The sequence below is a fragment of the Erinaceus europaeus genome, chromosome 4 (assembly GCF_950295315.1).
Source record: "Erinaceus europaeus chromosome 4, mEriEur2.1, whole genome shotgun sequence".
Classification (NCBI taxonomy): Eukaryota; Metazoa; Chordata; class Mammalia; order Eulipotyphla; family Erinaceidae; genus Erinaceus; species Erinaceus europaeus.
In genome coordinates, this window is record NC_080165.1 from 12,815,702 (window position 1) to 12,959,880 (window position 144,179).

General features: G+C 46.0%; 2 protein-coding genes across 2 annotated transcripts; one reads left to right on the forward strand and one right to left on the reverse strand.

The window, feature by feature from the left end:
* Window positions 1-22,825: 22,825 nt before the first annotated feature.
* Window positions 22,826-101,459, forward strand: LYRM4 (LYR motif containing 4). Its single transcript, XM_060190776.1, has 2 exons — window positions 22,826-22,990; window positions 101,017-101,459. The coding sequence occupies exons 1-2, from the start codon at window positions 22,826-22,828 to the stop codon at window positions 101,083-101,085; spliced, it is 234 nt and encodes a 77-aa protein (XP_060046759.1). The 3' UTR covers window positions 101,086-101,459.
* Window positions 101,460-122,805: 21,346 nt separating this feature from the next.
* On the reverse strand, window positions 122,806-124,859 carry PPP1R3G (protein phosphatase 1 regulatory subunit 3G). Its single transcript, XM_060190777.1, has 2 exons — window positions 124,719-124,859; window positions 122,806-124,480 (listed from the first exon to the last, which is right to left on the reverse strand). Exons 1-2 carry the CDS (start codon window positions 124,857-124,859, stop codon window positions 123,017-123,019), a joined length of 1,605 nt encoding a protein of 534 aa, XP_060046760.1. The 3' UTR covers window positions 122,806-123,016.
* Between the last annotated feature and the right edge of the window lie 19,320 nt (window positions 124,860-144,179).

Consider the following 144,179-nt stretch of genomic DNA (forward strand, 5'->3'; position numbering starts at 1 on the left):
AGACACCTGCAGCCCTGCTTCACCACTTGCAAAGTTTTCCCTCTGCAGGTGGGGACCAGGAGGCTCGAACCCAGGTCCTTGAGCACTATAAGATGTGCACGTAACCAGATGCACCACCACCCAGTCCCGCCGCTGTTGCTCTTTCACCAGAGGCCTCCACAGACAAACCGCTTTACAAAAGAAAGCAGTGAGGGAGCCTTCCTACCCCCACCCCCTCCACTGGCTCCACTGGTGTGGAGAGAATAGGACTCCAGTGATTCTGGGTCTGTCAAATATTTTGATGAGTGCAATTCATCACACTTGTATGGCTTTTTTTTTTTATTTTAATTTTATTTTATTTATGTATTCCCTTTTGTTGCCCTTGTTGTTTTATTGTTGTAGTTATTATTGATGTTGTTGTTGTTGGATAGGACAGAGAGAAATGGAGAGAGGAGGGCAAGACAGAGAGGGGGAGAGAAAGACAGACACCTGCAGACCTGCTTCACCGCCTGTGAAGGGACCTGCCTGCAGGAGGGGAGCCGGGGGCTCGAACCGGGATCCTGACGCGGGTCCTTGAGCTTAGCGCCACCTGCGCTTAACCCACTGCGCTACAGCCCGACTCCCACTTGTATGGCTTTTAACATGAAGTGGACATGTCGTAAATTGAAGTGCGTGGTTAAAGAAGCTGGAACTCACCTAAGTTGCTCCGTCCTAATTACAGTGCCTGCTAATTATCGTCTGCAAATGTGCAATGTGTGCATTCTGGACAGGGCTTATTAGATCCTGGAATAGCAAACAATACTGAGGGCAGAAACCATCTTGCTCAGAGCATCTATGTATATTGAAAAGCTGGCTTTGGTTTTAGCCCAAGTCATAAAAGTTTCCTGCAACTCAAATCAAAGTGTGTTGCAGATTTCCAATCCTCACGGCTTTTAATGCCAAAATGTAAGTGGGGAGGGTGAGCCTGTCATAGTTGACCAGCTAGGGACTGTGTCTAAGTTATGGTCAGCATTAGAATAGCAACAATTGCTGGAACCTTAGGCCGCAACACTTAGAAACTGACGTTATCAAAGAGAACCCCCAGGGGGGAGGTGAGGATTTACTTAGTCCTGTATCACTACACATGTTCCTGCAAAGTGTCCAAGCACCTGACCGTGCATTTTCACTTGTTTGCCTGTCTTCCATGTCTTCTAACCAAAGCATGCTCTTAAGTATCACTACCTGGGGTCTGGGTGGCAGCACAGTGGGTTAAGCACAGGTGGTGCAAAGCTCAAGGAATGGCATAAAGATCCCGGTTTCAGCCCGCAGCTCCCCACCTAGAGGGGACTCACTTCACAAGTGGTGGAGCATTCTGCAGGTTTCTTATCTTTCTGTCCCCCTCTCTGTCTTCTCCTCTCTCCATTTCTCTGTGTCCTATCCAACAACAACAGCTATAACAACAATAATAATAACAACCACAACAAGGGCAACAAAATGGGAAAAATAGCCTCCAGAAGCAGTAACAGAATTAACCCAGACTTTAAGACACCTAGACATATCATATTTAGAATGGAAAGGAATAAGGATAAAGAAAGGATCCTGCAGGCTGCAGAAGAAAAATAAAGAGTCACCTACAGAGGAAAACCCACAAGATTAGCAGCAGACTTCTCCACACAAACACTACAGGCTAGAAGAGAATGCCAAGATATCTGTCGAGTGCTCAGTGAGACAGGCTTTCAACCAAGACTACTATATCCTGCTAGACTATTATTCAGACTAGATGGAGGCATCAAAACCTTCTCAGACAGTAAATGTCAATGGCCTGAATTCACCTATTAGAAGGCAAAGAGTAGGAAGATGGATCAGAAAATACAACCCAACAGTATACTGTCTACAGGAAACCCACCTAACTCAACAAGACAAATACAAATTCAAAGTGAAAGGATGGAAAACTATCATACAAGCTAGTGGCATATAAAAAAGGGCAGGAAAAGTTATTCTCATATCTTACATAATAGACTTTAAAATAAATAAAACTAAAAAGGATAGGGATGGACATTACTTCATGCTCACAGGATTAGTCAACCAAGAGGACTTAACAATTATTAACATCTATGCACCCAATGAGAAGCCATCTAAATACATCAAACATCTACTGAAAAAGCTACAGCAATATATTAACAGCAACACAGCCATAGTATGGGACTTCAACACCTCACTCTCTCAGCTTGACAGATCTTCCAGGCAGAAAATCAATAAAGAAATGAGGGAGCTAAGTGAGGAGATAGATAAAGTAGAAGTATTGAACATTTTCAGAGTCATTCACCCCAAGAAACTGGAATACACATTCTACTCAAGTCCACATGAGTCATGCTCAAGGATAAACCATATGTTAGGCCACAAAGAGCATTAGAAAATTCAAGAGCATTGAAATCATCCCAAGCATTGTCTCAGACCACAGTGGAATTAAACTCACACTTAAAAATCAACAAAAGATTAGTAGTAGTCCCAAAATGTGGACACTCAACAGTACACTCTTTAACAACTACTGAGTCAAAGAGGAAATAAAGGAAGAAATTAAAGTGTTTCGAGAGCTCAATTAAAATAAAGACACAAGCTATCAAAATATTTGGGACACAGCTAAGGCAGTACTGAGAGGGAAGTTCATAGCCATCCAAGCACACATTAGGAAACCAGAAAAAGCACAAACAGCCTGATTGCACATCTTAAAAGACCTAGAAGCAACCAGAAGGACAGAAACCACTAAAGTTAGGCCAGAAATCAATAACATTGAAAATAAGAAAACCATACAAAAGATCAACGAAAGTAAATGTTGGTTCTTCAAAAGAATGAACAAAATCAACAAAACACTAGCCAGACTCACAAAACAAAAAAAGGTTAAAAACCCAAATAAATCAGATAGTAAATGAAAGAGGAGATATCACAACAGACAGTGCAGAAATTCAACATATCAGGAGAGGCTTCTGTGAACAACTATATGCCACCAAGCTAGAGAACCTGGAAGAAATGGATGATTTCCTAGATACCTACGAACTTCTAAAATTAAATAAAGAGGAACTAGATAATATTAACAGGCCCATCACAGCTAATGAAATCGAAACAGTTATCAAAAACCTTCCCAAGAATAAACGACCTGGACCAGATGATTTTACAAATGAATTCTACAAAACCTTCAAAGAACTAATACCTCTACTTTTAAAGGTTCTGCGGAAGATTGAAGACACAGGAATACTCCCTTGCAGCTTCTATGAAGCCAACATCACTCTCCTACCAAAAGCAGACAGGGACACAACCAAAAAAGAAAACTTTTACAGACCAATATCTCTGATGAAAATTGATGCTAAAATACTGAAGAAAATAGTCGCCAACCATATACAGCAGTATATTAAAAAGATTGTTCATCATGACCAAGTGGGGTTTATCCCAGGGATGCAAGGTTGGTTTAATATAAATAAATCAATCAATATCATCTACCACATCAACAAAAGCAAGACCAAGAACCACATGGTCATATCAATAGATGCAGAGAAAGCCTTTGACAAAATGCAACATCCTTTTATGAGCAAAACACTTCTTCTTCTTCTAGCGTTTGCCCTTCTTCCGTAGCCAGTCAACAGCATCAGGTTGAGCCTGATGTAAAGTTTCGAGACCTCCTTTGAATCTGGAGAGGTGGCAGTCGTTGACTATGTGGGTCATTGTAGCCACAGGGGCAATTTGGGTCGTCTCTGGCTCCCCAGCGATGGAACATAGCGGCGCACCGGCCATGGCCTGTTCGATAGCGATTGAGGAGGGCCCAATCATAAGGTGTTAGGTCAAAGCCGGGTTGACGCTTGCAGGGGTCTGTGATGAGGTGTTTGTTCTTTACCTCAGCTGACTGCCAGCTCTGTTTCCAAGAGACTGGAACAGAGAAGTTCAGTGTAGGCGTAGGGGACCAGATTGGGTGACGAGACGTCAAGCGTTGGACAGGGTGGGCGAAGATATCCGCGTATATTGGCAGGTCCATTCGAGCATAGACGTGGGAAATGAACTTAGATGATGCCGCATCCCGACGAATATCTGGCGGGGCGATGTTGCTAAGAACTGGCAGCCATGGAACCGGGGTGGAACAGATGGTTCCAGAAATTATCCTCATGGAGGAATATAATTTGGAATCGACCAAGTGGACATGGGGGCTACGGAACCATACTGGGGCACAGTATTCTGCAGTGGAATAGCATAATGCCAGAGATGATGATCGTAGTGTGGAAGCGCTCACGCCCCATGAGGAGCTGGCCAGTCTTGCAATGATGTTATTCCTCGCGCCCACCTTTGCTGCAGTTTTTATGAGATGTTTGTGAAATGACAGAGTGCGATCGAGAGTAACACCAAGATAGACTGGCTGGGCTTCATGCCGGATTCTCGTATCGCCAAGCTGCACATTAAGCTCACGCGAGGCCGAGGCATGGTGTAGATGGAAAACAGATGATACCGTTTTTGCAGTGCTAGGGATTAGTCGCCATTTTTTTACAGTAATCAGATATCAGAGACATGTCTTTCGTGAGTGTTTCCTCGAGGATGTCGAACTTGGATGCCTGAGTTGCACAGCAGATATCATCGGCGTAGATGAACTTCCTTGAAGAAGTTTGTGGGAGGTCATTGATGTAAATATTAAATAGCGTAGGAGCCAAAACAGAGCCCTGGGGGAGGCCACTTGAGACAAGTCTCCGTCTGCTAGACTTGTCACCCAGATGCACCCGGAATCTTCTGTTTTGGAGAAGAAATGATATAGTGTTGGCCACCCATGGAGGCAGACATCTTGAGATCTTGACTAGGAGACCACGGTGCCAGACCGTGTCATAGGCTGCTGTGAGATCAACAAAGACAGCACCCGTCTTTAAATTCTTCTGGAATCCATTTTCAATGTAAGTTGAGAGGGCCAGGGCTTGTTCGCAGGTAGATCTTCCTGGGCGGAAACGAGCCTGGGCGGGTGATAGGAATTTCTCTGTAAGGTGAGAAATACGTGACAGAAGCAGCCTCTCAAGGAGTTTGTAACACACGGAGAGGAGAGAAATTGGTCTATAGCTGGCGGCCAGTGTTGGGTCTTTCTTTGGTTTCAAAACCGCTATAATCTTCCCACAACGCCAAACTTTGGGCATAGACTCAGATTCCAAGATGTGGGACAGGAATGAAGCGAGCCACTTCTTTGCAGCGGGGCCCAGGTTAAGAATGAGTTCTGGGGTGATGTTATCATAGCCAGCAGCTATTCCCGGTTTAACCCTCTTCAAAGCGTCTTCCAGTTCAGACAATGTAAAGGGAGAGATTTTTGGAGATGGACAAGATAACCAGAAGTGGGATGACCACTCATGGGAAATTTCTCTTTTCCAGACTGGGTCGATCTTAGCACGCCCAACTTGAGTTAGGTGACTGGCCACTGAGTTTGGAGAGACGGGAGGGGGTTGGCTACCGGCACCCAGTCTGTGAAGAAGCTTCCAGGCCTTCCTACTTGAGTGGGTGAAGTTCAGACTTTCCATGAGTTGTTGCCAGCGGGCTTAGCGTGCTGCATCCAGGGAGGCAATGAGATGGTCAGCCACATCTGGGTCGCCCGACTCATCATACTGCTTTAGTAGTTGCTCGCATTCAGCATCAAGACAAGGCGTATAGTTAGCACGTCTCCCACGAGGAATGGCTTGGGAAGCTGCTTTGAAGATGGCTTGGCGGAAGCGCCTGTAGGAATCTTCAGAGGGGATAGAGTTAATTGGAATTGCAGGAACAGATTTGTTGGTAAGATCACTGAACAGACGCCAGTTTGCTTTCCGAAAGTTCCATCTTAGTTTCTCCGAGCACAGAATCAGTGGGAGCTGGAGACCAATGTGGATGATAGCTGGGCGGTGATGACTGTGCGGGAAGATCTTGAGAACTTGTCTCGTAGCGGGAAAGGCTTGACCGTTGACTGTGCTAATCCAGCACAGGTCGGGTGACAAGTCTTTATTCCACCTAGCACTGTGAAAAGAGCCTGGCTGTTTGGGGTCGTATAATAGGGAGAGGTCATTCGCTGATGCCCAGTCGGCTAAGATAGAGCCGTCAGCACGAGTGGAGGAATATCCCCAGTCTTGGTGATGACTATTAAAGTCTCCAACGTAAACGGCTGGGTGATTCAGGCAAAACACTACAAAAATGGGAATAGATGGGAAATTCCTGAAGATAGTGGAGTCTCTATATAGCAAACCTACAGCCAACATCATACTCAATGGTGAAAAACTGGAAGCATTTCCCCTCAGATCAGATACTAGACAGGGCTGCCCACTATCACCATTACTATTCAACATAGTGTTGTATGTTCTTGCCTTAGCAATCAGGCAGGAGCAAGGAATTAATGGGATACAGATTGGAAGAGAAGAAGTCAAACTCTCCCTATTTGTAGATGACATGATAGTATACATAGAAAAGCCTAAGGAATCCAGCAAGAAGCTTTTGGAAATCATCAGGCAGTACAGTAAGGTGTCAGGCTACAAAATTAATATTCAAAAGTCAGTAGCATTCTGCAGGCTCACTCCTGGTTCCGCCTGTCTCCCCAGATCCATGGGAGACGGAGGTCAAGAGTGGCCCCTGCGGGTCCCAGAGCAGCTCAGTGTGTCCAGGGCGACATGCCCAGGGAGACAAACTCTCATTCAGTCCTGGGAAAAGCCTCGGAAGGCGATTCATTTATTTGGGCGAGAAAGCAAGTACATATACCCATTGGCCAGGCAGAAGATCAAGGTCATCATTAACCCAAGCACAGAGCAACACAATGCATAGCCACATGTGACCTATAAACAATCTGATCACAAATGAAGAATACAAGGTTTGATCACAGGCTTCACAATGCATATTTCCTCGGGAGTAAATTTACAGGCACCTCAGGGTAAATTACAGGCACTTCAGAAAAAGGGGGAGGAGGAGGAGCACTTGAGCAAAAACGTATGTGGTGGTTTTCAAGTTAGGCCAAACACAATGTACAGTAATTCATGGCCTTTGTTTTTTTTTTTTTTTTTAATATTTTATTTTATTTATTTATTCCCTTTTGTTGCCCTTGGTGTTTTATTGTTGTAGTTATTATTGTTGTTGTCGTCGTTGTTGGATAGGACAGAGAGAAATGGAGAGAGGAGGGGGAAGACAGAGAGGGGGAGAGAAAGACAGACACCTGCAGACCTGCTTCACCGCCTGTGAAGCGACTCCCCTGCAGGTGGGGAGCCGGGGTTCGAACCGGGATCTTTATGCCGTCCTTGTGCTTTGCGCCACCTGCGCTTAACCCGCTGCGCTACAGCCCGACTCCCCGGCCTTTGTTTTAAGAGGCGAACAGAGGCATGTGCAGAAAGGTAGCACCCTTTCCAGGGGAACCATCCATCATTAGTTCTGAGGTATGGGGAACCTGCCTTTCTCTCGACCTAAAGGGAGAGTTGGGAGTCAACTTGCTTGAACCTCATGGAAACAATGGCCTGGTCTTCCCCGGACACTGGGCCCCATCCTCCAAAAGCATTCCACTATGCAAACACTAAGTCAGAAGAAGTTGAAATCCTGAAATCAATTCCTTTTACTATAGCAACAAAAACAATAAAATATCTAGGAATAAACATAACCAAAGAAGTGAAAGACTTGTATACTGAAAATTATGAGTCACTACTCAAGGAAATTGAAAAAGACACAAAGAAGTGGAAAGATATTCCATGTTCATGGGTTGACAGAATTAGCATCATCAAAATGAATATACTACCCAGAGCCATCTACAAATTTAATGCTATCCCCATCAAGATCCCAAACACATGTTTTAGGAGAATAGAACAAATGCTACAAATGTTTATCTGGAACCAGAAAAGACCTAGAATTGCCAAAACAGTCTTGAAAAGAAAAAACAGAACTGGAGGCATCACACTCCTAGATCTCAAATTGTATTATAGAGCCATTGTCATCAAAACTGCTTGGTACTGGAACATAAATAGACACACTGACCAGCAAATAAAGACAACAATGAGATCACTTCACTCCCATGAGAATGTCATACATCAGAAAAGGCAGCAGCAACAAATGCTGGAGAGGTTGTGGGGACAAAGGAACCCTCCTGCACTTCCAGTGAGAGTGTAAACTGGTCCAACCCCTGTAGAGAGCAGTCTGGAGAACTCCCACAAGGCTAGAAATAGACCTACCCTATGACCCTGCAATTCCTCTCCTGGGGATCTATCCTAAATAACCCAAGGAACCCAACACACCCATCCAAAAGTATTTGAGTACACCTGTGCTCTTAGCAGCACAGTTTGTAATAGCCAAAACCTGGAAGCAACCCAGGTGTCCAACAACAGATGAGTGGCTGAGCAAGTTGTGGTCTATACACAGCTGAATACTGGTCAGCTATTATAAAATGGTGACTTCACTGTTTTCAGCCCATCTTGGATGGAGCTTGAAAAATTCATGTTGAGTGAAATAAGTCGGAAACAGAAGGATGAATACGGGAGGATCTCAGTCTCAGGCCGAAGTTGAAAAGCAAGATCAGAAGAGACAACACTGAGCAGAGCCTGGACTGGAGCGGGTGTGTTGCACCAAAGTCAAAGACTCTGGGGGGGGGTGTGGGGGAGAGCACAGGTCCAAAAAGGATGACAGAGGACTAGTGAGGGTTGTATAGTTATGTGGAAAACTGAGAATTGTTATGCATGTACAAACTGTAGTATTTACTGTCAATGTAAAGTATTGATTCCCCCAATAAAGAAATTAAACAAAAAAAGAATGAGTAAATATGTTGACTAAATAAATGAATGAATGTAAACCAGAAAAAAAATATGTTTATCTTTTTTAATATTTCACTTATTTGTTTAATGAGAGCGAAACAGAAAGGGAAAACAGAGCACTGCCCAGATCTGGCTTATGGTGGTGCTGGGAACTGAACCTGGGGCCTTGGAGCCTCAGGCAGGAAAAGTCTTTCTATCAAAACCACTGTGCTGTTTCCCCAGCCCAAACTTCCTTTCTTTAGACTTGCGGTTTCCAAGAACCTGGAGACAATGAATGTAAAGTGAGAACTGGCTAACAGATGTAAGAGGATATCTAACACTTGAGAGTTTTCTTTGTTCTTTGCTCTCATGAGAGTGATTTGCAAATAAAGGATGAATCCATTCCTCTTTGAGTCTGGGAAAGTGTTCAGCAGGGCCTAGAGTCTCAAGCATGACCACCAGCTCTGATTCCAGCTTGCAGAAGTGCACTGTCTCAGTCACCAGATCCTAAACCACACGGAGGGCAGCCAGCCCCACACCACCCCTCATCTGTATGCCTTGCTGCGAAAGAGCTAGACACTGCTTTCTCCGTGGCCTTTACTGTGATAAATTGATCACAGTTTGAAAAGTCCTGTTTGCAACAAAATGTCAGTGGTTATGAGAACAGATCCAAGTGATAATTAGAAGTTTAATTTTGATGAATTGCAGGTTAAAGATCTTAAAGATTTTTAGCCACCGAAAGGAATCCTGGACAGAACTGCTACTCAACTTTTCCTCTAGGGCCTAGGGAGTATCTGATGTGGATGGCAGTATCTTTTTCTCTTTCTGTGTCTTTTATTATTCAAGAGACTTTTTTTTTTCTACAAGAGCACTGCTCAGCTCTGGCTTTGGTGGTACAGGGGATTGAACCTGGGACGTTGGAGCCTCAGGCATGAGAGTCTCTGTGCATAACCATTATGCTATAGAGACATTTTAAAAATATTCCCACAGTCCCTTAAATAAAATCTGTAATCATTTGAAATTTTTTAACGCGAGGGTTTTGATTATTTTTTATTTTTATGAGAGAGACCAGTACAGTGTTCATCTCTGATAGAGATGTTGGGGGGTTGAACCTTGGACCTCTGAGGCTTCAGTAATGCAAGACCTTTGTTGTGATGTTGTGTTATCCCCCTACCTTTACTGTTCTTAGTGATCTCAAGGCCCACGGAGGAGAAGGTAAACCTAAATTCTAAGCACTGGGATTCCTTTTGTTTTTTAATTTTGTAATCATCTTTATTTATTGGATAGAGACGGCCAGAAATTGAGAGGAAGGGGGAGACAGAGAGGGACAGACACCTGCAGCCCTGCTCCACAGCTCATGAAAGCTTCCCTCTGAAGGTGGGGCCTGAGGGCTTGAACCTGGGCCCTTGCGCTTAGTACTATGTGTGCTCAACCAGGTGTGCCACCGCCCGTCCCCACACTGATAATGAGGGGAAATAGGTCTTTGAACCGCCTCCTCTAAGTTTTGGGAAAACGTCATCTTTATCTTACCCCTTCTGTTCTACTTATCTATCAAATCTCCAGCTGGACTTACTCCAACATCTGTCTTCTCCTTAATTATACCTGGGCTGGGGAAGCTCACTCAGCTTGTGAGTTGGTAACACCACCTTGTATGTAACTGGCTCAGCCGGCCCCTCCCCGTGGGGCAAGGTTCTCCAGTCTGCCTTTGCTTTTACCTTCTGAAACCAGTGTATGATTTTTGTTTTAATACATGTTTTATATGGTACTAGGGAATGAATGTAAGGCCTCTTGCAAGTGTAATCCCAACGAGCCCCCAGTTTTTTTTCATCTTTTCCTTAGCAAGAGAGAAAGAGAAAGACAGACAGAGAAAGGAGAGACACTTCAGCACCACCCACCTTTCGGGGGCCTCCCCCAGTTGCCGTCTATGGTGGTCCCAGATTGTGCCAGGCTCAGATCCCTCAGAACTTCATGTGTGACAAGACGCACATTCTAATGTGTGAGCGAGATCCTGGCCTCTGGAAACGAGTACGTCAGAGCCCTCCCCTCAGACTTGCAATCTGTTTGGGTGCTGGGGAGCCAGCCCAGGGCCTCATACATGCACAGAATAGTCAGTCTGCCACTCAGCTGAGCACCAGCCTCCTCACTCTTCTCTGATGTACACACCTGCCACCAGAAGAAAGATCAAACTTGTCTGCACTGGTCTTTCTTTCTTTTTGTTTTTGTTTTTGTTTTAATGTTGACCCATTTTTTTTAAATACCTTGCTTCCTATTTTCTCATGAGGCACTGTATTGTCCTAAAATAGCAAGCAGTGCTTGTAATGTATTAAACTAAGCCTGGTTTTGACTACATCCCAAAGAATGTACACTTTTTTTTCACTACTTTAAAAAAATTCTACTGAGCAATCATTCGGAAGGTCCAATTATTAGTTATTCTTGTGTATTTCCTAGAAGGGAGGGCTTTGTCTCCACGCACTGTAGCCAGCACGTGTATGCTGCTGTCGTTCTTACTAAAATTACTGTCACTTTCTCAGTATAACTGGGGGGTCTCTGGGCCCGTTCTCAACCTCTGTCTGTCCTTCCCAGGACCCGTGACTGTCTTCTGTGCTCTCCGCTTGTCAAGTTGGCCTTCCTGGCTCCTAGCTTACTGACAACCAGCTGACCACCCTGCTGGGTCTGCACTTCAGCACAATTTCTCCTGTTCCATATCTGAGGCTGGTACTTGTTCTCCCCAGAGAACTCGATCACCCACTCCTATGACTGTGTCTCACTTTTCCTGGGGGTTGATTTTTCTACTGTCTCGCCAGCCTGGACTTTCTCATCAGAAAAATCTAAACTATATTCTGGTAGCTTGCTACCAAATTACCTTGTTACCCTATTCCACTTCAAAATCAGCTTAAGTAAACACACAGTTTTTAATCTACCAGATACTCGAGCAGCCCTCTACCCTGAGATCCAGCATTAGTTTAATCCCTGTCTATATCCTGCCCTGCTGTGTGTGTTTATCTAAGTATAATTCCTTTGCTAGTATCATCTTCCAAATTGAATCTTCTCTTGCTGATTTATAATACTGATTTTATAATGTCTTTTGGAACTTTAAAAAATTAAAGAGTTGAGAGTTATTGTTTCTTAGGCTTTATAAGAGCGGTGGTGTTTCTTGGAGGGGGCACTGGACTTTTAGGAATATAAAACTGTACTTGGGGAGTTGGGCGGTAGCGCAGCGGGTTAAGCGCAGGTGGCATGAAGCACAAGGACCAGCATGAGGATCCCGGTTCGAGCCCCCGGCTCCCCACCTGCAGGAGAGTCACTTCACAGGTGGTGAAGCAGGTCTGCAGGTGTCTGTCTTTCTCTCCTCTGTCTTCCCCTCCTCTCTCCATTTCTCTCTGTGCTATCCAACAATGATGACATCAGTAACTACAACAATAAAAAACCAAAAGGGAATAAATAAAACATTTTTTTAAAAACTGTGCTTGAAATCTTACAGTTTTGTAAGCCAGCACTAAAGTACTCATCAGAGCCATTTTGCAAATGAAGTAACCAATATGATAATAAAGAAAAGCATGTAGATCCAGCAATCAGAGGCAACAGTTTTGACTCACTGTCAGATTTCTCTCTAGTTCTCTATCTTCTTTTCCATAATTGAGATAATCCTAAATGTAAAGTCATATCTTTCATTAAAAAAAAAAAAAACTTAGGTTAAGTTAGATTCACATCCAATACTTTCCACTAAAGTTAATTCTAGAAATATCAGAACTAAGCATGAAAAATATTAATCCAGGAAAGATCTTAGGGATACATGGTTGGTGTATATGAAAGCACTGAAGCCCTCACATAAAAATGTATAAGATTGACTATTACTTAAAAATGCCCATTCCTAATGACAAAAACACACAAAATTCACAAAGTCAGGTGACCAAACGGAAGGTATTAAATATTTCTTTACAAATGGTTGAGTAGTTTCTTTTTTTTAATTTTTATTTATTTACTTATTCCCTTTTGTTACCCTTGTTGTAATTATTGATGTCAATTGTTGGATAAGACAGAGAGAAATGAAAAGAGGAAGGGAAGACAGAGGGGGGAGAGAAAGACAGACACCTGCAGGCGTGTTTCACCGCCTGAGAAGCGACTCCCCTGCAGGTGGGGAGCCGGGGGCTCCAACCAGGATCCTTACTCCGGTCCTTGCGCTTTGCTCCGGGCCACGTGCGCTTAACCCACTGCGCTACCGCCCGACTCCTGGTTGAGTAGTTTCTTAAGAAAGACCTTCTAATAGGTTACAAGCAGACCCTAAAAAGCAAATAACTAAGAAAAGACAAAAGGCCTAAGCAGAAACACAAATAGCTTTAAACTTTTTATTAAAAAAGAGATCTGTATGGGAGTCGGGCGGTAGCGCAGCAGGTTAAGCACACGTGACGCAAAGCGCAAAGACCTGCGTAGGATCCCGGTTCGAGCCCCCGGCTCCCCACCTGTAGGGGAGTCGCTTTACAGGCGGTAAAGCAGGTCTGCAGGTGTCTGTCTTTCTCTCCCCCTCTCTGTCTTCCCCTCCTCTCTCCATTTCTCTCTATCCTGGCTAACAACAACGACATCAACTACAATAACAATAAAAAACAAGGGCAACAACAGGGAAAATAAATAAATATAAAAAAGATCTGTATGCTTCATAATGAAAATGAAATTAAAAATAAGGTACTTTTATCCTTCATGGATCAAAGCTCAGAAAAATCATGACACATTGTGCTTGCAATGGTGGAACAGCCAACACACTTAAACATTGCTGATACACAGACAGATGGCTACATAGCCTCTGGGGAAAGAATCTAGGCAGTAGTTTATCAAAAGTGTAAATATTCGTAACCTGTCCTGCCAACTTCATTTCTAAGGTTGACCCAGTAGGTACAATGATATCACACCAAGCAAAAATATTAATTATAGCATTTTCCATAGTAGCAAGATTGGAAGCAACACACATACCCACTGGTAAAGGATTGAGTAATTGAGTTCCAACCCATCCGTAGAAGGGGATACAATTACACACTGTTTATCAGTCAGGCCCACATGTACTAGTGTGAAACCATCACCAGGGCACACACAAGTGGAAGTGTTCGTGGTGGCGCAGCTGTAAAGCCCAGGACTTGTGCGCAAGAAGTCCCAAGTTCTGGCCCTGGCACTACATACATATGCCGGGTTGGTGCTCTCGTTTGTCTACTCTCTAGTTCATTCTCTTTCTCTTCAGATCATTTGCATAAAGGGATTAGAGGTGCACTGTGAATTTAAAGCTCTACCACTAGCAAAGAAAAATGTATACGTAGACATTTCAGTAAAACTCTGATCTGAGAGGTTGTAACAGAAACTGGCAGCTAATAGCTGTATTCACAGTAATTGTTAGTATTACGGTCCAGGAGTAGGAGGAGAACGGTCCCTCTTACGACTTTCTGTACCTTTGACTGTCTTCCCTGTAAATTTGGAAAGAGCGATTTTAAAAGCCATGCTTTGACTGGGAGTATGGACCGACCAGTCAACGCCCATGTTCAGCGGGGAAGCAATTACAGAAGCCAGACCTTCTACCTTCTGCAACCCTCACTGACCCTGGGTCCATGCTCCCAGAGGGATAGAGAATGGGAAAGCTATCAGGGGAGGGGGTGGGATATGGAGATCAGGTGGCGGGAATTGTGTGGAGTTGTACCCCTCCTACCTTATGGTTTTGTTAATTAATCCTTTCTTAAATTAAAAAAAAGCCATGCTTTACAGGTTTTGTAATCTCTTTTCAAAATTGTTGAACATCTAAAGTCATCTCTGTTTCTGATGTTTACAAATAACTGTATAATGAGCATCAACTTGATTACATCTTTGTGCCTGTTTGAGGTGGTTTCTGTAGGATCAGTAACATTATGATTATTTGATAAAAGACTATGAACTTTGCTACCCATTACTGTGCTGTTCTCCCCAGAGTAGGCGCAGCACCCCCGCCCCATAGGACACACTTGCCCTTTGCTTTTTAAATGTCTCCTGTAGGGACAGACTAGCAGTGGTGCCCCTGTGCAACACATCTGTCACTATGCGCAGGCCCCCGGGCCCCGCCTGCAGGAAAGAAGCCTCACGGGTGGTGAGGCAGTGCTACAAGTGTCTATCTCTCTTCCTCTCCATGTCCCCCTTGCCTCTCAATTTCTCTATCACAAAAAAAAAAAAAAAATTAATGATAGCCGCTAATTTGCTGGGCTGATAATTACACTTTAAGTGTGTCTTTCTTTGGTTCTGAGACTGAGCATTCATATATCTCTGTCCATCTCCCTCTAAATTTAGCCCCTGTTTGTGTTTCCTTGTGAATTATTGCCCCCTGCCTTTCATTTATTTACTGTGTTCCTAATGCCTTTCAACTCAATTTGAGCCATTTATATATAAGGGGTATTAATCTTTTGTTATATTTTCCTCCTAACTGGGTTAAGTCTTTGAGGGATAAATAGTAGTTAACTCAGAAATGAAAGTGGAGAAGACAACTCCAACATGTGCAGAAAGATCAGAGGTCTGAGAGCTAGGCAAATCTTCCCAAGGAATGGAGTCGGCAGCTGTGTGGGAGGTCATGTTTGTGGAGTGGGAAAGATAAGCAGGAGTGCCCCCTCCATGCCAAGGCCTTTGACCCTTCTCCTTCTCCTCCTTCTCCTTCTCCTTCTCCTTCTCCTTCTCCTTCTCCTTCTCCTTCTTGCGTTTGCCCTTCTTCCGTAGCCAGTCAACAGCGTCAGGTTGAGCCTGATGTAAACTTTCGAGACCTCCTTTGAATCTGGAGAGGTGGCAGTCGTTGACTGTGTGGGTCATAGTCTGTCTGGAGCCGCAGGGGCAGTTCGGGTCGTCTCTGGCTCCCCAGCGATGGAACATAGCGGCGCACCGGCCATGGCCTGTTCGATAGCGATTGAGGAGGGCCCAATCATAACGTGCTAGGTCAAAGCCGGGTTGACGCCTGCAGGGGTCTGTGATGAGGTGTTTGTTCTTTACCTCAGCTGACTGCCAGCTCTGATTCCAAGAGTCTGGAACAGAGAAGTTCAGTGTAGGCGTAGGGGACCAGATTGGGTGACGAGACGTCAAGCGTTGGACAGGGTGGGCGAAGATATCCGCGTATATTGGCGGGTTAGGGTTTGACCCTTCTCCTGAAGACAATGCAAAGCCACTAGGAAGACAGAGAAATACGTCATAGGTTTTACTGCTGCCCCAAACTGAGAAGCATAGGTATCCAGAGAGAGTTTGGGGCTTCCTCTCATCATTATCAGCTCTCTTGTTGGTCACATCTCCTTGTATTTAATTTTATTTTATTAGTCACTCAATGTTGATTTATAAAATTATGAGATAACATAATTCCACATGGGTCCCACCACCAGGGTTCTGTGTCTCCATTCCTTCCACTGGAAACTGCAGTAGTTCTCCCAAGGTCACAGATATGGACCATAATATGTATTTGCCTTTTTTTTTTCATGGCCCTGCCTTCTCTTCCTTTCTAAGTCACACCTACACTTGTTAACTAATTCCAAATGTCCTTCCTTTTTTCCTTTTCTGTCTCTAGGTCCTGACAGAATTAGAGTTTTGGTTATCTTCCTCTAACATTTCTCCCCCTCTGGGAATATGGAACAAACTTCTTTCTGTCATTGCTCCTATGCTGGACATGGATGTTTCTGTCTTTGCCTAGTTGGGTCAGGTTCTGAGAGATGAGGTTACAGGATACCTTGGTGAGGTTGTCTGCCCAGGGGAGGCAGGATGGTATCATAGTAGCATCTACAACTTAGTGGCTAAAAGGCAGTGAGATATAAAGAAGAACAAAATGTTTAATAAACAGGAACCAGAATGTAGGAATAGAGCAGATAAGATTAGAGATCCTACGGTATAGAGATGCTAGCAAGTCTGTTTAGATATGTTTTAGGGGCCCATGACTTTAGTAATTTTTGTCTGAGCTTGATAGCTAACCTGCAGGTGGACTAAAAATATTGTCTGGGAAGATGGTCTCAGAGTTAAGAATAGGACTAGCAAGCTGGACTAGGGCAGAGAGTAGCTCCCAAACTTGAAGAAAGTATATAAATACAATTTACTGATTGCCCCAGCCATCTGACCCAGGCCCCATATATATTTATATTTAGCGGAGGAGCCTGTGTAACCTCTGAGTTTCTACCAGTCTGAGCTCTTAGTTCATGGTCACAGCTGAGAACATTCTAGGCTGTACTCATTTCAGAACCAGTCTTCCTCTAGTGGGAGAGCAGGAAGACCAGCCTCCCTTGGGGGAGTGGGGCTGTCCCAGCCATTGCTCCTGTATAGTGAAGGCAAGGTCCGGAAAAGCCCATAAGAGGGCTTACGATGACGTTCCTGATGGAAGGGCCACCGTCTCTTTTTAAAATAATTACTGGACTCAGTAATTCTACTTACTCTGTAAGTAGGGATGGAGTTGGTATAAAACAGAATGTCAGTCTTTCTCCCCGTACATAGTGTCCTGAGGTCTTTTCTGAAAAAACAAGTTTAATGACTAGTTGTGGGAACACTTGAAGCCATGTTGAGTGATACATTCATCTTTTTAAGCTTCCTAGTACCAGAGACAATTATTTAATGCCATTGCAAATGATTAAGAACTTGGCTTATACCAAGCACTTACTCAATATTATCAGTTTAAAGTTCTTTCTCTTATACTTTCCTCCTGTTTGGGAGCTACTCTCTGCCCTAATCCAGCTTTCTAGTCCTATTCTCAACTCTGACACCATTTTCCCAGACAATATTTTTAGTCCACCTACATGTTAGCTATCAGGCTCATGCAAAATTTACTAAAGTCATGGGCCCCTAAAACATACGTAAAATAGACTTCCTAGCTGTTGGTCTGCTTCTGGATTCTGCTTGTGAGACCTTCTGTTTTTATCATCACATTGGGTTCACTTGTTCTGCTTGCTATGTGTTCTGTTTGCATGTCCACTGTTGGCTGGGCACCCCCCTGCCTCTGGGACATTGGTTTGGTCTTCCCCTCCGCCTCCAGGACATTTGGTTTAGTCCTCGCTGGTTCGCATTTTTCCTTCTCCCCGCCCCCTATGGTATGTCCTTCCTTTGTTCCTGACTCTTCCGCCAGAGGAGAGAGATGCAAGATGGAATTGTGTTGTGATTAGGTTGTTGTTAGACTGCATCCCCGCTGGTGAATAAAGATTGAACTGCATTCTCAGCTCAGCCATGAGTCTCTGGTCGTCTCTCTCTCCCAGGCGAAGCTAATCCGGCATCTAGCTTCTTCTCATCCAAAGACTTATAATTTCATCTACTCTATTCCTACCTTTGGGTTCCTGTCTGTTAAACCGTTTGTCCTGCTTTTATCTTACCGCCTTTCAGTCACCAAGTTGCAGGTGCTACAGTGGCTCTATCCTGACTTCCCTGGGCAGACAACTTCACCAATGTGTTGCTAAGTCTCTCCTGTCCAGAGCCCTGCCACACTAGGGAAAGATAGAAATAGGGTGGGGGGATGGATTGACCTGCTAACATCCATGTCCGGCAGAGAATCCGACCTTCTGCACTCCATAAAGAATTGTGGTCCATATTGCCAGAGACATAAAGAATAGAGAAGCTTCCAATGGAGGGAGGGGATGGGACAGGGAACTCTGGTGGTGGGAACTGTGTGGATTTATATCCATGTTATCTTACAATATTGTTAATCATTATTAAATCACTAATAAGACTATGTAATAAAATAATAAAGTTCTTTTTCCTTTCTCAAGTACTTCTCCTGACCTTGGAGTCCTGGATTTTATAAGTAAATATTCCAGTGGTGTCCTCTTGTTAAACCTCCATGAGGGGAGTCGGGCGGTAGCACAGCGGGTTAAGCGCAAGTGGCACAAAGCACAAGAACCAGCATAAGAATCCCAGTTTGAGCCCCAGCTCCCCACCTGCAGGGGAGTCACTTCACAGGCGATGAAGCAGGTCTGCAGGTCTCTCTTTCTCTCCCCCTCTCTGTCTTCCTCTCCTCTCTCCATTTCTCTTTGTCCTATCCAACAACGATGACATCAACAACAATAATAACTACAACAACAGTAAAAACAAGGACAACAAAAAAGAAATAAATAAATTTTTTTTAAAAAAAAAGAAATCTCCATGAGGCTTTTATAGTTATATAATCACTTTCGGGACATTCTTTTCCCTTAGAACTTTACTTACCTCCTCAATTGTTTGTTCACACTTATTATTCATAGGTTATATATCTTTGCCCTGTTTTGAAGGTTACTTCATTTCTTTTCTGGCATATTTCTCATCAACTTAATTTCGCTGTTTTACTTTACCTTCCCGACTGTGCTCTATTGTGGTTTCTGTGTAGATTCCCCACCAGCCGTTAACACCAACAGACTTGTTGAGGCCACTATATCCCCAGCGCCTGCAGAACAGGCTTCAGTGAATTCTCCTCCTGAATTCCATAAGCTCTACCTTGAAGAACTTGTTTCTTGGTGCTGGAAAGCTTCCTTTCATTCTATTTTTTCTCAGTTTGCTTATTCGTTACTGTGTTTCTCTTGTGAAATATTACTATTTTTCTTTGAATGAATTCCTTTCCCTGAATCAATATCCTGTGATGTTTTTGATAATTTCATTTATCCAGTAAGTATTTAGCACTATCTGCCCTGTTCCTCACTCTGTTATCTACTCAAACTACTTATGACCTCAGATGATTCTCAAACTATCTCTCTCTCTTTTTTTCTATCTCTTTCCTCTCCAGGGTTATTGCTGAGGCTCACGAATCCACTGCTTCTGGCAGCCTTCTCCCCCCCCCCCCATTTTATTGGATAGGACAGAGAGAAATTGAGATAGGAGGGGGAGAGAAAGACACCTACAGACCTGTATCGCCACTTGTGAAGCATCCCCCTGCAGGTGAGAAGCCGAGAACTCAAACCCAGATCCTTACACTTAGTACTAACTGCGCTTAACCAGGTGTGCTACCTCCCAGCCCGGCCCACTCCTTGAGCTTTCTCTTGGTACTACTAGCCATTTGGTTATACACAGAAACACTACACATCTGAGGCTTTTGCATTTGTCAAAGAGATAAAATCCTGAACCAAAATTGCAGATTTGAAGAACTAAAAAGTTATTGAGAAGGAGTGATTGAAGCAGTAAAGGTTTATGATGGATTCAGTATAAGGAATTACAGAAATGGCTTCCTGAAGATGTTCCTACTTAGAAAGTGAACACTGGCTGATTGGAGGCAAGAGAAAAGAAAGATGACTTCAGTGAGAAAAATCTATTGTCATTGTAGTGGGTACCTCTTGTGGGCAAGTTCAAGAAGTTTTTGGTTATATGAATTTGGACTTCAGAAAGGAGGCGTGAGTTAGAGAAATACTTGGTTGCCAGTAGCATATATGTGATAGTTAAAACCTTGAGCACAGATTGCAGTTACTGGAGGACATAATCAGATCCGACCTGGATTCCAAGAGAATACAACATGAGGAGTTGGGCAGAATAAGAGGAACCCACGAAAAAAGACTGTGAGTGATAGGAAACTTCTAGATGTTAGCCCCTGGAGATGCTTATAATCTGATTGTGATGCCTTTGTAAGTAGGCCTCAATACAGGACTGAAAGACTGAAAATAGAATAAAGGGTTAAGAATGTGTAGAAAGTCTGAGAGAGTGCAGGTGGGTACTGCAGGCTGGCCTTCACTGGGTGAGCAAGGGAAAACAAGTAGTGATGATGAAGGGCAGACTGAACGTTTACTGAGAAGGCAGCTTCTGTAACCCTGGCTAGCTTCGGCCCTCCTAAAACATACCCCCCCCCCCCCAGTGGTGAGGCTTATGCTGAGGCTAAACTTTCCCAGACACAGCTCTGCAGGAAAGGTAACAGTAACTAAGGCAGCCAGCCCCTGAGCAATGGGTCCGAGTCCCAGCCCTTCACCTGCAGCCTCTGCTTCTGTGGTAATGCATTTTGCTCTCACGCCTGCACCTCCTATAGAAGCTTGTACCATCCTTTTGTTTGGGGACAGAGGTATCAAAAAGATCTGAGCTCCTGGCCTGCCTATGAATAAATAAAAGACTCCTTTCTTCCTCCACCCACCTCAGCTTCAGTCATCTTGATTATTAATAGAGTTCCTTAGCATGAGGAAATAACCAACAGTGCAGAAGAACAATAAGTAAACAATAAGCACAATGAGCTAGCTGTGGAACTCTGCATCAGTGAAGCAAAGTTAAGTATCTCTGTAAAAGTAGTCCGGGAGGTGGCGCAGTGGGAAAGCTTTGGACTCTCAAGCATGAGGTCGCGAGTTTGATCCCCGGCAGCACATGTGCCAGAGTGATGTCTGGTTCTTTCTCTCTCCTCCTGTCTTTCTCATAAACAAAATCTTTTTTTAAAAAAAGTATCTCTGTAAAAGACTACAGGCATATTTCTTTAGAGGATCTTATTTTCTAATATTATTTGTTTTTACTAAACAGTTGCTCTTTTTACAATTTTTAAATGTTTATTTATTTATTTATTTGATTGAGATGGTCAGAAATTGGAGCCAGGGGTGTGGCACAGCTGATTGAGTTGTTACAGTGTGCTCGGAACAGGTTCAAGCCCTCGGTCCCCACCTGCAGGGGGAAAGCTTCATGAGCCTCGAAGCAGGGCTGCAGGTGTCTCTCTGTCTCTCTCCCCTTTCCTCTCAATTTCTGATATCTCTATCCAATAAATAAAGCTGCTAACGAAATAGTTTTTTAAAAATGAGGCCTGCGGTTGGATAGCTGGTTGTGGACGAGGAGAAGCAGAGCACTGAGCTTTGTCTGGACTCTGGGAAGCAGGACTGGGTCAAAGAACTTTTACCCTTGAAGTGGTGAGCGGAGAGCCTCCAGAGGAACCTAGGGGTGCTTGCAGCTCTGGTGGCAGACCAAAGGTGGAGCAAAGCAAGAGGCGAAAAGGAATCCGGTGCTCAGGCCAGGCGGCAGGAGGCGTGAGGGAGAATGGCTTACTTTAGTGAATGTTTAAAAAAATAAGTAAATAAAAATAAAAACCAAGAAGGAGTGGCCAGCCTTTTCCTATAAGTATTGGAGGTTCCACCAAGAACTCATACAACTGAGAAACCTCACAAAGTAATTGTCGACTCTGTGAGTGAGACAGAGGCCTGTCTTCTCGCAGGGAAAGGAAAACATCTTCTTCTTCTCAGTGAGGTGGTCAAGAACACTTGTTCTTCCATGCTTGGTCTCCAGTGAAGGACTCATGACATCCAATTCAAAGGTGCTACAAGGATTTGAACCTGGCTCTCAATTGCTTTGACAAGTTAGTTTTAAAATCTAGACAGCTTTTTACTCCTCTAGGTATATACTATGGGATTTGAGGAGACAAAGTTATGAAATATATTTCTATGGAATATTACTCTGCCATCAAAAAGGATGATATTGTGTCCTTTGGGGTAAACTAGATGTAGCTGGAGGTGATTATGCTTAGTGAAATGAGAGAAGACAGACAACTACCAGATGGTTTCACTCATGTGGAATCTAGAGAACCTGGTACACATCAGCTTGAAAAAACAGTAAAAATAAAACCAGAAGCAAGCAAACTGTTTCCAGGACTTATGAGAACTGTAGTGTTTTTCTTTGGGGGTTGTGGGGGTGGGGATACAGAACTCTGGTGGTGCTTGTGGTGTGGAACTAAGCACTAATTTCACAATCTTCGAACCTGTTAATCACAAGTAAAGGAAGGGACAGAAAGACAGACTCTTTAAAATTCTGGACCATGAGCACAACTGGCATAAATTGTTTAAAAGCCTTAAGCTATTTTCTAATTTCTTTAAACTTGGGAAGAACTTTGGTCTTTGCATTCCAAACCACACTCCACTTTTCCTAGTTGTTCTGAACTCCTCACTGAGTTCAAAAAGTGGACTGAGTAAAGTCTGCTATTGCCAGTTTTGTTCCTTTGTTAGTTTTGTAAAGCACCTACAGTAATCTGAAGGACTCTCAATTTCTGTGTCTATCCAGTGAGAGAGAGAGAGAGAACCAGTGACCTAAGGAGCATTTCAGTAGCCACTTGCCACTTACATGTGACTTGCTGCAGGCAGACTTGTTGCCCCCAAATCGGTTTCCTTAGTCATCCCAGAAGTAGTAGTGGAGTGACGTGTGCCACAGGCGAACAGCCAAGCAGATCATCCATAGCGGGATAAGGAAGAGCCTATTCCCAGAGACATGTTTCAGACATGCTGACGCCTTCTCTTCTCCTCTCCCCTCCTCATCCCAATAGAACTTATGCGATCAGGCGAATAAGAGATGCCTTCAGAGAAAATAAGAATGTAAAGGATCCTGTAGAAATTCAAACCCTCATGAACAAAGCCAGAAGAGATCTGGGAATGATCCAGCGACAGGTAAGATGAACTTTTTCCCTGAGAGCTTTTACGTTTCGCTCTTGGTGGGGACATCCGTACCTTTGGGGTTTCTGAGCTACATACACTACAGGATCCTGAAACTCTGGTCCTTTTACTCATGTAAACTCAGAAAGATGACCTCTCGTGTTGCTGAAGTCAAGGAAAACCTAAAGGCAACATCAGAATGCTTTCCAGAATTTTCAGGGAAGGCATCACATTGCAAAACCTTCTTGTCATTGTGACATAGACGTAAGATGAGTTAGAGGAAGATGAGATTAATCATTTAGTTTAAGAAAAATCACTTGTAGAAATTATACTCAGAGTTGCTAGAGACCAAATGGTATTCAAGACATTTACGAATGGATGCTTCAACGTAGAAAAAGAAGAAGGAGGAATAGGAAGTGGAGAAGAAGAAAAATAAAAAATCCAGGGTGCAGATTATTCCATACGTTTCCAATTTCCAGTGGATTGTAACAGAATGTAAAAATTGGAATCTTGCCCTCTCACTGACCTCTTGCTATGTATAGAGGACGAGGCATCAGAGTGGGGCAAAGGGAAGCTCTGTGAATCTTGGCTTCATCTCTTAGCACTTAGGAGATGAAGTTTACTGAAGTCAACTTAAGCTTTGTTTTGCTTTATGAAATACACACAATACTATCTACATCATAAGGCCACAGTGAAAATTATGAGAGGGCAGAGTTAGATATCATCCTGGTTTTACAAAGAGACTCTCATACCTGAGGCTCCAAAGTCCCAGGTTCAGTCCCCTGAATCACCATAAACTAGACCTGAGCAGTGCTCTGGTAATAATTATAATAACAATAACAATAATAATAATAGAAAGAGTAGGAAATAAAGCAAGTGATGTCTAAGCGGAATACAGGGCCTGGAGAAGGTTCTGCCTCAGCCAAGGTATTTGTTTTATCTGTGTCTTTGGAAACTGTTGGACTTAGCCTTCAAGATACGTCACAATGACAAACTCACCTTCCTAAATACCGTTTTCATTATGCCGCTCTCCTGACAGCGAGAGTGGCATCATAGGCCCCACTTAATAAACTCTGAGTTCCATACTGGAACTTCACCAGGCTATCTCTGTGCTTTACCTCCCAACACATACTCTAACAACAACCTCCTCCCCCTATGAAGACGCCTTTTGTTGACTCCAACACATCTGTGTTTCCCTGCTGCAAACCTCTCACCTCACATTCAGGTTTTGTTTTGTTTTTTTAAAGATTTTTATTTATTTATTTATGAAAAAGATAGGGGAGAGAGAGAAAGAACCAGACATCACTCCGGTACATGTGCTGCCAGGGATTGAACTCAGGACCTCATGCTTGAGAGTCTAGTGCCTTAGCCACTGCGCCACCTCCTGGACCACACCTTCAGGTTTTTTTATTAGTGGTATAATAAAAAAAATAAAAGGAAAAATTTTGACAACCCACAAACTTATTTTACTATGTGTGAAATTTGGTGAAACAATAGTATTATCATTGCATAATCATTTCATAATATAAGAGGGAAAATTTTAAAAAGGAAAACAAAGGGAAAATAATAGAATCAAATGAGAAAAGTCAAAAAGAAAAACAGTTGGATGCATATGCACATAATAGCATTACAGGCTACTGTATATAGTAAATCGAGATGAAATATGTAATCATCAGGTTACGTGAGCTCCATAAGACCTCTTTGCTAATATTAAAATTGTCCTTATTTTCTCTCCATTTCAAAAAAAAAAAAAAAAAACTTGGTTGTCAACATTTACCGAAAGTGGATGCTTAAGAAAAGGAAGCTTTAAAAAAGTTTATTGGCCAGAGAGATAGCCCACTTGGTGGAGGGGTTTAACCTGGTCATACTCGAGCCCCAGCACCGCCTGGGAGTGCCCTAGCACCAAGAGTTCTGTGGCATCTCCCCCTTCTGTCTCTTCCTCTCTGTCTGAATGACAAGGTGGCCCAGGAGCGGTGAACAAAAAAATACTCAATTCAATGAGGAAATTCTCCTTTTAGTCTGTCTTTTTTTATGCACCCAAGTGTTCTGGTACACACCTACTGCTCTTTCCAGTGAACTTGAAGGTCAGAGCTCAGATAAAATTACCTTTTTTTTTTTTTTTTTTTGTGGAACCCACATATACAGGATCTCACCACTCATGATCACTTTCTTCATCCAGAGAGAGAGAGAGAGAAAGCAAGAATCCATAACATTGGCACTTCCTCCATTGTCACAGCACTTCCTGGGCGGTGCTGGGACCTGAACCAGAGCCACATCCCTGGCAGTGCAGGCGCCCTGCCCAGGCAGGTTCCTCTCTGGCTCAGTGGTGCCCTCTTTCTGAAGACCTGATCACTAATAGTGAACCTGGATTTTGTTGTCACCTGCAAAGTGAGGTGCAATCGCAGGAGTAAATATCAGGAAAGGCACAGCTGCCTGGGTTACCGATAGCAGCAGCACCCCAGACACCGGTGTCGTAGAGAAGCACCAGCAATCAGTTGATCTGTGGTTGCTTTTCTTTCTCATAAGGCGGAGGGCCTGTAGCAGCACGGTCTCTTGCACACTGTGATGCATCCTATGCTTTTTCCCCTAAAAGATTTAGAGAGCTGTAGGCTAAAGTACCCTGCTGTCAAGTTTCTTCTCACCTCCTGAAAGAACATCCTTTTCCTTGTTTCTTTGACTTAGCACCTGCCACATCAGAAGCTTCATTTCTACTTCCATTCATCTTTCTTTTTCATTTTTAATATGTATTTACTTATCGGATAGAGACAGCAAGAAATAGAAAGGGAAGGGGGAGATAGGGAGGGAGAGAGAGACCTGCAGCCCTGCTTCACACAAAGCTTTCCCCCTGCAGGTAGGGGCCGGTGACTTGAACCTGGGTCCTTGTGCAATGTAATATGTACCACCACTCGGCCCCCCATTTTTCCTTTTATATGCAGTGAATTTGTTTGTAGAGTAAAAGGGGGGCAACCTTTACCACTCCCTTAAGTTCTGCTGGAGAAAAGGGCAGCTGTCGCATACATCAGGAAATGCCAACTTTGCTGACATATCATAAAATTTAACACAACCTACCTTTCCATCATCTCCCCATGCCCTCAACCCTTCTTCACACTTACCTCTAAACAGAATTCAGAATAAGGACCAATGCTAAGAGTGTGTTTTCATTCTATGTGAAAATTCATAGTCTTTTTACATTGCCCGAAACAACCCCTTCCTAGTTAGATGTGCCACATTCTGACCGCTCTCCTTGACCTCTACTCATCTAGCCAGACAGTCATTCTGCCACATCTGGGCAAGCCTAGGAAGTGCTCTTTACTTAAAGGCATGGAAAGATAGGAGGGCAGTCAAAACCAGAACCAGTCCACACTTGTGGGGGCCGGTTCTACTCTGTGCATCGCCCAGCGACCGTGGAGAAAGGGGGAGACGGCCACCTCAGGAGTCCTGGGGACACTGCTGACAAGGGCAAGCGCACAGAGTAAACCACCCCTCCAGGAGAAGCTTCAGGGAGACTTATCATTTATGTGGGGATACAAGCAAGCAGATATATTCAAGGGTTATGAAAAGGTTAAGGTGCTCATTAAGCCACACACAATACAGGGTTAAATCTTGACCTATCAGGTGTTTGTTCATTACTAGGAAGTTACCATATAAGGTCTGGTCATGACCTCACCATGCATAGGCAGGCTCCTCTCTAAAGGTGAATCACAAGCACCTCAGGGCAGGGGGGAAGGGGGCAGTTAGGCAAAACCAGGATATTTGTGGTGGCTTTCAGTTGGCCATATATGGTAACTTACGGCCTTTGTTCGAAAGGAACGAGGAAGTATGTGCAAGAAAGTCCCCAGTCTGGAAAAGTCCATCCATCTTAAAAGTCGTGGGGTTAAGTGGAGACCTGTCTACCACCCCTCCTGTGAAGAGGGGGCTCGGGATCGACCCTCTCAGACTCTCATGGACATAATGGCCTGGATTTCCCAGTCACTGTGCCTTTCTCCACACACACTCTTGTGTGACCCGGGATAATGGCAGACATAAGAGCTGCCATTTAAATACCCTGAGATGTCAGCATCTTGCAGGCATCTGTGCTAAATTAACAGACTCCTTTCGCACTGGAAATTGGAAACTCGGCAGCCTGAGTCTTTATTTTGCATAAACTCACATAGATTGAATTCTTTGGCACGTTCCCTTACAGAAGCTGTCAGACACCTCTGAAACAGGCAAACTGATTTTATCCTCTAGTGAAAGTAAGTTGTTCAGATTAGAACTGCTCGGGAAGAGGCCCTAAGGATCATCTGTATATACTCTCTGGTGCTGATGGGCTATAATCCTCTCATTCACCTGGGTTTGAAGTGCTAGAACCATTCTTGCACAACAAACAGAAAGCCTAAACTATATTGTCCTTGTCACACACACCCAGTGAGTCTACACTCAGCAGACTCAAGCCCAGGAGAAGGCTGTCAGGGCATTGTCCCCAGGACTGACCATGTGCCAACCGCTTTGGGGCCAGAGTTTCTAGAGTCACTAGGGAGGCAGCCAGTGATGTCCTCCCTAGAGACTGTCCCCAAACAGTCTTGGGAAATAGTCTATCAGAGAAGGACTTAGCCACAGCCAGGAAATTTCTGTCAACTGCCTTTTCACATCAGCATTGTCGCAGAATCCAAGCAGACCACTTTCCGTCGTTACCTCCTGAGACAAGTTCATCAGCAGATGAACAGGAGAATGCAGTGCAGCATGTGCATAGCAAGTTATCATTCAGCCAGGAGAAGGAAGGAAATTCTGGCACAGGCTACAATATGGACTAACCTTGAAGTCACTATGCTCAGTGAAGTAACTCAGATGAAATGGCAAGTACTGTGTAATTCCGCTTACTTGAAGTACCTGGGGTCATCGTGCTCATGATGATAGGAGCAATGTGCTGATGGCCAAGGGAAGAGAGGATAGGAAATTGCTGAATGGGTGCACAAGTTGAAAAAAGTCTTAGAGATCTGTTTTTGCAATGTTGTGACGTCCTTAACAGTATGGAACTGTGTAAACTTAAAGATTATCTCCTGCCCTCGAAGAAAGAATTCTAGCTCTTCATCTCCAGACACTTAGTTTTTGAGGATGGCAAACTTAGGTTATTTGAAACTTGAACTAGTAGATTTATATCTGAGCTTTCAGTTTCTTACCTGTAAAAATCAAAGGTTTGGGGGGGAGGGGAAGGAAAAAAATAAAAAATAAATCAAGGGTTTTGTTGTAGTTTCTAAGGCTAAAATTCTGTTTTCAGCACTTCACATGAATATCTGTCCCCTTTCTTGATATTTGCAGAAACTCCTGATAGATTTTAGAGTAAATTGCTCCTGTGCTCAGCTTTCTCTGACCATTTTTAACCAAGATCTAGAGTTCAGACTATAGATGAGGGAAGTTGTAAGCCAGCGATATATTTATACCTTCATAAATTCCCAAACTTCTCTTAGTGTAAGCTTTTCTATGGTGATGAAAGCCAGAAAATTGAGGCATTTTATTTTATTGACCTCCTTCCTTTTTGGTAGATGTCCCCAGTCACAGAGTGCACTTCTGAGCAGACTGTTGACTTTAAAAATAAAATGACATTTACAAAATTGGAATTAGACAAAAAAAAAAAGATTGAAACACTTTATTTACCCAAGCCCCATATTAAGATTAATAGTAGTTCCTTGATTTGTCTTAGCCCTGAGCACTAGCTGATTTTTTTCAGTTAGATTAAGCATAGTCTGCTCTGTATTTCCATTTCACTGTACAGCATGTTATAATTCCATGCCTACAATTTCTTTTCCAAGATATTTATTAAACATTCATTCTATATGCCGAGCAATTACAGATTGACTTGCTAAGCTTTTTAGAGACAAGACGGGAATGGAATTATGAGGTTCATGAAAACTTCCCAGAGGCACTTCGTTGGCTTGCTTGCTTGCTTTTGTTTTCTTGAAAGAAAGTGCTCACTTGTCTTTCACACCATTTGATCTCAAAATGTAGTTACAGACTACATCACCAACAAAGTCCTGTTCCCCTCACCCCAGCCCCAATGATTACCACCATTGTTCTCACAAAGTCTCAAAGACAGTTGTGGTTTTTGCTTGTTTGTTTCAAGTTCATGTTTCAGATCTCTAGTTTCTTCATATGAGTGAGACCATTCTGTAGTTATCTCCACTTCTTGACTCATTTCCTAAGCATGATCACCTCCATTTCATCCATTTTGTCCAAGAGGACACAATCTCATCTTCCCCTTTTTTTTTTCAATATTTTTTAATTCTTTTTTTTTTATTTTATTTATTTATTATTGGATAGAGACAGAGAGAAATTGAGGGGAAAGGAAGATAGAGATGGAGAGAGACATCTGCAGCCCTGCTTCACCACTCGTGAAGCTTTCCCCCTGGCAGGTGGGGACCAGGGGCTTGAACCCGGGTCCTTGCGCACTGTAGTGTGTGCGCTTAACCAGGTGCGCCACTGCCTGGCCCCAGTATCATCTTTCTGACTGCAGAGTAGAATCCCAGGGCATGTATACGCCATAATTTCTTTTATTCAGTCATCTGTCAATGGGCATTAAAGAGTTCTTTTTTGATTTTTTTTTTTGAGGCAAATCCATCTTCTCCATTTGAGACTGTGTTCACTTAATAGTACAAACATAAAACGGCTTATAAGATATCTCATCAGTATTTTCCTCTCTGTCTATATAAATTACAGGAGATCGATGAAGCAATTTACAAACTTAAAAATAATAAAAAGCAGTCAGGCAAAGGAAACTGAAGCACTCTGTCTTTGACTTCAGTAATAGTCCTCAAGAGATCAACATGGATTTATATTCAGTAACCAGAATTGTGCCCTAAGTATACCCTATGTCTTTTGAGGTGTATGAATTATTTCCCTACAAGTGGAACTTTCCTCAGCCCCTGTTGGTTTAAGAAAGCAGGGCACAGAGAGGCATCAGGAATGCTTTTTTTCCTTTATAGCTTGACCTGTCTTATAGCATTCATATCTTCAGTCTGTTCAAAATACAGTTCCTCTGCAGCTATAAAGTGACTTTTCATACAAGAATTTAAACTCATTTCCTTCCTTTCTGCTTTTTCTAGAAATTCCAGTAAATCCTCAGTCTGTACCAGTAAAATTCCCACAGTTAATATTCCCATAGAATAAATGCCTCTCTGCTGGAGAATGCCCGTAAAAATTGGCTTGATTCCTTCAAGGTTGACACACACAAAACCAGGTTGCATTTCCTTCCTGGAAAAAGCCAATCTCCGTTCTGCATTATCCATGTACAATAATAGTGCTTGTATGTATTTTCTTGTTCAAAAGAGCCTGTGAAGGCAATGGCACTGCTACAAACCATTCTTACTGTGGCTTGCATGCTTGTCCAGTCTAGCCTGCTGTAGCTGCTCATTCTTGAGTCCCTTGGAGAATTGTTTTGAGGCTGTGGAGACAGCATAATGGTTCTCCATATAATGGACTTTCATGCCTGAGGCTCAGATCCCAGGTTCATTCCCTGGCTCTACCATAAACCAGAGCTGAGGAGTGCTGGGATCTCTCCATATATGCATTTCTCTCAAAAAATAAATAAATAAATAAATAAATAAGTTTTATTACTTTTTTAATTGATTTAATAACGATCAACAAGGGGCCAGGTGGTGGCGCACCTCATTGAAAGCACATTTTACAATGTGCAGGGGCCTAGGTTCAAGCCCCCCAGTTTCATCTGCAGGGGGATTCATGAGTGGTAAAGCAGGGATATAGTTGTCTCTGTCTTTCTCCCTCTCTATCTCTCCTTATCCTCTCATGTTCTTTCTTCTCAAGATTGTTTTGGCAATTCTAGGTCTTTTCTGGTTCCAGATAAACATTTGTAGCATTTGTTCTATTCCCCCAAAAAATGAGGTTGGGATCTTGATGGGGATAGCATTAAATTTGAAGATGGCTCTGGGTAATATATTCATTTTGATGATGTTAATTCTTCCAACCCATGAACATGGAATATCTTTCCACTTCTTTGTGTCTTTTTCAATTTCCTTGAGTAGTGACTCATAATTTTCAGTATACAAGTCTTTCACATCTTTAGTTATCTTTACTCCTAGATATTTTATTGTTTTTGTTTCTATAGTAAAAGGAATTGATTTCTGGATTTCAACTTCTTCTAACTTAGTGTTTGCATAGAGGAATGCCACTGGCTTTTGAATATTAATTTTGTAGCCTGAAACCTTACTGTATTGCCTGATGATATCCAAAAGCTTCTTGCTGGATTCCTTAGGTTTTTCCATGTATACTATGATGTCATCTGCAAATAGGGAGAGTTTGACTTCTTCTCTTCCAATCTGTATCCCTTGAATTCCTTGCTCCTGCCTGATTGCTATGGCAAGAACTTCCAACACTATGTTGAATAGTAATTGTGATAGTGGGCAGCCCTGTCTAGTACCTGATCTGAGGGGAAATGCTTCCAGTTTTTCACCATTGAGTATGATGTTGGCTGTAGGTTTGCTATATAGAGACTCCACTGACTTCAGGAATTTTCCATCTATTCCCATTTTTTGTATTGTTTTGATCATAAAGGGATGTTTTGCTTTTATTAATGTGGTGGATCACATTGATTGATTTACATATATTAAACCAAATTTGCATGCCTGGGATAAACCCCATTTGGTCATGATGAACAGTCTTTTTAATATACTGCTATATCCGGTTGGCTAGAATTTTGTTCATTATTTTAGCATCTGTGTTCATCAGAGATGTTGGTCTGTAGTTTTCTTTTTTGGTTGTGTCCCTGTTTGCTTTTGGTATCAAAGTGATGTTGGCTTCATAGAAACTGGAAGGGAGTATTCCAGTGTCTTCAGTCTTCAGGAAGACTTTTAAAAGTTAAGAGGTATTAGTTCTTTGAAGGTTTTGTAGAATTCATTTGTAAAACCATCTGGTCTAGGACTTTTATTTTTGGGGAGATTTTTGATAACTGTTTCAATTTAATTATCTGTGATGGGCCTGTTCATGTTATCTACTTCCTCTTTACTTAGTTTTGGAAGTTGGTAGATATCTAGGAAACTGTCCATTTCTTCCAGGTTCTCTAGCTTGGTGGCATATAGTTGTTCATAGAAGCTTCACATGATATGTTGAATTTCTGCAGTGTCTCCCCTTTCATTTAGTATCCAATTTATTTGGGTCTTCTCCCTTTTTTGTTTTGTGAGTCTGGCTAAAGGTTTGTCGATTTTTTTCACTCTTTTGAAGAGCCAACATTTACTTTCGTTGATCTTTTGTATGGTTTTCTTATTTTCAATGTTCTTGATTTCTGGCCTAACTTTTTTTATTTCTGTCCTTCTGGTTGCTTTTGGGTTCCTTTGTTCTTCTTCTTCTTCTACATATTTAAGATGTGCAATCAGGCTGTTTGTGCTTTTTCTGGTTTCCTAATGTGTGCTTGGATGGCTATGAACTTCCCTCTCAGTACTGCCTTAGCTGTGTCCCAAATATTTTGATAGCTTGTGTCTTCATTTTCATTGAACTCTCAAAACATTTTGATTTTTTCCTTTATTTCCTCTTTGACCCAGTAGTTGTTAAAGAGTGTACTGTTGAGCTTCCACATTTGGAGACTATTACTAATCTTTTGTTGATTCTTAAGTGTTAGTTTAATTCCACTGTGGTCTGAAAAGATGCTTGGGATGATTTCAATGCTCTTGAATTTGCTGATGCTGTCTTTGTGGCCTAACATATGGTCTATCCTTGAGCATGACCCATGTGGACCTGAGTAAAATGTGTATTCCAGTTTCTTGGGATGAATGACTCTGAAAATGTCCAATAGTTCTAGTTTATCTAGCTCCTCATTTAGCTCCCTTATGTCTTTATTGATTTTCTGCCTGGATGATCTGTCAAGTTGAGAGAGTGGGGTGTTGAAGTCCCCTACTATGACTGTGTTGCTGTCAATATATTGCTATATCTCTTTCAGTAGACGTTTTTGTGTTTAGATGGCTTCTCATTGGGTACATAGATGTTAATAATTGTTAAGTCCTCTTGATTTACTGATCCTCTGAGCATTAAGTAGTGTCCATTCCTATTTTTTTTAATCTTATCTATTTTAAAGTCTATCGTGTCAGATATGAGAATAGCTGTTCCTGCCCTTTTTTGTGGGCCATTGGCCTATATGATAGTTTTCCATCCTTTCACTTTGAGTCTGTGTTTGTCTTGTTGAGTTAGGTGGGTTTCCTGTAGACAGCATATTGTTGGGTTGTGTTTTCTGATCCATCTTCCTACTCTGTGTCTTTTAATAGGGGAATTCAGGTCATTGACATTTATTGATATCAAAGGTTGAAGATATTTTTACACCATTTGTGTAGAGTTTTAGAGTGTTCAGATATATGGCATATTTATGGTGGTCTGACTGTTTATAGGAGACCTTTCAGAACTTCTTTCTGGGCAAGCTTAGTGATAGTTGATTCCTTCAACTGTTGCTTATCTGAGAAGGTTTTGATGCCTCCATCTAGTCTGAATCACAGTCTAACAGGATACAGTATTCTTGGTTGAAAGTCTTTTTCATTGAGCACTCAATAGATATCTTGCCATTCTCTTCGGGCCTGTAGTGTTGGTGTGGAGAAGTCTGCTGCTAATCTTATGGGTTTCCCTCTGTAGGTGATTCTTTGTTTTCTCTTGCAGCCTTTCAGGATCCTTTCTTTATTCTTATTCCTTTCCATTCTAAATATGATGTGTCTTGATGTCTTTAAATCTGAGTTAATTCTGTTTGGGACCATCTGGGCTTCTTGAATATTTATGTCTTTGATGTTGTCTACACTAGAGAAGTTTTCAGCTATTATGACCTGAAGAATGCTTTCTTCCTCTCCCTCTCTTTCTTCCTCTGGTATGCCAATAATGCATATATTGTTTCTTTTGAAGTCATCCCATAGGTCTCTGTTGTTGTTTTCAGTATCTCTTAATCTCTTTTTGAGATCTCTTACTTCTTTTTTAGTTGTCTCTAATTCGTCCTTGATCTTGCTAATTCTGTCTTCAGCCTCATTTATTCTCTCCCCTCTATTGTTTTCTGGAGTTCACATGTTTTGTTACCCTGTTCTGATACTCTTTTAGCTTGTTCAACTAGTTGTGTTCTTAGCTCAGATATTTCAGCTTTCAGCTCTCTAATAACCTTGAGATAGTCTTTTATTCCAGAGTCTCATTTGTTGTTTCAGCATTCTTATGGCAATTCTTTCAAACTCTTTACTCACTCCTGGGACTATTTCCTTAACCAGCATTTGGATGTTCACCTCACTATTTTGTGGTTCAACCTTTGGGGGCTTTTAGCTGGACTCTTGTCCTGGTTCATTTCTCCAATATTTCTTCTTGTTGGTTTAATCATTCTATGTAGTATGTTATGAGTCCCTTCTCTCAGTACTTTTTAAATTACTGATCACTATTGCCTGGATTGACTTGTGTCTAAGTAAGGTAATTAAAGGGTTCACAATTGTGGAAAATAACAGTTGTTTCAATAGTATTTTAATCCCTGATTTGGAGCTCAGTGGCTTAAAAGCCTCTTTTGTGGTTTTTTTCTTCCTTGTAGACTATGGGAGGCTGAGGGTTTTTAAACTATAAGTAGGCTTCTTAGCTTATTCACTGACCAAGAGATAAAGCAGGGTGTGGCAGAGATAATCCAGTGGTTATGCAAAAAGTCTCTCACAGCCCCACAGCTTCTCCTGAGTTTCCTGGTTAGTTCTCTGTCCCCTGGTGTCAGCCTTGGGCCTCCCTGCCGCTGATCCTGATTTTGAGGGCAGTAGCAATGGAGAATCACAGTTGCAACTGGTGAATCTCAGGGGAGTCCTCTCCTCCCTTCAGCCGTCCCCTTGTTGGTGGAACAGACTGGACGTTGTGTCTCAACTGATAAATTGCCGGATTGTTACCAGCCACTTAATCTCTCCCTAGGCTCCTCTGTGTCCACCAGCCACACGTGTTTGCACTCACTGGTGATTTGGTGGGTTCCTGAAGTCATTCTAGTCCTGTCTTGTTTTGGTCCCAGGTATTCCTAGTTGATCCGGCAGAGGAGAGGGGAGAAACAGATCTGCTGCTGCTCGTAGCCCCACCCCCCGGAAACTTCTTGTTTAATTCTCCCTTTGCATTTAAACCTTTGGTCTCTGTGTCTAGCACATACTTGCATTTGGGCATTTTACCAACTCTAGAACCCCATCGTGATGAGAACTTAGTATCTCCTCTACCCCTCAGACCGGTTTTCCTTTACAGATCCCCAGGCCTCTGTTCTCTCCTCCCTGTCCTGAATACAGTAAATGGAGCCCTGCTTGTGTACACTGTTGATTTGAAATACGTTGAAGTAGGGTGCCAGAGAATATGAAAATACACCGAGGGGCTCTGCACCTAGGAACTACCTTCTTATGTTTACTTTCCCCTTGGTGTCACCAGGGCCTTGTGCTTCATCATCACGTCAGCCCAGCTCAGTCGGGCAGGATGAGAGAGAGGCAGGGATAGATAGAGAGACACCACAGCACCAGAGCACATCTTACCATAGCACTCACCACACAGAGCCAGGGAGCAAGCGTGGGCTAAGTGCATGGCAGGGCAGGTGCCCTACCTGGTGAGCTATTTCTCCACCCCACTCCCCACCCCCCCATCCCTATGGCCTTGTCTTCAGGTTCTAACTTGTTGTGCACCCCCACAGGGTTCTTCACTTGGAATGGGAGGACTGGCCAGGCAGAGTCCTCGGCCATGTTCCGGCTCCCCTGCCGACTTGGCATCTGGTTCTGTCTGCAGGACTTAGCTGAGTACCGACAACTGCTCCAACAGTCGCAGGAACTGCTCTGTCAGTGTGGAAACGCCCTCTGCTTCCCCTGCCGATGGGCGTTACTCTCCAGCTGCTTGTGTCAGGGCGCTGTGGGAGGCTCATCAGTCCTGTGCTTTTTTTAATCGCATCAATAATGTGTTTGCATTTATCAATATCTCCTAATTGCCACGTTATAACAGTGGAACTTCTAATAATAAATCATGCCCACAGATATCTTCAGACATTAAGGCTTAAGGTCTCTGTCAATATTTTGATGTATTATAAATTGTCTTTACATGGTTCCCCCCCCCCCCGTGAGAAGGAAGGAACACTTGTAGCAAGAGGCAGAGAATTGAGTCAATGTCACCACAGAAAATTAAGTTAAAGAGCCAAATCACTCCAATGAAAATAGAAGAAAGCTATTTCTCAAGCTGGTATAATCCGTTCTCATAAGTTCACCTTCACTGTCCAGATAAATGCTGATGAGTCTCCCCAGAGAATGATATACTACATACACCAAGGCAAGGGGTTTGGACAGGAGTGAGATGTCAGGATTTGGAGATGGAAGATCATGTCCCAGGGTGAGAAAGTGACTTGGCAAAGCAGGGTCTCAAACCCTGGAAAGGGCATCACATAAAGAAGGGTCAGGTGTGGTCTGTGCTCCCTGATGGCAGAGGCAGGACCCATCCTCTGACCTGGTGAGAGCCATGTAGTGGCGTAGTTACAGGTCTGACGCAGCAGCCACTCTGCTCCCAGCATAGCACTCACCAGCCACTGTCCTTGGGCATGTCAGCTGACCAGCGTGTATGTGCGAGTGTGTGTGTCCATCCCAGGTTTCTCAGCTAACATGCATGTGACAGGGACAGTGCCTCCCTGTGGATTCCATGGAAAGTACTGACAGAGATGCTTGGCAAACACCAAGAATGATGCCAGGTTTGCTGTGATTACATTACAAAGCCAGGCCAGGTGTGAGGGAGAGTAACAACAAGAGTCAACATTTGCACATTAATTTTGCAAATCTAGACAGTGTTCTAGACACTGTGGTGTATCACCATATAAAACTGCAGTGCCATCATGGAGAACACTTTCTCCCCCTCCAGGGTGATCTCTAGGGCTCTGTGTGACACAACAGATCCACTGCTCCTGGTGGCCACTTTTTCCATTTTATTGGCCAGGACAGAGAGAAATTGAGAAAGGAGGGGGAGAGAACGACAGACACCTGCAGACCTGCTTCACCACTAGTGAAGCTTCCCCCCTGCGGGTGGGGAGATGGCGGCACAAACCCTGATCCTTTAGGGGCCCGTGTGTGTAGCAGCACTGTGTGCACGTAACCAGATGCACCACTGCCCAGCCCCCCAAGTGCACGGTTTTCCGTGTGCTGATTAAAGCTCTTCACCCTCTTGCAAGAACTATGTGCACCTGTGTGTACAGACAGAGCATTGTAGAGCACATGTAGGGTTCCTGAAGCCCTGGGCTTTGGCTCAGAAACTCCAGTTTGCAAGGCTGAGATCCGACAGCTCCACCCAAGAGCAGTTTCCAAGCAGCTCTGAGAGACCCACTCCCATCACACATTCTAGTCTCAAACTCGAGCTTGAATTCAAGCAGGTGGTCATGACACTGCCTAGAGCATTTCCATCCTGGGCTAAAAAGCTCTATTGATGGCTACATTTCAGATTTTCACTTTTTGAGAGGAAAGTTGAAACATGTCGAATTTATGATGAGTTCTTTGAGCCTCTTTGATCACCTGTCCTCAGCACACTGAACACTTCACCTCCCTGATCAGTGACACCCATCTGTAGTCCCTGGCCATCTGTAGTAACTTGGATCATGGCGAGTTTTCGAAGGGCACTTTGAATCCAGACTTGCCCTCATCAGACTGGTGTTCCATTGTTTTCGTTGAACGTATCTGTTGTCTGGGAAGTTTATTTTGGAATCCTAAAGTGACCAGTCCACAACACCCCCTGAGCGGGAACTGGACTCAGATATATTTTCTTCTTATCTTTTGACTGGAATGAAACAATGCTAGTGAGTTCTCAGCAGCCTCCACTGAGGAAAAGATTAGGTCTCTGAGGTCACTTCATTCAACTGTTCTGCCTCACTGCTAAGCCCATCAGAATTTAAACTCACATAGTCGTGTCCCTACCCCACCACCAAGTTCACACAACACAGAGATTTCTAGAAGCAGCATGTTACCAGAAAGTCTGGTCCAAATACTTGCAAAAATTTTACCAAAAATTGACTGACTTTTTTAATGGCTCAAAACAACAATTTTATTTTTAAGCCTGACATCCTTAAGAAGGATGAAGATGACTGGTTTTAAGTATTTTCGAGAATCACGTTTTCAGTCACAGGAGAGATGATCATGTTCTGATTTGCATGTGTAAACCTGGGAGTTGAGGTGGTTGTAACTAGTGTTCAAGTCTATTTTTACTTTATTACTAGTTTTCTGACCAGAGCACCACTCAGCTGTGACTACTGCTGGTGTCAGAAATCAAACCTGGGCCCCTTGCCAGCAAGTCCCCTGCCCTGCCGCTGCACTATTTCCCAACCCTCAATTAAAGGTATAATATCAGAGCCTATTACAACATCATATCCCAATTGAGTCCTCATTAAGACAGGAAAACCTTCAAAACAAAAGTGATACAACTACAGAATACCAAAGGAATTTTCCTCTAAATGGATTTTTTCATAAGCAGAATTACATTTTATTAAAATATTAGGTTTTGGGTGCATTTTTTGCATAGAAGACACACACACAAAAAAAAGGTCAATGACTTTTCCAACAACTTAATATACCAATATGTAGCGAGAACTTTTAGATGTCACAGCTATTAAAAATTAGACATTCTCACTTTGAACCAAACTATGAAAAAAATGCAAGAAAAATCAATTACTTTGAGTCTATTAAGAAATTTACTGAAATGTCAGAACTATCTACTCTGCTTGCTTAGTGTAATACTCTATTAATCCAAAATAAACATAGAGATGATTCACAGGAAAATCCTGTGAAAGAAAAAAATTATGCAAGGAGAAGTGTGGTCCTTTCATATGGTATTTGAGTCAAATTAGATAGCAGAGAGTAGAGTCAATCTTGTTCTGCCATTAAGTTACTAGATGACCTTGGGGAACCGGCATCAATTCTCTTTGCCTCTGTCTACCAAGTGAAAACTCTAAAGAGAACCAACAATTCTAGTCTGGGGGGGGGGGGGTCTTTACTGAGTCAGAGCAATTTTGGTAGAGAATTACTGAATACAGTAGTCCTCTGATGAAAGTGCCGAAAAGTGGGGTCAGCGGAGATTAGATCCGTAGATTAAACAAGGCACATATTGATTTCTGAGAGAGAGAAATGAGTTCACCATATTTACAGGTATTCTTTCTTTCTTTCTTTCTTTCTTTCTTTCTTTCTTTTTTTCTTTTTTTCTCTTATTGAGCAGATGGCACTGTCAAGAGTAAATGTAAAGCCCCTTTAAGGAAAGTTGTGGTCATCTGCAGGATAGCTAGGAGTTGCATGTTAGATTGCTCTGTCCATAGTACCAAGGGGTGGGGGGGCCGGACATAATATGATCCTGTGACCCCTAGGACCTGTGACTACAGTTAACTCAAATTCATGTCAGAATTCAAGGCCTTGTGGACTTGCTGGTCCTCAGACAGCTGTGGGGGGAGGGGAGCTCTTGAAATAACAAAATATGCTTCTCAAATTCTAGGTTGGGATCTCAGGTGCTACTTAATATCTTTGAAACTCAGTGAAAATGAAACCGGAGTGAAGTTGTGGGTAATAGCTAGATATAATCCGACAAGCAAGACTGAGGAGATAATGGCACTGGTCTGTAATAGGGCATTGGGAGGCTGCGAGATGAAAGAGTGCTGTTGACAGCGAGGCTCCATATGCACTGTCCACAGGGTCCAGGCAGTGCTTGGAGATGAGGAAAGCAGAGTTGAGACCAGTTAATTAGCACGCCCACCATTGGGTGTGGTGTGGAGCTATACCCTGTAATCTTAACTATCTTAGCACTATTTATTCAGCACAAGTTTAAAATAAATAAATACCCAGCATTATTTATTAGTAAATACATTACTAGGTGATAGCCAGATTCCCACTCATGGAGAGCCTAGCTCTCGTTTTTTTTCTGCCTCCAGGCCTATTGCTGGGGCTCTTTGCCTGCACCACAAATCCACTGCTCCTGGAGGCTATTTTTTTAAAATATTTATTTATTTATTTATTGTCCCATTTGTTGCCCTTGTTGTTTTATTGTAGTTATTACTGTTGTTGTTATTGATATCATCGTTGTTGGATAGGACAGAGAGAAATGGAGAGAGGAGGGGAAGACAGAGGGGGAGAGAAAAAGAGATACCCGCAGATCTGCTTCATCACCTGTGAAGTGACTCCCCTGCAGGTGGGGAGCTGGGGGCTCAAACTCTTAAGCGGAATCACCTGCCAAGAACACCTTTCTATAACATACACACTCTGGATTTTGTTTCCAAGTCCCTGGACTCTTAAAGCGACTGTTGCAAACACCATAATTCAGACCAAATTCAGACAGAATTCAGAATGACATACCCAAAAAATATTGATTACTTTTTAATATCCTGGAGTTTATGACCATGCTTATTTAACATAGTTATTGATGTCCTCATTGTTAGATAGGACAGAGAAAAATGGAGAGAGGAGGGGAAAACAGAGAGGGGGAGAGAAAGACAGACACCTGCAGACCTGCTTCACCGCCTGTGAAGCGACTCCCCTGCAGGTGGGGAGCTGGGGGCTCGAACCGGGATCCTTACACCAGTCCTTGCACTTTGCGCCAGCTGCGCTTAACCTGCTGCGCTACCGCTGAACTCCCAACAATCGTTCTTTTTTTTTTCAATTTTCTTCTATTATGTTCATAGTTTTTTTTTTTATTTTTTATTTAAGAAAGGATAAATTAACAAAACCATAGGGTAGGAGGGGTACAACTCCACACAGTTCCCACCACCCAGTCTCCATATCCCACCCCCTCCCCTGATAGCTTTCCCATTCTCTATCCCTCTGGGAGCATGGACCCAGGGTCATTGTGGGATGCAGAAGGTGGAAGGTCTGGCTTCTGTAATTGCTTCCCCGCTGAACATGGGTGTTGTCTGGTCTGTCCATACTCCCAGTCTGCCTCTCTCTTTCCCTAGTAGGGTGGGTCTCTGGGGAAGCGGAACTCCAGGACACATTGGTGGGACCCCAGTCCAGGGAAGCCTGGCCTACATCCTGATGACATCTGGAACCTGGTGGCTGAAAAGAGAGTTAACATACAAAGCCAAACAAATTGTTGAGCAATCATGGACCCAAACCTTGGAATAGTGGAGAGGAAGTGTTAGGGAGGTACTCACTGCAAACTCTAGTGTACTTCTGCTTTCAGGTATATATTTTGCAGTAGTTTATGGATACGTGTGAACATATGCTCTCTCTCACAGAAACTGGTGTATATCTAGGTTTTGGGACTTTGTTAGAAAGTGAACCACCTGAGATGAAATTAGAGTATACTATGAAAGGAAAGGTCTCACCCAGGTAATGAAGCTGAAGGGTTATCATTCCACACCTGAAGTCTCTGGACACAGTCTGAAGTGAAGCATGTTGAGGTGGCAATCGTTGCTTTGGTTAGGTTGTGATCGGCGGATGCAATATTATTGGGTTTGGATTGGGAGAGGCATACGGGAAAGTGGGCCCTATCCAAGGGTTCCAGGACTGGGGGAAGTAGAGGCTCTATAGTGGAGATGTGAGGTTCCTGCTGTCTTAGGGTTCAAAAAGACAATCGATAGTTAATGTTATCATCACATTATTTGGTAATTGGGTTAACTTTGAAAAGTCCTTTTGTTAGGGTTTGCTGTACAGTACCCAGTATCTTGTATATAGCTGTGCTATTGGTTGCTTCTGATCTACTTGGTCTAGGCTTTTGAGAGAGTCCGCATGTCAAATACACAGCCTATATATTAAAAAGACTCAGTCTATGTTTTAAAAAACTTCGAGACATACAATTAATTTTTTCCCTCTCATATTAATTAACTAGTGATTTATATGACTGCATTTTACTAGGAGTGTACATAAACACCGTTCCCACCACCAAAAGACTGTGACCCATCCCTCCCACCCACTCCCACCCCCCACTGGCCCAGGAAGCTGCATGTCTACCCCTCACCACAGGGTTTTTACTTTGGTGCCCTACTTACAATTTGGTCAGGTCCTGCTTTTAGTTTCCCTTTCAGATCTTCTTAGTCAAATTCTGTTGATGAGTGGGATCATCCCATACTCATCTTTATCTTTCTGACTTAGCTCACTTAACATAATTCCTTCTTAGCTCTGTCCAAGATGGGTCAGAGAAGGTGAGTTCATTGTTCTTGATAGCTGCATAGTATTCCATTGTGTATATATACCACAGCTTTCTCAGCCACTCATCTATTGTTGGACACCTGGGTTGCTTCCAGGTTTTAGCTATTATGAATTGTGGTATTATGAACCTCTTTTTGGTTGGGTGTTATGGAGTCCTTGGGGTAAAATCCCAGGAGAGGAATTACTGGATCATATGGAATGTCCATGTCTAGCCTTGTGAGAGTTTTCCAGACTGCTCTCCACAGAGGCTGTACCAATTTACATTCCCACCAGCAATGCAGAAGGGTTCCTCTGTCCTCACAGCCTCTCCAGCATTTTGTTGCTCAACAATCGTTCTTAATTAGCTTTTAGGTCAAAAAAAAAAAAAAGTCATGGGAGGTGGTAGCACAGCAGGTTAAGTGTACATGGCAAGAAAAAAAGTCAGAGAGCAGCTATGAAGGAAAACTGAGTAATTAGTTAATTAGAACCAACGACGTGATATAGTGTACCTGACATTCTTACTGAAAATGTAAGATTTATGCTATCATTACAGTCTCTAGAATTGTATGTGTGGATGCTACATTATAGGAAGAAAAAATTATTTGCAGACAATCCCTTCACATTAAAAAAAAAAAAATCTCACAACAAAAAATACCCTTATAACCAAGTGATGGTCTTTAAAATGGATGTCTATTATTAAAGTATATGACAGTTCAGTCATTGTCAAGTACAGTGCATCTGGACTAGTCATGTAAATGTGAACACCACACTACTCAAAGGGAAAATGATACAGTAACTCTTAAGCGGAATCACCTGCCAAGAACACCTTTCTATAACATACACACTCTGGATTTTATTTCCAAGTCCCTGGACTCTTAAAGCCACTGTTGCAAACACCGTAATTCGGACCAAATTCAGACACAATTTAGCATGACATACCCCAAAAATATTGATTACTTTTTAATATCCAGAAGTTTATGACCATGCTTATTTAACGTAGTTTAATTATCCATTTCTTAATCGTATATATAAATCCATATATCCAGTACACATCCAATAGTTAGAACTTATGTTGGGTCTTTGCTAAACATTTCAGCACCGACCCAGAGCAAAATTACATATATATTTCCTTTAACCAATTTAAACATCAGTTACTAATCTAATACAGCTGCTGCTTTCAAACTCCCTGAACACCTTAGAAGGAGCTCAACAGAAAAGTCATCATTACAAAACCAATTACTACACTCAAGCCATTTCTAAAGCATCAACACTTCTGGTTTCACTCAAGACTTCATAATTTCTTGTAACAGTGTCCTTGTGTTTCAGAAATGTCACATGAATTAATACCTGTCTCTATTTCAATAGCAAAAGAAAAATGAACAGCATTAGGTCACGTGGCCTGGAGTAGACACCACCAGATGCCTAGTCAGGGCACTCCTATGTCAGTACAGTGGTAGGTGCACTTTATCTCCATGGAAATGAGGTTAAACTTCACTAGGGAACGCAGAGAACCCATGTGAAGGAAGCTGTTCTCTCAGAGACATGCTGAGTCTGCAGGACCAGCTTTCTTTCAGGTATACTCAGCAAGCAATCAAAGCATAGACCTAGAGAGAGTACACCTACCTGGAGAAAAAAACGAACTATGGAAATCCCCTGAGAAGAAGAGACAAAAACCTGGGACTGGGCTATATTGCCAGGCGGGAACTGGCAGAGGGGTTTTCTTATTGCCACTGAGTTACTGCTGAGGCCCGGTGCTGGTGCTACGAATTCACCGCTACTGGCAGCCATTAGTTCCTCCTTTGTTTGTTTCTAATTCATTTATTAGATAGGACAGAGAGATATTGAGAAGGAGAGAGAAAGATAGATACCTGCAGCCCTGCAACTACATTTTCTCTCCTTTTCTACTTTGCTGTTCACCTTTCAACTTGGTTTGTGTACAAAGAATATAATTTTGTAATTATGCAAGCAATTCTGTCCATAATATCTCTTTTATTTTTGCTTTTCTTGGCATGTATTCCACTCATCCTACATGATACCAATCCTGAAGAAAAAATTAGAGGGGACCAGATGGTGGTGTGCCTGGTTGAGCACACACATTACCATGCTCAAGACAGGGGTTTGAGCCCCGGATCCCCACCTACACAGGGGATGCTTCATGAGTGGTGAAGCAAGTCTACAGATGTCTATCTTTCTATCTCCCTCTAGCTCCCCTTCCCTTCTTAATTTCCCTCCCATCCTAGAAAAAAATAATAATAATGAAACAGGAAAATATGGCTGCTGGGAGCAGTGAATTCATAGTGCTAGCACTGAGCCCCAGAAATAACCCTGGTGGCAAAAATAAACAAATAAATTAGAAAGCAAAACTGCATAACATTTGGACTTTCAGGATAAGATACTTTGCTTAGAAGAAAGAAGGGGGGGGGGGGAGTCGGGCAGCAGCGCAGCAGGTTAAAGGCACGTGGCGCGAAGCTCAAGGACCAGCGTAAGGAAAGGAGACGAGTGTTGGAGGAGACAGCGTAATGGTTATGCAAATAGACTCTCATGTCTGAGATTCTAAGGTCCCAACTTCAATCCCCCACACTACCATAAGCTAGAACTGAGCAGCGCTCTGGTAAGGGGGAAAAAAAGAGAGAGGAAAGGGCCAGGTGGTGATGCAACTGATTGAGCACACATGCTACAGTGCGCAAGGACCCAAGTTTGAACCCCCAGTCCCCACCTGCAGAGGGAATGTTTTGCAAGTAGTGAAGCAGCGTTGCTGGTATCTTTCTGTCTCTCTCCTCTCTATCCCCACCTTTCCTTTTGATTTCTGGCTGTCTCTACCCAGTAAATAAAGGTAATAAAAAATTAAAAAACAGAGAGAGGAGAGGAAAAGACATTTTTTCCCTTTTGTTGCCCTTGTTTTTTTTTTATTGTTGTTGTAATTATTATTGTTGTTATTTATGTCGTTGTTGTTGGATAGGACAGAGAGAAATGGAGAGAGGAGGGAAAGATAGAGAGGGAGAGAGAAAGATACCTGCAGACCTGCTTCACTGCTTGTGAAGCAACTCCCATGCAGGTGGGGAGCCGGGGGGTGGGGGGAGGTTGGGGGTGGGCAGAGGGCTTGAACCGGGATCCTTACACTGGTCCTTGTGCTTCGCACCATGTGTGTTTAACCTGCTGCACTACCGCCTGACCCCCAGGCAAAGTAGACATAGACTGTACAGGGAAGTTCACCAAGCTGTGCACAGGGACGGTTATGCAGCAGAAGTGGCTAAGTCAAAAGTGAGTACTGTACTGCAGCAGCAACACCGGTCAGCCCTGTCTGGCAGTCCTCAGGGGCTGGCAGGGAGAGGGAAGCTGAAGCCAGTTCTCCCCGCCTGGGGAGGGAAGAAAGGTAGAAGCCCAATGAGCACAGCTCAGCAGTGACTGGTCCCCAGCACCACTGTGGGCAGAGCATCTGTGAGGCTAGAAGGGGCAGTGGGCTTTAAAAATGTGCGGATCAGTCAGAAGCCACACTGAGGAGGGAGAGAACTCAGCACACACAGACTGAGAGAACAGAATGGTGGTGACTGAATCAAGGGCTGGCACTGGATATATCAGTGAGAGCCAAGCTGCTCCGAATCTGAGGGGGCTAGAGAGGACCACTAGCCCTGAGGGTGGGGTGTATGATCCAGCCAGAGTATTTGGAAGGTCATTTACAGCAGGTGCCGAAAAGCCTGCAGGGCTGATGGGAGTGAGCAGACAGGAAGGCAGAGCTGTGGAGCTGTGCAGATAACAGCTGCAGTTGGCATGAGGGTGGGGCTGAGACCCTGACAGCAGCACTTGTGGCAGCCTTGGAAGCGCCGAGTAAGGAGGCAGGGTGTGTGCTTCAGAAGAAGGCAGAGGTTCTCTGGAGTCTCTGGGGTACAGACTCAGCAGACTGCCTCAGTCCGTACGTCTGAGATGCTAGCAGTCTCAGATTGGCCCAGAGAGTAAATCTGCTTCTGTAGCTGAATCTTCATCTGCGGTTTTATGTGGAGACTTAGCTGATTTGTTGCAGCCCAAGAATCTAACGTGTGGCTCAGAGTGAAGGATTTTGACCCAGCTGTGCTGCTGGCAGAGCAGAGCTCCATCTCAGCCGTGCCTCCTGAAGTCAGGCTAGTGCACTAGGATGATGCAGCAAGTCCACTTCTAGGTACAGACCCCAAACAATTGAAAGCAGAGTGTCCAACATGCTCGCCCCGAATCCAGAGCATTGCCACTCAATATCCAGAAAAGAGGACCGACCCAGTGTGGATCTGCGGATGAATGGATAAGCAAGGTGTGACTTCCTGATAGTTAAAAAGTAGTATCCGGGGGTGGCACACCTGGTTGAGTGCACATGTTACAGTGTGCAAGGAGCCAGGTTCAAATCCCCGGTCCCCACCTGCAGGGGGAAAAAAAACCTCACAAGTGATGAAGCAGGGCTGCAGGTGTCTCTCTCTTTCTATATCAACCCTTACCTCTCAGTTTCTGGCTGTCTCTATCCAATAAATAAAAAAATTTAAGAACACAAACAAAAATAAACCGATGGGACTATATCACTGAAATGCTTCTGCACAGCCAAAGGAACCATCACTAAGCCATAAGACACCCTGCGGAGTAGGAGAAGATCTGTACGCGCTATGTCTCAAACAGAGGACTAATAACCAAAATACATTTAGACCTCACAAAACTCAACAGCAAAATGATAGATAAGTAATGGGCAAAGTCCATGAATAGAATGTTCACTAAAGAAGGGATACAGACAGTCAATATACATGAGAAAAGCTTCAAAGTCATGAAGTATTATAGAAACACAGATAAAGACAACCATGAGAGACCACTTTACACCTGTGAGAAAGTCGTCCGTTAGTCCAAAAATGACAACAGCTGAAAAGACATAGGGAAAGAGGCCCACTTCTCTGCTGCTGATGGGAATGTAAATTGGCTTACCCACCCCCCATGGAAAACAGTCTGGAGGTTCTTCAGAACCCTAGACATGGACCTGTCTTGTGATCAGCAATTCCTCTTGTATTTATCTACCCAGGTTGTTCTTTTTTTTTAATTATAATAGTTATTTATAAAATGGAAACACTGACAAGACCATAGGGTCAGAGGGGTACAATTCCACACAATTCCCACCACCAGAACTCCGTATCCCATCCCGCCTCCCTTGGTAGCTTTCCTTTTTTTTTTTTTTTTTTTTTTTTTTTTGCCTCCAGGGTTATCGCTGGGGCTCGGTGCCGACACTAGGAACCCACTGCTCCTGGAGGCCATTTTTCCCATTTTGTTGCCCTTGTTGTAGTTGTTATTGTTGTTGGGTAGGACAGAGAGAAATTGAAAGAGGAGGGGAAGACAGAGGGGGAGAGAAAAATATAGACACCTACAGACCTGCTTCACCACTTGAGAAGCGACCCCCTGCAGGTGGGGAGCCGGGGACTTGAACTGGGATCCTTGCGTTTTGCAGCATGTGCACTTTACCTGCTGCGCTACCGCCCAGCTCCTGCTTTCCTGTTCTTCATCCCTCTGGGAGTATGGACCCAAAACCAGGTTGTTTTTTAAGGATACCCTCATGCCTGTATCTCTCCACAGTCCCAAATTCTATAGCACTAGAGAAAAGATCACTCACAATAGCAGTAGTAATTACCCCCAGGAGAATACCCAGGGAACTATACTCCTGCCTTTCTAGCCCAGCCTAAACTTTGCTTTGGGCTGAGATGTAGAAAAGTAGGAGAGAGGGGGTCGGGTCGTGGCGCAGTGGGTTAAGCGCATGTGGCGCAAAGCGCAGGGACCGGCGTAAGGATCCCGGTTCGAGCCCCCGGCTCCCCACCTGCAGGGGAGTCGCTTCACAGGCGGTGAAGCAGGTCTGCAGGTGTCTGTCTTTCTCTCCCCTTCTCTGTCTTCCCCTCCTCTCTCCATTTCTCTCTGTCCTATCCAACAACGAATTGCGTCAACAAGGGCAATAATAATAACCACAACGAAGCTACAACAAGGGCAACAAAAGGGGGGAAAAATGGCCTCCAGGAGCGGTGGATTCATGGTGCAGGCACCGAGCCCAGCAATAACCCTGGAGGAGGAAAAAAAAAAAAAAAGGGTAGGAGAGGGGAGTGGGGAGTTGATAGCATAATGGTTATGCAAAGAGACTCTCTTGCCTAAGGCTCCAAAGTCATATTTTTAATCCCTGCCTACCACCACCACCACCATAAACCAGAGTTGACCAGTGCTGGGGGCGGGGGGAGAAAAGTAGGATGGATATGGATGCCAAGACAGAAAGGCTGAACGGCTGTCAGCCCCCGCCCCCCATAGAATCGCCAATTGCCAGAATACAAAATCTGTAAAAGTTGCTCAAATGTCCATTTAGGAGACAGTATCAGTGGTTTTTGTATTTCTCATGCCCAGATACACACACACACCCAGCACATATCTGCAAAAAAAGCAACATGCTTACTTTAGAAGCTTTAGTTTTTTTAAAAAAGTTATGCTTGAGAATCTTAAAGATTGGGTTTTTGCTGTATTGTCATTATTATTATTACTGTTATTATTTGCCTCCAGGGTAATCGCTTGGGCTAGGTGCCAGCGCTATGAATCCACTGTTCCTGGAGTCTGTGTTTTCCATTTTGTTGCCCTTGTTGTGGTTGTTATTGTTATTGTTCTTATAGCTATTGTTGTTGTTGGATAGGACAGAGAGAAATCAAGAGAGGAAGGGGAAATAGAGGGGAGAGAAAGATAGACACCTGCAGACCTGTTTCACCACCTGTGAAGGGACCACCCCCCCTGCCCCCGCAGGTGGGGAGCTGTGGGATCGAACTGGGATCCTCAGGCTGCCCCCTTGCTGTTATTTTTTTAATTTATTTATAAAATAAAAAATATTGACAAGACCATAGGATAAGGGGTACAATTCCACACAGTTCCCACCATTAGAGTTCTGTATCCCATCCCCTACCTTGAAAGCTTTTATTCGTTATCCCTCTGGGAGTATTTAAACTAGGATCATTATGGGGTGCAGATGGTGAAAGGTCTGGCTTCCGTAATTGCTTCTCCGCTGGACATGGGTGCTGGCAGGTCCATCCATACTCCTAGCCTGCCTCTGTCTTCCCAGAGTGGAGCAGGGCTCCAGAGAGGTGGGGTTCCAGGGTAGATTGGTGAGATCAGAGAAGTCAGGTTGGCATCATGGTAGAACCCTTGGAATATGCCTGAAGTAGACCTACTAGCTTTTTCCAAAATGGAGACCCCAAGTCTCATCTGTTATATTCTTGCCTTTAGGTTCCTGATTATTAAACAATTTGTTCTTCTTCTTTATATATTAGTGCTTTTTCAAACACTTAAGTTGCAGATGCTACCATGAAGATTGATTTTTAAAGAACCACATGAGAATTTCTGTATCCAAGTGTTACTCTTCCAATTATTCAGCTTTAGAGCCTGACTGCTTACTTCAATAAGCTTCCTTTTTAGAACTGCCTTCAGCTTTAGTTTCCAGTGCACATAAGAAAACTGAGTGGTGTCTTGGCCTCTTGCTTCACACTTGACTCTGAATCACTTTTGGCTGTGTCTGAAAGGTAACCTACCCTCAAGGAGTGAAATGTTGCCAACACAGACTATAGTCAAGTGAATATATGAGTTATTCAGTCAATAAATATTGAGTACCTACTATGTTGGGAAGCAGTCTGCCAGACAGCAGGGAGATTAAATGAATTGGCAGCTGCAACCCCTTACTTGTAAGTTGCTGGTGGTAGTTGGAAAAGATAGTCATTCCCATGGACAATTAATTAAGTACAGAGTGAAGTAGTAGCATTAAGAGCCCAGAGCGAGGAATGACTCTCAGCAAGGTTCTGAAGGAAAGACACTACCCCTTGCATGCACGGTCATCTCCCAAAGTGAGTCATAAGGAAGGAGTGAGGTCCTATATGCTCCTTGAAAGCTGTCTTCACTTCTAACACTCACTTCACATCATTCTGCAAATGCACTGGTCCAACCTGTTTGCCGTAATCGGAAAGACATGCCACTGTGACATGGCCTTGTAATAATTTGCAGAGCTTCAAACTGCTCAAAGAAGATAACAGGAGCAAGCAACTTGTAACTCTGACTAGGCTTCATATTTTGTTAGTCATTGGAATAACCTGGTGCCATAAGACATACTTGACAAGGTGGCTAAAAAGGTTAAAGAAAGACATTAAGAAACTCTCCTGTAAGCCTGAGCAGTAAAACAGAAACTGTAGGTCACAGCAAAGCAGCACGGGCTTTGGGTCCAGAGCATCCTTCACGCAGATGATAATTCTACTGGCACCAGAAAGCTTCTCTGTGGCGGAAATACTATACCTTGAGCAAAGCGATTGGTGCTTAAAAAGAAATCATCCCACAAGGACCAGCTTAGGATCCTGGTTCCAGCCTCCAGCTCCCCACCTGCAGGGGAGTCGCTTCACAGGCGGTGAAGCAGGTCTGCAGGTGTCTGTCTTTCTCTCCCCCTCTCTGTCATCCCCTCCTCTCTCCATTTCTCTCTGTCCTATCCAACAATGACATCATCAATTACAACAACAACAATAATAAAAAAACAACAAGGGCAACAAAAGGGAAAAATAAGCATTTAAAAAGTTAAAAAAAAATAAAGAAAAAAGAAATCATTCTGGGGGACAGAGTGGGGTTTTCTAGTCCAGTGAGTTGGGCACAAGCCAAGGACATGATTATTCCTGGCACCACTAACTTACTAGGAAAATTTCTTCCTGAGGCCCTGAAGAATGTACCCACTGTGACATTGGAGGAAAACCTTAAGAAGAAAGATTATTAGCTAGCTGAGAAGTTTGGAAAAGCATCTGTACTTCTTGCTGCCTACACCAGCATCTCAGTGGTGGTCACACCTGTCACACTCACACACGTTAGTCCTCCTCGAGGTACTGACAGTGCATGACCACATTTTGTCGTTTTCGCCGGGCTGGCTTCACGGGCAGGTAACAGACGACTGGAAACACACGGATGAGCTGAGAATGCAGTTTAATCTTTATTCACAAGCCGGCAAACAGTCCAACACCTAATCACCACACCATGTGCTCCTCCATCTTTCTCCTCCAGTGGCAGAGTCAGGAACTCAGGAAGGGAGAAGCCGGAAACTAGCAAGGGCTAAACCAAATCTCCGGGAGGTGGGGGGGTGAGGCCAAACCAACGTAACAGAAAGATCATGTAAATAGACCACAACGTCAAGCAGTGTAACAGAAGTAGAACTATATCCCAGAAGCAGAACTAGAAGCATACCAAGGACATTTGTTTATTGTTTATCCAGATCGCCATTCCCAAGTTTTTGGCTGTTGATGTTTTTATTATCATTATTATTATTATTACTGTTAATTTAATAATGATTGACAAGACTAGTGGTTAAGAGGGGTGCAGTTCCCACCACTATAGTTCCACATCCCACCCCCTCCATTGGAGGCTTTCCTAGTCTTTATCCCTCTGGGAGCATGGACCCAGGGTCATTATGGGGTGCAGAAGGTGGAAGGTCTGGCTTCTGTAATTGTCTCAGCTGGACATGGGCATTGGGAGGTGAATCCATATCCCCAGCCTGTTTCTGTCTTTCCCTAGTGAGGCAGGGCTCTGGAGAGGTGGGGCTCCAGGACACATTGGTGAGGTCATCTGTCCAGGGAAGTCACATTGGTGTCATGGTAGCGTCTGCAGCATGGTGGCTGAAAAGCAGTAAGATATAAAGCAGAACAAATTGTTTTATAATCATGAACCTAAAGGTAAGAATATAGCAGATGATATTTGGGGGGTCTCCATTTTGGAAAAATCTAGGCCGTCTATTTTAGATATATTCCAAGGAGCCCGTGTTTACTAATTTCGTCAGCCTGAGCCCAACAGCTATCATGCAGGTGGGCCAAAAGTATTGTCTGGGGAGATGGCGTCACAGTTAGAAATAGGACCAGAGAGCTGCATCGTGGCAGAGAGTGGCTCCCAAATATTGGAAAAGTCTATAAATAATGTTCACTATAAACGCCATCAATCTGATCTGGAGCCCATATTCAGCACAGAAGCTGTGTAGCCTCTGCACTCGTGTAGGTCTGAGCTTGCAGTCCATTGTCACAGCTAGGAACATTCTAGTCTGCACTCATTGCAGGACCCGTATCCTTGAGTGACAGAGTGTGTGGACCCAGCCTCCCTTCAGAGACTGGGGTAGTCCCTACCATGGCCATTCCACATTGAGGGCAAGGTCCTGTAGAGGCCCACAGGAGGATTTATGATGATGTTGCTGATGGAGATGAACAGTGATGATAGAGAGAGGGATCTGTTAGAGGTTGAGGCCCACCATGTCTGTGGGAATCCTGCCATTCCCAAATTTTAAAGGTACTGTTTTCAAGGAGCCAATAGCTCTAAACAAAATTAGTCTACCGTACCACCACACATGTCAGCTATTTTGTTGTCAGAACCTGTGGTACTAGTTTTATTTCCTGTTTATTTTCCACATATGAGAGAAAGCACAGTTTTGCCTTTCTCCATCTGACGTATTTTACTTAATTTAGTCCTGTCATCCATCCAGGCTTTTGTAACTGGGAGAATTTCTCTGCTCCTAGTATGATTTGAAGCCCTGGGAGCATGATACTTCTTGTTTGCCTCTCTTAGCATTTCTTTAACTGTCTAAAGTCTTTTATGATTCCATACAAATATTTATGTTTTTTTTTTTTCTGCCACCAGGTTATTGCTAGGGCTCAGTGCCTACATAATAAACTTGCTGCTGCCCTGCCAGCTTTTTTTTTTTTTTTTTTTTAAGAGGCAGAAAGAGATTAATGGGGAAGGGAGTAATAGGAGAGAGAGAGCCTGTTTCACCACATGTAGAGCGCCACCCTTGTAGGTAGGATGTGGGGCTTGAACATGGGTCCTTGCACATGGTAGTGTGTTCTATTGAATCAGTGCTTGGCCTCAGTTTCATACAAATTTTAGGACTTTCGGTTCTATTTGTGTTAGAATATCCTTAGGATTTTGGTAGGGGGTGCATTGAATCTTTAGGTTGTTTATTGCAATTAGTTCTTAAAGTAGGTTTCTGTAACAAGAAAGTTGGTTCATCGTTTTTTTTAATATTTATTTATTCCTTTTTGTTGCCCTTGTTTTTTATTGTTATTATTGATGTCATTGTTGTTGGATAGGACAGAGAGAAATGGAGAGAAGAGGAGAAGACAGAGAGGGGGAGAGGAAGAGAGACACCTGCAGACCTGCTTCACCGCTTGTGAAGCGACCCCCCCCTGCAAGTGGGGAGCCAGGGGCTCATACCGGGATCCTTATGCCGGTCCCTGCGCTTTCCACCACGTGTTCTTAACCTGCTGCACTACCTACCGCCTTACTCCCTAAGACATACTTTTTATCAAATGATTTTTGAGGAGTTCTTTTTTTAAGTCATTTTATTGAAGGGGGGAGTTACTGGTTTATAGTTCTGTTGTTGAAACATGATTACAATTCCTCATCTCTCTGTGATAGCTGGCAAGAAAATACTCTCACCCTAAACTTAGGTCGTTTTCCACTGAAGCACGCAAAGACCCGAACATCCTCTTCACTCCCCCTTCTGCCCTCCCCCTCCATAGCTTTTTTATTTCATATAATACACCAATTAAGTAAGCTTTTCTTCTGTACTAATATTTAAACATAAGCCCTATGTTCAGAAAAATTGAACGTCGAATTAAATGACCCATTATAGCAACTTAGCAAATAGTGTTATTTGTAAGTGATGGGGAAAAAAGCATAAAATACGCTCTATTATTGATCATGCCAAAATTGGTACATGAAAAAGCGTAAAATATACTGTTGATCACTGGTATTCATGAGCTGTTCTCTTTAAAAGTGCTTTATTGGGAGTCAGGCAGCAGCGCAATGAGTTAAGTGCAGGTGGCACAAAGCATAAGGATCCCGGTTCAAGCCCCCAGCTCCCCACCTGCAGGGGAGTCACTTCACAAGCAGTGAAGCAGGTCTGCAGGTGTCTATCTTTCTCTCCCTCTCTCTGTCTTCCCCTCCTCTCTCCACTTCTCTCTGTTCTAACAATGATGGCATCAATAACATCAACAATAATAACTACAATAACAATAAAAAACAAGGTCAACAAAAGGGAAAAATAAGTATTTTAAAAAGTGGTTTATCAAATTCAGTGTGTCTGTTGGTGTAGTTTCTTATTAATTTTAAAGAAAAATATTTCAGGTTTAAACATATTTAACTATATTTTTAATATTTTATTTGTCTATTAGAAACAAATGTTGAGAGTAGGGAGAGGTAGAGAGAGAGAAAGAATGACACCTACAGCCCTGCTTCACCACTTATGAAGCTCTCCCCCCACCCCCATAGCTGAGGATGGGGGCCTGAGCCTGGGTCCTTGTGGATTGCAGCATCTGCGTCTTACCAGCTGCCCCACCGCCCAGCCCCTCTGTTTAACTATTTTTATCACTCCATTTGCTTATTTCTGTATTTAGTGGCCTCGGGCCTCACATGTGCGATTTTACTGCTTCAAGCCACTTTGTCACTCAGAGCAAGAGAGGCAAAGAGAGAGGGAGTCACCACAAAGTGGGAGCTTCCTCTGGTGCCCTAGTCTCACATGTGATCCCGGGCTCAAACCAGGACTGCCTGGCAAGGCATACACCTGCCTACCTGGTGAGCTGTCAGCCCTGCCCCTGTTTAAGGGCAGCATCTGAGTGCCGCAGCTGTTTCTGTTCTGACTCCAGCCACACAATTCCACAGCCTTAAACATCTTGGGTTCCTGGCTGAATGTGCCACTGCACAGCTTGGAACTCTGGCCCGACTTGGTAAGGAGCCTAAGGGAAACCTCGAGGCAAAAGGTTCCAGCTTCCTGTGAGCGTGCTGACTTGGAGATTGGTGTGTTGGTCTTACTGAGCACGCATGGCACAAAACACAGGGAACTTGATTACAGCTCAGGCAAATTCACGTTGTGAAAAAGAAGGGCAGATGGTAGCAAACAGCAATAAAATATTCTATTACATGCCTGCAAGAATTATTAGACAGTAAAGAGACATTATTAGTAGAGCAGGTTCGCTTGGGAGTTGTGTTTCTCTACTGCACATAAAAGCAATGAGACTTCTGGCATTTTTAACGTAATCAAGGCCAAAAGCAAACATGTCTTTCTATGCAATTAGAAAATAGATTTATTGGCAGTAAGGAAGCTGCCATGCAGCTCGGCTCCACATCATTTGGGGAGATGATTGTTTCTGTCTTCTCTCATCAGGGAGTAAAATGAAGCGGGGTAGTAGCCCTGTGTGTCACTGGGACAATAGACAGCATATCATTTTATCACTGTGTTGTAGAGGCTGGAGAAGGTGTAAAAATATTATCTCTGGAAATCATAAAAAAAAAAGTCCATTTTTGACAAGCCATGGACAGCTAGCCAATCTGGACAGTAGGAAAGGATCATTGTCACTTCCCAAGTGCTTTTACATGACCCTCTAGAATTAATTCAGAAGCCAGCATCAGAGGTTGTGAAGCAGAGTGATCTGGGCGTGTGCTAAGTCTAGTGACAAACAGCATCATGTTTGTATGAGAATAAGGAGCCCCCACCCAGGCCAAGCACAGTGCCTGGATGTGGTCCCCACTCCTTCAAGCAGAACTCACAGCCCTGAAGGCCCAGGATGCCAGAATCAGATGACTGGGCCCAGGAGAACAGCTCTGCTCAGGCAAGACATGGTGCCAAGCTGGCTGAGAATAGCAGAAAGACTCTTACAGGGAAGCTAAAGGAAGGAGCCCCAGCCTTGTTCCAGGGGGGTCCAGGCTTCCTCCTGCTCAGAGGGCTGGAAACGCTCCTCCCTTGGCTTCCTATCAAGTGCTTCACTGCAGAATGCGCTTGTCCACACGATAGCAGCCCATGTTCGGCATGCTTGCTCAGCATGTGGCCACACAGATTGGCAGCACACATCCTCACTGCTTGCCGTGTGGATCAGCTGCCACCCCGTGGCTTGCAGGTGGCCCTCTCATCTCATCACTGTTGTGTCTGCAAAACCCTCTGGGACCTGGGCCAGCTGTGCTCCGTGCAGCCCGGAGCTGTACACAGGGCCACAGTCCTGCCCCGTCCACAGGCCCTCGTGGGTGCCCCTGCTAGGTACAGACTTAACTCCATCAGAGCAATAATGTACAGTGTTCCATACTGGAAAGCGATTACCTCTAAGTAGGTGTGCCCCTCCACACACACACACACACACTCATAACTCCTCATCCCTTCAGCCTGAAAACAGTAGCAATTGAAGCCCTCTGTGTGAATCTGCCGTGTCTGCTAATACCAGGAAGAGACTCAGCGGCTGCAGCAGACACCTTCGTCCGCAGTCTGCCCTGCCGGAACCTGCGGAAGGGCTGCTGTGTCATCGCTGCAGACTCTTAAAGTATTTATACAGCTGGGCAACAAGCATCAGCAAAATGATAGCAGCTGCTACTGATCCTCAGACGGTGGCTGCGGGAAATTTAAACTCTTACACTTGTTCGTGATCATAAAAGCAAGTCTTAGTTCCATCTTGGCATTCACTACCCTTGGCCCATTCCCATCACTCACTCCTGTTTGGCATTCATGTGTCTTTGTCAGGCCAGAGGTGTAAACTGAAGGGGGAGAAGTCTTCCCGGTGCTGGATGCCTAATGGCTCCAGTGATTCATCCTTGGAACTGGGAGGACTGCAGGGCCAGAGGGCTCTTCTGAAGCAGGGCTTCAGGGTTATGCCTCATGAGAAGAGAGGGCAGGAGTTACATAGGGTCTATTGCTGGCAAGTGAGCAGAGGGTTGTTGGGAAGGCAGGTTCAAGAGAAGTGTTGCTTTGTTACTAGATGGATAATTTTTAGGCAGTATAATAAGGTTTGACGAGAGAAAGATAAATGATTAATGATTCTTCTAATGAAATTCTATTAGAATGTACTTCTGACAACAAATACGATCGAGTGTATCCTTTTCATTAAGTGTAATTCCACTGATTGTAATCTAACTCCATGGTCTCTTAATCAAATTAACACTTTGTGTCTGAATGAGTTATTTTATTTTATTAGTGATTTAATAATGATTGACAAGATTGTGGGATAAGAGTGGTATGATCCCATACAGTTCCCACCACCAGAGTTCTGTGTCCCATCCCCTCCATTGGACTTAACCCCTCTGGGAGCATGGACCAAAGATCTTTATGGGAAGCAGAAGGTAGAAGGTCTGGCTTCTGTCATTGCTTCTCCACTGGACTTGGGCATTGCCAGGTGGATCCATATACCCAGCCTATCTCTCTCTTTCCCTAGTTGGGGAGGGTTCTGGGGAGGTGCACCATGTGCAATAGGTGCTGTGATCTTTATCTTTCCCTCTCAGCCTCTCCATCTCTATGTTTTAAAAAGAAAAGTTCCATGGGGACTGGCATAAGGATCCCGGTTCGAACCCCGGCTCCCCACCTGCAGGGGAGTCGCTTCACAGGCGGTGAAGCAGGTCTGCAGGTGTCTATCTTTCTCTTCTCCTCTCTGTCTTCCCCTCCCTCTCTCCATTTCTCTCTGTCCTATCCAATAACGACAACAACAATAATAACTACAACAATAAAAAAAAAAAAAAGAAAAGAAAAGTTCCCTGGGAATGGTAGAATCGCATAGGTCTGAAGCCCCAGATCATTAAAAAAAAAAAAAAAAAATCTGGACTGTCATCATCCTTGTCACCACTCCCTCTCCCCATCAGCCTGTCGTCTTTTGTGGCCTATCCATTTTGAAGAGTATGAACCCCCATTGTCTTAGTGTTCTGACATCTGAGTTTGTCTCTCTGTGTCCTCATGATGAAATTCAGGGGACATGTTTCCAGCTAGAACCCTCAGTGAGTGAAGGTTTGTGTTTTTTTCCTGTTTGGTCCATCAGTTACACAAACTGAAATTGTCCACTTTGATCACGGCTTGTATGCTCCCTTTATCTTCATGTAATTAGTAACTGAATACCCTGTTTCCTCATCAAGATCTTAGCTATGCTCAGATGACCCTTGCCCAATGAATCATGGCATGAGTATTGGCAGAAAGTGTTCTTATAAGGAGCTGGCATTCTAGGGAAAGAAAAAAAAAAAAAGACCTTTCTCTCCCCCCTCCTTCCTTCTCTTCCCATTCAGTGCTAGGACTCATTCCTCTCAGTACTCCTGCTCCCACACTGCTGCACATGCCTCCCCTTTTTGCCCTGCTTCTGGAACAGGTATCTTTTTTTCTCTTATTAATAATGTGACACAAGATTCAACCCTGTATTTTTCTATCCATAGCTATAGCTTATCAGAAGAGCCAACTATTTTAAATAAGCCAACAACAACAACCACAAAAAAGCTCACTTATAGCTAGAAATAAAATGCAGTGTATTTCTCTATAAATTGACTTCTGGTTCAGAGCCCAGCTACTAATAGCCCAAATAAGCATGCACCTCCTCCATGTGAAGTAGGCCAGCCAGAAAAACCCTACTCGGCACTGCTTGTGTGTGAATCGTCTCTTCCACAACCAGAGGAAGGAAGGTGAAGTGTCCTTGCCTTGCAGAATATAAAAACATTGATTGAACTGTTGTTTTCTCATTTATGTTGTTTTCCCAGCACCATGCAAAGTGCTATGATAGATGGAAAATATAGACACTATTAACAAGTGAAAGCGAGAGGAAACTTGTTTTAAAAAATAAAGAATTGGGTCTATCACAGGACCTAATAGAGAGAGAGCGAAACATAACTAAGGGAAATAATTCCTGAAGGAACTCAAAGCAGAGGTGAACTTTGAAATGACAGTTTCGTCCTTATCTTTTTGTAAATGAGAACAAGGCATTTTCTGACCTGAGTCACTGTTCACAGTTATTTATTATCTTTGGGGAGAGAAGCCAGAGGGGCAAGAAAGATATGGATTTAAACTGCTTATCTTACGTCCGCCTGTGCATACATTATTCATACAACAAAAAAAACGTAAAAGACAAATTATATCCAAAAGTAAGAGTAGGGGTATATAGCATAATGGTTATGCAAAGAGACTTTCATGCCTAAAGCTCTCAAGTCCCAGGTTCAATCCCCCACACCACCATAAGCCAGAGCTGAGCAGTGCTCTGGTTAAAATAAAATAAAATTAAATTAAAAAGATTAAAAGAAATTATATCCAAAAGTAAACAAAAGAGACCCACCTGATATTTTCCTCTGCTTATGCTTAACCCTCCTCTGTGTGGTTATGGTGGTACACACTCTAAGACCATCTGTGGTTCAGAGAGCTTCTTTTCTACTCTGGTGTCCCATCTCTGGGAAAACAGGGACAAAGAGAGGCTAACTTAGAACATTCTCAGCTTCAGTCATTTCTCCTTCCTATCAATAAAACACAGCGGGTTAAAGATGTAGAGTAGCCACATGGTTGACATCTGTGGCTTTATTTCTCTTTTTGTCATGTTTTTATTGATTTAATAATGATCAACAAGACCATAGGATAAGATGGTACAATGCCACACAGTTCCCAGAGGTCCATATCCCATCTCCTCCATTGGAAGCTTCCCTATTCTTTATCTCTCAGGGAATAGGGACCTAGGATTACTATGGGGTGTAGAAGGTGGAAGGTCTGGCTTCTGAAATTGCTTCTCCAATGGACATGGGTGTTGGCAGGTCAGTCCATACTCCCAGCCTGTTTCTATCTTTCCCTGACACCTGTAGCTTTAGAATAGGCCAGGAAGAACCATCACTGCTTTCCCTTCACATTGTTTACATCATAATGTGGTCATACTGGAAAACTTCTTTGCTTTTTAGATGAAACTTTAAATGTTTAATAAGGCTTAATTTTTCTTTTTCTGCAGACAGTTTGAATACCATCACAAGTCTCTATATAATGATGGTTATTGGAATGTCTTCCTCAGAAATTCTATTTTGGGTAGTGTATTAACTAAGCTGAGGTAAATACAAATAAAAGAATCCTTCAGGTACTTAGCATATGAGAATTTATTGTTTTTTTGTTTGTTTGTTTGTTTGTTTGCTTCGATGGTTATTGCTGGGGCTGGCTGCCTGCAGTATGAATCCACTGCTCCTGGAGGCTATTTTTCCCCTTTTGTTGCCATTGCTGTTTATTATTATTGGATAGGACAGAGAGAAATCAAGAGAGTAGGGGAAGACAGGCAGGGGGAGAGAAAGATAGACACCTGCAGACCTGCTTCACTGCCTGTGAAGGGACCCCCCTGCAGGTGGAGAACCGGGGGCTCGAACCGGGACCTTACGCGAGTCTGTCAGTCCTTGCACTTTGTGCGCTTAACCTGCTGCGCTGCTGCCTGGCCCCGAGAATTTATTGCCTTTTAGAGAGATTTTTATGATTTGTGTTGAAGCTTGAATTATAACCTATTATGTTTTTAATCTAAAAATATTTATCTGGTCATTTACTTACTGCTTTTGGAAAATAATCTCAGCTATTTCTGTAATACTTAGATTCACTTTAAACTTCCAGCTGTTCAGTTAGAGACACACGGGGCTCAGTCACAGAAACAAACTCTCTGCTTAGGATAGACTAAAAAGATGACCGCCAGCGTTGCTGAAGATATGGGGGGAGTTTTGTTGTGTCACATCAAAAAATGAATCTCTGGAATTCGGTGATTGCATGCACTGATTAGTTTAGTGTAGGTAGGCACAAAACTAGGGGAAAACAGATCTGAACATTCTTCAAACAGATGGCTAAAGGGGCCCTTCAAGATACTGTTTGGTTTTCTTGATATTGCATCTCTCTGAAAAATAAGTGCATGCACTTATGACCACAGAGCTACAGAAATTCACTGTGGGGAAGGAGGAATAATAAGTGATGATCTGAACGAGAAACTAAAACAAACTCAGTGAAACCAGTAACGCCTCACCATTTATTTCTCCATGCTTTTATCTTTTTTTGCAGGAAATGCTCCTAGCTAGAAGCTTACAAAGAATACAACATGTGTTGGTTGAAAGACACAAGGCCCTAAAGTATACAGCTCAACTTTGCAACTAATTTCTGATTTTAAACGTGACTACAGAGCCTACCGTCTTCCTCCCAGCCCTTTCCCCTCCTCATCCCCAGTATCTCTTTTAAGAACTCCTTTTAGCTTATTGATCACACTCAGTGCTCTGGGGTAGAAGCGGGTGGGCAACAGGGAGGAGGAGTATTTCAAATGGTAATCCGTCTCTAAATGAAAAACCCAAGTATGCTTATCTTTACAAACAACCTTTGTTAAAACACACACACACAGCAGTGTATTTCGATAAACTGAAGACATCGATGTAATCAGACCCAGATCAGTGAAGGGAACATGATCAGCTCCAGAGTCCGGCCAGCTTCTTTGTAGTCAATATATCTCACAGGGAACTGGTTTATCACATAGATTGCTTCTCCTCTTTCTTTTTTCCTTTTTTTTTTTTCCCTCCAGGGGCTCGGTGCCTGCACTAAGAATCCACTGCTCCTGGAGGCCATTTTCTCCATTTTGTTGCCCTTGTTGTTGTTATTGTTATCGCTGTCATTGTTGTTGGACAGGACAGAGAGATGGAGAGAGGAGACAGAGAGGGGGAGAGAAAGACAGACACCCGCAGACCTGCTTCACCGCTTGTGAAGCAACCCCCCTGCAGGTGGGGAGCCCGGGGCTCGAAACAGGATCCTTAATGCCAGTTCTTGCACTTCATGCCATGTGCACTTAACCTGCTGCGCTACCGCCCGGCCCCCTTCTTCTGTTTTTTTTTTTTTTTTTTTTATAAATAAAACCTGTCCACTTGCTCAACATAATCTGAGACCTGTCCATATCATTACATGCCTATATGGCTGGACCCCTCAAGGCTGTATATTCTTTCATTATGCAAACACACCACAAAATGTATTGGTCCTTTCTAACACCAATGGGTGTCAGGGTATGGTCCATCTGGGAACTATTTTGAATGGTGCCACTATAAGCGTGCTAGCACTTCATTGGTGAAGGGTTGTTCTTGGAAAGGAATTGCTGGGTCACGGGATCAACATATACTCATTCATGTTAGAAAAGCCTGCCAGGCAGTTTCCACAGTGAACACATAACCGAATTCTCATCTGCAGTCTATCTATATTCCAGTTCTTCCTCGTTCTTTTTTTTTTCTGTTTTTTTTTTATATTCTTATTTATTTATTTTCCCTTTTGTTGCCCTTGTTATTGTTGTTATGGTTACTGTTGTTGTTATTAATGTCATCTTTGTTAGATAGGACAGAGAGAAATGGAGAGAGGAAGGGAAGACAGAGAGGGGGAGAGAAAGACAGACACCTGCAGACCTGCTTCACCGCCTGTGAAGTGACTCCCCTGCAAGTGGGAAGCCGGGGGCTCGAACCAGGATCCTTATGCCGGTCCCTGCACTTTGTGCCGCGTGCGCTTAACCCACTGCGCTACCACCCAACTCCCTCTTCCTCGTTCTTTTCTGGACTTGGTTTTTGGGGTTGCTTTTTTTCCCCTGTCCTTTTTCATCTGTAATCATTCAAGTGGATTTGGTGCCTTTAATTAATGTCTTTATTGACTTGTCTAACTAAGCTGTCAGATATTTGCACATAGAGGAACAGCTCATGTTTATAGATAGGAATACTCTATTATTACAAGGGTATCTGTCTTCTCCAAACTGCTGTGTAGATGTGATGCATCGCCACCAAACTCTGGCAACTTTCCTTCTGTAGAAAGTTAAGAGGTGACACCTGAAGCTGCAGAGGACCAAGGATACTCAGGACGCAGAGGGAAATACTCCCTGTCTGGGTTCTGACCATAAAGTAGTCATTCAAATAGCACCTGATGTTAATAACGTGCCTATACAGACCTTACATGACTTTTTTTTAAAAGAATGGTCCCCTGGGATATCAGAGAAAGGGGGAAGAAAAGGACTACTCGCACATTAAGGAGGGAGATTGCCTTCTATTTACTCTGAGAGTAAAAAGATAAGTTCCTTAGATAGAAGCGACTTGTCTTCAATAACCCACACAAACACTTACATTCTTCTAGATCATAAGAGGCATGACTGGGCTGCAGAGACAGCACAATGGTTCTGCAAAAGACTCTCATGGCTGAGACTCCAAGCTCCCAGGATCTGTCCCCAGCACCACCATAAGCCAGAGCTGAGCAGTGCTCTGCTCTTTCTCTCCATGTCTTTCTCTCTGTATCTCTGTATCTCTCTCGTTAAATTAAGTAAAGAAACTGCATTTTTGTTCAAGTGTGATTATTTCAGGCAGTTGCAGTGATCGCTTCTCCAGAGAGGGAAAAGGCAGATGTCTGAGGTGGAGCGAGAGCGTCTTCTCAGCCTCTTGAGTGCTCACTACTCCTGAGTAAAAATAATCTCCACTCCTAACTCACGATAACAATCTGTCCCAAGCCCAGAGAGTCTCATCTGGCCCTTGGTTCTCCACACCAAGTTAACAGTAGCAGAGGAGACACTCTGGGCATATTGAGAAAACCTGGTCTGATCCTTTGGCGGAAAGACTGATCCCACAGCAGTGAAAGCATTCTGAAAGAAGAGAGCTGGGAAGAGTTCCAGTGCCCTGTGTAAAACCTCTTGTAAATGTCTCGTTATTAAAATGCTGTGGAACTAGTGGCTGACTGATGAGCGGAACAGAGATGAGTCCAGAGAGAGATCCACTTAAATATAAAGTCACCCGGCTTACGGCATAGATGTAACCACTCAGCAGGGGCTACAGGAAGCCTTCTCAGTAAATAGTGCTTAGCCAGTTGGGTGGCTTTTTGGAAGGGAGAGTACCTTTACCTCTGCCTCATTTCACACATCAAACTAGATTGCCCAGTCAAGTGAGAAAAGTCCAAAGAATTTTAGAGAAATGCAAAAGAAAACACCCTTATCACCCTAGTATGGGCAAACATTTCTTAAAACAGGACACAAGAAGTGTGAAACATCAGAGGAACAATCACTACATCGGGCTGGATTGAAATGCTGGTGCTGCTCACTTCAGCAGCACATTTACTAAAATTTTGAGACAGTTTTGTCAAAAGCAATATTATTAAGATAATAAAGCGGATTCGGAAAATATTTATATATCCTGAAAAGCAGATTCACTTCCAGAATATAAAGGAACTCCCACAAATCAACTTAAAAAAGAGGAAAAAATGGCATTCCCCTCCACAAGAGCTGACCTCCAGATAGTTAGTTCACCTGGAATTATTTTTTTAATTGTTCTTTAGTCTTAATGAAAGAGTATGTATGTCATTCACATACTCAAATGCTGCTTCACAGCTGACACTAAGATAGTATACCTGTGAACCGTCAATGATATGTGCGATTGCATTATTGTCCTTAAGATATTTCAGGCGCACAGTGTTTGGAAGCCATGGACATATAAGCACACAGAATCTAGAAAATAGAACAACAGGAAATGCCAGATGGTTTCACACATACTTGCAGCCCTAGAAAACATGAACTTTCCCATTATGATGAGATGTGAGCAAACAGATCTCCCCTGCTGCCTGCGCCCAGCTTCTCCTTCCCTCTCCCACCTCCCCCCCACTCTTTCTCTACCCACCCTGTCCTCACTCTCAGAAGCCTGGCTGTCTCATCCCTGACCCCTCTCACACCAGACTCATTGTTGCTGATCTCCAGTATTAACTTCGGGGAAACGATGGAGCGACACGTATTTCACAGGGATCGGTGAAATAAGGGAGCCTACTGTGTGCTCTGCTTGGAATTGTTCTTTTCTCCTTTAATGTGACATTCGCGTATCTACTGAGCTTTCCCATGGTCCAGTTTCATACTGTATTTTTCGACAGCAGGAGAAAGAGAAAGATCAGGTGAAAGGGGATGGCGTGAAAGCACCACTCCATCTGTGGATGTCACCTGGCGTCCCACAGTGCTCCCACGTAGTGCCAAAAAGCAAACCCAAAGAGAGCCTCGTGCACAGAAAAACATCTGCTGTCCCTGCTGAGTTTCCTCCCAAGCCCCTGCTCGGATGCTCTTTTAAGCTGTAGATTTAATGGCTTCCTGTGGCGGGTGTGTGTGTGTGTGTGTGTGTGTGTGTGTGTGTGTGTAAGACTAAACCGAAGCATTCTGCTCTGCTAGGTGCCACTCAGCAGTCTCGAGTGAGCCCATTGGGCCTTGTGAAGGACGATCTGGGTGCAGCATGCTGGGTGCTGCAGTGCCCTGGCACACACGTCTGGGCACAGTGAGTAGGGAGCTGACTTCACTGCGACCCTGTTCCACTGCATAATCGGTTTTGACTTGATTGGAAGGAGGAAGCTTGATTCTTTTTATAGTCCTCTCTGGGAATGACAGGCAGTGGGAGCACTGTCTTTTTAAGAATATGTTCACAGATTTTTCAAAGAGAAGGATTCCCTAGGCCTCCTTACTAGTCACCCAGCGACTACCTGGGGGTGGGGGGGATGCACAGGCAGCTGCTAGCTCAGCAAAGGCCTCGTGAGCCAGAATTGCCTAGAGTGTCAGCGCCTGCAGGCCTCCCAGCACCTTCTCTGCGGGCCACACTATGAAGACTTTGTTTGTGACTCAAATATGTCAAAATCAGGAGGACACAGAGCCCTTGCAGCATCTTCTGTGAGAATCGTGAATGTTTTTATTGCTTTTTTTTTTCACTGAGTGGGAGAGACAGAAAGATGAGGCAACACAGCCCCCCTTCCAGCACCCAGAGTTCCTGAAGTGGTGTCAGGGGCCAAGCACAGGCCCCTCTGTCAGGCAAGCATATAACCCATGACGTTCACTATCTCCCAACCCATTTTTACCTTTGTAAATGCCACTGGACTGCAGAGGCACTGTAGTGAAAATGCATTGCTGTCACCGACAGCATTCAGAGTCTCTTATGACTGCTTTTCACCAGTGACTGGTATCTTTATCTCACTCTTCTATAACCAGAGATAACTAGTGTACTTCATCCTAATACTGTATTTTAGACTGCTTTAATTGGTTTCACAAACTATCCCAAATGCTGGCCACTAAGAGTACCATATCTCATCTAATAATCTACTTAGGGTTATGCTATTGGGGCTGGGGGCTTATGTACAATGGTTTGCAGGCAGTGCAGTATCTTTAGAAATGTCAAAACAAGGGAGCCAGATGGTAGTGCAGCAGGGTAAGTGTGTGGCACGAAGCGCAAGGAACGGAGTAAAGATCCCAGTTCGAGCCCCTGGATCCCCACCTACAGGGGAGTTGCTTCACAAGTGGAGAAGCAGGTCTGCAGGTGTCTATCTTTCTCTCCCCCTCTGTCTTCCCCTCCTCTCTCCATTTCTCTCTGTCGTATCCAACAACAGCAATAACAACAACGATAATGACAATAACGATAAACAACAAAGGCAACAAAAGGGGGAAAAAATTTTAATTTAAAAAAAAGACCGTCAAAACAAAAGAAACTGTAAAGGTAAATCTGACTCATCTATCATCTATTGTTTAGTTAAGTGTTTTTCATATTTATATTTATATTTGCCTTCAGGTTTATCTCTGGGGCTTGGTGACAGCACTACAAATCCGCTGCTCCTGGCAGCCATTTTTCTCCATGTTATTGGATAGGACAGAGGAGAAATCGAGGGTGGGGGGGGGACAGAAATGGAAAGAGAAAGACAGACACCTGCAGACCTACTTCACTACTTTTGAAGCAACCCCCCTGCAGGTGGAGAGCCGAAGGCTCGAACTGGGATCCTTGTGTGGGTCCTTGTGCTTTGTCCTGTGTGCACTAACCCGGTGTACCACCACCCAGCCCCATATTTTGTATTTCTCTTGTTCCTTTACCACTCTCTTCTGCCAGCCAAAATGGAAGCAGGAAATACGGTTTTAATCTCCATCCCTAACTTGATTTCTGTTCTTCAAATGGCTTTCATTCAGTAGATTATTGTTTAATAAAGATCTAAGTGCAAATGTCATTGAGCAAAATTTATAGTATTTTGTTACTTCTTACTCTGTCATTTTCTTCTGGTTTGGGACACTGCATAAGCATTGTCCTGTGTGTTCTCAACCCTTTGAATAAGGACTAGTAGTGTCAGACCCTTCATTTGCAGAACAGAAAACTGAAGTTCAGTGAGCTTAGACCATAATGCCCTATGTTGCAAGGACAGGGCGTAACCATTTCTGGAATTTGGCTTTTGTCATCTAAATCATTGGCTCCCTCTTTGAGCCTGAAGCATCTTCATCTCCATAAACGGTGGCCCAGTGACTTAAAGGCAGGAAGTAGCTGGGGGTCAGTGACTGGCACCGTGGTGGGCATCCATCAAGATGCCTTTCACACCTCCCCTAGATGTGGTCGGCAGCCCAGCCGCATTCTGGGTTGAGGGAGTGGCGATGTGAGGAGGCTCAGCACTCACGGATGAAGAGGAAATAGATCTGGGAATGCGTTAAGGAGGGATGCGACTCTCACAGGCCACGTGTCCTCTCTCAGGCTCTGCATGTGCTCTGGGGCCTGTGTCTTGGTCTCTGCCCACAGCCTGGCTTAAACCCAACTCAACTCAGGTTGAAATTGAGAGATATGTTCTGTTTAAAGTAAGAACAAACGAATCTGCCTTTAAAGAAAAGCCAGAGGAGCCTCTGGTGACATTTCTCTAAATGGATCAATATGGGGGTCCTAGAGAAGTTGGGAGCCTTCCTTCACACTTTCATTATTAAACCAGGTGAAATGAAAACCAAATCTCCCTGTTAAACACCACCTGTGGGAATTTTGATGGGTTACTTGTTTTAACGTGACCCAGTAGGGTTTCTTCTCTAATTAAAACACACTCGGGAGGGAGTCGGGCGGTAGCGCAGTGGATTAAGAGCAGGTAGCGCAAAGCGCAAGGGCCGGCTTAATCCCGGTTCGAGCCCCCGGCTTCCCAACAGCAGGCGTGTCGCTTCACATCACAGGCGGTGAAACAGGTCTGCGGGTGTCTGTCTTTCTCTCTCCCTCTCTGTCTTCCCCTTCTCTCTCCATTTCTCTCTGTCCTGTCTAACAACTACGACATCAATAACAATAGTAATTACAACAATAATGAGAAAACAGCAAGGGCAACAAAAAAGGGAAGATAAATTAAAAAAAAAAACACTTGGTAAATACAACATTTACCTACTCCTTTTTTTCTTAGCTTTAGACACTACTTAGTTGCCTCCTGTCTGCGGTAGCTCCAACCACCATTTCCATTGGTCACTGGTTGTGAATCTCTTAAATCACTGAGAAAAAAAGTTGCTGTGTATTTTCCTGCACATATTAAAGAACTTGCAGTCTGAACTTGGTAATAAAGTGTTAGTTATCAGAGTGGGTTATCATAGTCCTGTTCATAGACCTAAGTGCTTATTCACTGAATATGTGTTTTTAAGTAAAACTATCAGTCATAAAGCAGACTGTCAGCATAAGGTAACCTTTGCTGTGCTAGACTCCACTTGGTGGCTGAGAAGAAAAAGACTTTTCCCTGTTTTGGACTTCCACACATTGCCAGCTTATAAAAGAAGGACTATCCATATGGATTTTGGAAGAAAGCTGGTCTGTTTTGTAAGGGTCTCACACGCTGAACTTCAGTTCTGCTGTTAATCTGAGTTTACGGGGCGGGGTGGGGGGGGGGCGGGGATTGCAGCTGAGTATGTGTGGATTGGTGGACCGAGACTGGGGTGGGTGGTGAGCGGAGAGCAGGTGGTGCGGCCATAGTTGTTGTGACGTGAAATTCCTGTGGGTTTACGGGCAGCACTGCTCCTGGAAGGCCAGCCTGCCTTCCATGGCCCCCTGACAAGACCAGAAGATGTCCTGTTGGGTCCTTTCTGTTTGTGCAAGGAAGATAAAGAAAGAAAGGTTCAGGGTTGGAGATGCAGGGAACAACTTCTGGGTATTGTCGACACCTGCACACCACCCTGCTGAGCTTCCAAGACAGAAGTCCTTCCAGATCCAACCCCAGCTCCCACGGGCCCTTCCACAACACCACCTCACATCTCTGCTTTAGCCCTGTGTATTCTTTCTGTGACTAGTGGGTTAGATGTGTCGCCCCCACACACGCCCACCCCAACGCCTTGCACCTGTGCAATTCCATAGTGCTCAGTAGAGATACCACAGTGCCATTCCCCGGTTCCCTGAGTGCCATACGTCACTGCCTGGGTCTTTGCACATAATAAAGTGTGCGCTCTGCCAGGTGAGCTGTTCTTCCAGCACCTGGCTCTGTCTTTGAGAATTGCTTCAACTTCTGAGTTTTGGAGCTCTCTGCCCTGCAAAGCCCTCACCATCTATAGTCCACACACCCCTCCCTGGGCACTTGGCAGCCACCAACACACTGCAGGAGGATCCCTGGTCTCCTCTGGCTGGTCTCCAGAGCAGTCTTCCTCTTCAGAGCTAGCTGTCAGCTTCGTTGTCTCAGGATTGACTGGGTTGCTCACTCTTTCGCCTTTGTCTCTGGAAGACAGATGTTGTTATCATTTCAGAACATTGACTACTTGTTAGTTGGTCAAGATGCTAAATCTACATGGCTTCTTCTGCAGAATTTGATGTAAAATAGGAATATCTGTTCACTCACCTCCCAAAAATATCTCAGAATGTCTCTCTGTTCTTCCTTGATCCTAGAAAGCCACTGCTGTTTATTTCTCAGGGACCCGTATGATACTTTGGAACATCACCACCTGAGGACTGACATACCAAACATTTGTTGAAGTTTTCCAAAAAAGAATACATGTTCTTAACCTTCAAAGCACATGTAATAGGCCTTTGTCCCCTTTTTCTCTGCTGAGAGAGTAGGCTGGACATTGTAAACAGCAAGGTAATGGCAGAACCAGTGTTGGGATCCTGGTTTCTAGAAGGTTCCGTGACATCTTGATATAGAAGTGTGGCTTCAGTAAGTGACATGTGGCTGCGTGGCTACACACACACACATACACATCTCTGCATACACACACCTGTTGAAACCCAGTCATTGAGAAAAGGTGGGATTTACCGTCACTGATTTCCATGCTGTGCATGTTACCTTGGTAGCTAAAAAATTCATTATTAACTCTGTAAAAACAAAGCCTAAAAATCAGTCCTGTGCTTTCCACAGCACTAGTACCATCAGCCTGCCAGCAAGGGGTTCTGTAACTGTACAGAGAGAGAGGAGCAGTCTGCCTGCACTGGTGTCCCCACACACGCACACCTTCCCTCCGGTCATCCTGCTGGTGACATGCCTTGCTGAGTCCCAGGTCTGGTGTGGAGAGGCTTGAACCCTTGGCTGGCGTGGGACTTGGGCAGTGTAAGTACACACTTGCACACCAGGTTGTCTTCGTTGTAAAATGAGGTGCTGGCGTTTTGTTCTCTGGGTTTCATCAGTACTGCATGGTCTTAGTCGTGTACTCCTCTTTCTCCTTCTCCTTCTCCCACCCCCTCCCTTGCTCTTTCCTTCTCTTTCTCTCTGCCTTTCCCACCTACGCCAGTGCTTGTAGGGACAGTGGCTTTGAATGACTAAACCTTTCCTGTTCAGAACCAATTCCCAGACGTCGGTGGAATTCCCTTGCTGATCAATTCCACTGGGTGACATTTTTCATGTTACCCTAGTAGGCTACTATTTTATGAGCTTGTAAATGTGGATGTATGGAATGAAATCAATATTTCTGATAACTATTTGATGGAGGGGAGACTGTAGAAAGTCATTTAAACCTTCCAGACTGATATTGATTAAAATTAGTGGCTTCAAGTTTTACAATAGGTAATTTACAGCATTTTTTTTTTTTTTTACTGAGCCCTGATATTTATGACAACACTTAGCAGGTAATTTTCTTGGCTGGATTTAGGGCACTCAAAGCTTAGAATCCAAGCACTCTATACTACTTAACCAAGGAAAGTGAGCTGGTGCCTGTGCATTTTTAATTAGAAAGGGCGTCACGAGCCAATCTGAGCCTTTCGGGGCAGGAAAAGTACTTTCTAGTAAAGCCACCGTTTGCTCTAGGCCTTGAGGAATGGATAGAATTGGTCTGGGTTTATTTTCAGGGACTGTGTGATACTTGGGAACATACAGCTGGGAGCTTGTTTCCAAGAAGGACATAGAGGCAGTGGCAGCAGGGCCTGAACCTCCCTTCTCTCCCCTTCTCTTCTCTTCTCTTCTCTTCTCTTCTCTTCTCTTCTCTTCCCTTCTCTTCCCTTCTCTTCCCTTCCCTTCCCTTCCCTTCCCTTCCCTTCCCTTCCCTTCCCTTCCCTTCCCTTCCCTTCCCTTCTCTCCCCTTCTCTCCCCTTCTCTCCCCTTCTCTCCCCTTCTCTCCCCTTCTCTCCCCTTCTCTCCCCTTCTCTCCCCTTCTCTCCCCTTCCCTCCCCTTCCCTTCCCTTCCCTTCCCTTCCCTTCCCTTCCCTTCTCTTCCCTTCTCTCCCCTTCTCTTCCCTTCTCTTCCCTTCCCTTCCCTTCCCTTCCCTTCTCTTCCCTTCTCTCCCCTTCCCTTCCCTTCTCTTCCCTTCTCTCCCCTCCCCTTCCCTTCCCTTCCCTTCCCTTCTCTTCCCTTCTCTCCCCTTCTCTCCCCTTCCCTTCCCTTCCCTTCCCTTCCCTTCCCTTCCCTTCTCTTCCCTTCTCTTCCCTTCCCTTCCCTTCTCTTCCCTTCTCTTCCCTTCCCTTCCCTTCCCTTCCCTTCCCTTCCCTTCCCTTCCCTTCCCTTCCCTTCTCTTCCCTTCTCTTCCCTTCCCTTCCCTTCCCTTCCCTTCCCTTCCCTTCCCTTCCCTTCCCTTCTCTTCCCTTCTCTTCCCTTCTCTCCCCTTCTCTCCCCTTCCCTTCCCTTCCCTTCCCTTCCCTTCCCTTCCCTTCTCTTCCCTTCTCTTCCCTTCTCTTCCCTTCTCTCCCCTTCTCTCCCCTTCTCTCCCCTTCCCTTCCCTTCCCTTCCCTTCCCTTCCCTTCCCTTCCCTTCCCTTCCCTTCCCTTCCCTTCTCTTCCCTTCCCTTCCCTTCCCTTCCCTTCCCTTCCCTTCCCTTCCCTTCCCTTCCCTTCCCTTCCCTTCCCTTCTCTCCCCTTCTCTCCCCTTCTCTCCCCTTCTCTCCCCTTCTCTCCCCTTCTCTCCCCTTCCCTCCCCTTCCCTTCCCTTCCCTTCCCTTCTCTTCCCTTCTCTCCCCTTCTCTTCCCTTCTCTTCCCTTCCCTTCCCTTCCCTTCCCTTCTCTTCCCTTCTCTCCCCTTCCCTTCCCTTCTCTTCCCTTCTCTCCCCTTCCCTTCCCTTCCCTTCCCTTCCCTTCCCTTCTCTTCCCTTCTCTCCCCTTCTCTTCCCTTCCCTTCCCTTCCCTTCCCTTCCCTTCTCTTCCCTTCTCTTCCCTTCCCTTCCCTTCCCTTCCCTTCTCTTCCCTTCCCTTCCCTTCCCTTCCCTTCCCTTCCCTTCCCTTCCCTTCTCTTCCCTTCTCTTCCCTTCCCTTCCCTTCCCTTCCCTTCCCTTCCCTTCCCTTCCCTTCTCTTCCCTTCTCTTCCCTTCTCTTCCCTTCTCTTCCCTTCTCTCCCCTTCTCTCCCCTTCCCTTCCCTTCCCTTCCCTTCCCTTCTCTTCCCTTCTCTACCCTTCTCTTCCCTTCTCTTCCCTTCTCTCCCCTTCTCTCCCCTTCTCTCCCCTTCCCTTCCCTTCCCTTCCCTTCTCTTCCCTTCTCTTCCCTTCTCTTCCCTTCCCTTCCCTTCCCTTCTCTTCCCTTCTCTTCCCTTCTCTTCCCTTCTCTCCCCTTCTCCTCCCTTCTCTTCCCTTCTCTTCTCTTCTCTTCTCTTCTTCTCTCTGTCTCTGTCTATCTCTCTGCCTCTCTCTGTCTCTGTCTCTGTCTCTCTCTGTCCCTCTGTCTCTCTGTCCCTCTGTGTCTCTCTTCTCTCTCTGCCTCTCTCTGTCTCTCCCCCCCATCTGAGAGCCACTTCCACAAAGAAACAGAGGTGAAGGGGCACCAAGACAGACGGACAGGTGTGGAGTTGGGGGGGGGAGGAGCCAGTATTGCAAAGGCATGTGAGTGCTACCAGAGTGTGGGGTCAAAGGTGAAGTAAGCATAGGCCACCATGAACTATGAGGTGTGTGTTCTGAGGTGGGGTCAGCAAAACCGCTGAAGAATCTACAAGACAGAGCTGTGGGCGTGAGGTCAGCTTGGAGGAGATGGCACCATGGAGAGGATACCCATCTTTGGGGGGGGGCGCCCTCAGGTGCCAGAACAAGGAGCTGTGGCCGCTTGCGACACATGGCATTGCAGGGAACCAAGATGCGGACACTTTCTACAGTGGAAGTTCTAGAACTTGAAGAAGCAGAGTCTAGATGTGTAGTGGGACCAGGAGAGACCGTGGATAAAGAATGGTTGTGTTGTTTTAACAGCCCAGTTAGGAGCAACCCAGAGGCCCAACACCAGGTGAGTGACTAAGGAAGTTGTGGTACACACACACACCGTGGGGTGCTCTGCAGCTGTCAGAAATGACGAGGTCATGCCCTCTGCAATCTCTTGGTCACGACTTGATGGTTTCATGCTGAGTGGGACAACCCAAAGAGAAAGCTCGGTACCGAGTAACCTCGTGTATAGGTGGGACGTAGGAATAAAGCACAGCAAGGGGAAACGGAGAATCTTGGACCGAAGCAAAGGACTCTGGGGAAGAAGGGAGAGGGACAGGGTGAAGAGTCATGGGGTCCTGGTGTGTCTCCTAGACACCAGCCAAAGGGAGATGAGGATGGGCCTGTGTTTAGACTAGACTAGACACTATTAACCCATCAGTAGAATAAAATATTGTAAAGAGTTATATTACTGTTATCTTATAATCTTGTAAATCACTGTTAAGTCACTCATAGGAATACATAAATAAGAAGTAAATAAGAAAGAGAAAGAATCGTGCTAACCGCCAGCAGTTACAAGTGCCCGAAGTGCACCCAGGCCCTGTGCTCACCTCAGTCCTCACATCCCTGTGGGTAGAGTCCCCTCCCTCTTACACAGGTAAGAGTAGTGAAGGCTAACTAACTTAACTAACTTAACCAACTAGTGAATGGCCAAGCTGAGGCTCGAACACAGCTCTGACTCCGTAAGCTCAGAAGAGAAAGAGGCGCTGCCACCCAGGGAAAGAGCAGATACAGACGAGCCCTCTGTGTGTGTTTCCACAAAACTCAAAAACAAAACACACACACACAGACTGAAGGTCGGAAATGAAGGGGGTTGGGAGGTGGGGAGCTCGCACTCGGGCTCAGCACCACATTCCACCGTCTGCCACCCAGACGGCCTGTCAGCTTTACCCGTGTCAGGACTTGCACGCTTACTGTAAGCCTGAGCTCCCTCTCCACACCCCTGAGTGGCTGTGCCTGGCAGGGGCCCTGAAAGCCTTCGAGGACCTGAGAGGAGGGACCCTAAGCCTCCAAGGACCTGAGATGGGGACCCTAAAAGCCTTCAAGGACCTGAGAGGGGGACCCTAAGCCTTCAAGGACCTGAGATAGGGACCCTAAGCCTTCAAGGACCTGAGATAGGGACCCTAAAAGCCTTCAAGGACCTGAGAGGGGGACCCTAAGCCTTCAAGGACCTGAGAGGGGGACCCTAAGCCTTCAAGGACCTGAGATAGGGACCCTAAAAACCTTCAAGGACCTGAGAGGGGGACCCTAAGCCTTCAAGGACCTGAGAGGGGGACCGTAAAAGCCTTCAAGGACCTGAGAGGGGGACCCTAAGCCTTCAAGGACCTGAGAGGGGGACCCTAAGCCTTCAAGGACCTGAGAGGAGGACCCTAAGCCTTCAAGGACCTGAGAGGGGGACCCTAAGCCTTCAAGGACCTGAGATGGGGACCCTAAAAGCCTTCAAGGACCTGAGAGGGGGACCCTAAGCCTTCAAGGACCTGAGAGGGGGACCCTAAGCCTTCAAGGACCTGAGATGGGGACCCTAAAAGCCTTCAAGGACCTGAGAGGGGGACCCTAAGCCTTCAAGCACCTGAGAGGGGGACCCTAAGCTTTCAAGGACCTGAGAAGGCCAGAGGCACTGCTTCTCTACCCCCGTGGGAGGTGTCTCTCCAGTTGTCCTGGAGTTCTTGGCCTGCTTCTGAATGTGTGCTCTGCTTGTCCAAAGGTGTTCAGAGACACTGCAGGCACGGCAGCACAGGAGCTGGGAAGCCAGCGTGGCCCCTGGGAAGGCTTGTGCACCCCTGTGTACGGTTGTTTCTAAAATGTTTATTTATTTATTTTCCCTTTTGTTGCCCTTGTTTTTTTTTATTATTGAAAATTTCTATTGATATCATCGTTGTTGGTTAGGACAGAGAGAAATGGAGAGAGGACGGGAAGACAGGGGGGAGAGAAAGACAGACACCTGCAGGCCTGCTTCACCACTTGTGAAGCGACCCCCCTGCAGGTGGGGTGCCGGGGGTTCAAACCGGGATCCTTATGCTGGTCCTTGTGCTTCGCACCATGTGCACTTAACCCGCTGTGTGACCGCCCAACCCCCTGGGTGTGTGATTTTAAATGGAACTCTATGTCTGTTGAGTGTCTGGCTGCTTGACCTAGGTGGATCACTGATTTTAAATTTCCCACTAGCTCACTTTTATTATTCCAGTCCTCACCCATCTATAAGACTATCTGAAGCTGTGGGCATGTGCACAGTTATTTTAAGCTGGCATCCTGATTACCAGTAGCAGGAATGGGTAGACATTATCTATTATTGTTGTTGTGCGCGGGCTGTGGAGAAGAGAGAGGGGGTCCGGAGCGAAGAGGAAACACAAATCTTTATTCGCGCTGGCACCTCAGAGTTGGGTGCTAGAGAGGCAGGTTGGGCCACGTGGAGGTAGTGAAAATGGCCGCCTCACGCAGTAACCTTTCCTGCGTCTGAACACCAGAGTGAAGCGCTGGCAAGAGAGCGAGGTGCGGAAAACGAAGGGTTTTTATAGGAGCAGCTTTCACGAGAATGGGAAGGGGGAGGAGTAACCATAGCACTCCAGGATAGGATGATAACTCTCGTGAGAATGGGAGGGGGGAGGAGTAACCAAAGCACTCCAGATATTGCAGGGATATAAGACAATGCCCTGAGGGCACAACATGGCTGAACAGGCACTCCGAGAATGTCCCAACTCTCACGGGAACTAGTAGCCTGAGGGGAAAACATGGCAGATGTGAATACATCTGCACAATTTCCCAGCATCTCCCCCTTTTTATCTAATGCCTAGGGCAACAGTGTGTAAAGTCTGTGAACTACTCAGGGTCAGTCTATGAAAAACCAGCAACGTGAAGGGAAGGAAGCTGCTGTAAAATTGTCTAAAGTGTCCAAAGGGTATACCAGCAAGTCCAATAAAAGTCTCAGTCCAAAGTAGGCGACTAGGGGGAGAAATGGCAGGGGATGAAATGTTGCATGAGGAAGGTCAGCCTCTGGAATTCTGCTTTTCTGTAGATTGTGAGCTGGAACCGCCAAAATGTGACAGGCAAAGCAGAAGCAGGAAAGGCAGACAGGCAGTAAAAAGGTTCTGTCCTTGGAGTCTGTGAATCAGGTACTTCAGATCACGTCAGGTGACATCTAGGGTTTCGGGGGGTGTGCCACTGTAGTCGTGCCATCTAGTGGGTGATGTCAGGGTGTGCAGGGGTCCAGATGTCTTTTTCTGGGATTCCTGTGGAAGAAACACAAACAATCTGCTCGTGGTTAGCAGGGCATCTGATTTGAATGCTTTATAGAAAAAGAGGTTTGGTGCCTTAGCCAACTGAGTATTGGGGGATGTATCTTTCCTATTCATTTATAATTATATTTTATATTATTTGTCATGGTAGTCAGCCGTTATCTGGAAGGTCCTGGGTGATTCATGGGGAAAAAGAACTTTTAACAAAGACTCTAAGGTGTAGGGGAGCGGGAACTATCTTATCCCTTTTTTTTTTGTATCTTGCCTTTTGTTGCCCTAGTTGTTTTATTGTTGTAATTATATTGTTGTTATTGCTGATATTGTAGTTGTTGGATAGAACAGAGAGAAATGGAGAGAGGAGGGAAAGACAGGGAGAGAAAGACACCTGTAGACCTGCTTCACCGCCCGTGAAGTGATTCCCCTGCAAGTAAGGAGCCAGGGGCTCAAACTGGGATCCTCAAGCCAGTTCTTGCACTTAGCGCCACCTGTGCTAAACCCACTGCGCCACCGCCCGATTCCCAGGAACTATCTTTTAACATAAACTCTATGGCCATGCCAATAGCAACCTTGAGGGCACATGTGGCTCCCCACATGTCCCCCTGTCTTATATCATATTTTGATGTTTGGCAGACTTTGTTTTGTGGCAGGGTGGACTATGCCTGTCTTAGGTTGGGGATCAGCCTTCCGTCTTACCCGTCATTGGAACACCTGGTCATTTTTGCCCAGTAGTACCAGGTGCCCTGTCTTAGGTTGACTGGATAACGCTAGTTTCCCTTTTACCCATCATTGACTAGCCAGCCCTCTACATGGTGGACGTTCTGATGGAGGGGGGCAAATCCTCCACAGCAACTCAATATTCTGCCATGTCCAGCCTATGATAGTGAGTTTGTATAGGTTGCATCTTTATGGCATCAATTTGTTGCCGCAAAAGGCCATGAGCTTGTTAAGAATTATAGGACCGTGGTCTGGGAGGTGTCGCAGTGGATAAGGCGTTAGACTCTCAAGCGTGAGGTCCCAAGTTCGATCCCTGGCTGCATGTGTACCAGAAAGATATCTGGTTCTTTCTTTCTCCTCCTCTCTTTCTCATTAATAAATTAATTAGAATGTTTAAAAAAAAATTATAGGACCTATTGTGAGCAGAAGAAGTAAAACAAACTAGGGTCCTACAACTAAGGGTAGACAGGTAAGGAAGGGGGAATGTATCCATTGGTATGAAGAGGTGGGATTATATCTTAAGTCTAAGGGAAGCAGTCAGTGGATGTGATGTCCAGGGGAACAGCCATTTGTCTTTGAGGGTAGTAAAGGATGTCTGTGGCATGGGTGATGTTATAAAGGGAAACATCTTTAAATTGTTGGCTGACAAAGGCAGGCCTATGGTGGCAAGACAAGATACATCAGTTAAGTTTACAAGAATATGTGAATGTTGTTAATTCACATAGGTTGGATATGGAGGAACTTCTTACAGTTTAATACCTTACCATATGAACAGATGATTCCTCATATGAAGGCTTGATAGCTGTAATCACTTACTTGTGAAAAAAAATAAAACTTGTAACAAGTAAGAGGTTTACTATAAGTGACTTTGGACTATAAGCAGACTCAGGTTACTTAGAGAGTTAACGTATGTTAGTATCAATGATTTTAACATTTAGAGTACTCTGAGCAGATTGGTCATACAAAAATTTTTGGTCATTCAACACACTCACTCACAAAACACAACTGGCCAGTCATAACATAAGACATTCAGGGAAGGGGTAGGAGAGAGGGCTCTGTGAGCCAACTTTTGTAGGTTCTGCCATGTCATATTATAGATCCTGGGATGTATCCTGCATCTAGTCCTCTTGTATTTCTTGTTCTTCAGGGATAACAGTGCCATCATGAGGGTATTGTCGGACATGGCGGGCAGGAATCCAGACAGGTTTAGAGTAATTATGAGGGAAAATGCATTCAAAACCTCTTCCCATGGTCAATAGAGGGTCAGGCCCTTTCCAAATTTTATCAAGTGGGTCTTTCCATTTGACCTTAATAGATGGGAGAGTAGATGGTGTTTGCCAGTGAAGAATAATAGGAGGTAAGTCCGAGTTATTGTAAATATTAAAGAGATTTAACGTAGTTAAGGCTTTTACTAGCTGGATGTTGGGGGGGGTACATTCCTCCTTTATCTTTATTTAATTGAGCCTTAAGGGTTTGATGGGCCCTCTCGACAATGCCTTGTCCCTGTGGATTATAGGGAATGCCTGTGGTATGAGTAATGTTCCAGAGGGAACAAAAATCTTTAAATTGTTTGCTGGTAAACGCTGGTCCACGGTCAGTTTTCACTTGAAGAGGTAAGCCCATCACAGCAAAACAGGAGAGCATATGGCTTATAAGCTTTTTAGAGCTTTCTCCTGTCTGAGCTGTTGCCCACATAAATTTAGAAAAGGTATCAGTTGAGACAAACACATATTTTTGTTTGCCAAAGTTTGGTATGTGGGTGACATCAATTTGCCAAATAGCATTAGCTTTTAAGCCTCGGGGGATAACACCAAGAGTCTGAATAGCAGGTGTTTTTATGAGACTTGCACAGGAAGAGCGTGTAGCTAGGATATGTTTTAATTGTGGTAACGGAACATCAGGAAATCAAGCTCGAAGGCCTTTAAGATTAACATGGGTTAGGGAATGAAAGTCAGCAGGATCAGAGACAGAGACTAGGAGAGCTCCTGTGGAGGCAAGGCGGTCAGCTGCAGCATTCCCTTCGGACAGGGCACCAGGAAGAGGGCTGTGGGAACGAAGGTGCTGAATATATAGTGGTTGGGTTGGAGAAGAGAGCATAGAGGCGATTTGAATCAAAAGAGGAGAAAGTGGGTTGTCATCAATTTTCACATAGGAACAAGCAAGCCATGGAAGTAAGTTAACAGTATACACACTGTCAGAAAAAAGGTTGAAGGATTCTGGTACAGCTTTTAATGCAAGGAGAACAGCATAAAGTTCTTTGTACTGAGGGGAATTATCAGGAAGCTCAGTAAAGAGAGGTTTAGGGGGTTGTTTGTCCGGGTAATATATAAGGGCAGCAGCTCCCTTTTTTCCACCATCAGTGAAGACTGTAGGAGCAGAAGGAATGGGATCTCGAGAGAAAAGTTTAGGTGCTAGTAGAGGCAAAAGAGGTAAAGAACCTATCAATTTATTGGAAGGAAAATGATTATCTATTTGTCCTGGAAACCCCATGAAGCTTATGGAAAAGCGGGAATGATGGTGTATGAGCCACTCTGTATCTGTGAGAGAAAAGGGCAGAATAAGTAAATCCAGTTCTTTCCCTAAGACCTGCACAGACCTATTTCTCCCTTGGCGAACCATGAATGCTAACGCATCTATCTCAGTGAGGAGTCTTGGAGTTCCTCCTACTGGCGTGTGAAGCCACTCAAGAACCCCGTAGTCTTGCCACAATGCCCCTACTACTGTGGGGGTGAAGTTGAAGATTAGAATGTTTACCGGAGAGGAGGGAGAGAATCGAACAAGGTGCATGTCCTGGAGGGCCTGGTTAACCCTTTCCAGTGCCAAGGAGGCCTCGGGAGTTAACTTACGTTTTGAGGAGGGCTGTTTGTTTCCTTTTAACAGGTCAAACAGTGGTTGGAGGCAGCTTGTAGGCAGATAGAGATACTGCCTAAGCCAATTTAAATTTCCTAGAAAACTTTGTAAAGAAGCAAAAGTAAGGTTAGAAGGAAAGGTGACATTAGGTTTTAAGGGACGAATTTGCATTAAAGAAATCTCTGAACCTAAGAAAGATATTGGAGGAATTAGCTGTATCTTCTCAGGAGCTACATTAAGGCTGCTTTTCTTTAATGCAGGAATGAGAAAATCACGTAAGGCATAGAGATCTGTATCTGATTTTCCCCATATTAAAATATCATCTGTATAATGAAAAACATTAAGGCCCTTAATAATATATGGGACAAGGGCAGATTTAACAGCCTCCTGACAAATTGTAGGACTATTGGCCATACCCTGGGGCAGCACCACCCATTCAGACCTGTCAGCAGGGCTGGCGTTATTAATAGACGGAACAGAGAAGGCAAAACGTTTACAATCTTGCGGATGCAAGGGAATAGAGAAAAAACAATCTTGTATATCAATAGCTATGATTGGAATTCCTGTGGGAATTGCAGAAGCAAGAGGCAAACCCCTTTGGGGGGAGCCCCAGACCTGCATGGTTTTATTTACTGCACGGAGATCTTGAAGGAGGCGCCATTTTCCCGAGTGCTTTTTAATCACAAAGACAGGAGTATTCCATGGGCTTCGAGAATGGCAAATGTGTCCCGAGGACAACTGCTCTCGGACGAGCTCTTTTAAAATTTCTAGCTTATCCCTAGGTAAAGGCCACTGTTCCACCCAGACAGGCTCATTAGAAAGCCAGTTTAAGTGGGGTGTTTGGCTATGAACAGTGGCATTTAGTATTGGGTGTCTGATTAGACCTGGTCTCGCGGGAGCGGGTGTTACACTCTGCAGAGGCATCTGTGGATATCCTAACATCAAGACATTCTAGAAGATCCCTGCCCAATAGGTTGGTGCTAATATTAGCTACCAAAGGGCGGAAGTGTCCGGTAGAACCTTCCGGGTCTTCCCACATGAGTGAGTCTTGTGTGCGAAATGATTGGGTCACCCCTCCTACTCCATGTATACTGGGTCCAGGGATGAGTTCCCAATCTTGGGGAACCTCTTCTTGCCTTAAAATCGTCTTTGCTGCCCCCGTGTCAATCAAAAATTTGAAAGGAATATTGTCAATCTTTACTGTCATAGAAGGGTGACCCCATTCTAAAACAGGAGTGGTCCACAAAATCTCAGGCCCCAAATTTGTACCATTCAGGGGCGTGCCATCTTTATGAAATTTGGACCAACAATCTCTCTTCCAGTGAAACCCCTTACAACATCTTGGACAAACTCTGCGTGGCCTCTGGCTCCATGACTGAAAGTGGGGTTGCTCTGACTGGAGGCGTGGTCGCTCTAACTGGAGGCGGGGTTTCCCTAACTGGAGGCATGCTCGCAGCTTATCAGGACATTGGTTACGCCAATGTCCTTGGCGACCACACTGAAAGCAGGCCCTGTTTTGATTACGTGGGGTAACTGCATAAACCTGTGTCATAGTGGATGCCCCATAATTGCCTGATGTAAGTTCCTGTGTTGCTAAAATCCAATTATCTGGGTGTAGGTGTTTAAGATTAAGGCATGCCTGACGGAATTGTGGTATCATGCCTTCCCAGACAATAGAGCGCAGGAGTAGTGAGCAGACGTCAGGATTATAAACCTTTCTCTCTAAGCTTGTCTTCACCCTTGAGATGAAGCTCTCTAATGATTCATCAGAGCCTTGGCGAAGAGAGTTAATGGGAACTGACGAATCTACATCGGGTGGGGTCACCCTTTCCCATGCTTGTGTTGCGCAGAGGCGTACCTGTTCAAAATAACCGGTTGGAAATCTGGCTTCTGCCTGCTGAGCTCCAGATTCATAAGCTCCTCCAAACAAAGCATCAGAATCCCATTTTACCTGTTTGTTACTATTTTCCTGCGACTGTCTAGAGCACTCATCGCGGAAGCATGCCTTCCACTGTAGGTAGAGGGGGTCTGGGAGTGCAGCACAAGCCAGATCTTTCCAATCTTGGGGCGTGTTAAGATGGTGGTAAAAACTCCTTAAAACGGACTTGGTCCATGGAGTGTGCATACCGTCCTCCCTGACTTCTTTTCTGAGTGCTGCAAGATCTTTGGAGGATTATGGCTGCCATGGCTGAGGGTTTTGTTTAGAAGGGGCCACGTTTACCGGGAAGGTGTGGATTTGGTCCGATGGCACAGGAGAGGGAGCTACAGAAGTGGAAGGTGCCGTGGAAACTGCTGTAGTGGCCGCAGGGGAAACTGCACGCATATCTACAGGGACGGAGCTCTCAGGGTGGACTGCACATGGTTTAAAGTCCTTAAATGCTGCCTTTAACTTCCGTACCTCAGCCACTAGGTCTCTTAATGATGACATATCAGCAGGGGGTGGGGTCAGAGAAGCAGAAGCCTCAGGGGAAGCCAAAACCAGGGCGGTAGGAGAAGGGGCTAGAGAGCCAGAAGCTTCAGGGGAAGCAGGTGGCGGGGCCAGAGAAGCAGAAGGAACTGAACACGTGTCTGCCACAGAAGAAACCGAACACGTGTCTGCAGGGACAGCGGGTGAAGGGGTCATGGAAGCTGCAGAACTGAGCACGTGTCTGCAGGGACAGAAGTTCGGGTGCTGACTGCAAATCGCTTAGGGCGTTTAGGTTGTAAGCACATATCTCTTAACTCTTGTATCTCAGGAGAAGCTGAACCCTGGGCAGCAGGGGATGGGGTCGGAGGAGGAGCTTCTGAACACATGTACGTGTCTGTGGGAGCGGAAGTTCTGGGTCTATCTGCTGATGGCTGAGGGCGTCTGAGTCTTAAGCACATGTGCTTTAACTCTCGTATCTCAGCCTCAAGGTCACTTATCCTCAAGGCAGACCACGTTGTACATATCTTGTAAGTGGCGACCACAGTTATAAAAATCCAAGGGGTAGCGAAAAGTAAACTGTCTGTGAGAGTGCAAATCTGTCCCAGGGCAGAAGGAGATAATAACTGGGACACCTCCTCATAAAACAAAATAATTCACATGGTGGAGGGAAACGCGGGGCCACAGAGGCGGGCAGATGCCACTTACCTGTGTCTGGGCGGCTTTTCTGGACCTCAGGCTGGGCGTGAGTGTGGGACACGTTGAGCGCCAGATGTTGTGCGCGGGCCGCGGAGAAGAGAGAGGGGGTCCGGAGCGAAGAGGAAATACAAATCTTTATTTGTGCTGGCACCTCAGAGTTGGGTGCTAGAGAAGCAGGTTGGGCCACGTGGAGGTAGCGAAAATGGCCGCCTCACTCAGTAACCTTTCCTGCATCTGAACACCGGAGTGAAGCGCTGGCAAGAGAGCGAGGTGTGGAAGAAGAAGGGCTTTTATAGGAGCAGCTTTCATGAGAATGGGAAGGGGGAGGAGTAACCATAGCACTCCAGGATAGGATGATAACTCTAGTGAGAATGGGAGGGGGGAGGAGTGACCAAAGCACTCCAGATATCGCGGGGATATAGACAATGTCCTGAGGGCATAACATGGCGGAACAGGCACTCCCAGAATGTCCCAACTCTCACGGGAACTAGTAGCCTGAGGGGAAAATATGGCAGATGTGAATGCATCTGCACAGTTTCCCAGCATATTATAAGACATATGGAGTTTTTGGGGGGGTGTTTGTTTTTTTCCACTTTTATAAGAGCACTGCTCAGCTGGGGCAGATGACAGTACTGGGAATTGAACTTGGGCCCTCAAGCATGTAAATCCCGTGCTCTAGCATGCTGAGCTGTCTCCGTGGATTTTTAATATTTTCCCCACCAACCTTAGTGTAGCCACTCATCCTGGGGCACTGTGTAGCCATGTCTGCTGGGATTACTTTACGATTCTGGTTCTTCCCTGCCCCATAAAGAACACTTGGGAGGTGTTCCGGAACAGTTCGAGGGTGAGCAAGAGCCTTGAGCTCTGAAACCCAACATCAAAGATTTGAGGGGGTTGGGCTGTGTCGCACATAGTAAGAAGCAGAAGGACCCTCACAAGGATCCCAGTTCAAGCCCTGCAGGGAGGGGGTCACAAGCGTTGAAGCAGGTCTGCAGGTGTCTCTCTGTCTCTCTCCCTCTCTGTCTCCTCCTCCCCTCTAAATTTCTCTCTGTCCTATCCAATAAGAAAGAAAGATGGAAAGGGAAGGGAAGGGAAGGGAAGGGGGAAGGAAAGGAAAGGAAAAGGAAAAGAAGGAGAAGGTTTGAATCCACCTCTGTGAGCTGGATTAAGCCACCTAACGTCTCCTTTGCCGCATCCCAGTGACAGAAAGCAGAAGCCTGCCATCAGCCCCGAGAGCCCTGTGGGGATCAAGGAACTGCTGGCGTGAAAGTGTTCTGAGCCCGGCACCAAGAGCCTCTGCTGGGAACTCACTGCCATGAGCCTCAGTGTCAGCCTGCTCTTCCCACCCGGCACGAACTCTGTTCATCTGCAGTGTGTGTTTTCCTGGGGTATCACTTAGTGTCATTTTGTCAGCACCTAGTTCACTGTGCTTCTGTTTCCTGAGAATGATTTATTTCTTTTCACGAGAGAGTGAAAGAGGCCAAAGCACCCCTCAAGTCTGGCACCTGGCGGTGCCAGGGTCACACCAGGGCCTGTGCGGCCCCAGTCAGGAAAGTCTGCTGCCCGGCCACTGCTCCCAGCATCACTTGCGCTTTTGAAGATCTGGGAGATCGTACACGTAGTGAGGTTCCACTGAATTATTCATGCTCACGACGTGTACGAATGTAACAGGAAGCCAAATTGGCCAAATGTTACTTGCCCAATCATTTGCCTCAAATATGCCGTAATACACCCAAAAACATATATTCGTTAGTATAAATCTCTCAAGTTTAAAGTACAGTTTTGCAATGTGAAGCAGCATGTCAAAAGTAAAATGTTATTAAAAGGGCTAGATAATTAAGAAATGAGACTTGAGATCTGAGAGAAACCCCACATCTAACTTTGTGCTAGGAAGGGGTGTGTGTGTGTGTGTGTGTGTGTGTGTGTGTGTGTGTGTGTGTTCCCCTACCAGGATTATTGTATTGCTTGGGCTCAATGGTGCTCCTGAGAACCTTTTTTTCTCTCTCTTTCTTTCTTTTTTTCTCTCTCTTTCTTTTTTTTTCCCGCACCCCCTCCCTCCTCCTCTCTCTTTATTTCACAGGACAGAGAGAAATTGAGAGGGAAGGGGGAGAGAGAGAGAGACCTGCAGTACTTGCTTCACTACTTGTGCAGCTCCCCCCCACCCCCTGCACAGGTGGGGAGCAGGGGCTTGAACCCAAGCCCAGATCCATGAACAGAGTGACTGACCTGTGCAATTAGCCAGGAAGTACATTGTAATTGCCAAGGTAGTCTTTCTATGTTTATTTGTAGGCCAAATTAGCAGTTGTTTCCTTATGTATCTTTTCTATACATGGGAAATGGTTTCAAATAAGAAGCTTTCATTTTCAGTTATTGCTGTTGCTATAATTTGGGGGGAGAGTGAGCGAGTGAGTGTATTCATCTTCACTTGTCAGTTAATCTCAGATATTTCCTTCAGAGATTTTCCTCCCCCTTAGGTTCTGTCTGCACCACATATAAGCTGTGTAGAATTGAGCATATTTTTTATTATTTATTTATTTTCCCTTTTGTTGCCCTTGTTTTTTATTGTTATTGTAGTTATTATTGTTGTCATTACTGATGTCGTCGTTGTTAGATAGGACAGAAAGAAATGGAGAGAGGAGGGGAAGACAGAGGGGGAAAGATAGACACCTGCAGACCTGCTTCACTGTATGTGAAGCGACTCCCCTGCAGGTGGGGAGCTGGGAGCTCGACCCAGGATCTTTACGCCGGTCCTTGCGCTTTGTGCCATGTGCGCTTAACCCGCTGTACTACCGCCCAACTCCCAGAATTGAGCATATTTCTTTATCTTCACAAAAACTCACCTTCCTCTTATAAATTGAGAGTACTCCACTTGCATTATCATAACTGCATTTTATTGTTGTTGTGTTTTTTTTTCTTTTTTTTTTTTTGACAGGACAGAAAGAAATTGAGCAGAGAGAGGGAGAGAGAGGTACCTGCAGACCTCCTTCACCACTCCTGAGGCCTCCTGCCTGCAGGCGGGGACCAGGGGCTCAAACTCAGATCCTTGTGCATGGTAATGTGTGTGCCTAACCGGGTGCACCACTGCCCAGCACCCCTGCATTTTATTGTGTTGTCACCGGGGCTTCACTGCCCCAGGCTGACTTTTTCAGATAAACAGAAACAGACAGCCCCAAAACTTCCTGCAGTGCAGTGAGGGCCCTGCTTGAAGGTGGGCCGAGTGCAGGTGAGCTATCTTGCTGGCCCCATTTGTGCCTTTTATTATCTTTGTTCAGATTGACAGAACGAGAAAGAAATATGAGAAGGAGCAGGGGAAACATTGTGACTAAACCACGACACCAGTGTGTTGACTGGGTGCTTAACTGGCAGGCTGGCATTCCACAGGGTGGGCCTGGTTCCTCAAGCTCTCATCCCACATCCTCCAGCTGTCTCTCAGCCTCCCAGGCACACCCCATGTAGGGTGCTTCCAGGGCGGTGGGGGCAGGCATGGTCTGTCTGAACTGCACGTCGTCGGGCATTCTGCTTGCAGTTCCGACTCACAAAACATCAAAAGCTCTGAGTGATCTGGTGCAGCCTTGGCCAGGTGCTGTGGTGGTGTCTTCTGTCTGTCTGTCTGTCTGTCTGTCTCTATCTCTCTCTCTCTGAAAAAGTCAACTTGAAGTGGTGAAGCTCCAATGATAACCAAAAAGGAAAAAACAAATTAAGATCCTATAGGAGAATTTCTTTTAAAAAAATTTTTTTATATTTATTTATTTTCTCTTTTGTTGCCCTTGTTTTTTATTGTTGTTGTAGTTATTGTTGTTGTTGTTGTCATCGTTGTTAGATAGGACAGAGAAAAGGAGAGAGGAGGGGAAGACAGAGAGGGGGAGAGAAAGACAGACACCTGCAGACCTGCTTCACCGGCTGTGAAGCGGCTCCCCGGACTCCGGTCCTTGCCCTTTGCGCCATGTGCGCTTAACCCGCTATGCTACCACCCGACTCCCTCACCTTTTCGATACTGGAAGTATTTCTCTTCTCATCAGCCCACAGAGACGAGCCCCTGCCTGCCCCCATTTTGCTGAGGAAAACAGTTTGGTGGAAAAAATCCAGGTGATGGCAGCCAGGCTCAGGGAAGCCCTGGACAGCTTCATCCTGAGGAAACCGGCTGACAGACTGTGGTGTCTCCCCTCACAGCCCTGCGAGCCATCCCCACACTGTGGTCACCGCAGAGCCCTCCCCCTCTCTCGAAGCAGCTATTCTCAGAGGAAAGCAATTTGATATTGGGGACTTTTTTGAGCCTTGGGAATTAAGACTCAGAAGCTTGGAATTGGAGCTCAGCTGCTAGTGGAAAATACACTGTGAATGTTTTATTCAGCGATGCATATATAACATTGAGCAGAATCCTGATCCATAAATCATTTACACAATAGCTGTTAAAAGCCACCTGAGAAGCCGGCTGCCAGGATGTCTCAAAGTCCTCTCCTGCCATCTGCTGGTCAGATGCTGTTATCACACTCTCCTAACTGGCCAGTTTTATTCTCCTCAGTCTCTCTAGTGCCTTTGGAACATAGGCTTTTCCTAGGATAAAATCTGATCAGGCTGGGTCCAGGTGGTGGCACACCTGGTTAAGCACACACATTACTGTGCAAAAGGACCCAGGTTCAAGCCCCTGGTCCCCACCTGCAGAGGGAAAGCTTCACAAGTGGTGAAGCAGGGCTGCAGGTGTCTTTCCTCTCTACCCTTCCCCTCTCAATTTCCCTCTGTCTCTATCCAATAATAAAAATGAAAAAAAAAATATCTGGTCGGGCCAAAACCAAAATGCCTGGTGAATATTGCAGAGAAGAACCACGGCCTCTTTATACCTCTCAGACACAGAGGACAGCCTCACAACACAGCCGATTTCTCCACTTTGCTTCTGACCTGGTCTGTGGACACAGCAAGTGAGCTCCTGGCCAGCCCTGCTCTCAAGGCCAAGGACTCCAGTTTGCCTTCAGAGAGCGCAGCCTATCGCAGCAGCATCTCGGTGTATCTCTGTCACCCGCCTGTCCCGTCTAAGATGCCGAGATGGTTAATATCACCAGGGAAACCTGCCCGAAGCCTGGCGTGAGCTCACATGATAAGCAGCACAGAAACCCCACCTCCCAGGGCTCCATGACCCGCAGGGAAATTGGCCACCTGTCTGAAGCACAGCTGAGCAACTAGGGGTAACTTGAGACCACTTTAAAATGGCCACCGTATCCTGAGGGGCAGATATTGTGAGCGAGGCCTCACTCTGCAGTCCACAGGGATGGTGCCGGGTCCCAGCTGTGACCTCCGTGAACAAAAGGCCTTGGCCTCTCTGGGTGCTGGTTTCCTACTCCAGATGAAAAGCACTAAACAGTCAGATGTACTTCTGCCAACTTTGAAACGCTCGGCTCTGTGTTCATTTTGTGGCAGGGAGACTCTTTCTCCGGGCTCCACATTGCCCTGGTCCGCAGACACTACCATCTGCCTTGTGATTCCGCACACACAGGACAAATGTTCAATGGCCTCTTATAAAAGAATAGGTTTCTTTCCTCTTGAAAAGCATGAAAACTGTAGACTGGAAAATCCAAAACAGTTTTAACTGAAGGTAGTTGGGGTCTCGGGTTCTGGGTGTGAACATGTGTAAAACTGGGCATGTTAAACACAAACGAACGTACTTTTTAATCCAGTCAGTTTGTGATCTAGGAAGCAGAGGCAGACATGAGGCATGTGAAGTAGTAGGAAGAAAGGAGAGGGCCCAAGGGTTTGTTCCAAATCTGTGCTATTGCTTTTTGATTTTTGATTACAGTGAAATACACCTAGAAAAGTGTTGTGCCTTCTTGGCTGTTTTTAAATACACTACATTTTTCAAGATTTATTTTATGTATTTCATATGAAATAAGATTGTCACATGAAAGAAGTGAGGGAGAGAAAAAAAAAAAAGCTATAACAGCACTCGGTTCAATACATGGCACCAAGGAACCCACAACATGCCAGTCCTGTACTCTCCAGCTGAGCTATTTGTCCAGCCACTGAATCTACTTTTCCACAGACTCTAGCCAAGTGAAAAAGGACCTAAGAAATGGCAAGTGGGGGAATGGCAGGCCTGGCTTTTTCCACAGACAAGGTGCTCAGCCACAACTGGAAAGTGCGCCTGACACACCCCCAAAACCCGTCCGCTCCGCAGCACGCTGAGAGCATGTTCTGGGCTGTGGACTTCCTGTGGTGCTGAAGCTCATAGGCCTCCTTCCTGTCATCTTTGGAAGTTTTGTCAAATCTTAGGCAGACTCGGGTTTGTTTGTTTGTTTATCTTCCTGCATAATACAAAACACCATTCTGTCAGAAGTGTCAAAAACCAGTCAAGTGCTACTGTTTCAAAACCCAACGTTTACTTTTACGTCATAGACCTCCATCTCCCGCGACACATTGTTGATAACAGTGCGACCTCTGCGAATGGAACGTGACCATCTATTACCTAACCTTCAAGTGTATGTCGCTGGTCAAAGTTCTCCCTGTGCTGCGTGCGGCACTGTTTGTGAGAGTGGCCGGGATGAGATGGCTTGAACTTTGGGTCTGTTTCTCTGTGGCCTCAGGCTGACAGTCTGGGTGAGTCGTGGCTCTGCGCACACAGTAAGTTTTAGTCCTGCGTTTCCAGGGAATCTTAGCAAGAGGATCCACCTGCATGTACTAAGTGTCTAAAGGAAAGAGCATCCCAAGTGGTGATTACTGTTCTCCTTTGGGCTTGCCAGGGTTTTCTTGTAGAAGCCACTTTGAAGGCTTTGAAGCCTGGAAAGCAGAAACTTGGTGGTGGAGAGCACAGTGTCTGCCTGTGAAAGATTCATCTCGAGCTCAGACTCTACTTAAACTCCCAAGGGGTTTTTAGTTTCTGTTAATCCTTCTTCAGTCCAGTCTTAGATCCAAAGTCACGCCTGTCACCGGGTTTGCGTTCTGTTGCGTCTTTGGTGTTTTCTTCAGTGTCAAGTGCAGGGGATTGTATGGTTTGACTCACATGAGGTCCCTTGAATAGTCAAGTTAAGTGAGACAAAAAGGAGAGTTGGGGTGGGCAGGGGGGTGGGGTGGGATAGTAAAGTTAGTGGTGACAGCTTAAATTTGAAATCATGATGAGGCATGAAAACATGATTATACTGAACTGTGCTCTGTAAACCCATGAAGACGGCAGCCCAGGGAGTGGGCTTACCCCGCGGGGTGCAGTGCCGTGGCGCAATGTCTCTCCCTGCACATCTGACCTGAATAAAAACAGCACTGACGCTATTTCAAAGTCTACAGTTAGAAAGCTTTTTTGAGAAGACTCAGCAGGAAAACTTCAAAGAAAACCCTCTGAAGGAGACACAGGGCCTGAGACACCCAAAGTCCCCACCTGGGGAGCTAATCCCTCCCCTACAGCCCCACCTAACTGAATCTGCATCTTTTCTTCTCAGTCCCCAGGAAGGGAGATGATAGACAGGAGGGAGGGCCCATGGGGATGAGGGGATGAGGGGGTGAGGGGCTGAGGCTTCTTAACTGGACAGACAGACCTTGGTTACATTCTTCTCTCTGCTGGTTTGGCTAAAACTTTTTTTTTTTACCTCTTCTCCCTTAGCCTTAATAAACTTTAGTCAACAAATAACAGTTGTGTATATTCAAGCCTCTGACTTGATGTTTTGACCTGAGAATAAATCATGAAATAATTAAAATATCCCTCGCCTCACATAGTTATGAGTGGTGACAGCATTTGCGATCCAGTCTGAGCAGTCTCCGGGGTGAGAGCATCAAGAGTAACAAGGCACCACACTGTGCAGCAGGTCTGCACACCTCATCATCCTGTACCTCAAAGTATCTTCTGGGACCAGTCAGATCACCTCCTCCACCCTGAGTCCCTAGCTCCTGGTCATCTCCATTTTTCTCGGAGGTTGCTTGGTTGGTTGCTTGGTCTGGAAATTCAGCATATAACTGAGATCATGCATTATTTGTCTTCTGCATCTGATTTGTTTCACTTCGCATAATGTCCTCTAGGTTCATTCATATTGTTGAAAATGACAGCATTTCCTTTTTGTGTCTGGATAATATTCATCCCTGTGTACAGAGAACATCTTGATCCATTCACCTGTTGACAGGCACTTAGCTGGCTTCCAAGTGATGACTGGACAAGGGGCCACACCTGGTCAGGCGCACACACTGCCGGCTTACTGCATGGCCATAGTAAGCAAGTAGAATCCAATTTCGGACTGCAAATCTCTTTTTTATTTTTTTGCCTCCAGGGTTATTGCTGGGGCTCAGTGCCTGTACCATGAATCCACTGCTCCTGGAGGCCATTTTTCCCCCTTTTGTTGCCTTTGTTGTAGCCTCATTGTGGTTATTATTGTTATTGTTGATGTCGTTCGCTGTTGGATAGGACAGAGAGAAATGGAGAGAGGAGGAGAAGACAGAGGGGAGAGAAAGATAGTGCCTGCAGACCTGCTTCACCACTTGTGAAGCGACTCCCCTACACGTGGCGATGCAGGGGCTCGAACCAAGATCATCATGCAGATCCTTGCGCTTCCCGCCACGTGCACTTAACCCGCTGCGCTACCACCTGACCCCCATGCAAATATCTCTTTAAGGTGCTGGCTTCATTGCCTTTACATATGCACCAAGAAATGGGATTGCTGGGTCACAGGGACAGTTTTATGTCCTCATTTGTTAAGGAGCCACATACTATTTGTTCCTATTTTCTTTTTAACTTATGAAAAAATATGGACGTGTGCAAAAGTAGACACATCACTGAGTTTCATTTACCCATCAACCCCCCTTTAATTATTTAATTACGCACAGCCAAGGGCATCTTATTTGCATGCCCTCACGCAGCATACTGAGAAACCTGTGTTAAACCTCTTACATTTCTTTTTAATCTGTACATTCACCCATATCTTCCTCTCACTCCTGGTCTTCCTTGTAATCCACAGGCTAAGGAAATAAGTTCCTGTGTCTGGACTAAGCTGATTTCATCTTTGTTCTGCCACTTACTGTAGCAACTAGAACATCAACTTTGGTATAGGATGCTCATTACCCAGGGAACTTCTTCAAGTCCCAATGCAGTGGAAACAGCGTGGCAGTGAGTCAAGCAAACAATCACCATATGATCCAGAAATTCATTTTAGGCAAATGTAAGCAGGTGTTCAAACAAACAAACAAAAAAAACGTGTACACAGTTGTTCACGGCAGATCTATTTGCAACAGCTAAGAGCAGAAGCAACCCAAGTGTGCTTCCGCTGAAGACTGGAGAACAAGAACGTGGCTGAACGCAGCATGTGGAGCGAGAGAAGTCAGGCACAAATGTTGCGTTTGGGCACTTCCACATATGCAGAGTTGTCCAGAAAAAGAAATTCCTTGGAGAGACAGAAAGAGGATTCGCGGCTGAAACTGCCTGAGGGGAGGGTGGTGAGGACTTCGTGAAGAGTAAGTCCTTGAACTAGAGAGTGGCAGTGATCACACAACTTGTGAAATGGCTCTACTGCCACCAGGTTGTACGCTTTTAATCGACTTCACTGCTAAATTCTGTGACTTATCTCACCACAACAGTTTTTCAGAATTCTATTGCATAAGCCGGACCAAGCAAGTGAGAACCTTCTCGATGCAGCCCTAGCAGCAAAACGTTCTGAATTTGTCCTGAGGGTGTCCAGGATAAAGAGTTTGGACTCCTTAACCCAGGCTGGACACCAGGGCCTCTTTGTGGGTGGTGGTGGTGCTGGGACATATTTACGCTTGTGCTGGCCTGTTACTTGCTCTGGGGCACAGTCCTGTCTTTTCAGTTCCGATTAGACAGCAGATGCCCCCCAAATTAAGCTCCCTATGGTCGCTTTTAAAATCTTACATCTTGTTTTGAAAAGCCTGAGGAGGAAAGGGTCACCTTGTACTGATACGTGAAAACCCAGGACCACAAGTTTCTAACTGTCACCAGCGTGTGGGACGCGGCAGGGCACAGCCAGGAAAGGGCAGCGTCACAGCCTCAAGCGCCTGTGCACACGGCCTGCCAGAGCTGACCCCCTGCTTCTGTCCTGGCCACTCCTCCCTGAGACGCCCCAGGGCCAGGAGACAGAGTAACTGCGTCCCCAGGATCCTCCAGTCTTCTTTCTAGTCTGGGGAAAAGCTCTTGCTAGCATCAGAGCAGCTCACTTCCCATGAGCTGGGATCAGACTCCAGCCGCTGTTGGCAGACTGCAAATAGCTTAAGTGTGGATAGAGAGTTCTAGTTCTCCTTGGTCTCAGCCAACTTCCTCTTCTGGCAAAATCTGAATGCTCTCAAAAAACACTGGGCAAGTGGCTTGTTGCTCCCATGGAACTTGAGAAAGATCAGCCCTTTTTGTGAGCCAGAGAGGGACGCCTTGTGGTTTCCTTTGCTCCATCTTATTCAGGTCATGTCTTGAACTCTGATTTCCTAAAGCTGCAGTGGCTGACTTGTGTTCCCAATGCAGAATTACAAGTGAAACTTGGAGCCAGAGGGACTGGAGAGACGGCATAATGGTGATACAAAAGGCTTTCATGCCTGCCTGAGGCTCCAGAGTCCCAGGTTCAGTCCTGAGCACCACCATAAGCCAGAGCTGAGTAGTGCTCTGGTCTCTCTGTCTCACTGTTTCTTTCTCTATGTATCTCTCACTAATTTAAAAAAAAAAAGTTGGGAGTCAGGGGGTAGCACAGCGGGTTAAGCGCAGGTGGTGCAAAGTGCAAGGACCAGAGTAAGGATCCCGGTTGGAGCCCCCGGCTCCCCACCTGCAGGGGAGTCGCTTCACAGGTGGTGAAACTGGTCTGCAGGTGTCTGTCTTTCTCTCCCCCTCTCTGTCTCCCCTTCTCTTTCTCTCTGTCCTATCCAACAATGACGACATCATAACAACAACAATAACTACAACAACAATAACAAAGGGCAACAAAAGGGAAAATAAATATTTTAAAAAGTTAACTAGTTAATTAATTTTTAAAAACTTGAAACCAAAGCTCCATCTTTGACAGCCATAGTAGCCCAGCCTAAGGCAACAAAGGATTCTCCTGTTGGTCTAGTAGGGTCTCCACTGCAAACATTCATTTACAAAAAAAAATAGAAGATACCTTGTCAGAGGAAGTAAGTTGTAGTAAAATAATCATAGATTTTTTTTTTTGAGTCCAGAGACCTACAGGAGGCTGGGCAGTGGTGCAACGGGTTAAGCACTCATATTGTGAAGCACAAGAATCCCAGTTCAAGCCCCCGGCTCCCTACCTGCAGTGGAGTCACTTCACAGGCGGTGAAGCAGGTCTGCAGGTGTCTCTGACTCTCCCCCTCTCTGTCTTCCCCTCCCCTTTCAATTTCTCTCTGTCCTATCCAAAAGATCGAAAAAATGGATACAGGAGCAGTGGATTCGTAGTGCTGGCACCCAAGCCCCAATAACCCTGGAGGCAAAAAAAAAAAGTGCTTTTTTCTAGAGACCTAGAACAGAATGCATCAACTTCATAATGCATCTCCTAACTTTGAAAATGTCCACAGGCTATGCATTTTTGCTGATTCTGTCCTTCGTATGACATAGGATACTTGTAAAAAAAAAAAAAAAAAAAGACATGAGGAAACTAAGCCTGGCATATGTTTGGTCAATGTCACTTTCCTGAGTGTCTTGCTAAGGAGTGGTGCAAGTTATCTCAAATTTATTTGCTATGGGGGACAGAAATATTTCTCTGTCCACTACAGAGGGTATCCTGAAAGTCACAAGAGTCAGGTACAATCATGGGAAGTTGCTTGGAATCCACTGGGCTGCTGACATGGCTCATGGGGGTAGTTTGCTGTTTTGCCTGGTGCATATCCCAGGCGCAAGCCAGCCCCCACCACATTGAAGGGCATCTCTCTGTAGGTCTGCTCTGATCTGTCTGCTGGAAGGAGAAGCTCTAGGTTAGGGATGAAGTTACAAGGACGGGGCAGAAGTGGCGGGGCAGGTGGCTCCCTCATAAAGCATACCCTGTGCTGGTCCCTGTTCAGGCGCCAGATGCCGGGCTAGCTTTGCGGGCAGGAGAGAGACGACCAGGGACTCATGGCTGAGCTGGGAACGCAGTTCAATCTTTATTGATGAGGGAGAATGCAGTGCAATGAATCTAATCTCCCTTCATTAGAAAATCCTGTCCTTTATATCTCCTGAGGCAGAAGTGTCAGGAAGAGGAAGTACGTAGGATAGGGGGTGGGGAGAAGGAAAAAGCGCACGAATCAGTGGGGATTAAACGGTGGAAAACAGGACGTGACCAGGAGAGGAGGCGGAGTGGAAAAGAGCGTGAACCAGTGATATTAAACCAGTGTGGGTCTCAGGTAAAGCAGTGATTATGTAAATAGACCACAGAGTTAAGCAATGCAAGCGAACCTAACGTGATGATCAAAACAGAAGGGGTCTTAGAAGCAGAATTAGAAGCAGACCAACAATCCTGAACGCCAGGGGATGATTCATGAGTGGTGGAGCAGTGCTGTGGTATCGTGTGTGTGTGTGTGTGTGTGTGTGTGTGTGTGTGTGTGTATGTGTGTCTGAGGGGGGAAAGAATCCACCAGAAGTGGGAAACAGCCAGGTAGGAAAAAAAAATATTTTCTGAAACCAAAGCAAAGAATGCTCACCCCTCAATTATGATTTGTATTCTAACTTTATTTCCACTGAAATTCTATTTTCCATCTTTTCCCTCCCCCCACCCCCCATATTCTCATTTTTTAGCAAATTCATAGTAAGAACATGCTCAAAGAGAGAAAGCTATGACCACTAATTCCAAAAATCTAGTCCAATGTAAATTAGCCTGAGAAAAGGATAGCTTTTTAAGATTTCCTGATTTCCTGTGATCAAGTCCATGACTGATTTTTGTGCTTATGGTTTGCAAATGTTTTATGGACGAGCTTTGCTAAAACACTCTTTGAGGTGTGTGTGGGGGGGGGGTGTTTTCACTGTGTGTTGTACTGATCACATCCTCTGTACTGCCTTTTCATCATACAGTGGATCTACCCAGTTCTGAAAAGGGAATGTCAGAAGTCCACACTGTAATTTCTCCATTCCATCTTTCATGTCTAATCACTTCAGGTCCACATACTTTGAGGCTGTCTTATTGAGTGCCTGCATGTTTGCAGCTACTGTTTCTCTGCTGTAAACACTGCTCTTTTTAGTTTAGTGCTTTTAGAGTCAAATCTTGTTGTTGTGCACAGACCATGGAGAAGAGAGAGAGGAGGTCTGGAGCGAAGAGGAAACACAAATCTTTATTTGCACTGGCACCTCAGAGTTGGGTGCTAGAGAAGCAGGTTGAGCCACGTGGAGGTAGCGAAAATGGCCGCCTCATGCAGTAACCTTTCCTGCGTCTGAACACCGGAGTGAAGTGCTGGCAAGAGAACGAGGTGCGGAAGAAGAAGGGCTTTTATAGGAGTAGCTTTCACGAGAATGGGAAGGGGGAGGAGTAACCATAGCACTCCAGGATAGGATGATAACTCTCGTGAGAATGGGAGGGGGGAGGAGTGACCAAAGCACTCCAGATATCGCGGGGAAATATAGACAATGCCCTGAGGGCACAACATGGCTGAACAGGCACTTGGAGAATGTCCCAACTCTCACGGGAACTAGCAGTAGCCTGAGGGGACAACATGGCAGATGTGACTGCATCGGCACAATTTCCCAGCAAAATCTGCTTTGTCTGATACTAACAAAAATTCAGTATTTTCCCCAGGAATGGGTCTGATGTACCTTGCCTGGTCTCTTAGTTTGTCATCTTCAGTACTCAACGTTAGGCGTTATTTATTCCAGGAAGTTCACTTACACTTCCCAGAGAGACCTCTAGAGCTGCTCTCACCTCTCCATTATTCCCTGTTACTGACTTTGTCAAGTAGCTGTTCATCCCAGCCCCCCCCACCACACACACACATGCACACACGCACGCACGTACAGCCCCTTTCACTGGTCTGAGCATTGAGATGATGCCTTCAGTAAGAAGCAGGTGTTTTCTGGTATCTGAATGTGTATTCCCAGCACTGTGAGTATTGCACGTCTGTTCCCTGCGTCTCCAGCTCCATCTCTGCTCCTTGCCCACCCGTCCCAGCACTCTACTGGAGGCCTGTGTGCAAGTCTGCTCTCTTTTCTCTCTGGCTCCTGGATTTCCTTGAGTGAATCGTTCTTTTGCCCCCTCACTGGGGTTTCATGGCCCCAGTCCCAGCATAGCTGCAGTTCCCTACATGATAGAAGACCCCAGCTCCACGCTGTCTGAATGGCACTTGGGAGCAAGACAGCAGTACAGAGGAAATGGTCTCCCCTGGCTCCAGAGATGGGAGCGGCTTGTCTGACCAGTTTTCTTTCCTCTAGTGCTTTTTTGCTGAGCCTACTTCTCTGATATTCTTGCTTAACACGAAGTCTTCATATCAGAATTAATCTAGCTAATCCCAAGAAAAGGTGTCCCAAAGAACTGCACAGTCTTCCCCGCTCATGGTGAACACACAGCCAAGGAGACTGGTCCGGTTGGGCCCAGGAAGGCCCACTGAGGCACTTCCTCCCTGTACGTAAGCAGAGCAGTGCCTCGGCTGAGACTGCTGACCCAGAACTGAGTTCAGGGGCTCCAGGGCAGCTGAGCACAGAGCAGAAGCCTGGCCTGCCATGGGACATTGCCTCTGGCCATCTGCCTGGGCTCTTGTCACCATCCCAGGGAAAGGCCAGCTTTCACTCTGACGTGACACTTCGGTCCTGAATTCTGCCAAGTTCCAAGAAGGACCTGGTGACAGTGACAGTGGCAATGGTGGCAACACGCCACATGGAGTGCCTGCCAGCAGAGGCCCTCATCTCTCAGAACCTTAGTTATGCAACACTTCACCCCAACTCCAGGGACTCCTGGCCAGGCGCCAGCATCCTCACATGGTCAGCCCTGGCTCACCCTCACAGGGGGAGGGGATGAGAATGTGGGTGTGAGCAGCACGAGGAGGACAAAAAAGGCAGCAGGCCCTACCCCTAACAGTGCAGCCTCCTACAGGGGTGCTCAGAGAGTGACGACACTGCCCCCCTCCACACTTCCCAAGCTGTAACTCCAGTGCCTGAGAAAAGATGCCACTGCTCAGGAAGGAACGCTCAGCAGGCCGTCCTCCAGTCAAACCCAGCAAGTTCACAGGTGGGAGCAGGTGCTGGCCTCGGGTGTCACCAACCCTCTCTCCCAACAGGGCGAGTGACTTTCATGGTTATAAAACCAGCCTTAACAGCTGGAGGGTGAGGAGGCCCATCAGAAGGGATCTGAGAGTCACTCTCCACATCCGCGGCTACATTTACCAAACCCTTGCTATTCCTACTTGCCTCTCAACGGCATGAAGACACTTTATGCACTTGGGCCCTGGGAAGTGTCTGGGTAAACTGGGACCTTTTCCAGATCTCCTTGATTTTCATTTAAAAAAAAAAAAAAGGAAAAGGGAAAGAGGCAGGAAGTAACAAAGAGAGAGAGAGAGAAAGCGCAATGGAGTCTGAGTCGATTGAGCAGCACAGTGTCTAGTGTGAGGACACAATGAGGACGGAACACTGCACTGAATCTTCCGTCCTTGGCACCAATTCCTGTCTCCTTGCAGGTTCTTTGCCTAATGAGACTCCAAGCACCAAGTTGCTTTGAGCCCCCAGCATCCCACCTACATGAGTATTCTGTGTGTTTTTGTAATGGACTCTAATGCCTACTCCTAATTCCTGGAGGAAAAGTGTGTCAGCCTTAACAACCACTCTGGCAGGAGTTACCTAATACAGCTGTGTAAGTGGGCTTGGGGTTCCGCAAGGCCTGTAGATTGAAGCCATTGCCTGTCCTCCCCCTCACTGACCAAGTCTCTGGTCTGCAGCTGGGGGAGGTCAAGTGCGCTGCTGTTAGCAGAGCAGCACCCATCTTCCCACCGCCCCTCCCACATCCCCCTGGGTGTGTGAGCACAGCTTACAGCCCAGACCAGTGCTGCAGAGTCAGTCTCACTGCTCTCACCCTCCTTAAGAGAAGTCTTTCCTATGCCCTGGCTGTATGATCATTTCCCTTCCCTAGTCTGTAACCGCTCTGGCTGATCCCTCACAGCCTTGCAGCAAAGCCTCATGCCCAGTGCTGTGCCACAGTTAAATCATCTGGCTTCACTTACCAAGAAGTGAATATCCCGCTTAGCTAAGTGACCCTGTCACTTTTTCTTGGCATGCCATTTTCTATATTTCTAGTAGCTGCTAACCACCAGTACTCTCCACGACCCCTCGAAGACTGGGGTCGATGACGAGAGGCCCTGACAGGCAGGGGGCACAAGACACCCAGGCCTGCAGTTGTGGGGTCCTCCTGGGCCCTCCATGCATTGGGCACAGCCCTCTTGCTCCACTTCCCGGCTCCTCCACGGCGCCATGTGCTAGGAAATTGTGCAGATGTAGTCACATCTGCCATGTTGTCCCCTCAGGCTACTGCTAGTTCCCACGAGAGTTGAGACATTCTCGGAGTACCTGTTCGGCCATGTTGTGCCCTCAGGGCATTGTCTATATCCCCGCGATATCTGGAGTGCTCTGGTTACTCCTCCCCCCTCCCATTCTCACGAGAGTTATCATCCTATCCTGGAGTGCTATGGTTACTCCTCCCCCTTCCCATTCTCGTGAAAGCTACTCCTATAAAAGCCCTTCTTCTTCCGCACCTCGCTCTCTTGCCAGCACTTCACTCCGGTGTTCAGACGCAGGAAAGGTTACTGTGTGAGGCGGCCATTTTCGCTACCTCCACGTGGCCCAACCTGCCTCTCTAGCACCCAGCTCTGAGGTGCCAGCGCAAATAAAGATTTGTGTTCCCTCTTCGCTCCGGACCTCCTCTCTCTCTTCTCCGCGGCCCGCACAACAACAGCCATGGCTTCTCCGTGCCTGGCAGTCAAGCTCCTCTGTTGTGGTTGATAAGGCCTGCTCATGACCCTTCTCCCCTCCTCCTGACCTTCACGTAGACCAGAGCAGCAAAGCAAAAAGAGAAGCCCCACAGGCCTGGGAGATGGCCGAACAGCCTCTGGGAGTTGCCTCCTCAGGCCAGTGGCTCGCACACACGACCCACAGGTGCTGGCCGATGGCTCTGGGATCCTTCCTTTACCTCCTGCGTCTTTGGAGAAACGCTTTTCATGGTGAAGACCCTTTTGTTGCGAGGAATGAGCCCCATTTACAGACCCAGTACCCGTCTTCTAGGACAGTGGAAATGCATGCGGACTACAGAGAGAATTAAGAGAAGGCACTTAAACTGGTCAAACATTTTGAAAAATACTGTGGCACTTGCTCATGAAACTAAAGATCGAGCTACCATATGGTCTAGCCAGTACCAGCTTTTACCGTCTACCTGAAGAATATAAAAAACATTAACACAAAAAGTTATATCTACCCTAGTATTTACTGTGACCACTATGTATAGTGACTATAGTTTGGAAGCAAGTGCCTGCTGATAGTAGATTAAATAAAGACATAACATTCCACTGCAATACATAAATAGTATTCCAGTGGAATACTATTTAGCTATGAAAAGGGGGAAACTTGCCATTCGTAACAAAATGGAAGGAGCTTACCACAACAAAATGGAAGTGCTTAACTAGGTCATTTGCAGTGAAGTAAGTCAGAAGGAAAATGGCAAATGTTGGAGGGTTGGGAGACAGTGAAGGACAAGTATTGGGCTATCTCCTTTCTGTGTGAATATAGCAAAAATGAAGGAATGAGCCAGCAAATATCATGGACAACAGAACTGAGGTTGCCCAAAGGGAATAGAGTGGGGAAGATAGATGGAAGGCGCTGGGTCTTAAATAAAATGAAAATTTAAAAAAGAAAGAAAGAAAGAAAGAAAAGAAAGAAAGAAAGAAAGAAATAGGCAGTACCTGGGGAGGCAAAAGGACTGTCCTCCACCCACACGGACGGACGCCCAAATATTGCTGGCGTGGTCTTTAGCTCCTTTCCCAGCCCCACACATGGACATTCCTGCTGACAGGTGCCACCCGAGAAAGGGTGGCTGTGTGGCTGTCTAGCTGTCAGAGCCGGGCCTTCACCTGTGTCTCTTCTCTCCCTGCAGGTGCATATCGGCCAGCTATACACGGCGAACAAGCTGGTCATCGAGAATCAAGAGAAGCCCAGGACTTAGGGAACCGGGACCAGCCTGGAAGCCTCACTACCTACAGCCTCCACCCTGTGCTTGGGAGCCGGCTCCCTCCAACCCCCAAGTGGTCTCTTTCATCAGCTTTAAGCAGCCCCTTGCTCCACCCTTGCTCTCCGCAGGAGCTGACAGACCGAGCAAGGTGCCCCTTCTCCCGTGGCCTTCCTGGCAAAGGCTGCTGCCTCTAGGCTCCTCGACAGAATGAAGAGCCAGGGCAGCCTCACCCGGCAGGCCTCGCTGTATCTGCTCCCCTTCCCTCCCCTCCCTCCGCGCAGCTCATGACCACTCACAGCGGCCATGGCCAGACTTTGCTTCCCAGTCCTTGAAATAAACAGGAGCATCTCCCAGCATTTTCCACACCAGATCTGCATCCTGCTTCCTGGGCTTCTGTCTCCCGCTGCCCTGGGTGCTGCAGAGGGCTGTGGGGGGCAGCAGGGAGGGGCTGGTGAGCACAAGCCTGAAAGCAAATTCAAGCACCAGAAATGGGGTTTGGGGGAGGGAGGCAGTAGGGCTGAAGAGACAGAGGATTCATCTTGAACTCACCTGGGGCCCATGCTGCCCCAAAGGTGGCAAACAAGTGAAACATACCTAGAGGTGAGATTCCCCCCTCACCACCCCCGCTACCCCGATGGGATCAAGTCTACATGTTGAACTTGTCAAACCCCCAGACCTTCCAGCAGAATCTTGAGGGCTGGGAGTTGGGTGATAGTACAGCGGACTAAGGATTCCGGTTCGAGCCCCCGGCTCCCCACCTGCAGGATGGTCGCTTCATGGGCAGTGAAGCAGGTCTGCAGGTGTCTATCTTTCTCTTCCCCCTCTGTCTTCCCCTCCTCTCTCAATTTCTCTCTGTCCTGTCCAACAACAAAAACATCAATGGCAATAATAACAAGGGCAAAAAAATGGGGAAAAATGGCCTCCAGGACCAGTGGATTTGTAGTGCAGGCACCAAGCCCCAGCGATAACCCTGGAGGCAAAAAGAAGAGGAAGAGGAAGAATCTTGAGGGCTAGGAGATAATACAGTGTTTATACAACTGGCTGTCATGACTGAGACTTTAGGGTCCCAGGTTCAATCCCCAGCAACACTATAAGCCAAAGCTAAGCAATGCTCTGGATAAGAAGAAAAAGGAGAAATAACAAAGACTCTGAGTTTCCAACATGGGGAACCCTCCACATGGCTGGACAAGCCTACCCTCAGTTCTGCTGCCCAGAGCTCACCTGTGAGGCAGAAACCTGGAGAGGTGATGGGATTGTAAAGACCCATTTACTTACTAAAGAGAGGGAGGAGGAGGGGGGAGAGAGGGCTAGGGCACTGCTCAGCTCTGACATAAGGTGATGCCAGGGATTGATCCTGCAGCCTCTGGAACTGCAAGCACGTGTGTTGGTGCTTTCAGAGACTGAGCTGTCTCGCTGGCCCAAGCTCAGGGGCTTCTACAAAGACGTTTCTCAGAATTTCCCTTCCCTGGCTGCTGACTAGGGAAGGGAGAGCATGTCACAAGCACTTCCATGTCTGTTCCTTGACCTCTTGCAGTGTTTTCTGTGTGTAGCCAGTCTGGGAAACTCTGCACTTTGAGACACTCACAGGTGACAGAGGTGTCACTTGTCTCCTGTGGTGCTCAGAATCACGTTAGTTCACAACATCCAAAGAAGACATTAAGCATCCTGACTCCTGGAGGGCTCCTGAGGGACCTAGACATCAAATGATTTCTTGTTTCTCTTTGTAAACACCACTAAATGAATCATTCATGTATTTAGGTTCGAAGAGACGCACATATCTCTCTCTAGTTTCTGAGGTAGCTGTGATGGTGTTCCTGACGCTGAGAGGCTCTCTGTCCACTAAACCTGGACTCATTTTGTCGATTGCTACAGCCTGGGATTCCAGGAGCTGCTGTCCCCGGAGAAACTCTTTTATCTCTGTCTGGCTAATGCGGTTTTTTTTTTAAAGCTCTTTATTTATTTTTAAATCAGTTATTTTCCCCCCTTTTGTTGCCCTTGTTTTATTGTTGTAATTATTATTATTGTTATTGATGTTGTTGTTGTTGGATAGGACAGAGAGAAATAGAGAGAGGACGGGGAAGACACAGGGGGAGAGAAAGACAGACACCTGCAGACCTGCTTCACCGCCTGTGAAGTGACTCCCCTGTAGGTGGGGAGCCAGGGGCTTGAACTGGAATCCTTGCTCTGGTTATTGCACTTGGCACCATGTACGCTTAACCCGCTGTGCTACCGCCTGACTCCCCCGCTAATGCAGTTCTTTTTTTTTTTTTTTGAATATTTATTTATTTTCCCTTTTGTTGCCCTTGTTGATTTTTTTTTATGGTTGTTGTATGTTATTGATGTCGTTGTTAGATAGGATAGAGAGAAATGGAAAGAGAAGGGGAAGACAGAAGGGGGAAAGATAGAAACCTGCAGACCTGCTTCACCGCTTATGAAAGGACCTCCCCCCACCCCCACCCCCCACCCCCCACCCCCCCGCAGATGGGGAGCCGGGAGCTCGAACTGGGATCCTTACGCCAGTCCTTGCTCTTCGTACTACATGCGCTTAACCCACTGCGCTACCGCCCGACTGCCGCTAATGCAGTTCTTAACCGGTTCTGGAATGTTACCCTCCAAGCAGTCCACTCACAGCTGCAGTGGGGCTCCAATGTGAGGAAGCCATTGAGGGGCGGTGACTGGAAGTGATGTGAGGCAACGTGCCCCCACCCTTCCTTGGCTGACTACCGAGGGGAGTGTGGGTAGTTCAAGCCGGCACCCTTGGGCCACCTTCCATTCCGCACTGGTGGAGTGTCTCCAGTAACGACTTCGCCCACCAGCAGGGCGAAGGGAAGTCCCCTGCCTCTGACTGCCAACACAATCATCAAAGCAGCTGCGCCTCAGCGACCTCAGTCCAGGTCAGGCTCAGATTGCCAGCGGGCTGACAGCTCCGTAGGAGATTCCCCCCACCACCACCACCACCAGCAAAGTTTAGTCACAGAGGCGATGGACCAAGCAATCGGAACTTGTCCTGCGGGCGTTTACCAGCAGGTTCCTTTTCTGGTAATTAAGCCACATGAATGCGTCTGAACATGCCCCAAACCTTCATAAACAGAACTAATCTCTATAGCTCAGATCCAACTAACAATGCACTTGGAGTCTGTAGAAAGATTATGAATGAGGATTCTGTGACATGAGCCACAGAGCCTGACCCCTGACCAGAGGACGTGGGCCGACAAGAGCTGTGGATAAAGCAATATCCCGTGGGGAGGAGAAAAGCCCAACAGCCCCACTCTCCAAAGGAAGGCTGAGTCAGCTCACTCCGCCACTCGAGGAAGATGGTCCTGAAATGAGGGCAGCCCAGCATGTTCCCAGCTGTGACCATGGACTGTGAGCTCAGACTGACTGGGACTCGGAGGTCACACAGGCTCCTGTGCTAAACATTAATATATACGAGCCCTGGGTCAGATCAATGGGGTTTACAGTTAACTTTATTTTCTTCATGTTTGGAAGCTGCTCTCTGCCCCAGTCCAGCTCTCTAGCCCTTTTCTCAACTCTGACACCATCTGCTCAGACAGTATTCTTATAGTCCACGTGCATGTCAGCTATCAAGCTCAGGCAAACATTACTGAAGCCATGGGCCCGAGGAGTGTGCCTAAAATTGGCTTCCTAGCTTCTTCCCACTCCGAAACACCTACTCTCACCTCTATTCCTACTTGCTGCTTTCAGTTCATTACATGTTTTGTCCTGTCTCATAACCAAGTTACAGACTCTACTACAATGCCATCCTGAACTCCCTGGGAAGGCGAGTACCTCACCAATACGTCCTGGAACCCCACCTCTCAGGAGCTCTACCCCACTAGGGAAAGATAGAAACAGATTGGGGCTATGAATTGACCTGCCAATGCCCATGTCCAGCAGAGAAGCAATTACAGAAGACAGAATGCCTATCTTCTGCACCCCATAAAGAATTTTGGCTCATAGTCCCAGAGAGAGAGAAACTTTAGGAGAATATAACCAGAGGCTTTGAACTCCTATCAGGACTCAGAAGAGGGGGGAAAAAAGAAGGACATTGAGAAGTAGTGATATATGTAGATTTGACTTAGAAAGGAAGAGAAGGCAGGACCTTGGGAAAAAAATAGACAGATACATATATATAGATATAGAAATAATAGTCAGGGGGGTCGGGCGGTGGCGCAGTGGGTTAAGCGCATGTGGCGCAAAGCGCAGGGACCTGAGTAAGGATCCCGGTTCGAGCCCGCGGCTCCCCACCTGCAAGGGAGTCGCTTCACAGGTGGTGAAACAGGTCTGCAGGTGTCTATCTTTCTCTCCCTCTCTCTGTCTTCCCCTCCTCTCTCTATTTCTCTCTGTCCTATCCAACAACATAGATATCAATAACTACAACAAAACAAGGGCAACAAAAGGAAATAAATATTTTTTTAATTATTTTTTTTTTAAAAAAAGAAATAATAGTCAACCCATATCTGTGATCGTGAGAGAACTACTGCTATTTCCAGTGGAGGGAATGAGGACACGGAACTCTGGTGGTAGGAACAGTGTGGAATTATACCCCGTTATAATTTTGTAAATCATTATTAAATTACTCATTAAAAAAAGTTAAAATAGGGGGCCAGGCAGTAGCACACTTGGTTAAGCACACATCTCACCATGCGCAAGGATCCAAGTTTGAGCCCCTACTCCCTACCTACAGGGAGGATGCTTCCTGAGCCATGAAGCATACCTTCAGGTGTCCGTCTTTCTCACTCCCTATGTCCCCTTCCCTATCAATTTCTATCTGTCCTGCCCAATACAAATAAAGTGAAGAAAAAGGAAAAAATGGCCACCAGGGATTCATAGTGCTGGCACTGAGCCTCAGCAATAAAAAAATAAATATTTTTTAACAAAAGGGACAGGCCTGGAACTAACTCAGCTGGCAAGGTATGCACCTCAGCAAGCACAAAAGCTCAGAACCACACAAGACCATAGCACCAGCACTGGACCGAGCGCCACAGGTGGTGGAACAGTGCTTGGTGTCTTTCCTTATCAGTCTAACTGGAGAAAGAAAAAAAGGCCAGAAAGAGGGAGTCAGGTGGTAGCACAGCAGGTTAAGCACACGTGACGCAAAGCACAAGGACCGGCGGAAGGATCCCGGTTTGAGGCCTCCGGCTCCCCACCTGCAGGGGAGTCGCTTCACAGGCGGTGAAGCAGGTCTGTGGGTGTCTGTCTTTCTCTCCCCCTCTCTGTCTCCTACTAACCCAGGTGTGAGAGCTGCATTTCCATCTGGATTGTTGGCTGGGACCTGAGGGGTTTGGAGGGACAGAGCAGTTGTCTTCCACCCAGTCTGTGAGGAGAGAAGAGCAGAGACAAAGCCGAGAAACCCTTCTGCTGTCGCATCTCTGGGAGGACCCCGGCTGCCCAGGGCCCATATGAGGGGGGTGCAGGATCCACCAGCCAACTCCCCAGTTCACTCAAGTCACCTTGACTTGGCTTCTGGACTTCCAGGCTGCAAGGGATCACAGTGTGTTTTGTAGGGACGTGGAACTACATTGTGACCAGCAAGAAGTTAGTCCACATTTTCCATACGTGGGACCCCCATTTCCTGGTTGTATGAGTCCCTTGACCACAGGGGGGAGTCGTGATGTCTTCCTCTTCCTCTCCCCAGAGGTTGGCCACAGGCCTGAGTGGTGTGTACCTTCTGCGGACTCACTGCCTAGGTGTGAAGCCTTGAGAACAAGAATGACCTGAACTTGGTCCTAGCACTAATCCATTGGAAGAAGATGACAGGAACTAGAAGGAGAGAGGAAGAGAGGAAGGTTATCCTCTTGTCCAGATGTGGAAATCCATCAATAGATGTCATGGTGACAGCTCACGATAGACAGAGGAGGCGCCCAAGCAGAGTCATTTCCTCCCCAGGATGAATTCCCTCTCCTATGTTTGTGCCAATTATAGCAGCATGAGGTCAAGACAAAGGTTCAAGGGCAGGTTTGATGCAACCCAAGTCCCATCTGCTGGGCACATGACTGAACCTCCCCGAGACCCAATTTCTTCAGCTCGAATAAAAATAGTCATCTCTACCTCATAAAGTTATGTTGAGCCTCTACAGAAACCCAACACAACATCCCTTTTCCCAGCCCAAGTGTTAGACCATTTATGAGATGAGGAAAGGGAGGGGGCTGGGCAGTGGCACACCCGGTTAAGTTCAATAGAACTAAGCGCAAGGGCCCATGCAGGGATCTGGGTTTGAGCCCCCAGCTCGCCACCTACAGTGGGTACGCTTCACAAGCCATGAAGCAGGTCTGTACATGTCTGTCTCTCTCCCTATCTTCTCCTCCTCATTCAATTTATCTCTGTCCTATCCAATAAAATGGAAAAAATGGCCATCAGGAGCAGTAGGTTCATAGTGCAGACTCAGCCCCAGCAACAACCATGGAGACAGAAAAAAGAAAGAAGAAAGAAAGAAAGAAAGAAAGAAAGAAAGAAAGAAAGAAAGAAAGAAAGAAAGAAAGGAAGGGAGGGGAGCCAGGTGGTACACCTGGTTGAGTGCACATTACAGTGCGCAAGGACCCAGGTTCGAGCCCCCATCCCCACCTGCAGAGGGAAAGCTTCGTAAGTGGTGAAGCAGGGTTGCAGGTGTCTCTCTGTCTCTCTCCCTATCACCCCCTTCCCTCTCAATTTCTGACTGTCTCTATCCAACAAATAAATAAAGATAAAAAATAATAATAAAGGGGAGACATTAAAAAAGAGAAAAAAAAGAAAGGGAAAAGAAGGCAGGATGTCCGTATAATCATTCAGATTGTGGTGAACCACAGTCAAATGGTTCATTCAGGTCATTCTTGTTCTCAAGGCTTCATACCAAGGCAGTGAGTCCGCAGAAGGTACACACCACTCAGGCCTGTGGCCTTCCACTGGAAAAAGGAAGAGGAAGACATCACGACTCCCCCCTGTGGTCAAGGGACTCATACAACCAGGAAATGGGGGTCAAGAATGATGTTCACTTGGCAAATCACTGCAAGCAGCTGTGAGCAATGGGGCAAGAAAACAGAAACAAGAGAAGTCCTGGAGACCCAGTTAAGCACACATAGTACTAAGTGCAAAGACCCACTCAAGGATCTGGGTTCAAGACCTCCACCCCCCCACACACTTATAGGGGAGATGTTTCACAAGTGGTGAAGCAGGTCTGCAGCTGCCTATCTCTCTCCCTCTCTGTCTCCCCCTCCTCTCTCAATTTTTCTCTGTCCTATCCAATAAAATGGGGGGAAAAAATGGTCACCAGGAGCAGTGGATTTATAGTGTCGACACTGAGCCCCAGCAATAACCCTGGAGGCAAAACGAGACACACAGAGAAGTGTCCTCTTCATCCCTCAGGAGTGAGGATGGGTTCTCCCACCCCAGGATTCCGCTCAGAGTTCTTAGGATCAAGTGAAAGAATCCAGGACAATGACATCATATCATGAGACAGGTCAGCACCTTCCTCTAATTTATTTGACAAATACAGACAGAAACTGAAATGAAGGGGGATACAGAGAGACAGAAAGACACCTGTAGTACTGCTTCACCACTCGTGAAGCTTTCCTCCTGTAGGTGGGAACTGGGGGCTTGAACCTGGGTCTTTGCACATTGTAATGTGCTCAACTGGGCGTGCCACCACCCAGCCCAGCCAGCAATTCTCCGTCCTCATTGCTGGGAATGAGTTCGACCAATTAGCACACATGAGTTCTGTCTATTCATACAAAATGCAAAGACGTAGGAGAGGTGGCCATGACTGGGGGCACTGTGCCAGGGTTTGAGTATTGTTAGAAAGATTAGAAAGGGGAGTCAGGCGGTAGCACAGCCAGTTAAGTGCAAAGGACCAGCGTAAGGATCCCGGTTCAAGCCCCCGGCTCCCCGCCTGCAGGGGAGTTGCTTCACAGGCAGTGAAGCAGGTCTGCAGGTGTCTGTCTTTCTCTCCCCATCTCTGTCTTCCCCTCCTCTCTCCATTTCTCTCTGTCCTATCCAACAATGATGACATCAAAAATAACAGTAATAATAACTACAACAATAAAACAACAAGGGTAACAAAAGGGAATAAATAAATATTAAAAAAAGAAAGATTATAAAGGTTCATTCATATGTCTCTTGGTGCCCAAGTGTACACAACCCTGTCCATACAATGCATTTCTTTTTTCTTTCTTTCCTTTTTAAAAATTTATTTATTTACTTATTGGATAGACGCAGATAGAAACCCTGAGGGAAGGGAGAGATAGGAGGTAAAGGGACAGAGACACCTGTAGCACTGCTTCATCACCTCACACTTGAGAGTCTAATAATGCTTTATCCACTGTGCCACCGCCAGGACCACGGACCTTTACTTTCTAGAAGCACAAACACCTCTGAAGCTATGACCCCCCCAAAATGTTTCAAGACCCAATGATAACTCATCAAGAACCAAACTGCTTTACATTCTTTATTCAAATCAGGACTCTGGGTTCAGCACTTCTGAGGTGAACACCTACAGAAAAAGCACCCCATAATGATCCTGGGTCCTTACTCCCAGGATACAAAATAGGGAAGCTATCAAGGGAGGAGACTGGATATGGAGCTCTGGGGGTGGGAACTGTGTGGAAATGCACCCCTCTTATCCTGTGGTTGCGTCAATAGTTCCATTTTATAAATAAAATAGTAATAAAAAAGATTCTCAAAAAAGATGAAAAGACATCTTTTTGGGGGGTGATGGTATTTATTTATTTATTTTTGAGGAGGAGAGAGAAAAAATAGGGTGAGGGGACGGTGGTGGAGAGAGACCAGAATAGTGCTGCACCAAATTTGATGCTAAGGATCAAACCCAAGGCCTCAGGTGTGCCAGTCTGGCTATAGCCTAGAGTCAAGTATCCCTCTGTCCCCAGACACTGGATAATGGTATTTTTTAATTTTTTAAAATAATTTTTATGTATAAAAAGGAAACAATGACAAAAACCATAGGATAAGAGGGGTACAACTCCACACAATTCCCACCACCAGAACTCTGTATCCCATCCCCTCCCCTGATAGCTTTCCTATTCTTTATCCCTCTGGGAGTATGGACCCAAGGTCATTGTGGGGTGCAGAAGATGGAAGGTCTGGCTTCTGTAATTGCTTCCCCGCTGAACATGGGCGTTGACAGGTCGATCCATACTCCCAGCCTGCCTCTCTCTTTCCCTACTGGGGAAGGGCTCTGAGGAAGCGGGGCTCCAGGACACATTGGTGGGGGTCGTCTGCCCAGGGAAGTCCGGTTGGCATCATGTTAGCATCTGGAACCTGGTGGCTGAAAGAAGAGTTAACATATAAAGCCAAACAAATTGTTGACTATTCATGAACCTAAAGGCTGGAATAGTGCAGATGAAGAGTTGGGGGAGGGGTTTCCGTTTTGTAGATAGTAGGCCTATTTTAGTTATATTCCAAAGAGTCTATGACTATACTAGTGTTTTTTGTTTGCTTGTTTGTTTGTTTTGTTTTTTTCCTGAGCCTGAACTGACATCTGATAATGCAGGTGGACCCAAGTTATTGTCAGGGGAGATGATGTCATGGCTGGAAAAAGGACCAGGAAGCTGGATCAGGGAAGAGAGCAGCTCCCAAATATGGGAAAGGTGTAAGAATATTGTTGACTGTAAACCCCATTGATTTGACCTGGGGCCCATATTCAGCTTAGGAAAAATATATCTTCCTCTTCACCTCCTTCTCTTTATTTTTTTGTATAGAGACAGAGATACCACAGCACCAACGCTCTCTTCAGAGCAGTGGGGGCCGGGCTTGACCTGGGTAGTGCCCATGACAAAGCAGTGCACTCTCCAAGTGTGCTCTCTCACCAGCCCGAGAAGACATTTTCAAACCACAGAGCAACACTTGCTCTTTGTAAACAACCAAGGAGCAATCTGAAGGCTGGGTTTGGACTACAGTAGCTCTCAGTGTAAGCAGACACTATTGAAAACCACACGAGTCTTCCTTATGCCATGGGTAACATTCCTCAAGCAACTGTTACAAATGAAGCGAGTGAGGCATCTGCTCTCCCATTATTAGGATGCACTATATAAAAATTACCCAGCGTAATCACATGAAGAGTCTGTCTGAAATAACATTCTCCTCTTCTTCTACCACCTGTTCGCCATCCTCTCTCCCTCTCCCTCTCCCTCCTTACCCCCTCCTCTTTCTTTTTTACCAGAACACTGATCAGCTCTGGCTTATGGCATTTCGAGGGACTGAACCTGGGACTTTGGAGCCTCAGGTATTATGCTATTTACCCCTGCCCTTTCTCCTCCTCCTTCTCCTCCTCCTTCTCCTCCTCCTTCTCCTCCTCCTCTCCTCCCTTCCCCCTCCTCCTCCTCCTTTTCCCCCAGAGCTCTGCTACACTCTAGCTTCTGATGGTAATGGAGTTTGAACCTGAAACATTATGTACCACAGGCATGAAGATCCTTTTTAATTTTTAAAAATATATATTTATTTGACAGAGAAAGAGAGAAATTAAGAGGGGTGGGGAGATAGACAGAGAGACACCTGCAGCACTACTTCACCACTTGTGGATCTTCCCCCTTGCAGGTGGAGACTGGGGACTTGAACCCAGGTCCTCATGCATGATGTGTGTGCTCAGCAAGGTGTACTGCCCAATCCCCTAATTTTTATTCTTTCTTTCTTTCTTTCTTTCTTTCTTTCTTTCTTTCTTTCTTTCTTTCTTTCTTTCTTTCTTTTTCTTACCTGAGCATTGCTCAGCTCTGGCTTATGGTTGTGGGCGGGGGGGGATTAGACCTGGGACTATGGGAGTCTCAGGCATGAGAGTCTCTGTGCATAACCATTATACTGTCTCCCTCACCCAAAGATCTTTCTGCATAACCATTCTGCTGTCTCCCCAGCCTATAATACTTTCAAAGCTACTAAGGGCGCTGGTTGTTTGACCTGCTGCGGTTTAGTTCTAGAGCAGGCACTGTGCCAACAAAAGTAGATGGTCTCCTTGCTGTGGCTCTGAGACCCCACCCCCACCCCCAGAGACAGCTAGAACCTTACCTGCATCCTCTGGAAATCAGAGCACCCCCAAGCAGTACCTCCACAAAGGTGAAGGAAGGACTCCCAACATACACACACACAGCCAGGGCGTACACAGTACGGGTCACAGCCAACCTCACGTGGATCCCTGGGCTCCCACAGTAGAAGCAAACCCGCCCTCTTGCAGGGGGCCTCTGCACAGTGAGTTGGGTCTCCCTGCCCTGGAATCCAACCCTCAGTCATCACGTGGTGGGGAATTCTCCCAGGTGCCTTCCATGTTTGTGCCCATGAATTGTTTATTGATTTACTTATTTATTTTTCCTCCAGGGTTATCTCTGGGGCTCAGTGCCTGCACTACGAATCCACTGCTCCTGGAGGCCATTTTTCCTCACTATTGTTATTATTGTTGTTGCTGCTGCTGTGTTGGATAGGAAAGGAAAGGGAAGGAAAGGAAAGGCCCTTTTTGCTCTGGTAAAAAAAGAAAGAGGAGACAGGGAGAGAGAGAGAGAAGGGAGAGGGAGAGGGAGAGGGAGAGAGGACAGAGAACAGACTCCCCACCTACAGGGGGTCTCTTTGGAAGCAGTGAAGAGGTCTGCAGGTGTCTGTCTATCTTTCTCTCCCTCTCTCTAACTTCCCCTCTTCTCTCTATTTCTGTGTCCTATCCAACAACAGCAGCAACAACAACAATAATAACAGTAATGAGGAAAAAATGGCCTCCAGGATTAGTGGATTCAAAGTGCAGGCACTGAGGCCCAGAGAAAGGAAAGGAAAGGAAAAAGCAAAGAGTGGAGGGTAGATAGCATAATAGTTACGCATACAAGACTCATGCCCGAGGCTCCAGAGTCTCAGTTTCAAATCCCCGGACCACCATAAGCCAGAGCTAAACAGTGCTCTGGTAAAATAAAATTAAATAAAATAAAATAAAATAAAATAAAACAAAACACACGGACTCTGCAAGTCAGACCATTTGGGCATGAGAGCACTCAAAGCCAAGGCTGAGAAGCTGCGCCTTCAACCCACAGCAGCCCAGCCCAGCCCGGGGGCACTGCATCCCCCACTTGCTCAGGCAAGAGGCAGGTCACACTGGGTGGACCCGTCCTGGGCTTAGAGTTCAGCGCTCGCATCGCTCCTTTGAAAGTCTTTCTTCTGCCAGAAAAGCCAGTCCTTCGGAGCATATCACACCCATCCAGAAATTCATTCTCAATGACCGTCTGGCAAACAGTTCAGAGTTGCTGGGGACCTGGGCACGGAAAAAGCCTCCCCTCCAGGTTCTAGTTCTGGGGGATAGGGGAGACTCACTGAACTTCTTTGGGAAGGAAGTTTTTTAAATTAATTTAATTATTTTTCAGTTTTTTGCAAAAATAAAAAAGCATAATACACATTTCACAACACTGAACTTGTCTGCAGTTTTGTACCCACTGACATCTGCAGCTCTGCATTTAGTTCATTTATGGACATCTCAGGGGCCTTCACACCCCACTAAATTTATATATATATATATTTTAATCAGAGCCCTGCTCAGCTATGGTTTATGCACAGGGGATTGAACCTGGGACCTGGGAGCCTCAAGAATGAGAGTTGTTTGCATAGTCATTATACTTTTCTCCCCACCCAAGATATATGAATTTTCAATTTTTTTAAATATTTATTTTATTTATTTATTCCCTTTTGTTGCCCTTGTTGTTTTATTGTTGTAGTTATTATTGTTATTGTCATTATTGGATAGGACAGAGAGAAATGGAGAGAGGAGGGGAAGACAGAGAGGAGGAGAGAAAGACAGACAGACACCTGCAGACCTGCTTCACCGCCTGTGAAGTGACTCCCCTGCAGGTGGGGAGCCGGGGTTCGAACCGGGATCCTTATGCTGGTCCTTGTGCTTTGCGCCACCTGCGCTTAACCCGCTGCGCTACAGCCCGACTCCCTGAATTTTCAGATTTTTAAAAATATTCCCTTTTGTTGCCTTTGTTTCACTGTTGTAGTTATTATCATTGTTATTGATGTTGTCGTCATTGCTGGGTAGGACAGAGAGAAATGGAGAGAGGAGGGAAAGACAGAGAGGGGGAGAGAAAGACAGACAAGCGACTCCCCTGCAGGTTGGGAGCCGGAGGCTCGAACTGGGACCCTTACTCCGGTCCTTGCGCTTTGCACCACATGTGCTTAACACGCTACGCTACCGCCCGATTCCCTTTCTTTATTTTTATTTCTTTATTTTATTTTTAAAGATAGAGCGGCAGAGGCAGGGCATACCAAACTACCACAGTGCTAAAACTTCCTTTAACAGGGGCCTGACTCAAAACCGGGTTGGCTACATGGCCAAGCAGCAAACTATCCGTGGAGGGAGCTACTTTGCCAGTCTATAAATCGTCAAGTCCTATACAAGTAGACCTTGAGAGACGGGGTTTGTATTTCACTGCTAGATGGGTGACAACAGGTTCGAGGTTTTTCAGAGTGAAAAATGTAATATCAAAAATATGCGGGGCCAGGTGGTGGCGCACCTGGTTGAGTGCACATGTTACAATGCACAATGACCCAGGTTGGATCCCCTGGTTCCCACCAAGTGGTGAAGCAAGGCTACAGGTGTCTGTCTGTCTCTCTCCCTCCCTATCATTCCCTTCCCTCTAGATTTCCACCTGTCTCTATCCAATAAATAAATAAAAATACTTTTTTCTTTTTTTTTAAATATTTATTTTATTTATTCCCTTTTGTTGCCCTTGTTGTTTTGTTGTTGTAGTTATTATTGTTATTGCCGTTGTTGGATAGGACAGAGAGAAATGGAGAGAGGAGGGGAAGACAGAGAGGAGGAGAGAAAGACAGACACCTGCAGACCTGCTTCACCGCCTGTGAAGCGACTCCCCTGCAGGTGGGGAGCCGGGGTTCGAACCGGGATCCTTATGCCGGTCCTTGTGCTTTGCGCCACCTGCGCTTAACCCGCTGCGCTACAGCCCGACTCCCCTAAAAATAATTTAAAAAATGTTAAAAATATATGTAACATGCCTGTCTGGAGAGACAGGATAATAGTTACGTAAATGACTTTCTCGCCTGAGGTTTTGAATTCCCAGGTTCAATCCGCAGCACCACCCTAAGCCAGAGTTGAGCCATCCTCTGGCAAACAAATAAATAAACGTGCTTATCCGTGTGTAAAAAATAACTGTCCCATAACCAGATGAAAATGAGCATATATGTGGAATGTTCTGGAAGTGATTCTGAATATAAACTCACAGCTCTGTTTCATTAATACAAACATTCAAAAAAAAATCTCTCATAAAATTAAAAAAAAAAAAACACCTCAGGGAGGAAGACTGTGGCTCACTGCACCAGAACAGCCTGCGAAACACAGAGGTTCTTCACACAGAGCTGTGGAGACAGCTGCTGGAAGCACGGGTTCCCTGGAGAGCCCACAAGGCAGCCCTCTGAAGAGGCCTTCCTGCAGCCAGGAACCTGTCATCTGTTACACAGGATTCCTCCTCAGAGGAGCGCATGTGCAGCTACTTGCAGAAGAGCCATCTGCAGGGCGTGCTAGCTTGGTTTGCAACTTAGAAATTAAATGCATCGATGCAGAAGAGCCATCTGCAGGGCGTGCTAGCTCGGTTTGCAACCTAGAAATCAAATACGTTGAGCACAGTTCACAAAGCTCATGCTCTTTCAGTATCTTTCCCAGTTCAGGTTTTCAGACCACCTTTCCCATGTCAGGATGCACAAGACTACTTACCTTCCTTCCTTGGGAAAGGATTTCAGGTAATTAGATTTGAAGAACCTGAGCATACAGTCACTGAGAAAGTATCCTGATCGAATTTATTGTTATTTTATTTATTTATCTATTTTACCAGAGTACTGTTAAGCTCTGGCTTATGGTGGTATGGGGGACTGAACCTGGGACCTTGGAGCCTCGGGCATGAGAGTCTCTTTGCATAATCGTTATGCTATCTACCCCCACCAAGAGCAAATTTATTTGAAGGTTTGCGAATTTCTCTAAAATATTTTTGCTTTTATCTTTAGTTTGTTTGTTTTTACTATCTCTATTTATTTGATACAGACAGTCAGAAATTCAGAGAGAGAGACAGAGAGACATGTGCAACACTGCTTCACCATTTGTAAAGCTTTCCACCTGCAGGTAGGGACCGGGGGCTTGAACCCAGGTCCTGGAGCATTGTGACATGGGCACTCTACCAGGTGTGCTACCACCCGGCACTAAAATATCTTTGGTTTACCAGAGATGTTTGTATCTATGTAGAGTTTCTAGCTAAACCGACTCAGAGCTCATGACTTTAAAAATATATATATTTATTTACCCTTTTGTTGCCCTTGTTGTTTTACTGTTGTAGTAATTAATGTCATCGCTGTTGGATAGGACAGAGAGAAATGGAGAGAAGAGGGGAAGACAGAGAGGGGGAGAGAAAGACAGACACCTGCAGACCTGCTTCACCGCCTGTGAAGTGACTCCCCTGTAGGTGGGGAGTGGGGGGGGGGGGTTGGAACCGAGATCCTTACGTCGGTCCTTGGGCTTTGCGCCACTTGCGCTTAACTCGATGTGCTACCGCCCGACTCCCTCAAAGCTCATGACTTAACTCGACATCTAACTATTCCATTAGATTCACAAGGATAAATCTCACCAGCACATCATACTAAAAAGTGGGCCTTCAAAGTCTTTGTAATCTCAAGCCAGGTAGTGGTGCACCTGGTTAAACGCACATATTACAGTCACAAGGACCCAGGTTCTAAGCCCCTGGTCCTCACCTGCAAGGGGAGAAAGCTTCATGAGTGGTGGAGCAGAGCTGCAGGTATCTCCCTGTCTCTTTCCCTATCTTTCTCCTCCCTCTCTCAGTTTCTCTCTGTCTCTATCCAATAATAAATAAAATTATTATTTTAGTGTGCACATTACAGTACACAAGGACATGGGTTCAAGCCCCTGTTCCACACCTCCAGGAGGTAAGTTTCACGAGTGGTGAAGGAGGGCTGCAGGTGTCTCTCTGTCTCTTCTCTTTGTCTATATCCTCCTTTTCTCTCAATTTCTGGCTGTCTCTATCCAATAAATAAAGATAATTTTAAAAAGTTTTAATATTATTTTTTAAAAAAAGATCAAAAAAGTCTTTGCCATCTCAGAAATATTTGAAATGTGGCTCTGTTCTTTCTTCCATTATATCTGCTCACTCTTTGCTACAGTCAAAGAACAAAGCTCTACAAAATACAAATTCTACAGAAAAGATGAAAACTATTTAAACCCTTGTGAACCAGAGTATACATTTTATGTCTCCAATGGCCAGTCAAGGCTAAAGAACCCTTTGGGATTCTGCTCTCCATTCCCCTGACCAGCTAAAGGTGGTCTAGAGGGGAACATAGCACACAGGCCACCTGGTCAGACGTGTCTGCTGCAGAACTACTGACAGAAGAGTTCCTGAGAAGAGAGGGACAGCCTTGTCCAGCAGTTTTAAGACACCAACTCACTCGTCTACAGGCTAGCAGGACCCTTTTGTGGAGGAAAGCTGGGATCACTGAGCAGATCTCAAGTTGCCACCCTGCCTGAGGCCCCTTGGCCTGTGGGCTACAGAGAGCACATCCCAACCCACCCAGGACCTGGCATAACCGAGATCCACTGGACAATGACTCAGCTGCAAACAATTCACTGAGTTTACTGTCAGACTGCTTACAGAACCACATACCCGGGGAATGTCTTTTCACCTATAAACCTGCGTTCTACTGCATGAGGAGAAAAAAAAAAAAAAAGCACATTTGTCTACACTCCATGATGTCAGGAAAAAAGCATAATATCCCATTTCCTCCCTCCAGCTGTGCCTGGAAGTCCTGACAAAGGACATGTGATACAGGTCACAATACCTCGGTGACATCAAGCTACAACTCTTAGTCACAGATAGAGTAAGAGAGCGTAAGACAGTGAAGAAAACACTAAGATATGCAAAACCTATCGTCCTCTGCAGCAGAAAGAAGAGAGAAGGCTCTCTCTCAGCTAGCTGGCATCTTCAGGCAGGCTCAAGAACCAGGGGTGCAGGGCCAGGTAGTGGCATACCTGGTAAACCACACATACCACCACACACAAGAATCTGAGGTTAAGTCCTTGGTTCCCACTACAGGAAGGAAGGTTCACATGTGGTGAAGCAGTGTTGCAGGTGTTTCTCTTTCTCCTCTCATCTATCTCTGTTTATAATTAATAATAATAATAATAGTGTGGGGAGGATGGTCACCATAAAGTGGTGATAGAGTCTTGCAGCCACTGAGTCCCAGCAATAAGCCTGGCGGCACTAGAACAGAACAGAACAGAACAGAAGAGGATGAAGAGTGAATCAGACTGACATCAGCAGGGAAGCCCTAGCCCTGAGTCACGGCCCAGAGAGGGCACGGCAGGTGAGGGCAGGTCTGATGAAATCCCACTGCCCATCTGACAGCTCCTCTGCCTGTTCCATGGCCATAATTCACAGCTGACCACACCCAGCTCTCCATGCTGCAGAAGGGCTGCTTAGAACTGGGATTCACTGGTGCTGCCAGAGCTTGCTGGGCTTCTAAGCGCGTGCCCCCTTCCTAAGACAGCATCTTGGCCTCCTTGGTGGGTAGTAGAATCAGAGAATCAGCTGGCTTCATAAACCCAGAGAGCGCCAAGAAAGCCAGAGCAGACACATGGCCACTCTTAGAGTTACTGATTGCTTTTTCCTTTCTTTTCCTTCTTTCTTTCTTCCTCTTCTCTCTTCTTCCTTCCTTCCTTTCTTCCTTTTTCTCTTCCCTTCTGTCTCTCCCTTCTATCATCCTTTCCTTCCTTCCTTTCTTTCTCTTTCTTTCTTCCACTTTCTTCCTTTTCTAGGTCTTCACTGCTTCAGGAAGACTTTTTCACATAGAGAAGACAGAGACAAAGAGGGAGGGAGGGAGGGAGGGAGGGAGGGAGGGAGGGAGAGAGGTGGGGAGGAACTATGAGTGAGGGCCAGACTCCAACCTGGGTTGCACACATGCCAAAGAAGCACACTATCCAGTGAGCTATTTTCTGGCCCCAGGCATATTCTTGCACTTTTCAGGGATTGTTACACACATCACTCCACACCCCATGACACCTGATCCACGGACCACCACACCCTCCATCTTATAAGGTCAGAGTAACTCCAGGAACTGAGCAAATTTAGATTTCAATCATGGGAGCTGTATGAGATTCTCAGACTATTACATTTTCAGGAGAATAACACTCTGAATTAAGGTAAAATACTGCTGGGGGAAAAGAAAAGGCTATATTGTGAGTATTCTACTTTAGGGTGAGTGTGTGTGTGTGTGTGTGTGTGTGTGTGTGTGTGTGTGTGTGTGTGTTCATTATACTGAGGAAATGAATTCATAAATACTTTCCATTCTGACCAGCATCACAACTCCCTCTAAAACTGATTTTCCCCCCAAGCAAATAAAACCTGTTTTAATGTCCTTAAATTTATTTACAAAATGTTGACTATTAGACTACAAGGAAATATTGGCACTTACAAAACTGAAGTTTAGAAGACTGTCAAGCTCCTACATTTTTTTTTCTTTCAAATAGAAACAGAGAGTCAGAGAGAGAGGGAGAGAAACCACAGCACCAAAGCTTCCTTCAGTGTCGGGTGGACAGGGCTCCCCTGTGGGTCATACACATGGCAAAGCTGTTGACTAGCCAAGCTGCTGCCATCCAGAAAAGTACATTCATAGAAAGACTGGGCTTCTCAAGACAGATCAGAAAGTTTTAAACTTTAGAAAAGCTGTCCTCCAAGATCTGAGGGAGAACAAAGCTAGATTTCCTTTCCCCAAAATCACATTTGACATTCATTATATATTATGACAAACATATAAAAAATTAATTGCCTGAATTTCAGGATACACATCTGAAGCCAGTGCTTTTATAACAATAAAACATCTTTTTTTTTCTTTTCTTTTTTTGCCTCCATGGTTATCACTGGGGTTCAGTGCCTGCACTATGAATTCACTGCTCTTGGAGGCCATTTTGTTGCCCTTGTTACTATTGTTATTGTTGTTATTGCTGTTGTTGGACAGAACCGAGAGAAATGGAGAGAGGAGGGGAAGACAGAGAGGGGGAGAGAAAGACAGACACTTGCAGACCTGCTTTGCCACTTGTGAAGGGAGCTCCCTGCAGGTGGGGAGCCGGAGGCTTCAACCGGGATTCTTTCACCCTTCCTTGCACTTGCCCGGCTCCCCTGATGAGTACAATTTCAAAGCGCACAAGAATCTCTGTTTTAATCATTATATATTGACCTCCTAATACGTGCTTTTTAAAAAAATTTGGTACCAGGAAATGAACTCAGGGTCTCTCAGAGGCATGGTACTGCTGAGCCAGCCCCCTGGACCAAGTCTTATTCTATATGTCTGAGAGAGAGAAAGAGAGGGACCAAAGCACCACGTCACCATCTGTGGAGTACCCTTGGTGTTGTCCTTGGTGCTCCCATGTTGTGCCAGGGACTGAACACAGGGCTTGATACCTGCATGTCACTGGGTGTGTTCTCTGGACTGGGCTACCTTCCAGGACTCTTAATCTAACTAAACAAATCCAAAACATCCAGCACAATGTTGGTGGAATAGTGACTCACATAGCTTCCTTCCATCAGTCCGAAATAATCCAGCATGTCTATACAAACACTTCTTTTCAAAAGCTATTTACACTATCCATACCTTTCAACTAAAATGCATTCAAAGCTAAAACAATAAAAGATACACAGTGTGTCTAGCTAGAGGTTCTTATAACTCAACAAGGCACTTTTAGTAACAAATGTCTCCCTAGCCAAAGACCAAACATCACATGTAAAACTCACTTGTATTTACATTTAGTAACAAAATAGTAATGTCGCTCGTGGCAATTATTTCATCCGTTTGGCAACTTTTAAAAGTCAAATATACTTCCAGTGCAAATTAGAATTAATGTTTGGTGATTTTTCCAATAATAAATTAACATTTTCTCCAAGGTAAATCAATCACTTTGATCACTACTGCTGTCTTCAAAATGGATGCCCCCATACCAGCATTGAAACTAAGTATGTCTGGAGCTGAAGTCACAAACAAATCTGGTGGTGGTGGTGTGTGTGTGTGTTTTCAGATGGGTGCTGTATTTCAACTGCACCAACTTATTATTGCTGGGGCTTTGTGCCTGCGCCACAAATCTACTGCTCCCGGAGACTATTTTTTTCCCCTTTTGTTGCCCTCTTTGTTTTATTGTTGTTGTGGTTATTATTATTGTTGTTGGATAGGACAGAGAGAAATGGAGAGAGGAGGGAAAGACAGAGGGGGAGAGAAAGATAGACACCTGCAGACCTGCTTCACCGCCTGTGAAGTGACTCCCCTGCAGGTGGGGAGCCAGGGGCTCAGACCGGGATCCTTACACTGGTCCTTGCAGCACTTCATGCCACGTGCTCTCAACCTGCTGCACTACCGCCCGACCCCCTATTTCTTCTTTTTTTTAACTGTATTTAACAGGACAGAGACATTGAGAGTGAAGAGGGATATATATATACTGCCGGGGGTTGGAACCAGGATCCTTGTATGTGTCCTTGCAATTGGGTCTTATGTGCGTTTAACCCGGTGCAGCACCACCCTGCCCCCAAAGATTCTATAAAGAAAGCCAGAGAGTAAATATTTCAGATTCTATTCACCTTGCTCCACAGAGTCAGGAAAGCAATCACAGATAGTAAGTAAATTCACTTGAATTTGAATATCATACAATCTCAGGTTATGTGTGAATGAATGCACATGACTGCTTCAGCAACATTACTTATAAACACTGAAGTTTAAGCTTCATACAGTTCATGTGTCACAAAATAGTATTCTTCAAAAAATAATAATAAACCCCAGCAGTTTAAAACGGAGGAAACCCTTCTTAGCTTTCAGGTCCTAAGAGAACAGGCTTCCACTGAATTTAAATGCACAATGTTGACGTTGATCTGTGGAGAGACAGTAAAATCTTCCTCAACCACCACTGCTACAAAAGGAATGTATCCTACTGACCATTTGCAGGGAAATGTGAAAACTCAAGCAAGGCAAGTTACTAAGTAACATGGAGGTGTGGAGAAGTCCAGACCTCATTCCCGGCACTGCACCCACCCAGCCTCCCGCGTGGCTACTTCTTGGTGTCCACCAGCAGTTAAGGGAGGGCCGAGTGCCCATCGTCCTCTCAGTTCTCAGCAGCACTCACCGGATGATTCATCATTCAGCCACTCCCACCCCCAACCCCTGTCTGGGGCTCCTGCCAGGGACAGAAAACCTTGAAGTCCAGCCTGAGAGTGCAGCTTCTCTGACAAGCAGCGGCCCTGAGAGCAGGTGGCTTCTATGTGCCCCGCTGAGGCGGAGAGGGTGGGGGTGGGGGGCTCTTGTGAACCGCCCCAACATTTCCTTCACCAGGAGCGAGGATCACCTGACTAAGTTGAGGGCTTGCAGACTCTCTGTTGGAACAGATGGAACAGCGGGGCAGCAAGGGCGCGCACGTGGTTTTACTATTGAAAAGGCCACGTTTGTACACAAACACGCAAGCACGTCCAGTCTGGGCAAACATTTCCCAGATCTCACTGGAGGGAAAAGGTCAAGCCCAGCCCGAAGCCCAGCCCCCTCCACCGCCACCACCACCCCCACTCCGCAGGTTTGCTCTGAAACAGGCGGTGATGCGGGGAGCCTAGTCCTTTCCTCCAGTGACCAAAGGGTCCCCAGCAGAGTGAAACGGCACATGCATGGTGATAATCGAACCCCGAGGCCTAACTGCTGCTCGGCGTCTTGGACAGAAAGCGACCACTCTGAGCCACGCAGACTCCTTCCAGTGGGCCGTGGGGCGAGACCTCCAGAAGCCAGAGAAAGGGGCGGGGAGGGTCGGTGCTTTCCCCGCCAGGCTGAGTGTGCGTCCTCCGGGGAGCGAGTGCCCGGGGCCCCCGCTGGACGGCGCGCAGCAGAGTGTCCGGCCGGGTCCCCGCACACCCGCGCGCCCCAGCTCAGCGCGGTCGGGGCCCGGGGCTCATGGCGCCTGGGCCGGGCGCCCCCAGCGCAGCGTGTAGTTGGCGCCCGCGTTGTTGTCCCAGAACTCGCCCTGCGCGCAGCGGTAGCAGACGGCGAAGTGCACAGCCCCGCCCGCCATGTCCCCCGCGTCGCCCCAGTCCCGGGGCTGCAGACCCGGCGGCAGGCACAGGGAGAAATAGAAGCGCTCGGCGCCCGGCTCCTCTTCACCCTCCCCGGGCCCTGGAGCCCCCGCCGCCGCCGCCGCCGCCGCCGCCGCCGCCTCTGGCTCGGCGGGTTCGGGCCGCAGCTCGGCCGGCGCGTCCAGGAAGGAGCGCCACTCGGTGAAGGTGTAGCGCACCCACACGGCCCTCGGCCCCGGGCAGCCCAGCACCCGGCCGGAGCCCGTCACCTCCGCGCCCGGGGCCGCCGGGCACTGGACGCGCTCCAGGCACACGCGCTGCAGGCGCAGGCGCTCGGCCGCCGTGCGGGGCCCGGGCAGCTGGAAGTGCGGCCGCAGGCGGGGGCCGGGCGCGGCGAGGGGCGCAGAGGCGGCGGCCAGCAGCGCCGGCAGCTGCTCCAGGTCGGCGGCGCTCATGGGGAAGCTGCGGAGGCGGGACAGCACGGCGGGCGGCACCTGCGGCTCCTCGGCGTCGCTGAAGTGCCTCACGCTGGCCAGGCTCAGCCCCAGGGCGTCGGCGAACTGCACCCGCTTTTTGCACTTGGCGCAGCAGCCGGAGGGGCCGGGAGGCGGCGCGTCCCGGGCGGGGTCTCCGGCGAGCAGCCCCGGGACGAGGCGCTGCAGCAGCCGCGCCCCCTGCAGGAGGGGCTCGGCGGGCAGGGAGAAGGAGCGAGCGCGGCGGCCCCGCCGGTGCTCCCGCAACGCCTCGTGCTCCAGGGCGGCCGCCGCCGCCGCCGCCTCCTCCTCTTCCTCGGGGGACAGGCGCCCGGGATGGGGACTCGACGCCTCCGAGCTGCCGCCTTGGGTGCACGGGGCCCCCGAGACGGGCTGCTCCTCGGCCGGCGGCGGGGCTTCCGTGCGCGCAGCTTCCATCGCCTCCAAACTTGGGGGTGGCGCCCCCGCGGGCTCCATGTCGCCGTCTGGGCTGAACTGGTCCGGACACTCGCTGCGCGCCCGCGCGGGGCTGGAGGGGAACGCACGGCCCTGGCCCGCGACTTTGGCTGCGCCGCCCGCCCGGGGCGGAGCAGAAGGAGGCTGAGCCCCGGGGCCGCTCCCGGCCTGGCCGCCTCGGGATTGACCGTGGGCCGGGGGAGGGCCCGGGGCGGGGAGGTGCGGGCCGCCCTCCAGTCCCCTGCTCTGGCCTCGGGACGTCTGAAAGACCCGCGGCGTGGGCGGAGTCCCCAAGGGCTCCAGCAGAAACTGGCCGATGACTTTCTGGAAGTGTGTATGGGGGGGGGGGGTCCCCCAGTTTAGTCCCTCTGCGGGGTCTGGTGCACAGTTTTCGGCGACTCCGGCGCGCACAGTCTTCGGCCAGCTCGGACACTTGCACCCCGTCCCCCCCCACCAGGTTCCCCAGGTCCCAGGGGGGGCTGCCCCCCCCCCGGGAGCGTCGCGGAGTACTCTTGCCTTGGCTGTAGCAATGGCCCAGGAAGTCCCCCAGGACAGACAGACATACAGTTGATAAAATGCCGCCTACGGAGTGGCTGGGGAGCGGCCGGGTTGCCAGTGAAGCGAGAAGCGCAGCCCTTCTCGGTCTCCAAACCCCAGGCCGCAGGGACTGCGGGCCTGCTCGGGTCCCCAACTCTGGACGCTTCCCGAGCCGCCCCACCCGCAGCGCACAGGGGACGCGGCCCGAGCCTGCGGGGCGGGGTGGGTGCTGGGCCGCGCAGGAGCGGGAGGCCATGAGCGCTGGGGCCCCCGGCACGTCCCGCTCCTCCGGGTCCCGCCCGCTGCGCTCTGCTCTGGCCGCCAGAGACCCGCGAGGAGCCGCACCCGCGCCAGAGCTCCCAGCGCGCCCTCCTCGCCAAGGGGAGGGGGCCTCCTGGAACTTGGGCAGGGGGACTTAACAGACAGGCTTTGCTGCTGCCTTCCTCCCTCCCTTCTTTCCTTCCATATATTTCTCTCTTTAAACATTCTATTTATTTACTTGTTACTGAATAGAGAGAGAGAGAAATCAAGAGGAAAGGGGGAGATAGATAGATAGAGACCAGTAGCCCTGCTTCACCACTCATGAGCCTTTTCCCCTGCAGGTGGGGACTAGGGGTTTGAACCCGGGTCCTTGAGCACTGTAATGTGTGTGCTCAAGCAGGTGCCCCACCACCTGACATATTCATTCTCTCCCCCTCCCTCTCCGCCCTCTCCTTTTCCCTCTCCCTCTCCCTCTCCCTCTCCCTCTCCCTCTCCCTCTCCCTCTCCCTCTCCCTCTCCCTCTCCCTCTCCCTCTCCCTCTCCCTCTCCCTCTCCCTCTCCCTCTCCCTCTCCCTCTCCCTCTCCCTCTCCTTCTCCCTCCTCAGGTTTATAGTAGTGAGGGATTGAACCTGGGCTTTTTTGGAGCCTCAGGCATGAGAGTCTCTGTGCATAACCATTATGTTAAACCCTCTTCCCCTCCCCCTTACAAGGCTAAATTACTTTTAACGAGATCAGTGGTTCTCCAAGGCCATCCTGCATCAACCTTACCTGCGAGAGGGGGAAACAGGTCGCTGGAGTTTCAGATCCCCTGTGTCTTAGGTGGCACCAAAAAGTTTTGTTTCTGCTGCCTGGACCAGCTTTGTACATGCTTGATTCCACTGCTCTCACCGGAAGTCGGCTTTTCCTTTTCTTTTTACCAGACCACTGCTCAGCAATTCAGTTCTGGCTTATGGTTGTGCTAGGCATTGAACCCGGGACTTTGGAACCTCAGGCACAAAATCTTTTTTGCATAACCATTACTACTATCTTACCCACCTTTCCCCCCTTTTGTTTCCCTTGTTGTTTTATCATTGTTGTGGTTATTACTATTGTTGTTATTGATGTCATTGTTTTTGGATAGGACAGAGAAGTGGAGAGAGGAGGGGACGACAGAGGGGGAGAGAAAGACAGACACCTGCAGACCTGCTTCACCGCTTGTGAAGTGACTCCCCTGCAAGTGCGCTTGGCGCCATGTGCACTTAACCCGCTGCACTACCACCCGACCACCCCCCCACTTTAAAAAATATATATAGAGAGAGAGCTAGAAAGGTAGAGAAGCAGTGAGAGAGGCTGAGACCGCAGCGCAGTTCCACTTTTCATGAAGCTTCCTCTACGTGCCACACTGCAGGTTCCTGTGTGGTGTGGAGCCCAGGTCCTCCTGCAAAGCAGCGTGTGCTTTCCTCGGTGAACTATCTCCCGGTCAACCCCCAGAGTATTTCTAACAAAGAACAAGCTGATGCTGGACTCTAGGGGTGGGGTTTAGAGAACTACTACTAAACCAATGTGGAATTGTGTGCTTCTGTGAGAAATCAGGGGTTCTAAGAAACATAGATCCATGATTTCTAGGAGGCGGGTAGTTGGGAGAAAGCAAAGAAGAGGCAAAGGCAGCCTACTGAGGTCAGCTAGCCAGGATGTAATAACTTTAATGTTGTATACTGTGGAAGAGGAGAATGGGGTCAGGGCCTTGGGCACTGGGGAGGAGGGGTTGAAGAGATGGAAATAAAGAGTTAATATTGATTGAGGGATTCACCAGTCACCAGTGCTGAGCACCCCTCCCCCCTGCAGGATTTCAGAGCTCTTCTGTGAAGCATCATGGAAGCCCTCCTCTCCTGTATGAGACATGAAAGTTTAGAAAGACTGTTCAGGGAGTCAGGGCGATAGCGCAGTGGCTTAAGCGCACATGGCGCAAAGCGCAAGAACCAGTGGAAGGATCCCGGCTCAAATCCCCGGCTCCCCACCTGCAGAGGAGTCGCTTCACAATCTTTCTCTCCCCCTCTCTGTCTTCCCCTCCTCTCTCCATTTCTCTCTGTCCTATCCAACAACGAACGACATCAACAATAACAATAATAACCACAACAAGGCTACAATAACAAGGGCAACAAAAGGGGAAAAAATGGCCTCCAGGAGCCATGGATTCATGGTGCAGGCACTGAGCCCCAGCAGTAATCCTGGAGGCAAATAATAATAATAATAAACCTTGAGAGTCAGGCGGTAGCGCAGTGGGTTAAGCGCACATGGCACAAAGTGCAAGGACCAGCATAGGGATCCTGGTTTGAGCCCCTGGCTCCCCACCTGCAGGGGAGTCGCTTCACAGGTGGTGAAGCAGGTCTGCAGGTGTCTGTCTTTCTCTCCCCCTCTCTGTCTTCCCCTCCTCTCTCCATTTCTCTCTGTCCTATCCAACAACGATGACATCAATAACAACAATAATAACTACAACAAGGGCACCAAAAGGGAGTAAATAAATAAATATTAAAAAGAAAGAAAGATTGTTCATTGCCCGGGCCTCACAACTGGGCTTGGGTGTGAACTGGACCCCAGCAATTTAGATGGGCAATTTCTCCCATCACTGCTAAGCCAGGGAGGGGTCTCTGAGGATTTGAACTTGACCATTGGGTAAAGGATGGCAGCAATCCCTGGGATAGAACCCATCAGTGGAAGGAAGTACAAGATGATGAGTTGTATTTAGGGAGATGGGGTTTAGGAAGTTCTTGGGTTCCTGCAGATGCTAATTCTCCATCTGGCCGCTTACCTGGCCTTCTCAAGAGATCCCACAAGTTAGAGGACTCACTGCCACAAGACAGTCATTACTTCAGAACCAGTAAGCACCGCACTCTGACCCAGCTAAGTACAAATTTGGGGAGAGGGGAGTCTATATAACCCCCCTCTCAAATTGGATGATCCAAAACTCAGGTGGACAACACCCAGACACTGCCCCTTTGTGAGCCTAAACTGATTAAGAAGCAATAGACAGGACTGGGGAGACAGCATAGTGGTTCTGCAAAAGACTTCCATGCCTAAAGCTCTGGGATTCCAGGTTCAATCCCCAACCCCACCATAAGCCATAACTGAGAAGTACTCTAGCCTCTCTCTCACTAAAATAAATAAATAAAACACTAAAAAAAATAAAGAAGGAAGGAGGGGGAACAGACACTATCTCTAGCCTTCCATTTTTTTACCTAAAAGTAGGACATAAGTTATATGTAAAGGTAGCATAAACCTGGGAGTCGGGCGGTAACGCGGTTACGCTTACGTGGCACAAAGTGCAAGGACCGGCTCAAGGACCTGCATAAGGATCCCGGTTTGAACCCCCGGCTCCCCACCTGCAGGGGAGTCGCTTCACAGGTTATGCAACAGGTCTGCGGGTGTTTATCTTTCTCTCCCCCTCTCTGTCTTATCCTCCTCTCTCCATTTCTCTCTGTCGTATCCAACAATGACGACATCAGTAACAACAATAACTACAACAACTATAAAAACAAGGGTAACAAGGAAATAAATAATTTTTTAAATATTTATTTTATTTATTTATTCCCTTTTGTTGCCCTTGTTGTTTTATTGTTGTAGTTATTATTGTTGTTGTCGTTGTTGGATAGGACAGAGAGAAATGGAGAGAGGGAGGGGAAGACAGAGAGGAGGAGAGAAAGACAGACACCTGCAGACCTGCTTCACCGCCTGGGAAGTGACTCCCCTGCAGGTGGGGAGCCGGGGTTCGAACCAGGATCCTTATGCCGGTCCTTGTGCTTTGCACCACCTGCGCTTAGCCCGCTGCACTACAGCTCGACTCCCATAAATAAATATTTTTTTAAAAAGGTAGCATAAACCGTTATGAGGATAACATAGTGCTTTACATAACAGACTTTCGTGCCTGAGGCACTGGAAGGTGCCTGATTCAACTCCTGGCACCACCATAAGCCAAATCTGAGCAGTATTATCTTCCCCCACTTTTAAGTGTGGCCACCACTCTTAGCAAAAAAGACTCTCGGGGCCAGGTGGTGGCACACCTGGTTGAGCACATGTGTTACAAAGAAGACTCTTATCTCTGGAAGTGACACCCACTTGAGTCTATAACCTTACTAAATTGTATAACCACATCAACTTTACTGAATAACCTATAACTTTTTCGCTAGTGGTTGACAATAATGATTGACAAGATTAAGATAATCAGGGTATGATTCTATATTACTGCCTCCTCCATTGATAATCATCATAGTTTTCCCAAAGTCTTAGATATAGGCTGATACACATACTCATATGTTTTTTATTTTTCTTTTTAATATTTTATTTATTAATGAGAAAGAACTAGACATCACTGAAGTACCTGTGCAGTCAAAGATTGAATTCAGGACCTCACACTTGAGAGTCCAGTGCTTTATCCACTGTACCACTTCCCAGGCCACTATATATATATTTTCAAGTTCATGTTTTAATTCTTTTATTTGATAGGAAAGATAAATTGAGAGGGGAGATATAAAGGGAGAGAGAAAGAGAAAGACCACCAGCCCTGCTTCACTGCTCATGAAACATCCCCCTTGCAGGTGGGAGCAAGGGCTTTGAACCCAGGTTCCTGAGCATGGTTGTGTGTACACTCATCCTGGAGCACCACTGTCCAGCCCCAGTTTCAATGCCATATTCCTGCTTTGTCACTACCATTCACATTTATGAGGTATAGTCCAAATAACCTCCCTGCGTCCTCTCCCCGCCCCCTGTTATACATGCTCTGGAAAGCTTCCCTAAGAGCTTTCCCACCAAAAAAAAAAAAGCTTTCCCACCCCACCCCCACCTCCACCCCCAAGCTGGAGCAGTAAGCTCCAGATTTTTTTTTTTTTTTTTATGCCTCTAGGGTTATCACTGGGGCTTGGTGCCTACACTATGAATCCACAATGATTCTGTGCCCCCCCTTTTTTTTTGGTGTTTTGACAGGACAGAGAGAAATTGAGAGGAGAGATAGAAAGATAGATGCCTGCAGACCTGCTTCACCGCTTGTGAATTGACCCCCTTGCAGGTGGGGGGCCAGGGGCTTGAACCAGGATCCTTGGCATTTCATACTATGTGCACTTATCCTGGTGTGCTACCTATCACCTGACCCCCTGGCTCCAGACTTCTTTCAAATCTAGCTGAGAAGCACCACTGTCACCTCGCTACACAAACGGATCACCCAGCATTTCGTTTGAGTACAGAAGTGTACAGCACAATAACAACCCCACCATCAGCAGGACTGGCAGAACACAGCCCAGAGGTCATGCAATATTTGTCTCCCTAACGCCGACAGGTTCTTTGACGTGAGCTTCCTTCCAGCTGGTCACACTGCTGTCCTCTTCAGTTTGCCCCGGTTGGGGATCGATGGTGATAGGCTGTGAAGTCAGAACAGTAAACAGCAGGCCCTCAGGTTCTGCGTGGGGTAATGGGGCAGGAGTGACTCTGGAGCCAGATCTCCTGGCTGGCATGTTTCTGGTCCGTGTTTGCCTTGTCTGCTCCTGGGAATGCTTGACGTGGCCTTTCAAAACCAGCCCCGAGGTAAGTCTATTTGTAAACATCAGTCATGTGGGTTTGTAAATGAGCAGGAGGCCAGGCCAAAAAGAAATCAACGTGGTGAGCTGGGATTTTTTCCCTTTTTGAAAAAATATATGTATATCCTCTGCCCATTTTTGGATGGGGTCATTTGCTTTTTTGCGGCTAAGTTTGCTGAGCTCTTTATATATTTCGGTGATTAGTTTCTTGTCTGATGTCTGGCATGTGAAGATCTTCTCCCATTCTGTGAGGGGTCTCTCTGTTTGTTTAATAGTTTCTTTGGATGTGCAGAAGCTTTTCAATTTGATGTAGGAGCTCAGCTTCCCCAGAGACACACCTTACTAGGGAAAGAGAGAGGCAGACTGGGAGTATGGACCGACCAATCAACACCCATGTTCAGCGGGGAAGCAATTACAGAAGCCAGACCTTCTACCTTCTGCAACCCTCAACGACCCTGTGTCCATGCTCCCAGAGGGCTAGAGAATGGGAAAGCTACCATGGGAGGGGGGGGATTATGGGGATTGGGTGGTGGGAATTGTGTGGAGTTGTACCCCTTCTACCTTATGTTTTTGTTCACTAATCCTTTCTTAAATAAAAAATTATAAAAAAAAATATATGTATATATTTTTATTGCCACCAGGGTCATCCCAGGGGCTTGCTGCCAGCACTACAAATCCACCACTCTCAACGGACTTTTCTTTCTTTCTTTCTCTTATTTATTTATTTATTATTTGACAGGATAGGGAGAAATTGAGAGGGAAGGGAAGATAGACACCTGCAGACCTACTTCACCACTCGTGAAGTGTCCTCCTCTGCAGGTGGGGAGTGAGGACTCAAACCCGGGTCCTTCCACAGAGTAGTATGTGTGCTTAACTGGGTGTGCAACCACTCCTCCCTTTTTTTAAGGAGAAGGGTAAGACTTAGAGCATAGAGGCTGGATGGCAGCATACCTAATGACACATCCTCACAATTTCTCGACAGTGCACATGTTACCATGTACAAGGAGCTGGGCTCAAGCCCCTGGTCCCCACCTGCAGGGGGGAAGCTTCACAAGTGGTGAAGCAGGGCTGCAGGTGTCTCTCTGTCTCTCTCCAGCTCTATTTCCCCTTCCCCTCTCAATTTCTCTGTCACATCAAATTAAATACATAAATAATTTATGTATTTAAATTTAAAAATGTAGAGCCTATCCACACTGTAATAAATACGGAGTTTTCTGTGGGATTCTAAATAGGTATAAATTTAATTCATTCCTGCAAAGCTTCCCTATCCAAATATTAGCATATTCAGACACATTGAAAGCCTTCATACTCTAAACAACTGTACTGTAGACCATTAACCCCCCAATACAATGATTAAAAACCCGTTTGTACTCTAGATTCATATTGAATAATTTTCTCATGCCATCATTAGGATGGTAAAGATTCCTCAACACAGATCATTTGCTGACAATTGGCACTGAAGTTGCTTCCATATACCTTCCTTTGTGTTTTAGCCCAGTGCAACTACTCTGCACCATGCCATAAGCGATGGATGTGTGTTCTTAAGCATTTGCCAATTTCACAAAATGTACAACACCCAAAGTGAATCTTTAGATTGTTGGGCATTAAGCCAGCTCCGCCCTGCTGCATTGCTTAATGCTGTGGTCTATTTACATAATCATTGTTTTGCCTGAGACCCGCCCTGCCTGCAGGGCATTGGTTTAATCCCCATTGGTTAGATGGAATTTGTGCTCTTTTCCTTCTGTCCACCCACTCTCCTACCTGGTTCCTTCCCCTCCCCCCGGCCTGCCACTTCCGCCTCAGAAGATATAAAGGCAGATCAATAAAGGCATCATTGGACTGCGTTCCCGCTCAGCCATGAGTTCCTAATCGTCTGTCTCCCGCCAGCGAAACTAGCCAGCATTACATGAACCATGGCCTTTAGTTGATAATATTACATCAATAGTAGCTTGTCAGTGACAATGGGTGTGCCACACTAGTGCAAGATGTGAGAGCAAGAGAAACCAATGAGTAAATGAGGCCATTTAGAACTCTGTTCATCCCCATCCATGTGCCATTCCTTCCTTCCTTCCTCCCTTCCTTCCATCCTTCCGTCCTTCCTTCCTTCATTTCCCCTTCAAAGTTATTGCTGAGGCTCAGTGTCTGCACTATGAATCCATTGCTCCTGTGGCCATTTTTTCTTTCAATTTCTTTTGGGTGGGACAGAGAGAATTTGATAGAGGAGGGGAAGATAGAGAGGGAGAGAGAAAGAGGGACACTTGCAGTGTCGGCTTTCTGGTGGGGTGATCTCCAGGAGAAAGGTAACGGACCGGTTCTTTCTCACTCACGCAAGGGACAACACGAAGTAAAGACACCGGGGAGACTGTAGCGTGCTCAGATATCATTTATTAGCAGGTGATCAAGAGTTTAAATAGAAAACCAAACAAAGAACATATTTCAAACATGTCAGGAATTATAGGTTTCTTAAAGGTCAGCTTGCCCCTGTGGTAAGGGGCTGGTATGACAGGAATTGATGAGATACATAAAGGTCAAGACAATTATTCTCCATGATGCAAGCAACTTAATTATCCAAAGGTATTTGAGAGAAACATAGGGATTAAGTCAGCACAGTGAGATAGGGTAAAGATAAACAGAGCATGGTAGGTATCAAAGCTATAAGGAAATAAAGTTTGGTGCTTCACTGACTGTTGTCAGAGAGGTGTGTGATGGAGTGTGCTTTCTCTAGTGATCAGAAGTGGGGTGGTTGTGTGAACTCTGGGTGACTATGTGAACTTTGAATGAACTATAAGGCAGGCAGCCATGTGGCCTGCAGTTAATGGAGAAGGGTATTGAAGTTTCTGTGTGCTTGAGAGTCAAGAAGGGAAGAACTCAGTCTGAGAGACGGCTTCTCCCCTTTGCTCACCTTGCTTGAGAGAGGTTAACAAGAGGGTATCTTCTCAGACCTCCATCCAAGGATGGGGGGGAGTTCTCCCTAAGCTCTCTCAAGCTTACACAGAGCCCCAACACTGCAGACCTGCTTTACAACATGTGAAGTGACCCTCCTGCAGGTGGGGATCTGGGGGCTCAAACCAGGATCCTTGCTTGGGTCCTTGCACTTCATACTATGTGTGCTTAACCCAGTGTGCCCCTGCCTGGCCCTCCCCTTTTTTTTTTGTACCAGAGTGCTGCTCAGCTATGGTTTATAGCAGTATGGAAGACTGTACCTGGAACTTTGGAGCCTCAAGCATGAGAGTCTCTTTGCACAACCATTAAGCTATCTCCCCCTGCCCCATTTTCTATAAACCCAAAGCTGCTGTTCAACATATTGGCTAGGGGCTGGGTGGTAGCACACCCAGCAGAAAGCACACATTATCATGTTTCAAGGAACTGGGTTCAAGCCCCCAGGCCCCACAACTGCAGAGGGGAAGCATCACAAGTATTACAGATGTCTCGGAAGCAACCCAGGTGTCCAACAACAGATGAGTGGCTGAGCAAGTTGTGGTATATATACACAATGGAATACTACTCAGCTGTAAAAAATAGTGACTTCACCGTTTTCAGCCGATCTTGGATGGACCTTGAAAAAACCATGTTGAGTGAAATAAGTCAGAAACAGAAGGATGAATATGGGATGATCTCACTCTCAGGCCGAAGTTGAAAAACAAGATTAGAAAAGAAAACACAAGTCGAACCTGAAATGGAATTGGAGTATTACACCAAAGTAAAAGACTCTGGGGTGGGTGGGTGGGTGGGGAGAATACAGGTCCATGAAAGATGATGAATGACATAGTGGGGGTTGTATTGTTAAATGGGAATCTGGGGAATGTTATGCATGTACAAACTATTGTATTTACTGTTGAATGTAAAACATTAATTCCCCAATAAAGAAATAAATTTTTTTAAAAAAGTATTACAGATGTCTCTCTCCACCTTCCCTCTGTCTGTCAAAAATTAAAAAGAGGGACCTGGGTGGTAGCACAGCGATTAAGCACACGTGGCACAAAGCCCAAGGACCAGTATAAGGATCCCAGCTCCCCACCTGCCGAGGGCTCACTTTGGAAGCGGTGAAGCAGGTCTGCAGGTGTCTATCTTTCTCTCGTCCTCTCTGTCTTCCCCTCCCCTCTTGATTTCTCTCTGTCCTATCCAACAATAACAACAATAACAATGGCAACAAGGGCAAAAAAAAAAAAGGAGAAAATGGCCCCAGAAGCAGATTCGTAGCGCAGACACTGAGCCCCAGAGATAACCCTGGAGGCAAGATAAATAAAAAAATAAATAAATAAATAAGAAAGAAAGAAATGCTGCCTTTTAATTGTATTCTGTCTTTTGCTGTGCAAACACTTCTTTTTTTAGACTGTTGTGCCACATTTACTTATTTTTGCTCTTGTCCTATTCCGTATCATTATCTACTTGACATGGTGTCACGTCATAGTCAGTGCTAGACCAATGTCAAGGAGCTTTCTCTTTTATTTTCTTCTAGTCTTTTTAAAATATTATTTATTTATTTATTTATTTATTTATTTATTCCCTTTTGTTGCCCTTATTTTTTTATTATTGTTGTCGTTATTGATGCATTGTTGTTGGATAGGACAGAGAGAAATGGAGAGAGGAGGGGAACACAGAGAGGGGGAGAGAAAGACAGACACCTGCAGACCTGCTTCACCACCTGTGAAGTGATTCCCCTGCAGGTGGGGAGCCGGGGGTTCAAACCGGGATCCTTACGCCAGTCCTTGTGCTTTACACCACCTGAGTTTAACTCGCTGCGCTACCGCCCGACTCCCTCTTCCAGACTATTTAAGTCTAGATTTTTCTAGTCTCACTTAGGGTTTTGTTTTGTTTTGTTTTTTCCTTCCCCGTCCTGAAGAAACATCATTGCCAAACAAATCAGTAGTAACCAACAGCCAGCAGGATGACTGAAAGTGTTGGCTGATTGACTTTCTCTGCTTACTTCGCCACGTCCTCTTGACTTATTTGTCTGCACTGAGTGACCACTGTTTTCAGTTTCAAGCTGAAACACAAAACCTGGGTGACTTATCTCAGTCAGACCTGGATGTCGCTGTTTTGAATAGCAGTATTGTCGTGACGAATGCAACTTCCTTAAGGCAGGAAGTGTGGCTAAGTGAGGCTTCCAGTGGCAGGCCTGAGCCACAGCCACCAGGAACTGCTTCCCAGCTCCTCTGCAGGAAGTGTTCTGCTGCTGAGAAGGAGACACCCTGCAACAGCTTAGTCAAGAGAAAAGTTCTTGCTAATATATATATATATATATATATATATAATTTATTTATTTATTTCCCCTTTTGTTGCCCTTGTTTATTGTTGTTCTAGTTATTATTATTGTTGTTATGGATGTTGGATAGGACAGAGAGAAATGGAGAGAGGAGGGGAAGACAGAGAGGGGGAGAGAAAGCCTGTGAAGCGACTCCCCTGCAGGTAGGGAACCGGGGGCTTGAACCCGGATCCTTAGGCCAGTCCTTGGCACTTTGTGTCATGTGCGCTTAACCAGCTGTGCTACCGCCTGACTCCCGCTACTTTATATTTTCATCTCATCCATGAGAGTCTTCAGTTCTTGGTTCCCAGCGGTACTGGCCCTTTTGCCTCAGAGAGGAAAACCTTCTGAACTGGCTTAAAAGATGACAGCTGTATCCAGAGACACCAAGCCTGAGATGTCAACCCTCCAGCTTACGCCGATCCTTGCGCTTTGCGCCACCTGCATAAATAATCTGGTGCAACCTTTCCCAACACATGAGACTACCTAGTTCCATTTCAAATGGCATGTTCCCTAACAAAGTTACAGACCCTAGATATAGATCAAGGCCTAAGGGGCAGGGTACATGTGCACATGTATCCATAAATTAGGGGAAAAATATGTATGTGTCTAAGTACAACTGTCCAGTCCTCTGCTGTGAGTAGGCTTAGACTCAGTAAATTCAGCAAACAAGCAGAAAGGCCTCAGGAAGCCAGCAGAAAGTCCTTAATCAAGTAGTTACTACTTAGGCCTAGACCCCCTCCTCTCCTACCCCCTAATTCGCATCTCTCAGATAAAGTAAGGACTAAAAAGCTGGATAAGGGCAAGAGATTGGCACACTTTAATGATGGCTTTTTTTTTTTTTTTTTGGTCAATGCCAGACAACCCCATCACCTGGGGCCCTAGTCTGGGAATCCTTGGATTCTCACAAAGATATGTTGAGCCTAGACCTCTAACAGATCCCTCTCTTCACCATCACTGGTCACTTCCAACAGGAACATCATCATAAGCTCTTTTGAGGGAGGTCCTTGCCGTCAATGCAGAAAAGCAATGGTAGGGTCTGCCCCACTTTCCAAAGGGAGGCTGGGTCAACCCACTGGAGGAAGACTGGTACTGAAATGAGTACAGTCTAGAATGTTCCCAACTGTGACCATGGACTGTGAGCTCAGATTGACAGGGACTCAGGTTACGCAGCTCTTGTGCTAAATATGAATAGATATATATGGCCCATGGATCAGATTGATGGGGTTAACCGTTAATAGTATGTATATATTTTCCTCATGTTTGGGAGCTACTCTCTGCCCTCATCCAGCTCTCTAGTCCTATTCTAACTCTGACACCATCTTCCCAGACAATACTTTTAGTTCACATGCATATTGGCTATCAGGCTCAGGCAAACATTACTATCATGAGCCACTTACCTAAAATAGACTTCTACCTTCTCTCCAAACGATGATTTCTAGTTTCATTTGCTCTATTCCTACCTTTGGGTTCTTGTTTATTGAACAATTTGCTTTATATCTTACCACCTTTCAGCCACCAAGTTGCAGGCACTACCATGATGCCATTCTGACTTCCCTGGGCAGATGACCTCACCAATGTGTCCCAGAACCTCACCTCTCCAAAGCCCTACCCCACTAGGTAAAAAAAAAAAAAAAAAAAAAAAAAAAAACAGGCTGGGGTATGGATCAACCTGCCAGCATCCAAGCTCATCAGAAAAGCAATTACAGCAGCCAGAACTCCTACCTTCTGCACCCCATAAAGGATTTTGGTGGGGCCCGGTGGTGGCGCACCTGGTTGAGTGCACGTATTACAGTGCACAAGGATCTAGGTTCAAGCGTCTGGTCCCCACCTACAGGAGGAAAGCTTTGCGAGTGATGAACAGGGCTGCAGGTGTCTCCCTGTCTCTCTCCCTCTCTATCACTCCTTTCCCTCCTGATTTCTGGCTGTCTCTATCCAATAAATAAAAAAAATAATAATAGTAATAAAACAATTTTGGTCTATATTCCTAGAGAGGGATAAAGTATACGGAAGCTTCCAATGAAGGGGATGGGATATGGAACTCTGATGGTGGGAACTATTTGGAATTGTACCCTTGTTATCTTACTATTTTGTTAGTCATTATTAATTCACTAATTAAAAATGAAAAAAAAGGAGGGAGCTGGGAAAAGGCACACCCGGTTAATCGTAAGTAGTACTAAATGCAAGAGTTCCCAGCTCCCCACCTGCAGGAGGGGATGCTTGATAAGCAGCAAAGCAGGTCTGCGGGTTTCTATCTTTCTCTCTATTTTCCCCACTCCTCAATTTCTCTGTCCTATCCAATAAAATGGAAACGATTGCTGCTAGGAGCAGTGGATTTGTAGTGCCAGCACCAAGCCCCAGTGATAACCCTGGAGGTAAACAAACAACAACAAAAATAGATTACTAAGATTACAGCTGGATGACTCAGCTGCTGTTTCCAGCTGTGGGGCCGGGGGTTCAGCTCCTCTTCCCCAATGCGTCCATCACTTTCTTGCACCCAGCCCCTTCCTTTTCCTTCCCTCTGAAGCTATTTTCTTGTACTCAATTCCTAGGACTTTCTTTTCTTCTTTCTTCCTTTCTTTCTTTCTTTCTTTCTTTCTTCCTTTTCCTTCCCCTTTTTTTTTTTGCCTCCAGGGTTATCACTGGGGCTTGATGCTGCACTATGAATCCGCTGCTCTTATGGCTATGGTTTTTTTTGGGGGGGATTTGTCGGGCTGAGCTTCACTAACGGGAGACAGACAAGCTGGGACTCATGGCTGGGTTGTACACAGTATCTCTTTATTCATGCGGAATGCAGCACAATCTAAGCCGAGCTAGACTAAACTAACTACTATTACCAACTAAAACGAACAATGCTGTCCTTATATACTTTCCAAGTAGGGTGTGAACAGGATGTGAAGCAGAGAGGGTGGAGAGAAAAGCGACTGGTGAAAATCAGGGTGTGACAAGGAGAGGGGGCGGAGCAGGCGAGAATTCTACCACTGAACCACCAATGCCCTGGAGGGAGGGTGGTGCTTTATGTAAATATAAAAGTGATTTATGTAAATAGACCACAGCTTTGAGTGGGATCAAACCAATCCCTATACAGGCATACTGGTGCTTGGTTAAGCAGAAGCCAGGGGAGCTGGCATACTACCCAACATTACTCTAAACCTGTCTGGATTCCTGCCCGCCATGTCCGACAGTACCCTCATGATGGCACTGTTATCCCTGAAGAACTAGAAATAATACAAGAGGATTAGATGCAGGATACATCCCAGGATCCATAATATGACATGGCAGAACCTACAAAAGTTGGCTCACAGAGTCCTCTCCTACACCTTCTCTGAATGTCTTATGTTATGACTGGCCAGTTGTGTTTTGTGAGTGAGTGTGTTGAATGACCAAAAATTTTTGTATGACCAATCTACTCAGAGTACTCTAAATGTTAAAACCATTGTCACTAACATGTGTTAACTCTCTAAGTAACCTGAGTCTGTTTATAGTCCAAAGTCAATTATAGTAAACCTCTAACTTGTTACAAGTTTTATTTTTTTCACAAGTAAGTGATTGCAGCTATCAAGCCTTCATATGAGGAATCATCTGTTCATATGGTAAGGTATTAAACTGTAAGCTATGTGAATTAACAACATTCACATATTCTTGTACACTTAACTAGTGTATCTTGTCTTGCCACCATAGGCCTGCCTTTGTCAGCCAACAATTTAAAGATGTTTCCCTTTATAACATCACCCATGCCATACTACCCCCAAAGACAAATGGCTGTTCCCCTGGACATCACATCCACTGACTGCTTCCCTTAGACTTAAGATATGATCCTACCTCTTCATACCAATGGATACATTCCCCCTTCCTTACCTGTCTACCCTTAGTTGTGGGACCCTAGCTTGTTTTACTTCTTCTGCTCACAATAAGTCCTATAATTCTTTTTTTCAACATTTTAATTTATTTATTAATGAGAAAAAGAGGAGGAAAGAGAAAGAACCAGATATCTTTCTGGTACACATGCAGCCAGGGATCGAACTTGGGACCTCACGCTTGAGAGTCTAACGCCTTATCCACTGCGACACCTCCCAGACCACGGTCCTATAATTCTTAACAAGCTCATGGCCTTTTGCGGCAACAGATTGATGCCATAAAGATGCAACCTATACAAACTCACTATCATAGGCTGGACATGGCAGAATATTGAGTTGCTGTGGAGGATTTGCCCCCCTCCATCAGAACGTCCACCATGTAGAGAGCTGGCTAGTCAATGATGGGCAAGAGGAAACTAGCGCTATCCAGTCAACCTAAGACAGGGCACCTGGTAGTACTGGGCAAAAATGACCAGGTGTTCCAATGACGGGTAAGACAGAAGGCTGATCCCCAACCTAAGACAGGCACAGTCCACCCTGCCACAAAACAAAGTCCGCCAAACATCAAAACATGATATAAGACAGGGGGACATGTGGGGAGCCACATGTGCCCTCAAGGTTGCTATTGGCATGGCCATAGAGTTTATGTTAAAAGATAGTTCCTGGGAATTGGGCGGTGGCACAGGGGGTTTAGCACAGGTGGCGCTAAGTGCAAGAACTGGCTTGAGGATCCCAGTTTGAGCCTCTGGCTCCTCACCTGCAGGGGAATCACTTCACGGGCGGTGAAGCAGGTCTACAGGTGTCTTTCTCTTCCCCCTGTCTTCCCCTCCTCTCTCCATTTATCTCTGTTCTATCCAACGACCACAATATCAGTAATAACAACAATATAATTACAACAATAAAACAACTAGGGCAACAAAAGGCAAGATACAAAAAAAAAAGGGGGATAAGATAGTTCCCGCTTCCCCACACCTTAGTCTTTGTTAAAAGATAAATTCCTTTTCCCCATGAATATATAATAATAAATGAATAGGAAAGATACATCCCCCAATACTCAGTTGGCTAAGCCACCAAACCTCTTTTTCTATAAAGCATTCAAATCAGATGCCCTTTTTCTATAAAGCATTCAAATCAGGTGCTAGAGAAGCAGATTGTTTGTGTTTCTTCCACAGGAATCCCAGAAAAAAACATCTGGACCCCTGCACACCCTGACATCACCCACTAGATGGCACGACTACAGTGGCACACCCCCCCCAAAACCCTAGATGTCACCTGACGCGATCTGAAGAACCTGATTCACAGACTCCAAGGACAGAACTTTTTTACTGTCTGTCTGCCTTTCCTGCTTCTGCTTTGCCTGTCACGTTTTGGCGGTTCCAGCTCACAATCTACAGAAAAGCGGAATTCCAGAGGCTGACCTTCCTCATGCAGCATTTCATCCCCTGCCATTTCTCACCCTAGTTGCCTACTTTGGACTGAGACTTCTATCGGACTTGCTGGTATACCCTTTGGACACTTTAGACAATTTTACAGCAGCTTCCTTCCCTTCACGTTGCTGGTTTTTCATAGACTGACCCTGAGTAGTTCATAGACTTTACACACTGTTGCCATGGGCATTAGATAAAAGGAAAGGGGGAGATGCTGGGAAATTGTGCTGATGCAGTCACATCTGCCATGTTGTCCCCTCAGGCTACTGCTAGTTCCAGCGAGAGTTGGGACATTCTTGGATTGCCTGTTCAGTTATGTTGTGCCCTCAGAGCATTGTCTATATCCCCATGATATTTGGAGTGCTTTGGTTACTCCTCCCCCCTCCCATTCTCACAAGAGTTATTATCCTATCCTGGGGTGCTATGGTTACTCCTCCCCCTTCCCATTCTCACGAAAGCTGCTCCTATAAAAGCCCTTCTTCTTCTGCACCTCACTCTCTTGCCAGTGCTTCACTCCGGTGTTCAGACGCAGGAAAGTTTACTGCGTGAGGCGGCCATTTTCGCTACCTCCACGTGGCCCAACCTGCTTCTCTAGCACCCAACTCTGAGGTGCCAGCACAAATAAAGATTTGTGTTTCCTCTTCGCTCCGGATCCTCTCTCTCTCTTCTCCGCAGCCTGTGCACAACAACAGGGATTTATTATTATTATTATTGAATGGGGCAGAGAGAAATCAAAAGAGATGGGGAAGAGAGAGAGAGAGAAACACCTACAGGAGCTTGTGAAGTGATGACCCTGCAGGTGGGGAGCTGGGGGCTCGAAGTGGGATCCTTGCATCAGTCCTTATGCTTAACCTGGTGAGCCACCACCTGTAACTTTATTTAAAGCTGAGTCACATGGCAAGATCATGTAAAATGGCATTTCTAGGGACTGCCCTCCCAGCCTATGCCTGCCAGGAGGATCCACCACAGTCCATCTGCCTGGGGGAGTCTGTGAGGGGGTGTGAACATGTGCTGGCTTCTGCACCTGCCCAGTGATTTGGAGATGCCAACATAGAATACAGAGACTTACTGCCATGGGGCTGGATTCAAACCCCCCATCTCCACCTGCAGTGGGAAAGTTTCATGAGTGGTAAAGCAGGGCTGCAGTTGTCTCTCTTTTGCTCTCCCTCTCTGTCTCCTACTTCCCTGTCAATTTCTGTCTCATCAAAATACAAAAAAAATAAAATAAAAAAAGTATGGGGAGGGTGATAGCCACTGGAGCAATGGGTTCATCATGCAGGCACCAAGCCTCAGCAGTAACCCTAGTGGTAATATATATTTTTTTAATGAAATAAAGAAAAGATCAATAGTCATCAGTGGGCCTATGTCCCAGAACATGGAAAAGTAGGTGAGTGAGTGAGTTCATGCACATAGAAATACTGTGTGGAAATGTTTCTACACTTGGTGGAGGGTATGATTCTTTCCCAAAGAGGGCATTTGATATTGTATGGAGACTCTGGTTGGCACATGGCAAGGCAGGGGCTGTTATGGCCACCAAATGGGTAGAAGCCAGAGATGTTGATAAATGTCCCATAATTTTTAGCTCAGATTCCACAATAAAAGACTGACCAGCTTCCCCTAATGCTAACAGTCTGCAGCTGAGAAACCCTGGTGTGTAACAAGGTTGCCTCTAGGGAGAAATGACCAACTCTATACATATACAGTCTGTGTTCCTGGATGCCTAAAGCAGAAGTGATCTTTGAGTACATGAAATGACTTATCCATGGGACAGTGTCCTCATCTGGTTCTCTTTATTAACTAGAATAAACCCCCTGACACTTGTTAGCATTCCTTGCTATTTATAACACACACAATTTTATATCAGTTGGGCAGAGCCCAAAAAACATTAAATATTTAAGTTAAAAAAAATCAGGGGTTGGGAATAGAACACTGATTATGCAAAAAGCTTTTCAAGGAGTCTTCTGGTGGTAGGGCTACAGAGTAGCAGTAGCTCTATCCTCTCTCTGGTCAGCTAAGAATAACAAAGAAGATGACCTGAAAACAAGACAAGACTACAAATACTTTGGGAACCCACTAAGTCATGGTGAGTGCAAACACATGTGGCTTGTGGACCGAGTGGGGCCTAAGGAGAGATTCCCGGGGCTGAAAGCCCAGATCTACTCAGAAGATTGGTAACAGTCCAGCAGTTTGCCAGTTGAGGTGCCACCCCTTGTCTGACTTTTATCAACAAATAAGCTGCTGATGGGAGGAAAGGATCCCCTAAGGTTCACCAAGGGCAACTGTGAGTCTCCTTTGCTATTGTTCCTTGGAAGCTGGAGCAGCAGTGGGGAGGCCCTGTGCTGACATCAGGGGCAGAGACCTCATTGGGCAACTCAGGAGAAGACAAACAAACCTGGTGGTCTGGAAGTGGGGCTGTATAGTGACAGCCTTTCCACGTTGTCCTCCTAATGTATTCAGACACATTGAACAACTGCCTCAGAACCCACGGAGTACAAACAGGATTTGTTTAGAAATCCACAGGGCCAAGGACTGCTGTCCAGCTTGGTTCTGACTGCTGTCTGAGAAGTCAAATTGGGCCTGGGGTTTGGGACCCTTGGAGCATGGGAGTCTCTTTGCATAACCACTGTGCTATCTTTCCCCACACCCTGTTTTATCTCTAGGTTAGGATCAATTAAGCTTAAAAATCTACTTATAGTTAAAAAGCCCACAGGCTCCTGTAGTCTACAGGGAAGATAATGAACAAAAGAGGGTTTAACAGCCACTATGCTTCACCTTAAGGATTGAGACAACATTGAAACAACCGTTAATATCCATAACTGTGAACTCTTTTTTAAAAAATATTTATTTATTTACTTATTTATTCCCTTTTGTTGCCCTTGTTGTTTTATTATTGTAGTTATTATTGTTGTTGATGTTGTTGTTGTTGGATAAGACAGAGATAAATGGAGAGAGGTAGGGAAGACAGAGAGGGGGAGAAAAAGATAGACACCTGTAGACCTGCTTCATTGCCTGTGAAGCGACTCCCCTGCAGGTGGGGAGCTGGGGCTCAAACTGGGATACTTATGCCAGTCCTTGTGTTTTGTGCCATATGCGCTTAACCCACTGTGCTACCACCTGACTCCCTACTGTGAACTCTTTAAGTACCTTACTTAGACACGTCACTCCAGGCAAGTGTGATTAGTGGTTTGAATAGTAATGAGAGAGGGACCTCATACACCATATACAATGGTTAAACTAAGAAGA

Bases quoted from the DNA above. Each gene is read 5' to 3' on its own strand.
- LYRM4 (XM_060190776.1), top strand. From the start codon at position 22,826: ATGCTGACGCCTTCTCTTCTCCTCTCCCCTCCTCATCCCAATAGAACT. The intron at 22,991-101,016 runs GTAAGATGAACT...CTCTCCCTGCAG, and splicing joins TGGGAATGATCCAGCGACAG to GTGCATATCGGCCAGCTATA.
- PPP1R3G (XM_060190777.1), bottom strand. From the start codon at position 124,859: ATGGCCTCCCGCTCCTGCGCGGCCCAGCACCCACCCCGCCCCGCAGGC. The intron at 124,481-124,718 runs GTTTGGAGACCG...AGCTGGCCGAAG, and splicing joins CGCAGTCCCTGCGGCCTGGG to ACTGTGCGCGCCGGAGTCGC.